Source organism: Diadema setosum, chromosome 1, assembly GCF_964275005.1.
Source record: "Diadema setosum chromosome 1, eeDiaSeto1, whole genome shotgun sequence".
Taxonomy (NCBI): domain Eukaryota; kingdom Metazoa; phylum Echinodermata; class Echinoidea; order Diadematoida; family Diadematidae; genus Diadema; species Diadema setosum.
In genome coordinates, this window is record NC_092685.1 from 8761415 (window position 1) to 8884547 (window position 123133).

The following is a 123133-nucleotide window of genomic DNA, read 5'->3' on the forward strand; positions in this document are numbered from 1 at the left end:
ATCAAAGATGTATAACAATCAAGTCTATGTACACTCAAAGTCATGTCTCATTTAAAATGACGAAAAAGTATACGTCACAATGAAGTGGCATTACGGTTGTCAAGCAATATAACACTGGAGGTTTTTCTACACCCAGAGCGATTCGGCTTTTTGTCCTCAACAGGTTTCTGTTTGCGCCGTGAGTACTCGAGGGTGACGAAAGAATCGTTGTGGCCATAATGTCTCATTCTCTCGCGCCCTTTAAATCTTAAAAGAGGGCAACTCAATATTAGCTCACACCAGAGAACAATATACTTTATAACATAATTCTTGATACTCTCTTCTTTCTCTCTTTCTCGCTCTCTTTTCTTAAAGAACACTCAATCTAATTGTCACGGAAAGTCGTTTGACCTTGTTCGTGAAGCTGCGTATGAATAGGCTCTTTATAGACCTAGTATTTACAGAGGGGTGCTTTCACATTTATAGATGTGATATACCGGACTTTGAGCTTACATCATGACAAACGAAAAGAATTAAGGGAAGCTGATTTCACAGCATCAAAGAAGAGAACAAATAGTGCATGAACTGATCAATTGTAACAACGGTTTTTACCGGCCAATCCCTTTAGCAAAGTGTGCGAAGTCAGTAGAACATTTTGCATGCTCAACATTAAATATTGTAGCTTGTTTATACATTATGTTCTTTTTCACGGCAGTGCAATCTATTAATAATTTTTGATCGTGTGTATACGATAGGCAGTAGGTGTGCCATCCTCAAATCATTTTGTATGTGATCCGGGGTTGCAATAAATGTCTGGTAAGATGCAAACTGTATCTCCATATTGGTGAAATGATTTAAGGAGGGTACGTTTTTGACATATAGCACGAACAAAAGAATTCTGATGAACATGAAATACATTTCTTTGCACCGACACGCTGATTATACTGCATGTTATGAATTAATTAGAAAGTCCAATGCAAAGCTTTGGTAACAACTTTAAACAAAATGTCATTTTGACAACTTCTTTTCCCAAGAATCTCTCATCACAGAGGCAAAGTATACCCATTTGGAGAATCTATTTCACACAAATCCAGTTTTAACAGCACAAAGCAGTCTGATCAGGGAGGTGTTACAGAGATGGAGTGGCAACTCTTCGTAATTCATGCAAACACATGTTTGGGTTCAAGGCGGTACAATGGGATGTCTAGCATTCCATTACGCTTTGAAGTCATGCTCGGCACCGCTCTAGTTGCAAGACGAAGTTCGGAGACGAAGAACGCATTTCACCTTTCGTTGAATTACAAGCTTTATTTCACCGCAAAATTTTGAATGAAATACTCGAATTGATTTAGAATAGTTTAGGAAAGAATTCAAAATCATTAACATGTATTTCTAGTTTATTCTTGATTCGCAAATCGAAAGGAAATGAAAATTAGGCCCTCTTAAAAACCTAATTTTTTACTATAATGCGCACATTTCCGCATGTTAATTTTCTATCTGTTAATAAGGGGATATTTTGATCTTTCAAATAAAGTACTCCGTTCAAGCGTGTTCCAGCGTGTTTTTAATCTATTTGCTGTTAAAATTGTGAGTTTTACACTGCATTTTGATTCGCTGCTCCAATTCAAGGTACACAAATTCATTGTTGCCATCACATTGAAAGAGAGAGCGAATTGCAGTAGGAGCATAATATTTCTAGATGTGAGAGCGCTAGTCCCGATTATTGATGCTCTTTTTTGTCAAAGCACATGGTTAACACCTGTAGTTGAACGCATAACTTCTCGGCGGTGCCGCGCATGACTTCAAAGGAGAGCTTTAGTTGCCTCTCCTTCTCTAGCACCTCCCTGGTCTGATGAAACATGAGAAGAAGTGGAGATCTTATGGCGCCAAACAAGGGACAACTCGAATGGAAGAAAATGTCAAAGTATGGGTTTAACTCTATAAGGTTTGAGCAGTTAACGAGAAGCAAAGCTCTAGCAAAGAGTCCTTACACGAGATGAAGAAAATGCTGAGAAAGATTAAGCGAGCATGAACAATGATTGGTATTCATTTCATTATAGTGTTTGTGGCTGCATATTTATTGTCGCACTCTATATAACTGATATTCCTCAACATTCTTGAAGGACGTATTACTGTCTTGTTTTTGGTGCTCTAAGATAACCAGTAACAATGCATGATATTGCAAAAATTACTATTTCTTGTTGATTTACTTTGTTGTACTCTCTCACGAGAGCTGAAATAAAACTTCAACAATGGTCTTAAATAATATTACGATGTGAGTCGCCACTCAAAGCAAAATATACCGGTACATAGTTGTTATGAAATCAACATCAAGATCTATAATATAAGGAGGGGGTGGTACGGGTGACTGATAAGCTCTCAAAGGAAATGGATTAATGTGTTTTAGTACCTCAGATACTTATCAAAAATGTCATTCGTTCCATGTCATGCTAAAATGAGAAAACATTGGCATTCAAAGCAAGTCGAGAGCATACTGCATTGCCAATCTATAAGTCAAACACTGCAGTTTACAATGTTAAATGTTCTAGTGTTTCTTTTTTAAATGGTTTCATCTGAAAGCCACGTCTCTCGGGATCAGTGACTGATAATGATTCATTAAGATCAGTTCGAACTAAGTGCTGAAATTTTTAGTCCAGGCTATCAATGACCACTAGTATACATCACATCAATTAATTACCAAAAGGATTACACTGGAATGTAGATATTTGGCAAGTTACTAAATCATCCTGACGTAGGAACATCAGAAGGACTGAGGGATTATTGTTGTTGTTGTTTTTTTGAACCTGAACAGAAAGATCAAATCAGTTTTATTTTACCAGATTTAATCTAAATCACATATTAGTGTGCTTAGCAAAATCTGAAAACAACTGAAAAATCATAGGGCAAGTATATTAATCAAGAAGTGTGTCGTCAATAAGTTAGATTCGGAAAACGTCAAATAACATTCCATTAAGCTTTTTGAGATTGCTTTCGCAGACTCGGCCCGGATTACTGAATAGACGAATACAGTATAATCCCGGAGTATAATACATATGATTCGAGGAAAACTAAGAAAAAACAAACAAACAAGCAAACAAATAAGCATTATTAGTAAGCCTTCTCTACAAGGAATGTATCACATAAGCTGAATATTCATTTCCACAAGCAAAAATTGAATCTTAGAATCTTAAAATGAAGCACTCATTACAAATCTTTTTCTGATCATTCTTGGTGGACCGGGAGATGGGAAGATATCTTGACTTTTCCCGATACTCTGTAACGCTCTCCGCCTGTTCTGCACCTCGATACACTCACTGGGACTCCTGAGCCTCGTGTTCAGTATGTCAGCCGACTGTCGCCGTTCAAGGATCTTCTTCTGCGATGCTACTAAGACCCGAAGCGCTTTGGCGCCAACGATCGGCTGATGGTTGGTAGACAGGGGCTTGGTGCGCGCTCTTGAACTCGAAGATTGGCGGCTCTCCGAGGATCTTTGGCTCGCGTTCGGATAAGCAGACGAAGATTGTAGTTTGTCAGAGTTGGCGTTGCTTTTGTCACTTTTTGGTTTAGAATACGATGATTTAATGTTATCCAGTCGCCCATTCTGAGTTGACGAACGTGGGGAGTTTTGTGGCAGCGGGTTGCTTTTACTCTGCCGAGTTGTTCTTGGTGACACCAGACTACCTTGTCCTCTGCCAGGTATTCTGTTACCTTCAACGTGCAGGAAGGTGTGTTGCTGTCCCACACACTCTCTGCTTTTGCTACCCACATCTGCGCCGACATGACTTCTATAGTTTGTTCTAGTGTCGGACTTGGAAATGTTGTTGCGTCCCGTTGGTGGCGTGGCCAGTCTGCACATCGTACCTTGCGTCCACGGTAGGTTGTCCTCGTCTTTATTAAGCTCTTTGATGGAATGCAAGAATCGTTTCAATTCCAAGAACTCACGATTGTGAAGCAACATTTTCTCCAGGAAGTCTTTGCGAAGGTCAGCTTGCTGACGCTGAAGACGTTGCTGATCATGTTTGAACTGGTTCGAGTTGATCAAGTCAACCTCGGCCAAAGAATGGCTAGCACGTCGCTCTTGGAGCCTGCTACTCGCTCTTCCACTCATTTCTGAAAGATGAAGGCCGACGTGAGAGAAAGTCTATTATCCAACAGAGTTTGGCGTTAAGATAGGCCTATTAGGTATACGAGGCTTTTTCAGTTCTGTCACACAAATCTCATGAGAAACTAGTGTCCAGTGGTCTCTGAAACACTGCGGCTCACATAATAACTGCTTCATCTGGTAACGCACATCACGGATTATTTCCAATTCTTCGGCTCACCTTCTGCATAAATCTTTGATCAATTAAGAGAGGTATCCAGGAGCCACAATCCGCCACATACCCTACGGAAGGTATACAGATTATTCCTGGTTAACTTGAATCACGTCTATCTATGAAAGTAAAACGGTTGTTTAGCAGATATCCACCACAATGCAGGCACTAAACCCGCCTCTTTATGCCAGCACCCGGCAACTTCACTTAACTCCCATCGCCTGGCTTGCCACTCCGTGTTAGTGACGATCTTATCTGCACTCCCGTATACAGCACATTGTTCCGACAGTAACTTACCGTTGCTTGATTGTGTGTGCCCCTATGGAGCTGTTTCCTATTTAGCTCGTTTCCAACCAGTCATTTGACATCTCAGTGAACGAAACCATAAAACTGCTAGCTTTCGCACGATCGCAAAACTTGCCAAAGGTTTCCTTTCCAAATTTGCTCCTCTACTATTCTGAACCTAGTGCTTAAACCTATTCAATGATTCGTTTGCAAAATGTTGGCTTTGTTTCAGGATTTGTTTTCTTTTTTCTCTCCTGAAAAGGGGGGGGGGGCAAACGTGTATAATCAAACTCTCTGCAAACATAATAACGACAAGAAGTCTCGAATGTAGCTCCAGGCTATAGAGATTGTTCTTTTCAGTGCGCAAATTCATTAAGGTTCTCCTCTGCGTCAACATAAAGCATATGAGATGTGTTTGCTTTTCCTTGCACGTGACAGATGCAAGTGTCAAGTTTTGTTGACTGCCAAACGCTTTGCATGTGAGTAAGTTGTGTGTCAGTGTGCGAGCGTGCGTGTGTATGTATCAGTGTGTATGTGTGTGGCAGAACGAATTTGTTACACATTGAACAGGTCTAAGATATGGAATATTAGGCCATTTTAACTATATAGATATTTAATATTTGTATAGTTGAGTACAGCAAACTTGCACAAAAAGGTTATGGAAATAACTATGGAATACTGTATAGCCGCCACTGGCAACATCGTAGTTATTCAGTGGGAATATATATTTTCCACTTTACAAAGCTTATAATGTTATAAACAAATGCAATGAAAAGGATTATTATGTAGCATTTCTTGAAAGCTTCGGCTGTTCTTCCCTCTGCATTCCTGCAAACTAATGTTTGCAAATAGAAAAAGTAATGTCACGTTTGTGAAATGTTTGGAGGAAGAATGCTATACTCCCAGAAGGGCATGAAAGGAAGGGCACACAAAGATCTACATAAATGTGGGATTTTCCACCACTTCCAGCCTAATGGGGTGATAGTGATAGTTGATGTTTACACAACTATGATGAGTGTAGTTGAGTGGTTAATCTGCTGGTTATTTTTGAACATGTATAATCATGGCCCAAAGTTATGCATTGCTATTCAAGGAATACCATTGGATGGTATGCATATTATAGTATAGATCTCTAAGAGGTGGAACATGCAGAATGCCATCACAGGTTTATATTCCATAGCATCTTGAGCCGCTCCGCAGACTATCGATGGTATGTTATATTTTGTTTTGTCTTGTTTATCTATTCTCCATTTCACATTCATTATTATGATTCTGTTCTTCCATGGGGTCCAGTACATATAAATGCTGAAAACTATAATATGAATAATACACATATTCAAACATAGACACAATAAATGAAGGGTACTACATATTTTGCTCCCCTCGTAACTGAAAAAAAAAAAATAGATGAATGAACATATTACATATAGTAAATTATATATATATATATATATATATATATATATATATATATATATATATATAAAAGATGAGGAAGTAAAATGCATTACCACTCTACTTCTTCATCTTTTCTACTGGTACCAACACGCGGACTACTAGTATCATTATGTATATATATATATATATATATATATATATATACGTGTATGTATAATTATACTCACACCAAAACAACCCCATCAATATTATTCACTCTTACATTATTACCTGGAATAACTATATATCCATACTAATCTATCAAATTATACATTTAACACATATCATATATTTACACTATACATACCGTATAAAATTCTCTAACCTAACTGTATACTAAAATAATCATAAAACCAGTCTTGATCTCATTGGGACGAGCAAGGTGATACGCCGCAAAGAACACAAAAAGAAGGAAACTGTATGTATGTGTGTGTGTGTGTGTGTGTGTGTGTGTGTGAGGTATTTCAAGATCTGTTTACTCAATGGTTAGATGTCGTCCTTTAAAGGGATTGTACAGTTATGGTTGAGACCAAATTTCAGGTTTCTAAAATTTTTTGGTGAGATAATGAGAAACCTCTTATAAAATGTGAAAGAGCATGTAATTCTATGAGGAATTCAACATTTATTTGATGAAAATTAGTTTTGAAATGGCTGAGATATCAAAAAAGAGCGATTCTAATAAAGTGTGGGACCCACACTTTATTACGATCGCTTTGTTTTACTTTGTTTTTTGATGTTTCAGTCATTCCAAACCCGATTTTCATCAAATAAACTTTGAATTCCTCTTAAAATGGTATGTTCTGTACTATATCATAAGTGTTTTCTTGGTATCTCGCAAACAATTAAAGTCCCACTTCTCATCTCCACCAAAACTGTACTATCCCTTTAAAGTGAAGTACGAAAAGCATAGGTACATACCTGCATGCACCCACTATTTGTCACATTTTGCTAGACTACTGTTTGAATTTTCTTATATTTCCATATATTATGATCGATTTATGTAAATTTATAAAAAATTCTGATTACTTATACATTATTAATTCATGTTTCCTCTGTAATTATGATTTCGTTAGTTGTTCTATTGTACAGTGGTGATCAAGACCAAGGTCGAAAGCTTAGGGTTAAGTGCGTTAAAGCAACGTCGTATTATTATATAAGTAGAAGAAGGAGTCTCAGGTACGCAATTTGTAGTTCCAACAAGGTTTTTATCTTAAAAAAAAAAAAAAAAATCGGCCCGCCCAGGGCCTTCGTCGGTGTATACAATAAGTCTTTGCATAAAAACCTTGTTGGAACTACAAATGGCGTGCTCGAGTATTCTTCTACTTAATAATAGTATTGGAAGTCCAACACGTGGAAAATTCCAAGAAACATTATATATATATATATATATATATATATATATATATTTCCAGGGCCTATATGAAGAGCTTGCTTCAAAAAGGCGCTAAATCCATCATCTATCAATGGATTTAGCGTCTTTTTGGTGAAAGCACTTCATATGAAATAAATAAATAAAAGAAATCAAAACATAGCATGCATCGGTCAAAATCGTACTCGTTTATACATGGTATCATAATATGCACCAAGCGCAATAGACGCAAACATACAAAGTACACCACCTGCCTATGTACACAACGCACACACACACGCACGCACGCACACACACACACACACACAAACACACACACACAGATACACACACACCCATGTTGCTGTAAGAGTACTTATCAGTCATTATACAGGACTGGCTTTCATGATCATTCTTATTGATGAATTAAAATGTATGAATTTATTATATTCAAATGGAAAATTCACGATTCCATGGTTATAACATTCATGAAATTGAAATTCACAGTAAAACTAACGTGGACACTACTTAAGAAACTTTAACTTTAAAGAGTAAAAACAGAAATAACCCCAAAACATCAATCAAAATAACACGATTTCTATTTCTTTACATCGTAGACTTTATTTAAATAAAGTCTACGATGTAAAGAAATAGAAATCGTGTTATTTTGATTGATGTTTTGGAGGTTTTTCTGTTTTCTACTCTTTAAAGTTAAGTTTTTAAGTAGAGTCCCGTTAGTTTTACTGTGAATTTCAATTTCATGAATGTTATAACCATGGAATCTGAATTTTCCATTTGCACTTATAAATATCATTACATTTTGTATTGACATTGCTTTCTGAGAAAGATAGAGTACAGACACTAGAACGTGTACATTTGTTCGTTTTTTTTTTCATTAAATCTTTTTCTTTTTCTTCCACTCCCTCTTTGTTGCTGTTCACGGCCAACCTCTTCAGAAAGAACTCTTCAGACCTCTTCTATCAGAAAGCAGAATGAAATAACGATAGAACAACCAAACATCCCGAACGCAGATTTGTGTCGCATTGAACAATGGAAATAAGATGCATGAGGATAGCCAAGTGTATGCAATCAACTCTGGGTCGATGGGGGGGGGGGGATGGTTTTTGTTGGGTTTTTTTTTAATAGATACTGATTAGGAAATGTCAAATACAAGGAGCTTAATTTCCTTATTTCAAAGATCCACTGCTACTGTATTTCACATGATTATTTGCCGACTGATAAGTAAGTACCAGATATAAGAGAACCTCGTTACAACGAGCACCTAAGAGCAATGGTAATAAATTGCTTTTCATGTATCAAGGTTCTCATAACAATAAATTACCAGAACACAAAAACAAAGAAATATATTGAGCAGCAATATAATGAACATGCAAATTACCTTGTTATAACAGGATTTTTTTTTTTTTTTTAATTCGACCTCATTATAATGCGATTCCATTTCATGAAAATGAGGTTTCTCAGCATATTAGGGTACGAAAACATAATTATAAAGAAATATAAAGCTTAGGGACAGGCAAAAATCACTTCCGGTATTAGAGGATTTGCTTTTGTTTTTCGACCTCGTCATGACGAGGCCCCACTGTATTTTTGAAATACTAGGGAAAATTCGTATCCTGAATCCTACTTCATACCGGCTGCACAAAGCGTGTGTGTTTAAAGGTTTATAAGACGTCCCGGTCCTTTGCACATGAAGTGACAAACGGTGTCGGAGTTACAGTCTAGATCATTCCATTTGTCACCATGCTGATGTCCCTGGTTCAGGGTCAAATGCACACAGTCTTCGTCGCCAGAGTTGTCGGGCTGACCGGGCACCCAGTTGTGGTAATAGGCAGTCGTCCCATCGGACCACCGTACAAAGTCGCCCTCATCGGAGATGTCGTTGAGTCCGATCCAAAGTCTCGCGTCCGGCTGGAGACAGGTGCATTACGGGAAGTCGAAGGAGCGCAGAGAGATTGGGCCAAATTTTAAATGAAACGGAAATTATCACCGAAAATCGTGAAGTGTATATATACAAGCAATCAAAGACATGTTGCAAGATACCCCCATGTACGCCTCTCACTCTCAAGTAAACTTATCGCGTAAAGCATGCTACATTCAATGTTGGAAGAGAAAGTAATGTCCTTACATAATGTGAATTTTCAATAGTGTACCCATTTTCATATTCTGTTCAATACAATGTTTGAAAAAAAAAGAGAGATTGCTTAGCTGTCCACAGCTTTTTGAGATTAATAGCTGCAAGACCACAATCATGGACACCACGGAAACAGGTGATATTCAGTATGCAAACATACTTTAGTTGCATGAGAGTAAGGCTATGCTGCATTGTTTTCTTTTTTTATGTTTTTTTTTTCTTTCTAAAGGTAAGATCTGGATTTCACTCTGAGCAGTATAGTGAACCAATCCATTATAGGAACTCTGATAATGCAGATATTTTGTTAGAAAGGTTTGTACGGAGTCATCACTTGATGAGAGGACTACTAGTTTATGACGTCACATACCAAGAACGAGACGAATATAGGACCTAACTAAAATTTAAGAAAATTAAACGTACTTTCACTTTTCTAGCATAATAGAAGAAGACTTGCCTTGGTTTTTTTTTTCTAGAAGGCAGGGGAAATGACATTAGCCATAACAATTATGTCACTAACAAGTCGAGGGATTGTGGACTTTCCTTAAAAAAGAAGTTTTGTGGAATTCTCTTAACATTTTCTTTTTATCTACCTGTGACATGACAAACTGCAGTAGTCTTCCCATCCAGCAATGGCAGCGCTTGAAATTTAAAAAAGTTCATAACTTTTGAACATATTGTCTGATTTTCCTCAAACTGTCCCTGATGTGTCCTACATATAACACTTCTGCATTCAATCATTTCACACATGCATGTGAGCAAACTTGCCTTTTATCACCACAACGTTTCAAACTACAAGTCCGAAATAGACGTACCTCTGCATTCGCATTCATGTCGAAGAATGTGTACACAAAGTCTTGCTCAGTTTGTGAGGCGATAGAGACGAGATGAGCTGTGGTGTACTCGCTGCAGTCAGTGGCAGAGGGCAGTACATAACCTTCGCAGTGTGTCTCGGCTTCCTGCCACGTCACTTGACGACTGAAGTGTCTAGAAAACAGACAAATAAATAAACAGACAAACAAATAAAAATAAAGTTTGGTGTCTTCAAGGGAAACTCTTTTCTATGTCCGAGTCGACTTTCTGAAAAGATTACAGTTCATCAAACAGAACATGTGATTGTAACAACCGAAATATCTTTACTACATTAGGCCTAAATGTGTATAGACATAATTATGCAAGTAGCTAATGTACAATCAACCTCCTCGAAGTCGGCCTCGCATAGGTACCGCTGGTGTTATTGTTGTTGTTTTGATGGGGAAACTATCCAAAAATGGGAGCCATTTAGTCGCTACAGCAACTACACTTTTCCTTGTAGATAGCATTTGAAGAATAATGGAACCTCTCTTTTTCATGCGACGATGGACAAATGAGTCTGGAGTGATATATATCTATTTACAGGTTCTGAAAAAAAAAGAAAAACACAACCATCAGATTTTTTTTTTTTTTGGGGGGGGGGGGGGCTCAAAAGATTATGTAGTAGCTACCTTTTTTCGGGGGTAATATAAAATATCAATATAATTATCATAAAAAGTTAAACATTGTATTTAGGCTATGAAGCACTAAAAAAAAAAAGACAAGAAAGTGAGGACCATTACGCTTCCATATAGAGGGACATGAAATGCCCGAGTAAGCCCTTTTTCCACTATTAATTTGACATCTTTTCCAGATCGGCCTCTGCGATATTATCATCACGCTGTTTCCCCGTCCTGAGAGCTGAAGTGCCAGATGTGCCAATATATCATATTCGCCGATTTGACTGCCAATTCCAACCAAAAGACGACCTTATCATGGACCAAAAAAATTCTAACAGTTCTTTATTTCATTCAATATAGATTGCCCATAATGCTTTCACTGATTTTCTAAGAGATTGTTCTTGATAATTGCTTTTGCACTTTGGCTTCTTTCTGGTGTAGATTATTTCATTCGCTGGTAAGAACTTAATCGTGCAACAAACTCTTCTCTTTATGATCCGTTAAACATCACGTGTTGCAGTCTCTATTTCTTGGCATTATGGAGTATCTGCTCTGGTTCATCCTTCCCCCTTTCCTTCCTCTTCTTGATCTTTTATTTCTGATCATTTCTATTTTCATCCGCTACTCTGTTTAGCCTAGACAGGTGTATCAAGCACTTCTTCATTGCCCCGCGCATTTGCCTCTCTTGCATGGACCTCCTTTTGGAAGCGTTTTGGAAGGAGTATACATAGTTGAAATGAAAGCAGCAAAAATGCAACGGAACCAGCGTAATGTAGTGCGGGAACACATCATACTGAGAATGTTGCAATAGTGAGAACCTTGTTAACTGGGGAAAATTGTCCTTATATAATCTGGGTAGACAGGTGCCGAAACAAGACCTCATCGTTGCCTATAATATGTTGCAATTTTCGTCCCGTTCTCGTGCCGCCGTTACTTCGCTTGGAAGGATCTTACATTATTATTTCTGATGTGTTTACGTCAAGAAACCATTGCCATTACGTTCTTCCGGCTTGTCTTGAGCATTCAAACTGGAGAAAATCTGATTGGGAGGATCGGTGAGAAATTCTGACTGTATACAATTTTTTACCGATTTAAAAGAAAATAAAAAACCGCTCGTGTTCCGTCGTCACAACTCTGCTACTTTACGATGCTTCCGATTTCAATCGATTCCTGTACGCTTTTGCCGCTCTTTCCCGATTTGATGGATCGGGACCGATCGGGGTCCAGGGGCCTGTTGCATAAAAGTTACTATTGCGGTAACTTTGCCATCCAATGGTAACTACCATGGTAACAATACTCAACAGCCAATCAAAATCAAGAATTCCATGGAAGTTACCATTGGATGGCAAAGTTACCATGATAGTAACTTTTATGCAACGGGCCCCAGATCGTGATAGTATAATCAGAACGAGGGCTGAGCGAAACATATTCAAATGGGAACGCACGTCCTTACAATGTAAAGATATCGAAAATCACCACCGCCACCACAATCATCATCACAAACTAACATAAATAGCAGGTGAACGTACATAATTGGGAAGACGTCATGGGCTTTGCAAGATATGCTTTGCACCTGGGCTTTTACGCTATGCCCTCATGACGGAGTCGCTTAACTGAGTGATGAAAAAGAACCCGTTTGATCTTATATCTGGTAGTGCATTCCAGAATTTGGGTAATGTGCAGAAGAAACCATTTTTTTTTTCTTTATTAAAAGCAGAAGAAACTATTTTGGCTTCTTTTTTACACTAGAGAATACTGTTGGTGTTTTTCCCTTCAATTTGTTAACTGGGCGAGGCCGACGACGGTTTGTCAGAGTAACATTTTTGGTTTAACTCTCTCAATGCCAGGATTTTTGGACAGTGCATACAACACAATAATATCATGGACTTTTCTGTGCCAATAGCCACTGACCGCGCAGAGGTCAAACTTTTCCCACACTCTGTCGTGGTGTCCAAGTGTCTAAATGTTCAACCTAAATAAGCTTAATTGGCTTGATAATGAAAATCTGTAATTATAATGCCAAAAATTGGAAGAAAGGATAGTACGGCATTCTCCTATAACATTAATGCTGAAAGGTAGATCGTTATATGCATTTGCCCTATAAAGAGTGAGATATCCCTCCCCCTTTTTGTTTTGTTTTGTTTTACTTTTTTGTTTTGTTTTGGGTTTTTTTTTTTCCACAAACATCACGCCGCAAAATGATAGAATCTTGTTACGTAACATACATTGTACGTACCTATAACAGTATCCATTGTATTCTGTCCAGTACGTTGGGCAGATTCTGGCAGCACCTACTAGGAGCGAGGCAGCCGAGACGAGGGCGGAGAGTATCACCAGTGCGCGTGTCATCCTTGGTTCTTGTGTACCATCGGGCGACTCCAATATACAAGTGACCAGGTTTGTTGGTTGCTTGCTAATTTATCAGAACAGCAAAACACCCTCTCCACTTTTTTTTCTCGAAGCACAAGGAATATAAAAAACACGCACACAAATGAAATAAAAAAATACTGTCTCCCCAATGGGGCAATCTCTATGAAGAATATAATAGAGATAGACGGAGAGAGAGAGAGAGAGAGAGAGACAGACAGACAGAGAAGAGAAAAGAAAATTATATCAAAGTTAATTAAAAAAATATATATGTTTATATTTCAGGAAAGAAGTATACACAGATGTGGGTAAATATCTCTAATAAACACATTGTCTTGTGCGTTTATGCATGTCGCTGCTGTTTCCTTGTCAGTATGCTTTTTTGTTTTTGTTTTGTTTTGTTTCTTATAGTCTTGCGCGTAGTCAGCGCGTCCGGATATCCCAAAGGGTCTGGCGACTGAGATGAGAGTGTAAAGAGGAGGAAGAGAGAAAAAGGAGATGATGATGAAGATGAAAAATAAATAATAAATAATAAATTAATGAAGAAGGTTGCGGGGAATTTTCCCAGAGAATAATCTTTATCAAGTTCCATCGTCTGGCTGACGCCTCGACTTTTTCACGAAGGGGAAAATAACCCACGCTAGAACAAAGAAACCAACCCGGAAATTCGGGGCACAGATCGATTCTCATTTTTCGTTATCAACCGAAAGCATTCCGTCGTTTCTCTAGAAAAGCATGGATCGACCTGATAAAAAAAAGAAAAGCTATACCATCTGCGGAAGGGATTTGGGCAGTTACTTTTTTTCTATAGGCTCCAGTCGAAACAATAAAAGCAATCCAAATACAATATTAAATCTTTCTTTGTATGAATGTTATCGCCATCGTCCGTATTTCCTGAATACCGAATGATATTTACTATAACCGTTAACATATTCACCGATTGGAACAGGAATTCTTACGCAGAGGACCTTTTATGCGATATAGGCTTATCCATATCATGTATTGCATCTTCATATACTGCATCTTGTAACAAAAGAACACTACAATGCCAAAGCCCGCAAGACAATTAAGAAACTTTAAAAGACACTGACGGAAATCTATGCACAAAGTAAGTATACCTTCATCGGTATTATCATAGACAGAGAGAGAGGGGGGGGTGGGGTGGGGGCGGACAGACAGAGAAAAAGTTTTACGATTGCTTGCAAGGTAAAAACTGGTCATTTTTGCGAGAGGTGGTGCCGAGTATGATTAATTGTCAATGAGTAGTGCCGTCATACCGCATTCACACAGCAAGCTAAAAAAAAAAAAAAAAAAAAAAAAAAAAAAAAAAAAAAAAAAAGAGGAAACACAACAACAAAGACTTTTATACACAATGTGGACTAGGTCTGTTGACAACACATCACGGTACATTTCAACATGCCCGACCACTCAACTGAAAATGTAGAGAGTATGCCGGCATCGAGACAATATAGCGCAAAATTTTGCCAAATAATCCTGTACAGAGAATCATTCTTGATCAAGAAACTGAAAACACTGACCCCATGGTACATGTACTAACGTTGACCAATAACCTACAGGACACAGCCCTTTCCCAAAACCCTTTCAATTTGACCCCCGACTTGCAGAGAAACACATAGTCCATAGACTACACAAGAGATAGTTGAATACAAACTGTAAGGACACTCTCTAATTATAGGTCATTGTTTTTTATGTTTTATAATTGACCATGAACATCTTTTTATTATTAATTGAAAACAAATACCGGTAATGCAATATGGTTTAGTCAACATCTTTTGAAACGGGTATGTCCGACTATATAAAGAACAGTTGTGTATGATTGACAACCCCGCATCATTATTCTGTCAATAGATCATGACTGTATATACGTTGAACATAACCGCACACTGCTGTGATGATACAAGGCGACCCTGAACCCAACCATTTATGCCCAGGTACATTTCACACAACCATTGTCCATCATGGTACAATTCGTGGCCGGAAACAAAGCATGGGTCAGAAGTACGCTGAAAATGCTTCACCATACCATGTAATATTGTTTTATTGTCGGCATTTAAGTACAAAAATGTACACTTTATGTTGACCTGTAGAGCATCACATAATTATAGGCAACGTATACATGTAATCACATTATATTCCAGGTTTAAAATCATTATAAAGTACTTTGTTCAGTGTACCGTGGCAATATGATTTTTTTTAAAGTAAGGATGAATTGAGATGTAATCTTTCACCCTTAATTACCTGATTGCTATGTCATGTCCAGAGGACAAGAAGATTCACCATAACACATAATTTCATTAGATAAGTATATGTTTTGATTTAATCATTCTGCACATCGCACACAGCCCAGATGTTTGCTTTTTATCTTAGCGTTGTTTTGTTTTCTAATTTCATGTAAATTTGTGATAAAATTCGCGCTAAATACTTCCAATTAATCACGAGCATCGATCGAGCCCCTCTCGTGTATTGGAGTGGCCACTGTATACAGGCAGGTGGACAGCCAATCACGGCCCTCCTTGCTGAGAAATCTGCTCAAGGTACCGAACCGGGCGCGCGGGCTGGCCAGAAAATCCGATCGTCGATTGGGCAGCTCGAACCGAGGCCAGTGAGGGAGATTTATTTGATACAATATATCATTTTTGAATTATTTTAATAAAATATAAATAATATAGGGTAAAAATTGAAACTTTAAAGTAATCTTATGAATATAAATTTGGCGTAAATATTCCTCGAGGAATGATAAACGCCAAATAAACTGAAATAACAACAACAACAACAAAGAGCCCTGTCCCCAGGTGTTCTGCTGTAAACGCCTTGCGCTTAGTCTTTATTCAAGACAATGAAGGGAATATCGAAAGGTTAGGAAACAATGTTTATTCCTTTAAAAAAAAAACCCACAAAAAACAAAGAAAAATAAAACAATTCCTTCTGATGTAAATATTGCCGCATTTTGACATTTGTCAACTAGTCATCATTTTCCGGTGATTTCCAGCCAACAACGAAATAATGCAAATACAATGTACACTACAATAGGCCTTACATTATGATAAATAATGATATTGTAAATAGATATAGTGACGGAAAAAAAACTGATCTACTGAAAAACAAGGCTTGTGAAGGGTGGATCACTCAAAAATATTGCACAATTATCACATGATCTATATTTAGCTATTTAGAATAAAAGTAGTTTTTTGCTTTGTCTTGTTTTTGTTTTGTTTTGTTTTGTTTTTATAACTGACGTTCATCATCAGATGCATTATTACTCCAAACACCCTGAGTAAAACATGGATGGGGTGATCGTGCTTTCTCCGATATGAGACCAAAGTTGTGGCATCAGTTACCTATCTACAGAAACATTAAAATCCAAACTTAAAACATATCTGTTCCTCTCACACTGCATGAGGACTATATTTGCTGTCTGTAATGTTCGGAACAATAACATTGTATTCTTTATCTGATGGTATATAAGTTTGTTTATTGTTTGCCATTTTGATCTCTGTTGTCATGTTTGAAAAATTATTATGCATGTATATATCTATCTTTTCATTTTTGAAGCGCCGTGAGTACTGAAAGGTGGACATGTGCGCTACATAAGTATCCACTATATTATTATTATTATTATTTCATGTTGAGGGTAATATGAAAAAACAGCATAGACTGTGTGTTTGTTTTTTTTCTGAGGATATCCAAACTTCTATATAGATATGAAATGTGACGGCCCTGTATTCTTTAGAGCAGTGTTTACCAGAATACTTTTACTTTGAAATCAAAGAAAATTTTTATTAATTCTTATATCACTGGGAATTTGCATTTTTGAAAGCTGCTAATTGATTTCTTTGCTGCTAACGTCTTTAACTTTGTTTAGTTTATTTATTTCATAACCGTTATAATATATTATTCATATATAGTCCACTTCTCGGTATACTAGGACCGAAGTCTCATGTGCCTTGGCATCGACCCTTGAACTCTTCATCCTTTGCCCTTTCCTCTGTCTTCCTGTCCCTTTCTGGCCTTTGACCTCCTGTTTATTCTTTCCACGCGTATAATGTAAGAGAGCTTGTTTCTGTCTGTGTGTGCGTTTGTGTGCGTATTGTTTTATGTTCTACTTCCCGAGGAACATGTCTAATCATTGTCTCTTCAATTTTTACTACTCACGAGGGGACTGCATTCTACAATCTTGGCTTTTTAGCAGTCCCCTCCATTTCCGACCTTTTCTTTGTTATGATTCAGTCACATTTTGTCCATGTATTTCTTCATCTAAAGTATATATGTTTATGTAAACAAATGACGTGTATTTAAATTTCATTTGGATATGCAAAAGTTACATTGTATTAATTAATTTTGTTTATATGCAATTGTCATATTGTATGCTTTGGCCGGAAATGAAATAAGAATGAAATGAAATGAAAATGAATGAAATATCGTTGTTGATCAGGTAAAAGAAAAAAAAAAACAGAAACAGAAAGAATTGACACATAATCAAAAGATGCAGTATTTATAGCAGAAATTAGGAACACAAGTACAGTACAATATGAAGGTCAAAGAGAAAAAAGAAGGACCAGAAAAGCAAAAAAAAAAAAAAGAGAGATCTGACGACATGCAACTCCATCGCCAGCTGTATAGGACAAGCATAGTACAAATGGCATGTATAGGAGTCGTCCCCGAGATAAGACGAGGTTGTTACATTTCACTATGTATGTGTTTGGTTCATATCATATGCCAAATATTGTTCAATAATGTTTTCAGAAAATAGGTTAAATATTTCACAGCTAATTCGAAGACCACATTCGTTTGCTGCAAGTGAATCCGAAGTGTATATTAAACCTATTGTATAGTTCAGACTTCCTCGAGAATGGATAAGTGAAGATAGTAAATATCCTTTGTAATATGAGTTTTTCGATTAATTTCATTGTTTTGTCATTTAATTTCATATTAGACTGAGCATTCAATGTTGCTACACTTGCTCAGGCATCATCGTCATTCAAAACAGTTTGTCATCACTTAAATCAACTAATTATCATTCATTAACCGATTTGCGCACTCTTTTTATTATTGATGGCAGAATGCTCCATTTTCGGCAAAGGTATCAACTCCTTTTGCACCTGTCCCCAAATCTCTACAAGTATTCAATTTCGCTTATGAATTAAAGAAAAATCATTTTAAAAAGTATTCAAATTAAACCTGTCCATCAAAAAAAGTACATAACTTGAACTTAAATTGAATGTTGAAAAGTCTACACGTGGATTACACATGATGCAAATAAGTATGTTAAATGAATACCACAAATAGGGAATTTGATGATCCGCATCAAACTAAGGATCAATTAAGATTATAAAAATAATGTGAAGTTCATAATGCAATTACAGCTGAATATTAGAGATAAAGAAATCAATGAATAACATGTAATGGGGGTTATTTATATTCGACATGACGTGTTTGGTCCAAGAAGAAATGGATATTCAAAACAACTATTGGTGATCATGATGTTACTAGCATGGCTCGATATAATTTCTTCACGTGGGATAAGAAACATGATTTGATAAGTTTTGGGCATTTGTTTTTTTCATTTTTTGAAGTGAACTTTTTGCCTAATTAATACTACTTTTTAGTAGCCTCTCCATAACACCTGCTAATCTGCTTCAGAACAATACACAATGTACAATCATAACCAAAGGTAATTTTAAGGAAATATTCATTAATATTGTTAAAACGGTTATAGCGCACTCTTAATTTTTGTCTTTATTTTTAATGTGGTAAGCACTGTTTTCGTGTAAGCTTTGGACCTTTAAATGCACTAAGGTTTGTCAAAACAAGGCTAAAAATATGTTCCTTTGTCTTTGTAGATTTGAAATAGGCCTACCCGTAACAGCACAATTTGATTATAATTTTTACTCCACATGTCCAATTCATAATATAGAACAAATCAATTGAATATCATTATTTTGACAATTTTTCTTTGTTTTCAGCGTATTGTGACTGAGTGCACCCCATCCGGTGTTTTTAGTGAAATTTTGATGGTGTCATTTTGTAGAGCATCATTAAACGTGCCAAAGTTAAGAGGGATTATTGGTTGAAAAATCTGGAAATTATCAAGGGGCAAACTGTGCCTGTCTATGGTTACGGAGCCTCAAAAATATTTGGTATTGTTCGGGTTAATGGCTGAAATTTATGACTAAGCTACTACTCTGGAAATGCTATCATAGCAAAAAATAATCCTTAGATTATGCCATTTCAAAATGCACAACTACAGGGGCGGATCCAGGAATTCCGTAAAGAGGGGGCGTGTTTACAAAAATAAAGGGGGGGCGCACGCACCCCTCCCCCCATTTTTTTCTTTTTATTTCTTTTGTTTCAACAAAAAATAAAGGGGGGGCGTGCGCCGGTTGCTGTCCTCTCTGGATCCGCCCCTGCAACTAGAACTTGCCACCTCAGGTGGTACCAATGACCCATTTTTCGGGTCAACACCGCAGTGGTAATCGCAGATCGTCTGCTGCCCTCTGCAGCGATGTGTGTGTGCTGGATGGATGTGATGGAGCGAGCATGAGCATAGCATGCGACTCTCAAGAGAAGCGCGCGGTGATCTTGTAAAAGATGCTGGTACATGATGGTTGCAGTGTGTGTGTGTCATGATTCTGATGCCCTGGCGCCTGGGCCGGCGGGACGACACGCGGCAGTACGGTGCTGAGACTCGCTAGCTCTGCTAGCTGTACTTTCGAAGCGATTAGCCGAGCATTAACGCGAACGTGAGACGTGAAGTGCTTCCAACAATTCCGTGAAAAGATGGATTCTTTCACCAAGTGTTGCGAAAAAAACCCACGATACGTCACTGTTGTATGTGCCGAGTGGTTGTCAGGTAACTAAGTGTTTACAATTGCCCATTTCTGTATATACCACCAGTACTAAGAGATGGAGTTCCAACTGAGCTGACTGTAGATCCTAAATCAAAAAGTTGTCAGTTTTGTATGTAGGTACACATTGGTAGGTGGTCTACAAAAGAATTCCACAGGTGCATTTTATGCCTTCGATGATCAGGGTTTGATGTAACTGTGACCAGCCTGAACGCGTAGCGTTAGTGCTCCCACAGTAGAATATAGTCTGGTAACTGTGTGAAGGAGCGCCCTGGGGTTTCGGTTCGATGCTGAATGCTAAAATTGCTATCTTGCTGAGCAACCTAAGTATCAATACCATATTGAATGTGAACATAGTTTATATATAAATATTGGTTATGTTTTAGTCTAGATCTACTAAGAGATGGAGTCCCATCTGGCTGTAGATCCTAAATCAAACAGTTGTCAGTGTTGTATATTGTATTGATGATTGATGTAGGCCTAGGTTCTACACATTGAAGGTGGTCTACAAAAGAATTCCACAGGTGCATTTGTGCCGTTGAATTGATGATCAGGGTTCGATGTAACTGTGACCGGCATGAACATGTAGCGGTCCCACAGTAGAATATAGTCCAACTGTGTGAAGGAGCGCCCTGGGGTTTCGGTTCGATGCTGCATGCTAATTGCTATCTTGCTGAGCAACCTAAGTATCAATACCATATTGAATGTGAACATAGTTTATATATAAATATTGGTTATGTTTTACTCTATTTATTAAATGAAATTTAATTACTTCTCACAATCCCTACTTATAAAGATAGGTGTACTTTCGAATCTAAGTATCAATACCATATTGAATGTGAACATAGTTTATATATAAATATTGGTTATGTTTTACTCGTTTATTTATTAAATGAAATTAATTCTCACCTTAAACAATAGTAACAATAAAATATGAAATAATACAGCTCAATATAACAAAAGCCAATCTCATCCAGAAATGCATGCAAAAGTGTAAATCAGAGCTGTAACATGACAATAATTAAGTGTTATTATGTGAAAAAAGTGTTTAAAACTGTACCCTCCTGGAAACCACTTTTCCACATAATTCTGATAAATATAAAAGTGATATTGAACAATCTTTATAGTAAGTATAATTATGTATTATTAGATATATCAGATTAGTGCCTGTTCATGCCCAGTTGAGTAATTTTCATTTTTGTGCAATTTCTGTTCACACATTCCCGTGTCTGTAGTATTACCAAAAATATCACCTATCTTTATAAGTAGGGATTGTGAGAAGTAATTAAGTCCTACCATCACAAAGACATGGCTTCCTCGATTGTCTTCCTAAGATAGGGCCTGTCTGCAAATACTTGAGTAGCGGCATGGAACTTGGGTTCAAAGGAAATAAGACAGATGTGATTTCATTTTCTTTAACCTCCTTGGGAAAGGTAAATGCCTTATCATGAGTTTGCTCTCAACCAATCATTTGATTAGGATCTGGCTCATCGTATAAATAGATCTACTCCATATCCTCCTGACACGCTTACTCCCGAGTCCTTAGTCCTCCTACATGGAGGATTTATTGGGTTAGGGTGAGGGCTTTTGACGTAGAGCACAAAGCTGCATGCCACCGGAGGGAGTGAAGCATGGGGGATGTCCCCCTCTCATGGCAAAGAGCAGTTTAACGTGGGTCTTTAGTATTTTTAAGCTGTAAATCATGCAGTTGGTTGCATACTGAATATAATATTTTGGCTTATTCTGATACCATATATAAAGTGTGTCACAGCCAGTCTAGAAATATGATTTTTTGGTGGTGTGAGGCATGACAAAAGGCTTGTAAGGTGTGTGAGCTTGAGAAAAAATCCGTAAGGATTGAGCCATTAAGAGCAATATGAATTTCACAGTCATAAATTTAGTGATTGTTAGAAATGGGTTACAAATTCCTGATTTAACAAAAGTCCATTTTAATAAACTTTAAAGTGATTGTGTATTGGTCAAATTGTTTCTATGAATATGTCAGCAGTATCATGATATGATAGGCTCAGTCCATATTTTTGATATTGTGTGGTAGAGCTAATGGTGTCCCTATACCTATAAACTAGTAAATAGTATTTCACTGCGCAAATATACTAATTATGTGATTGTCTGCAAGCTTTTTTTTTTATTTTGATTTTAGGTTAATTGTGTTAATATCTAATGAAAAAAAATCTAGCCATTTAATTTGCCAGCCAGGAAGTCCTCACACTGCACTGGAAACATTTTCAAGAGAGCTTGGCATCCAGATGAAACATATTGATGTAGTTTGACAGAAGATCTAGAACTGTGTATTCTTAATTTTCTTTTACACAGAGGAAGACGTATCCCTCTTACAGAGAATTACATCGCCTATTTTCAAGCATGGCGCTGCCTGCAAATCTATGCCTAGAGGGTGTCGTCATGGCAACATGCCAGGGAGCAGCCATCAGAGCAGCATCACAAGTGATGAGAACCTCTTACATCCTGGTCAACAGAGTGGCTGGACCAATATCATCGCCCCCAAGTACCAAGGAGCGGAGAGCACCGATGCTGTATTCAAGTCTGGCTGGCGGAGGGTGCCTCCACAGGGCAATGGAAGGAATGACCACGGAGAGGGCTCTGAGGAGAGGAGTAGACATGATGAAACTGATACCAGTAATATTGCTTTCGCTCTCGCTGTAGAACAATTTGACAAGGAGCGCAAAACTATAGAGCCTCTGCCAGCCAGCAAAATGAGGTTAGAATTTCTTACTGAATGAAACTGTGTTAGACACTTGTTCACTAGCGATATATATTTCTTGGGGGGGGGGGGGGAACACCCTTAGACATATAAGTGTTTATTTATCAAAGTCAATGAAAGGTTAATCTACGTGTTTTTTTTTCTGTTTTTGTAGTTTTGCAGACAGAAATTATATTAAAAGGTTGACATCTTGAGGAATGATGTGAAATGAGAATGTGAATAATTTGGAAGATTCTTTGTCTGTTGACTTCCCAGAGAATATGCTGGAATGGTTGCATCAGAATTGGATAGACTGGCAGATGAGCTTCCAGCTGGTGGTGAGTGACGTGATCCATGTTTATCTTCCTCTTTGGATGCCTTCCACCCACTTGACTTGTTTCAATAGATAGGATGAGGATGGTTGTCCTGATTAATGTCAAGTCTTACATAGATATCTAAAAGAGAGATTCTTTTATAACCACAGGAAAAAGATCTTGTACCACTGATAAATTATATCTGTCATTAAAGAGTCGCTAGCTATCAAACTAGTACACTTAATTTCCACAACACATTTTCTCTGTAATATAAAATGATTATATGATCATCAATACCATCTTCTCTTGTAATTCCATCCAGGACAGATACAGCATAGTGTAGTTGCCCATTTTCATTATCTTTACAGCACTACACCAAAGAATAGTCGGGCTTCTGATATTATAGGAATAACGCATGCCGCGGAGTTGGTTTCTTATGAGCATGCGCACTCCACACGAGACGGAGGCGAGTGTGGAGTGTGCATGCGAAGAAGAAACCTCGAGTGCACTGCATATCGCTGAACAACGACGGGAAAATTCGTTATTCCTTTTATAAGATGGCTAAGTAATTTCAAACGCGAGGTGAATATACCTTGTATGAGAAAGAAATAATGAAATAAATCCAATATCAAAGATTTTGAAATTGTACTAACCGTTGGAAAATGGCCCAGAGTAGGCTTTCTCCGAGATTATCCCAGCTTGTGTTGAATACTGCAAAAGTGGATATTTTCGCGTGACTAATTTTTCGCCTTGGCCGGGTCGGAAGAGTTTGCTTTTATTTTCGCGCTAGTTTCTGGTTGCGCGAAATGGGCGAAAATTTGAACACCGCGAAAATTTCAGCCGTGGATTAGACAATTTGGGTGCGCGAAAATCCCACGGGCGTGCAGGGATAGACACTTTTCGCGAATGATCACATGGTACGCTTTGACCAATCAGCAAGCTGGAAATTACTTAGCCATCTTATAAAAGGGATTATCTTTATTTTAGTGAAGATAATGTGAACAATGTGAGTGTAATTGATAAGAAATGTCAATCCCCATTTCTTGTATTTTCCTTGTATGGGGAGGAATATAGAGAGATATCATGCAGCATCCTGGGGCTCTCAGAGTACCAAGTCATCTTCAGTGGGTTAGAAATCTTTGTAATTTAGTAGGTACATTGGTTGATAATGGATGATTGACACAAACCTCGATGTCATCGTTTCAAAGGGTTCTTGCTGGATGTGGTTTGGCTGATGCCCACAAGCACAGACTTCCCCCTCCTTGAGGCCGAAGACGTGTATCTGTTTTCTGTCCTTCGGCGCCTGGAGGTATGGCACGGCGCAAGACTGACCACTGTCCTAGGTCAGGGAGTAGAGGGTGACAACCACCCCTGTCTGGCCCTCTGGAAGAAATTCCTTGACCTCCAGGTCATACAGAAGAGTGGAAATAATACTGGATCAGAAGAAATCCTCTCAAATTCAGCATCTCTTGCATGGCACGGCCAAATCCAATACCTTTCAAGCAGGGTAAGTACTCCTCTATGATATAATTTATTGAATAGTTCTTTCACAGTACCCTTTAATTCTTAGATTGCTATGCTGACGGAAAAACATGGCATGAAGCTGTACTGATTCTAAATGCAATTTCAGTCAATCTATTGAAGTAATCTGTAGAAGCATGTTTTCAAAAGCATTCTTGTACAAGGTGGAATTCAATGCGAAGCAATAGAAGGTTCCAAAGTTATGTATTGTGTGGACAGTGGTTCCATTGATCATACTGTTAGTTACAGATTTTAGTGATTTATTGTTCTCATGTTTGTGTATATCCAGGGGACGTCCTTTCCTCCCTGGCCGGATTTCTGCATGCATCAACTGCGGGAGAGTACCCACATATCGGGGCCAGTCATTGAAATGGTCCAGCCCAAGAGTGAAGCCAGGCAGGAGATGGATGACAGCCAGCAATCCACAGAGAACTCACAGTCACTGTTTCATAATCTTAGGGTAAGTCTTATCCCTTTCAAAACATGTACTCTTGACAGTCTGTAGTAAATACAGCTCTTACACTTTTATTCTAAAGTTAGTATATTTCAGAGTGAAAAAAATTAGCATTACAGTAGCTTCCAAAGTGAATGTAATGAAGTAAATCTACTTCCTTACAGGTGTTTCAACATTATGACAGAAATCCTCTTGATGTACCTCACCTGTCCAGTTAGAGATATCATATGTCATATTGCACAGTTTTAATTGTTCTAATTACAGTATTTTTTAATTGTGTGAACAAGCAATAGTAAAACAAAAGAATTGCTTCAAAATATATTACAAAAAATGCCAATATTGCTAATGTGATTAAAATAAAATCTATGTGTTTGTTTTTTCTCAAAAAATTCGCTTGGAATTTGGCACATGTGACCACAATAGTATATAGATGTGCAAACTTAATCTTTTGTCAGTGTAGAACAATGTGTTGCCATGGTAACTGTGTGTTTTGAATGAAAATCACACATTTTTGTTTAATTGTAGTTTTTGTTAATGTTAATGTAATATTGTATGGACTGGGTTTGGAGGGTTGTACACAGAATGTGTTGAAGTACGCAGGCTCTCATGCGCCGAGAGTATCATTAATGATAGATACGGCGCATTATAAATGTACTTTATTATCATTATTATAATTATTATTAAATTTCGATTCAGTTAACTCTCAGTTTTAGAGCATTTGGCTTCAATTTGGCACATGTTACCACTACATTACCTAGATGTTCCAAAATTTAGCTTTTGTCATTGAAAAATGTGTTGCCACAGTAACAGTTTATTTTGAGTGAAATTGATACAATAATGTGAATTCAACTAAGTCCCTCAGCCTTTGAGCATTTGGCTTGAAATTTGGCACATGTGACGGCTATGATATATATAGTTGTGCAAACTTCATTTTTTTCTAATGTCCAACATTGTGTTGCCATGATAACACCGTTTTTCATAAAAATCATAGAAATTGTCAGTTTATTTATCTTGCTCACTCAGTTTTTGAGCACTTGACTTGAGATGGGGCGCATATGATTAACAGTGAGCAAAATACATTTATTCACTGTTGAACAGTGCAATGCCATGGTAAACAATTTTTTTCCCATTAAAAAGTAACAAAATAAATCCTGGTTGAGCTAATTCCCTCAGTTGTAGTGATAATTGTAGTTTTTATGCCTCCGCCACGAAGTGGTGCCGGAGGCATTATGTTTTCGGGTTGTCCGTCCGTCCGTCCTTCCGTCCGTCCGTCCGTCCGTCCGTCCTTCCGTCCGTCCGTAATGAATTTTGTGGACAAGGTAACTATCAAAACCTGTTGAGGTATCCTAATGAAACTTGGCATGTATGTGTATTAGGGGGTGAAGTTGTGCCTATCAACTTATGGGTGCACATGCTCAAGGTCAAAGGTCAAAAGGTCAAGGTCAAATACATAAAATTTCACTATTTCCACCATATCTATTGAATGCCTGAAGATATTTTCTTGAAACTTAGTGTATACATGTATTACCCAATTAAGATTCTCTGGTGAAAGTTTGCGTCATGAGGTCAAAGGTCAAAGGTCAAAAGGTCAGGGTCAAATACATGAAATTTCACTATTTTCGCCATATCTATTGAATGCCTGAAGATATTTTCTTGAAACTTAGTATATACATGTATTACCCAATTAAGATTCTCTGGTGAAAGTTTGGGTCATGAGGTCAAAGGTCAAAAGGTCAAGTAAAAATATCAAAACTTCTTTTTTTTTCTCCGTGCCTTGGAAAATTGTTCAAGGTATCTTCATGGAACATAGTATATACATGTACTGACTGGAAGTGATTATCTAGAGAATGTAGGGTTCATGGGGTCAAAGGTCAGGGGTCAAAGGTCAAGTGCAACACTTCAAAATTTTACTATTTCCCTCATATTTATGCAATGCCAGCAGGGTTATTATTTTTTTACACTTGGTGTATGCATGTGTAACCTAATAGAAATTCTCTGGAAAGTTTTTTTTTTCTTCTTTTTTTGCCTCAAAGGTCAAAAGGTCAAAGATCAAGTGAAAGTGCTGAACTAACTTTTTCCTCCATATCTCGAAGTGGCTCAAGTTATCTTGAAACTTAGTACGTATTATGCATGTTCTACCTGAAAGTGATTATCTTATGAATTTTAGGGTCAAGGGCCAGATGAAAATGGTAACAATTTACTATTTAATTCAGAAATTGCACTTTTTCTCCACACCTGTACCTTGAAAATTACTCAATGCCTAAATGTATGAATGGGTCAAAGTCAAGTTAAAGTCCTTAAATCCCTAGATACATGCTCTCCTATTCATCCAATTAAACCTAGGTCAAGGAAGGTGAACATTCAACACATTTGTGACAAACTTGTCATTTTAATATTTTGCCAATTTTGTGAAAATGTAATCACACATTGTCCACATGTACTATCTAGACCTATTGGGAAAATCATGCATTATGGCGGAGGCATACCAGTCGCCAAAGCGACATTTCTAGTTACATATTAAAATGCATGGAACACACAAGATTTTTTTCTGTTTTGCTCTATAGAAACTGCTTGATTTTGATATGTAAATATTTGCAGCCATGAGATCATTAAGTCACTTACAACATGAACTGTGATCTGCTCTGCAGCCCGGACTCATCGTTGATCAGACTATGGAGTTCATTGACCAGTGCGACATGGACAAGATTCCATCATGGTTCATACTCCCAGGAAAATTTGAGTTGTATCCTTGTCTTGCCAATGAAATAATTTGTTCTTTGAGGGGGGGGGGGGGGGGGGATAAACAGAGTAAACCACATCCTCATTTTGACAAAAACAAGAAATCATTTGTCAGAAAGATAGTGATGTTTGAAAAAGCGCTAGTCCTCTGGTGGAAGAATTAAGCAGTTAAATTGAAATGATTCATTCACGTTTCTTTCAACCAGAGTGAATCTTTTCTTTTGTGTCATGCCATAACCATTTTCCAAATTATTCCATACATGTCTTGTTGTGGAGAAAATGCTTTCAAAAGATAAAAGGAATATTTAGTGCAGTTGTGGTACAAAATCAACAGTCATCATGCTCAACGTATAGAGGTCATAATTGGCTTCTTTATGCCAAATTATTTTATCCCATATGTTTGTGTGCAAACTAGTTAAATACTTTGTAAGCAAAGTGTTCATTAAGTTTTGAAAGGTATTAAAAAGTTTTACAGGTGAAAAAGGACTAAAGAGAACAATTTTTGAACCTTGACCCATGTTACTACTAGACGGGTGAAAGACAGGCAGAAGAAGCTAGACTTTTCACGCTCATTGTACATGTTAAGGTACATCGCCCACCAGCTGCCAGCTGAGGGCAAGGGGTTCATCTGCCAGCTGAGCTGCTTGGAGTTGGACGGGCCACCACCCACGGCTGCCTCCCAGGGCCGCAGCTCTGAGGCCTGGAAGGATGCTGTTATTAGTGGCATAATCAATCCAGCAGGTACAGTATGAGACGGGCTAGTGGTGTGGCAAGATGTGACACTGGGTGAAATCATTTTAGGATGATGGAAGCATCATGTAGAAATGCCAACCAATACAATTTTATAGTACTTAGTATGGTAAACAGAGTGAAATACGATAATATGAAAGTATGACTTTTCATCTTTTGAATAAAAAGAAAAAAATGAAGCCAATATAAACTGCAGAAAAATATGTAATCACATTGAAAGATGTACTAACCTTTACTAAATTCCTGCAATCCCCTACAAAAATGTTTAAAAACTTGCCTAAATGGGCAGGAAATATGTGAAGGCTTCACAATATTCTCATCATCGTTGATAAGTAGCAACATTTTACTGCCCGTTCTTAGCAGGGAAACATTTTTTCTGACATTTTGCTGTCAAAATTCCATGAAAATCTGATTTTCCTCTCAAAACTAAGAATTTTTAAGGGTATTCTGTCTGTTTGTTTTTTTTTTTTTATGTCAAGAAGTTGGCATTTCTGATCATGGTTGGTTAACCCGTTGAGGACAGTTTGATTTTGCTACAACACGCATTTCCCGTAGACGCTTGCCCGAGTATACTCGGAACCCGTCCTGAATGGAATAAAATGAAGCTCTATAATGCAAATTCTTTTTAGAATCAGTGTACATAGATGGATTCTGTAGTGTGCCCACTTGATGCCTCAGCTGTGATATATGTTTTGGTGCATTACAGATGTTTGTGTGGCTCAAACATCTGAAGACTGATCTGCTGAAGTGCTTGCTACTTTCTTGTCTAATCTATCTAGTTTGCATGTGAATGGTGTTTTACTGTTCAATTTGGACTAATGTTTTCCTCTGTTATCACACCCAAACAGTCATGTAAGTGATATGGTCATATTCATGATCAGTGTATCTTGTCTTGCTTCTGTGAATTTAGTTCCTGGCTTGCACCTGAAAGGAACCAAACACACCTTCTTCTTTCTGATCCACGGAGACAGGAGAGGACGCTGTATTGCTCTGCCACTTGTGCCTCCCCTCATGCTGAATGGTGCAGCCCATGCCATGCTGGCAAGTCATGACACAGAGGAACAGTCCACTCAAGGCAGAGGTGAAAAAAAAAAATCTTACCTATGCTTTGTGAGATACCCATGTTATCCACAGCAGTACTCAGTTTTCATATAAACTGCCATCTTCCCTTCATGCCTTCAATCACCTCAGGTAGATTGATTAGTATCTTGTGTTTTTAGTTTAAGTGATGTTTGTTTTTTCCCACAAATGGTACCAATGAATTCCATGCTGCACCTTCCATGAGCAGATGATCTATTTGAATCTATCAGATGAACTGTCACATTTGTTGTGGCTGTGAGAAGAGAGTAATTATACACCATTTTATTTAGCAAGTGTAAATTTTTTTTTGCAATTTGGGACTTCCCAACAATGTTGCAGTTGATTGAATTCACCATCATGGAGTACAGCAATAGATGGAGAAATGTACACATGCTTATCCTGTTTATGTCAGGATCAAAATTGATATTTTCATGTGCTTAAAAATTAATGAATGACATCTGACTTGCAAAATTTGTGAAAATGAAAACCCTGCAAATATATGGCATATACAGTATCATGTTTGTGTGGGGTCAGCTGTGCTGAGGTGGACCCAATTCCTGTGAGGCACCAACAAGCTGTTCCCAGCTGAGAACCACTAGTGTGTTCACGATAAAGGCATTGTACCAGGCTGTCTTTTTAGTTCGTTCTTGGCTGACACTTTCCTGCTTCTTCTTCGTCTTCTCTAGATGCTCCCCAGCCTGCCAGTGAAGTCCTGGCTACCCTTCCCAACATCAGTGGGCGTCAGCTGCAGGCAGAAGAGGAGGACCTAGCCAGGATGCAGATCAAGGCTTTGGTCATGGTCATTGGTCAGTATTTTGAGCCAATTAGGGTCTCCTAAAACATCTTTTTTTTTAACAGTTTCTGCTCACATGATTACTTTTTATTTGTTTATTTTGTTTTGTTTTGTTTTGTTTTGTTTTTTGCTTGTTTGTTTGTTTGATTGTTTTAGACAGTGTGGCACATACATTTAGATTGGTCGACAATATGCTGTGAAATGCAACTTTTTTCTCTTTTTTGGGGGACAAATTATGCGATACGTGTAGTTTATTGAAACACAGGATGTATATCTAACAGGATACAAATTACACTGGTGGCCTTTGTTGAGACACTTGACTTTTATATGCTTTCCCTTTGCTATTTCACCGTTCAGGGATACATAGATAAACTGCAGCTTTGTAAATGCCATCTCTTGTCCTTATCCAAATGCATACTTCACCACATTATAATCATTAACTGAGACTTTACTGTTGTGATGAATTATAAACCCAAAACATCAACATTTCTATTTTGAATGGAAGTTTTTTTGTTTGTTTGTTTGTTTGTTTGTTTTTTTTTTCAAGTGACTGCATTTTCCAGAGTTTCAAGCTTCCTATGCAATGACAGAAAACCCTTTGGCATTTGGCATATGAGAAAAACATCCAAAGTCAGGAATAAAAGCTGGATACTTTGAGTGAAAAGAGCAAAAAGCCATACTTTTGAGTGGGAATTTGGCTATTTGATGTTTCACAAGGTCAAAGTCACTTTTGAATTTGTGAAAGAGATCAAGAAATTTTGATTCACAACTGCATAAAAGCTGTAATTGGGATGTGTCTTTAAATAATCACATCTTACTCGTTGCCTGTCTTGCCACAGTGATCATTAGCTCAAAAAATAACTGTAGATATTCTGAGACAAATATTTGGGAGTTAAAATGACATACCTAAATTGGAAAATTGCATTTACTCTTGTGTATCTTTCTTCTTCTTTTTCTTGTACTCTGCATTTTAGAGAAGATCAAGTCAGAAGGACATGACATACACTTCTCACCAGCTCATATGACCTACATCTTCAACTACATGAGGAAGGTTTACTATGAGGGATATGACGTGAATGACACACCTAGTGCTGAAGCAAATCCTTCACAGCCAATAGAGCAGGCCCCGGATGAACAAAATGCAGCTGGTGGAAGTGGAGGGGAGGTTCCAGCGGCAACAGATGAGCAGTCTGGGTCGGAGGTCAGGGAAGGACCAGAAGGGGACGGAGGAGGAGATAATGAGGAGGAGGAGGAGGAAATGCCCAGAGAAGCAGAGACGCTCTCAGTAAACCATCTCAGACACATTCCAACAGGTATCTTCATACTGGATACTGGCAGAACAAAATATGATCACATCATTGACATTGTAGAGTGTTGATGTGTTACCTGTAGTGTTCCAAGAGTCTTACCATTGTATGTTGTATGTTGTATGTTATGTTAGCATATCACATTGAAGGATATTTAATTTTTTCAGGGTAGACCAAGGAGCAGGCGATGAAGAACAAACAAGAAAAGTAACACAGATGACTGATGTTTTTTGTCTTGTTGATGCTGCAGAAGCAAAGTTTGTCTGTGGGGAATCTGGGGACAAGATTTGTTTGACACCAGAAGTAGGTATCTGGTCAAACACCAAATGTTATCTTCATACAGAATGTCTCTGTGTACAATTTATAACTTTTATTGTGGGAATTGATTTATCATGTTCAATTACAAGACCAGCAATTACTACATGTGTTGATATTTTCTAGCTGCAGTGTAAGGTGTTCTATGGCATTGATGTAAGCAATCTCCCATTGATTGAAGAAATCAATGCTGTATCATCATACTCAATATCCTGACCTGCCATATGTGAAGACCAGCACATCATCTCTGGTTAGCAATCATGCACAGTTGGAACATGCTTTTTACTTACCATGTGTATTTGTAATTGCCCCTTTTTCAGTGTGACTTTTACACAAACATTCACTTCCTTTCAAACAAGTTGTTGATTAAGACTCCAATACTAGAACTACTACTTTCTCCTGTCCTCATAATCCAGAATTGGATCAGAACCCGTCCCAGTGGGTAGAGCGACAAGCTCTGCAAAACCAGGAGTCCATCGCCAACCGGCTGCGACGATTGGGATCAACAGACATGATGCTGGCTGGCATAGCAGTTCCACCACGTGACGACAACAGTAAGTACAATCAATGCAACGATCCACTGATTGTATCTACCTTTTAAGTATGCTGTATTCACAGACCGGTGAGAGAGTGACATTTTTTATTCAATGCCGCCTTCATCCTAGTGTATCTAGTTACTAAAAAGTCCATCATTTGGCAGATGATGATGATCTGGATGTTACATGTCTGCATCTAAAAAGTTGATTTATCAATTAGATATTGAGGCAAAAATGCTCCATGATATGTCAAAATTTCATGTTTTAACGGGCTGCATTTGTGAGTAGGATGACAATGCAATCAAAAGTGTATGATCTTATTCATTCATTCATTTTATTTTCACCTCTGGGGGGAAAAAAGGAAGCAAAACAAATACTGCAACAGTTCATGAAATCTGAAAATACTACAATTTAATGCATTTAAATTATGATGAACTAAAGACATAGCACACACTAACAATCACAAATGCAACTATTTAAAGAGAGAGAGAGAGATTAGTAGAGACAGTTGGTTTTGCTAAGGCTGAGTAACAGCTGAAAATATTGACATAACTTCAAAAGTAAAGTATAAACTACCAAGAACAAAAGACGTACAAGGGAAAACTTCTTGTTCTGGTGTGAAAGATGATGTGTATAGTTAATATGGTGGAAAAATATGATGTCTTTATTGAAGAGAAAGGGTCTGTAGCCTCTTTTGAATGTGCAAAGCCTCCTAGAAGAATCTGTAATGTATTGCTTATCAGATTTTAGCACTGGCAGTATGTATTAGAATTTCTATCATAAACTGTAATGGTTAAAATGGGGAATGTGTTGATAGTTTAACTTGTCTTGTATTGTGGTTTTAATGAAAGAGTTTTTGACAACATAATTATTATCTATGTATGGAAACCTACAGGTACCTAGGAGAGGTTTATTCATCTGAGTGATGTGCATTGTGTTTCTTTTACATCATTATGTACATGCATTATAAAGCCATCACATTGAGTGCAAAGGAGTTCCTGAAACATTTCAAGCCGAATGGTCAGCCAAGACGGAGTGACCTGGTTCTGGGCCGTCCAGCAGGGGTCAAGCAAAGCCCAAGGACGAGGTCTGGTGCAACGGATCACCAACCAAGTGGACTGTCAATGACAGAACTGATGGCAACTGACTTTAAGAAAGCAATCAAGATGCGATATCATGGCATTTAGTGAGTTCTGATGCACTGTGGTAGGGATCTATGAATATATTTGTCAGTAGTATCACAGACTTTACTGAGTATTTAAGCATGTCAGACTTGGCTTTCTAAAAGCATTTTTCTGTCACTTGTTTAATAAAGGCAATTAAAATTTTACTTGGTCAAGTGATGGTTTTGATTTCAAAACTTACTTTTCTAGTATTTGTGGTGAGTTATTTCCCCCCCCCCCCATATCTAAAAAAAAAAAAAAGTCTTTCATGAAAAAAAAAGGAAAAGATGTTGTGAGGTATGTGCAAGCAACTGAGTACATTTGTAACTGAACCCCGCTTGATGAAATACTGGTATGTATATTATTGTTTAAAAGCAACACTTTGCCCTATAAGAGCCACTTGCAATGTTGAGTCTTTCACTCATCTTCAACCGCCTACAGCTACTGCATAGATGCCCAAGATGCTCAGGGTTTAGACCGGCGTCTGGTTCGCCTGCAGCAGCGGTGTGTGCGTCACGAGATGGCCAGCTCCTTCACCTCCCATCGTCAGCCCACCATTGCCATAGGGTCCAAGCGCCCACGCTGTGACTCTGGTGGAGATCGTAAGGTACACCTTGAGTCTGATTACCTTTCTTTCTTTGCTTCTGATGGTGAGCACGAATCGTCACAGAATTTTAGAATTGACTTTATCCCATTCCCTACAAAACAGCTGGTGCAACAGTCTTAACAACTGTGAAATCATTTCACTCATCCACACAAGACCAGCCGTAGATTGAATTAATGCTTAAAGTCGACTCTTCAAGATCGTGTGAAGAATAGGATACTTGATTTTGCCAACTTACTGCTTGTTTGTTGTCGTGTCACCAAAAGAATGTTTAGAGTTGTGCTCACATTATTAGTAACAGTACATATCTGGGTTATTGGCACTGTAAATACAATTTCAAAAAAGTTTCAAATGCACACTCTAGCATGTATACCATCGTAAATTGCAGTGTCAATATTAATTTCATAATGGTAGCAATGCGAACGAGCTGTCAGTTTGTGTTTAGTTGAAGTTGATATTAGAAGTTATGGTGGTATTGATTGATTGATTTTGGACCAGGCTAAGGTCAGGAAGGTTTCCCCTTCATCAGCCGCAAGGAAGCTTTCGGTTGGCAGTCGGCAGTTCACCCCTAGGAAGAGTGCATCATCCAGGGCCAAGGCAACCACTACACCTCGGAAGGGCGCAGGTTCAACACCCCGGCAGAGTACAACCCCTCGATCGAGACGAAAACGAGCCAGGAGATCAACTGCAAGGGGGCTCACCCCAAAGAGGTGCTCTTCATAGAGATGAATACAATTGTGTAGTGATTTTTGCATTTCTGTCAAGATCATATTTGGATGTGACTATGTATTCGTCTTCTTTTTGTTCTTTTTGTTTTTGACAGCTGAAGGGATTTTGTTGTTTGTTCGTTAAAGAGTGCATCAGAAGTAGTTGTAAAGCTTTTATCAAATTCCAAAGTACATTGGTTAGATCAGATCACTTTCTGATTGAAAATAAAATGGATTTGAAAGAACTGAAAATGAGACATGCAAATGTGAATATGAAGCTCAGCTGAGTGCCAAATTGCCATAGGACAGTAATCAATGTCACAGCCATTTGCAGATCTGTTACAAAATCTGAAATAATTCATCAGCCAGAGTATAAGCTGTTTTTCGATGCGTAAATATGTGATGCCATTTTGTATCATCAAACGTGTTGGACAAATAGTCATCAAAATTGCAGATGATAGTTTACTTGTCTAGTCAGGACTTGTCTAGACACTGCTATTTGATGATGGTGTGATGAAGATACTGTTCTTTTGCAAAAATAATCTAAATTGGCTTCCTGTGATGTTTGAAATGATATGTGGTTCAAACTACAAATAAAACTTTGCTTTTCCATTTTAGCATTTGTTATTCTTATTATCAACAGTATAAAGCAATAAGGATGATCACGTTTTCAAGTCTTGGTTGTATAGCAAATTAATATTGTGGATCATGAACATCTCTTTCATGTCATCAGCTTAAGTAGACCTAGGCCTCTGCATGATTATATTCCTTTTAAACTACTACCCCACAGTTACCAAACAGCATCCGAGTATGTATGTGTCTACTCTTTTCCCTCCTACCAAGACCAAAGAGGACTGCTACCCCAAGTAAATCTGCCCCTGAGGTGCTGGTGTCCCCCCGGAGATCTGCAAGGAAACTAAGCAGGGACCACCTGGGACAACCCTCCACTTCCGCAGCTTCCTCGTCCACCCATGCTTCTCAGACCACTACAGCCACCAAGTCTTCCTCTGCACCCGCCCCACTGCCCATAGAGACTCGCCAGCCCCACTCCAAGAGGTTGGAGAGAGCTGCGAAGGATGCCTCGTCCAGCAGGAGGTCAAGTTCGACGTCAGAATCTCGATCAGAGAAACACAAGAGGGTGAGCTACAGAAGACAAGAGTAAAATGACTTTTGACCCTAATCAGAGGAAAATGCTGTCACACACTCTTTACTCATCAGTATTGGTGCGATATTCATCCCAGTGTTAAATAGTGAATGAAGAATGGTATGTGGAGCTGCAAAAATTAGGTGTGCAGTAAAACAAGAATAAAGTTATTAATCATAAAAAAGGTATGAATCTGACTAGTTTGGCTCCCGACGCTGTAGCACTTAGCTGACGAGAAAAAAAGGCCAATGTGCCTGATGTGGCATGTAATACTCGTACTGTACAAGTTCCCAATATCTATTTTCTTCCCCAACCTAGATTGCATATTGATGCAAAATTATCTAAAGCATGGTGATGTTTAAAAAAAAAAAATCTCTAATAATAAAGCCAATGATATGAGCATTACACCATGTTGTGTGTGTCTTGCCTGTAATCTAACAGAAGCTGCGCTCTATAGTGGAAGAATCGCTGAAAGCAAGGGGAATCTCTCCAGACCATGCCTGCTTCAAACAATGTGTCACCAGACTGTACACTCAAACCAAGATGTATGTCAAGGTAAGAGCGGTTTTTAGGTTATCTGTCTGCATGGCCTTTACTTATTCTTAATATTTTTTACACTCATCCACACCAGCCTATCCAGTTGATGTTCTTTGAAGTTGAAGGAGGTACTGCCTTCCTACTGGAATTTGCACTCACATTCAGTCTGGTTTAAAATTTCTTAGGTGCTGGATTGATTGTTGTTACTGCAAATTTGATAACCTAGCATTACTCCCATTGAAATCAATTGAACAAATTGTTGTTACTCAGGATTGGGGATGAATGAGGGAAGTATTGACATCTAATATAAGATTGTTTCAAAAGTGATATTGTTTATTACCTTGTAATCAAATATGGTGCAATGATCATCACATTGTAATCAGCCCGAGAGGTGGTGACATATTGAAAACCATCTTGACGAAACATCTTTTGTACAAGCCCAGTGTATGTTTTTGTCTTTTGTCTTTTTTTTTTTAATAGTCTTACAGATTTGTGTGAAAGTCTATTCACAAAACAATCTTAAAAGTTTATGATGTATGTCTTCATACTCTGGTGTGAACGATGTTTATTTGGAAATTTGAAATGTACAAAATTTGACTTCAAATTAACTTTCTGCAGGATCTGAAGACATCCAAGGGGCTCTATGAGGAAATGAGGAAGATTTCTGAGGCAAATGCTGATTTTGTCATCAGCTTTGAGCTGAAGAGAGTGACTCCAAAGACCCAGAGCTAGCACCTTGGCGGAAGATTGGATGCTAACCAGAGCCTGTCCAGTCAGTGGGAATACCCACACACCCACAACTCCTGTGGTATACTTGATCCACGTCCCTGCTGCCAACCCCGTGCTGATGGTGCAGCATGTTCTCACTGTGTCAGCAGCACACAAAGAATAAATTTCATACGGTGCAATATGATGGCTGTTCTTGCCTAGCTGATGTCTTTTCCATACTTAAATTGCAGAGCCCTGATTATGTCTTCGAAGTCAATAAGCCTTCAAATACACAATATGTCACTGTAATAGCGTCATACGATGCTATTATACTGTGTGTGTATTGTGTGACTAATTGCATATGCACATAATGTGTGTTGGCTCCCATGACATAGGAGCATCTAAATTTCAAGCGTAGACAAAAGCAGCTCCATGAACATGTGGCAGCAGTGATGGCACTGTCTGAGATATTTTGAATCCTCATCACAAAGATGATGGTGACGTTATCAGGAGACAAACTCACCTCGACTTCTACTGCAAATGCATCTTTTTCAAGCATTCTTTCTGTCTTGTCCAAAGAATTTCAGACACTAGGCCCGAATTCACAATAGTGGTGTAAATTGAGACCATGTTTCGTTATGCATAAGAAATTTGCATAAACCATGGTCTGAATTTAAACCACTTTCATGAATTTAGGCATTATGAAATACTTTTGTGTCACACTGGTATGAAAATAGTGTTGTATTCTTGAGATTTCTCGACATGAACCTTCCCCCACATGTATTTGTATCAGCATAGCTAAGATTTGATCTGTGTATGTTGTTTGAATAAGCAAATCCATTTTTTTTTCCAGTCTGATGATGAGTGCAAATCATACTCGTCACCTTTCCACATTGCTCCTCCATCACATGTCCACATCACTGAAGATGTAAACAACATAAAGTGGTATGCATCCTGACAAGAAGTTTCAGGTGAAACATGGTGCTGCTTTACATCTTGTTCTTGTCCCTTGATGTGGGAATGTGTAACCAAAGTAAAAGCAATCAGTCCCTGTAAGAGGGATCATCTGGTAGTTGGTTCAAAAGTCTGTTATTTCTATTTTACTTTAAAGTGATTCACGTTAAGATTTCTGTGGGAAGACAGCTTTTTTGAAGCCAAGTATCTCCCTTGTAATTTTTCTCTGTGAACTTAGTCTTCTATTGGCAGTTCATCACAGGGGTACAACAGTATATTGTTTTACATTAGGAGTTTGTAAAAACAAACTCATTAGTCTTTCTTAAGAATCCCCTGGCAATGCAAGATTAGTCACCAGGAAGGGAATATACAACTCCAGCCACAAGTCCTTCAGGGTCAGTAATTTGTCCTTCAGTAGCATCTTATGCTTTTGAGTTGTCCTTCCGTCCGTCCGTAATCAACTTTGTAGACACCGTAACTAAAAAACCTTTTGAGGTATCCTAAGGAAACTTGGCATTTATGTGTATGAGGGGGTGAAGTTGTGCCTATCAACTTTTGGATGCACATGCTCAAGGTCAAAAGGTCAACGTCAAATGCTCAAATTTCACTATTTCTCCCATATCTATGCAATGCCTGAAGATATTTTCTTGAAACTTAGTGTATACATTTGCTACCCAATTAAAATTCTCTGGTGAGAGTTTCGGGTCATGAAGTCAAAGGTCAAGTGAAAATGTTAAAATTTCACTTTTTTCTCCATATCTTGGAAATGGTTCAGGGTATTTTCATGGAACATAGTAGGTGCCTATATATGCAAGTACTGACTGGCAGTAATTATCTAGGAAATTTTGTGTTTGTGGAGTCAAAGGTCAGGGGTCAACAGTCAAGGTTAACTCTTCAATATTTTACTATTTCTCTCATATTTATGCAATGCCTGCATTTTTTTAACTTGGTGTATGCATGTATTACCCGATAGGAATTCTCTGGGAAGGCTTTTTTTTTGCCAAAAAGGTCAAAAGGTCAAATATCAAGTGAACGTGCTGAACTTCACTTCTTCTTCCATATCTCTGAAGTGGCTAAAGTTATCGTGAAACTTTGTACATATTTATGCATGCTCTGCCTGACCGTGATTCTCTTATGAATTTTAGGGTCAAAGGTCAAAGGCCAGGTGAAAATGGTAACAATTTACTATTCAATACAGAAATTGCACTTTTTCTCCGTACCTTGAAAATTACTCAATGCATAAAGGTATGAAAGGGTCAAAGTCAAGTAAAAGTCCTAAAATCCCCAAATACATGCTCTCCCATTCATCCAATGAAACCTAGGTCAAGGAAGGTGAACATTCAACACATTTGTGACAAACATCTCATTTTGATATTTTGCCATTTATGTGAAACTGTCATCACACATTGTCCACATGTACGATAGACCTATTGGGAGAATCATGCTTATGGCAGAGGCATACCAGTCGCCATAGTGACATTTCTAGTTTATCCTGTAATAAATCTTAGTAGACTTATACTGTTGCCACTGCTCCTAGAGACCTCCTGATCCCACCACTGCCCGCCCCCGAGTCATTGGCAAACTGGGAAGTTGAAAAATTGTACACAAGATGTGCCTGCCTTTTGGTCAAACCTCACTCAAGATGTATGAACTTGCCTCGGTTTCTTGTGTTGACATTTTCAGCATTGCGCTCGATCTTGCACATTACGTATCATCTGAGAAAAACTCTGGCTGATTTTTAACAGAGTATTTCTTGTGTTAAAGTCAATGGCAGCATTATACTAACCCGAGTTTTCAGTTCTCACCAGAGTTTTTCTCAGGTTAAATGTTTTATGCAACAGGCCCTTGGTGTTTTGACAGGATCGACCGTGGATCATTGTATTTGTGATTGGGAGCCTGTACAAAGCCTTGCTGAAAGCCTGGCTTGGTGTTGCTGGGGCATGGGACCCTAGCCTAGCTACTGTTAGGAATCTCTCTTTACATTACCTTAAAGTGGCAAAGGTTATGCAAGAAAATGTTCATGCAAAGACCTGTGCTTGTACTGTAATACATAAAAAAAAATGGGGGAAAAGGGAAAGGCGCATTAAAAGATTGGATTCTTGGATCAAGGTGATGGAAGAGTTTAAAAAGAATTGTTTTGGGGGTGTTAAATTGTTGGTGAACTTGAAAACAGAAAGTCATGATGTTCACATAAAATGGAAAATTCACATTTCTGGTTGACATGAATGTGGTCTAAAAGGAATATGTGCTCATCATGTAAAACTATGTTACCTATGCTGTTAGTGCCGAGTGGTGCTATACGAGGAACTTGTGTATTTTTGTTTTCTAAGAGAGTATGTTTTTGGGAATTGTTGTATGGATGTAGACTTGATACATTAAACATTTTACCAGTCTGCCAAACTGATTACTTGAAGTGATGGACCATATTTCTGTGTGAATTCAGACTTCTTTTCCCTTTTCCTCTACTGCACATACAGTGAACTCCCATTATAATGATGTTCTCAGAACCAGCAATTTTCTTTCGTTATATCAAATTTTGTTATAACCGAACAAATAGACAATAAGAACAGAGCGGATAATTTTGCGGCCTGAATTTTTACTTCATTATAACCGGAATTATGTTATAACCATATTCATTATAACGGGAGTGCACTGTACGAGTTGCCAGGTACACTCACTCAAATACTTGCATCCACTGTTGGTATGTCAATGTTATCATAGTCATATCATTGGGTGTTCTCATGGACATACACACTAAAAAATTGTGATTGTGTGTTTGGCCTGCTTGCAGAATGACCTAGGTTTGTGCCTCACTCTGCTGCCAGTGTAATACAGTACTCGTCGCATAATCTGGAAAGGCTGGGAGCAGCAAAAGGAGCTCCTTTTAGCATGGTGCCATTATCTTGATAAGCATAATGAAAAACAACCCCCCCCCCCCCAAAAAAAAAAAAAAAAAAAAAAACTTTGCAACTTTTCAGCCGCAGCTTGCTACAACGACAGTGACGATGACGACAACAACATGATGTACTGTAAAAGTGGAAATTTTCGCGGTGTTGAAATTTTCGCGCATTTCGCGCAACCAGAAACTAGCGCGAAAATAAAAACACGCGAATATTTTTGCTTGCCATACGTTCCTGTGCGTGATGTCTTGATTCCGCGGAATTAAAAACACGCGAAACTCTTCTGACCTGGCCTAGCGCGAAAAATTAATCGCGCGAAAATATCCACTTTTACAGTAGTTGATCTTGATGGTTACTACGTGGCTCTAGGCAATTTGCAATGTTGGCTGGACTGTCAGTGTGAATGCAAAAATTAATCCTGAAATACATGAAGAATTCACAAGCCAAGTGTTGCGTGTGGATGGCTGTACAAGTATGTGTGTGGAAATCATACATAAAACAAAGCTTGAAGAGCAAAAATTACAGTTGTAATGCCAATGTTGCTCTGTAGATGAACATCAATTTGAACAATTTGGACCAATGTAACCCTGCCATGGGGAGTTTTACAGTCTTGCCTGGGAGTCTTGCATGCACTGAAAATTTAACTTCCCATATCCATAACACATGAATTAGCATGGAAGCTCAGAAGTAATACTGGAAACAATTTGGCATTCTGTGTCTGTTACTTATCCTGATTCTTCTATATCTGTTTCTACACACTTTGAACAATGCAAAACAAGGTTTTCTTATTTTTTCTTGGTTTCCAGCAAATGGATATTGAGGCTTCAAAAGTGTCACTTGGTGTATCTGTTTCAGGCCATTCAGTCTACAAGCCATGATAACTCAATGACACAAAAAACAATGCAAGTGGTTGATTTTTCATGTAGTTTATTGTGCTACCCTTCATTACCACACACAACCCCAGAAATGTGACAGCAATTACAAAGACTACATCAAGTCTACAAATGATGGCTTTGTATAATATAATTTGAGTAAATATGTGTTATTTTTCCTCACACATCTATTCTAAGTACAGAGAGAAATATACACTGGAGAAACCCTTTTAAAAGATATCCAGCTCAATTTTTTGATAAAATTTCATTGTAATTTCAAATTAGTTGAAAATATCTCACTCTGATATTTTCTGGCAGTTGAATAGAAATCCAACATATCCAGCTTATTTTGTGATTTTGAAATACAGTGTATTTGCAAGTACTTTGTCGTTGATAAACTCTGGCATTTTAATAGAAATATATTTGTATCATACCCTGCCTATTGATGATAACATTTCTTTATCATTTCCACTACAGTCTAAGTATTTTATCCTGACACATTGTGGCAGTTCTCGTAAGAAATATAATAGTGATATGAGAACAAAATGAAGCACCCTCTGTGAAAGTACAAAATAAAAATGGTCGCCTTGACACAATATTGCAAACCTGGGTTTTTCAAGTAAGACAAGTTTGTCAGTACATAACACTTGTATTGTAGACTAGAACACATCTATGTCACATGATCTCTCACTAGATGAATACACATACTACCAAAAAATCAATTAATCAGAATCCACAGAAGGCTTTGTGAAAGTAGTACTTCTTCTTTTCCACAGGAATTGCATATAAACATGATACATGAATTGTCCCAGTGCCCTTAAATATTGGATTTCAAAGGCATGATGGTATGAAAGAAGTAGAAAGTGTGACTGTTGGGCAAAAAGGCCTATGTATTATTTTGATCAAGTTATGCATAGACTGTAGCATTCTTTAAACTTGCCCAGTACGCATTGACACATGTCACAACCTGGTTTTAGTGAGGCTATGTTATTACACACTTGCATATAGCATATATCACAAAGTGTACTGTTGGTGATTGACAACTCTTGCATGCAGATTCTAAATAATTTGCTGGAAGCAATTTCATAGTCGGTTGCTGGAGATTTTAATCTACCTATCCTTACCTGCCAATGCCCAACCTTCACTGGTACAATCGTGCTTTGAAAACTTTCTTGTCAGTTCAGTATACAGTACAACGGAAATGAAAAAAAAAGTGGGCATGTCACATACGGAACAGGCTAGACAGCCACAACTTCTTGATGTCATTATTCAGGTCCTATTTTTCCTCCCTTTTTATAAGCAGAGTGAAGCAGTCCAAGGTACATGCAAATGCATATCATCCCATACTTTTTAGTACAGCTATCCCGTGTATCCCATGATGCCAAGCAAGACAGCAGACCATGGTGAAATGTGTCATGATGTCCACATCGCCATTTATATGGAAATTTTCCTCCTACTCTATCTCCCTGAAACCTGCTGGCATGCATCTCCTCCCCCTCTGACTCAATCCCATGGTGATGCATTTTGTCAAAGCATGTATAAAGCATATCGTACAAAATATTAAACAGCAACAGCAACAACAAAATGAACAGGAGGATATCATAACGCAGGTTTTTAAAGCACGCAAATACTAGCTACTTAAAGTGCACCTTAATCTCTACCTGTTGTGACTTATGAATACATACATTTCATGCACCTTGTCAAACATAAGTGGTATTGTATAGCCTAGATTTGCAAGTTGAGGTTACTTTGTATAATTTTCTACATTGTGTATATTGCAGTAGCAAGAGTAGAACACATTCTCTTGCAAATGATTTTGTAGTTTTCTGTTGTTCACTGGCATTGGAAAGCCAGATATACTGGGAGTACTATGTCATGACACAAGCTACAAAGATCCATTCATTGGCTTCTATACCACATTACAACACACACATTTCCAAAACACATGATGGTTAGAAATGAAGTCTGAAATGTTTGCTTATCTCTTACTGGAGACTGAGATGTAAATGTGTGACCCGTTACTACCATGATAGTGTCTGAAAGTGCTTAGACTTCTGTGATTTTCCAGCACCGCTTAACACATTTGAACAACAAACAGGAACTTCACTTCGCAGATTTCCAAATGATTACATGATACTATTCTGTTCTATGGCAAACACTACATTGTACCTCTCCATTCCACTAAACACACAAAATGCAAAGCCTAATGCATTACTGTAGGCTTTCTGACATTCATAGCATATTTTCTTTTGTTAAATGAGTAGGCCATTATAGCTGACACGTCTACACTGCTTCTAGAAACCTGGAGAATAACCTTCGAACGGAAAACAAACATTACATAGTAAAAATTGACATTGATATCATTAGAACTGGTGGAAGTGAAGGAGAATCTAGCCTAAGGCAGATAATGAGGTGCTCTAACACTTTCGTATAAAAAGACATTGTGACCCTGGTTATGACGTCATCACATTGACCTCTGACCTCCTCTTCTCCAGACATCTAAGAGTACAGGTTCAACATCAAGAACTAAAAGACAAACAAAAGAAGGTGGAGAGCAAGCAACGTTTCATTAATTGGGAGAATGCTCATGGAAACAATGCAGCTTACTGCCAATTTTCTGGAAAGAATCATTTTCTTCATGCCTCTCTTTAATATGCATTAAGAATATGTACTTGTACATGTACAGTATATAACATTTATTTTTGCTGCTGAGAATTGACTGCTGAGCATAAGCATACATCAAAATTTTAACAAACAAAATACAAAAAAAAACAAACAAACAAAAACCAAGTATATCCACAGTTGTAAGACTATTCAAAATTATGGTCTTGTAGCATTATTAAGTCATTGTACCATCTTTAAGTACAGCTGTGTCAATCAAAGGCTAATAATCATTTGAAGAAATCTATTGTATCATCCATCAGATAGTATTCACTTCCCCCCCCCCCCCCCCCCACCATAGTCTACATGTATGTTGTCAGGATTTCAATTCCATCAGGACAAACAATCTGCTGGATGGTATTAAATTCTTCTCTCTCAGAATGAATTCTTCAGAGTGGCTATGTACAGTCAACCTCGCATAAGTCGAATAATCACCAAAGTCGAAGGTCTTTTCAAGTTCTCTTTATATTCTATCGATTTTAATCCCTCATAAGGCGAAAGTCGAAGCTATTTTTTCAGTCCAAATTGATTCGACTTAGGCAAGGTTGACTGTACTTTCAAATCAAGGGATTTAACACCCACCTCGTCCAGTTTGTATGAGGCACGTCCTCCACTGGCAGCATCGGCAAATTTCACTGCAAGGGAGAGTAAAAGAAATTTTCACGCTAGGATGGCGCAGGCCTCTGGGAACTCTGGAGACAGTTAACATTACCAAAGTGCCTATTGGAATTTTGTGGTCTCCACACAGAGTGTACAAAGGGAATATCATAATCTTATGGGAAATTGTTTGACTTCTATCATGACTTGACCATATATGCCCGAGTTAAAAGCCCCACATACAGCAAAGCATTAAGAAATTATGAGTCCACCTGTTAGGGTGCCTTAGAAAAACAACAAAATATTCGGGAAGAAGAAAAATAGCAGAGTTAGCAATGAAAATATCACGATGTGTCTTGAAATTCATTCACTACACACAGATTTGCATACTGAAGCAGGTAAAACTTCTTTTGTATCTACAGCTGTAGTGTATTTTTAATTGTCTGAAACATTTAAAACAGAAAAAGGGCTGCAAATAGGGAAGAAATTGTTGTAACTTATTTTCAGCTGAGTGCGAAAAAAACAGGTTTTACTCCCATACACAGTCAATGGAATGGATGCTATCTTTCTTCTGCTCGCTCCTCAAACTTTTTCAAAATTTTACATACATTCTGAGCTGGTAAAAGATGATGTAAACTTCGATTATCTATACACACAGTGGCAAGACTGAGTCCCCCCCCACACACACACACACTCACACATACACACACATACAGACAGAAAATGTGCCCATTTCTTTTTGCAATAGACCAATACATAATGATTTGTTTTGGGGCAATTAAGGACTCACTGAACATGAACTTGAGCTTGATGGCTGCTGCGATGAAGCTATCAAAGGTGACACGGCCAGACTTATCGGCGTAGCGAAGAACCAGACACCCAAAGGTGTTTGCACTCAGCTTGAAGCCTGGAAAAGGCGGGGGTAGAAAAAGAAATTACCACATGCCTCCATTTATACAATTTATACAAAATTGTGCAAACATGAAACTTCGCAGGTAGTGAGTCTTGGGTAAACAGATTAGCAATATGTTAATCATATGCATATTCACGTTGTAGGAGACTTGTATCAGGAAATAATTGTAACCCTTTCCCACAATCAACTTGAACAGAAAAATACAAATTTCGAAAGATATATCAGCATTTTCACCCAAAATTCATATGAAGGATGACATATCCATATTAGATACATATGTGAAGTTTCAAGGGTTTTGTGGTAAAATAAGGGAAATACGAGGAGGTGAACTTCCGAGTTTGTTTGTCCTTCCTTCACACTGTACTTTGATGACCATTACAAATTCAAAAGCTTTCGCCTCTTATTTCGGGAGTTAATTGCACCGCATCGCCGGACCTGATTCTGTTGATCCTTATGGCAACGCTGCACACTGGCCCTGGTCCGACGGTCCACAACCAGTAAAAATCACTGTCAAGACCAGTAACTTTATCAGGAATGGACTAGTAAAATATACAAAAACTGGGTACGTACTTGTCCAATAGACAGGTCGGACCAGTGGAAAAAATAGGTTAGTGTGCAGCCCTGTCATGGGTCAAAAGATTGTGGGTAAAAATTGTGGGTGATACCCAAGGAATAGATACACTTGTTACTGTTATGACAGCATGTCACCTGTATACTTTAAAATAAGGAATGTTCGCGTGCATTTTAATTTCGGGAATTTTGCGAGCGCCAAGATTCGTGAAATTAAAATGCATGCAAAAGTTCTTGTCTACACTATATGCATTGAATGCCAGTGGCAATTCGCGAAAATTTCATGCCGCGAAAAAAGCCATCGGCTCCAATTCCAAAAATTTCATGCCACGAATATATCATGTTTTACAGTAATACGGCACCTTTCTGTGGGAAGGCTACAAGACTTCAGGGTACGAAAAGCTATTGACATTATGTAGATGTCTTCTTCAGATGGAATACAAGAGGCAACCATTCACATGGTTATGTACCTCAAATAACTCTAAATGCCATGAAAACGCTGATCCTTATTTTCAGTGTGTTTCTGCCAGCAAAAGACAAGAACTTACCAAGTGAGCGGAGAGCTCCCTTCATCTCGTAGGCGTTGAAAGTACCAGAATTGTCCTCATCAAACTTCTTGAAAATGGCCTGTGGTTTGATAGCAAGAAAAAATAACAGAGTTACAGTGCTTCGCATGTACGTGTATGCACTAAAATCAATGAAAAAACATTGAAATGGGTTTCTGCTAGGGAAAGGGAAATTAATAAAACAATCTTAATCATTCAGACCATTTGCAGGGTTGGTACAGCTGTATATACATTTCAGTAATCATCACTACATGAGTATTAACCATCTAAACCTATTTGATAAAATATCAGTGATTATTACCTATACGAGGTAGTTTTGCGAGGCAATTGCAGTTGATATTTTGCAGGGTTAAAGGTCAGCAGTTGTTATTTTGCAGGGTTAAACGCCAGCAGGCAATATTCGTTCGCCTCGTTCGCACACAGTGCAATCTTCCGGTTTTCGCCATTCACTTTACACAGGGAGGTGGGAAGAGAAAGAGTGGGAGCTCTCTCCCCACCTCCCTGCTTTAAATGTAAACATTCCGATCGACCACGAAAAGAAAACTTTCCAGGCCGTCGCTTGGTGTCGGTTACACGCACCGCAGAAGAACGCTGATAAGTCAACTCATACAAGGTCAACCACTTACAGCAGCACTACGCGTCAAACAATGACTAGTCCATTTGTGCTCAATTATCGCAGAGTGGACCATCAGTTTTACAACTCTCCAAATTTAAACAGAAGTAAAAATAAAGTGTGAAAGCGTTCAGATGTTTGAAGTTCACCTGTTACAACTACATATGTATCTTTGAAGTTGGAGATGAATGATATACATCAATGAACAATTTTTCAATTATTTGACATGTTGATGATCTACAGGTAGTCAAATGTGGCTTGATCTATATCATAGTGTATAGCCGTATTCACATATTTTCTTAATTCACCTAGGGGATAGGTAATAATTATGATATTGACTGGCCTTGAGGGAGATACCAGATAAATATTCTTTCAGTTTGGGCAATATTTTCTGGTATCTCCCTCGAGGCCAGTCAATATTATATAAATATTAATACCATGCAAAATAGGCCTACCCTCTGTTTAATAGGGCGGGGCTACTAGGACAATCACAGAAAATCAAATATTTGGCATAAACAGAGAAGTTTTTCTTCCAATAGTGAGGCATTTAAATTTCCACTTCAGTTAAAGTTCAATGAAGGGATTGATCAGATCAGCACAGACACTACAATTCATCAAAAAGTAAATACATATTGTATACAGTTTACATTATGTTTTGAAGCAAGCACAATGACATGGAGATCACTGTACATGCACAATGGTGTATGCGAAAACACATGTAGGACCTTTCAATTATGAGGTCCCAAATTTCACTGCAATGTACAAACAACCCAGAATATGATCACTTGGGGGGGGGGGGGGGCATGTGATCCTCAGCTTGACACATGTGCATGCTGTCATGGTGTCATTTTCACATTAGTCATGCAAATCAAAAGCTACTTCATGTCATGGCACAAATGTGAAGACTCTGTACTAACCTTCCACGCGCAGATGCTCTGCCACAGCTCACGGAACTCCTCGAAACCAAGCTTGCCCGAACGGTCTTCCTGTGACGTGAATTGGCTAAGGAAACATGTGGATGGGTTTTTCTCCTTTTGACATAGTAAAAAGTCTTGATGGAATGATTTAAAAGGAAATTTTGGTTTAATATGAGCATTCATTTTGAACAAGACTGTCTAACATGTATCATAGTTCTACAATATGAATTTAAATTTGTTTCTAAACTGCAGAAAATGAATCAGCATATCAAAGTGACAATACAATCGCTAAAAATGCATGCTTTATTTTGAATTTATCCAGTTTCTATTATCTTTCTCCAATATGAAAGATGCAGTGAAAGTCAGAGGTGTGATTTAATGGTGACAAAATAAGAGTCATTTAATTTTAAGAGCCATTTTAAGAGTCATTAAATTTGGCAGCAAAATTCCTGGGTTCAGGGTCACTGATAAAACACATCTTTTTCAGGTTGCCATGGTAGCAACAGAGGACAAAGCATAAACAGCACAATGAAACATCCAACGGCACAATGCCTGTACCACGCCACCATGGGGTGGAGGCTGAGAAAAGGATGATAATAATAATGATAATTAGCATTTATATCGCGCTTAAAAGGATACGTCCGTGAGGGCGACCATACTCTTGCATGACTCGAGGGTGAAACCACCTCCTCGCAGCTCTAGAGAGGGCAGGAACACCAAACAATAAGCATTAACAACTGGGCAAGCAGGAAATGGCTTCCAGCAACAATAATCACGACATCACAAGTGGTATACCGGTATTGTGTGAATACAATGTGTATCTCACAGGCAAACTTGTGGTTGGTTATTGCAGTCATCATGCAAACAGAGATTACTTATGCCACCACAGAGAGAGAGTAAGTATTATATCTATTCCAAAAATCATTCAGTATTACATGTGCATGCATGGCATCCAAATAAGTGTTTGCCAAAACGAAGTTTTGGTTGGCATGTCTGGGCCACAATTTGACATACTTTCAAACATTCAATGTTTCTCCACCTTTGCACAGTAGTTCTTTTTTCTTTTTTTCTGTTTTTTTCTTGGGGGGATTTTGTTTGAGCTTTCAATATTTATCAGCTACTGTATATGAGTCTATGACAGGAGTGTTCAGAAACAGACAGATGGATGAGAAATAATGGTCTCAAATGTCATTTCATTCAATCTTTGACTTACATGAGAATCACGCACATTAAAAGTTTTCACACTTTTGAAAGCCATTATTCCATTTGCAACCAAAATGTAAAAGTTTTTGCACTGAGTTAGAACAAGCAAATAATCTGACAAACTTGCATTAGTAGTTAAAAAAAAAATAAAAGGTTGAATTAAGTAGTTGTAATAGTGATTGTTCTCATATAGAATATCATTCATGCACTATTAGAATATAGCTGTTGCTTCTTAAAATAGGGGTCCTCTAAAACACTTTAAAATTCTGTTGTTTGTTTTGTGTGTGTTTGATGCAACTTGGGGAAATTTGCTGTTTACAATTACATCGTAATAACACACAAGCTTTTGTAAATTGTTGTTATGAATTGTTTGAAATGACTTGCTTTCAAAATAGGCCACCGAATCCTCATTGAAACAAACACTGAAAAAGGAATAACATGTTTGACAATCAATTTACACTGCCTTTTACTCAATGTCACCTCCATGAATGTATCGAGTTATGGTATGAATCCTCATGCCATGCGTCTTTAACTATAAATTTCGAATATGAACTAAAATTCCTGACATCGGTGGCAGTACTAAGATTGTAACAGCTCATCCAGAAAGCTTATGCCAATGGGCAATGATACACAGTCATATGTGAATATTAAAGGACCCCTATCCTGGGTAGAACACAAAAAAAAAGAAAAAAAAAAGGAAGGAAACAACAAAACTGATTGTCATTTAAATGTCTGCATAAGTTTTAAGAATAATTGTTATTTTCTTTTGTCTTTCACAACCATTCACAGTCTTACCAGCACTTTTGAAGTCTGGTCCGAGTTGGGCGACAACAACAGCATTGCAAACATGGTACAACACAATGAGCACATTTTACCAGACGTGCATCGGGCAGGCGGAACGTGAACGTGAAGAACGTGAGAGAGACGTGAGTGAAGTGAATTATCAAAGCAAAAGAACTCATGCAACATGGGGATGCAACACAAAAGCAAATAGGGCGAACAATTACCCTTGAGCGATGCTGGTTGAGAGATAGAGGGGCATTATTTACTCAGAAAAATCCCAGCCTCTAACATCCCTTGGTATCTCAAGTGGACGCATACATGTACTATGAAACAACCATATCATGCAACACAAATGTACACATTTCTTTCTTTTTTCCTTTTTTTTTTTTTGAAAGAGAGAAAGCCCTGCAATTTATTGGCCAAACAATGTTTGTTTAGTTTTTGACATTAGTAAAATGCTCGCTGTTTAGCCGAGTTGAAATGGACTGAGCATTTGCAAACAAGACACATGCTTGTGAAATGCCTTTGTGAAATCTACCTACTGTTAAAGATTAGGGCAAATATTGGTAATACATCAAACACAATACAGGTACGAAATGTGCCTACAAAGTATTGGTCTGTCAGGATTTATAATCACACACATAATGTGTTATCACAACGATTGCAAATCAATCTTTATATCATTTTTCATCCTGACAGATATATTTTGATGAGAAAGAAACCCCTAAAATGTAGTTTTAAAGAGGTTTAAAGAATTATATTATGTTTTCTATCATTGTTATTATTACCATCATCCTTATTGCAGTTATCATTATTACTATCATTATCATCATAATTAGATTTATACTTATCATTAGTATCTTTACTATCATCATTATTACGATGTTTTAAATCAAAATTATCTGTGTCTGTGTTTCCTTGAGAATATTTGGTTCTTGCAAATATGACTTTCCATGTTTCACAAAAGCTCTGACAAGCATAATAAAAACTGTGACATGGAATGATAACAATGCTTTCATTCAGCAAATAAGACACACTTCACATATGCAATAGTGAGTGTAGCTGTACAATGCGATACAAATACACGTACTGATATAATGACATCTATCAAACTATGAAGATGTGCTACAAAATACTGATTATGGCATGATGGAAAATTCTTGAAGGTTCTCCGGAAAAAAAAAAATGTTACACAAGTTTTTCTGTCGGGCAGGAGAGTAAAATGTTTCCTGCAAAATGTCATATGTTTTGTACATGTCATGTATCAAAAAAAAAAATACTAATAAAGCTTAATATAAACAACATGTGCTTATTCTTTACAAGCTCTTTCATGCCTGTTAAAAAAAAAAAAAAAAAAAAACCCACTAATGTATAGTCTCAGAGTGGCATAAAGATGAGGGGGGGGGGGGGGAAAGAGCATTACTAAACTTTGGCAAGAAACATTTTAAGGAAGGGGAGGAAATAGAGCTACACAGAGAACAACAGCACAGCTACTGCTTTTTCGTTCTTTACTAAAAATGCACTTGATTCACAGACTTCACACTGCAATTGGGAAGGGAAAACCAAAATGAAAAGATGGCTGGAAAACTAATTCAATATTCAGCGCTTTCTAAAAGCTATAAACTTTGGGGGCTGTTCTACGGACACTGACTTCACTGGAAGGCTGTGCTGCAGAAGTATTGCTAGGAGGAATAAAACTCAAGATTTAGCGACTGCATTTCTTTCTTCTTTTTTTTTTTCACACATAGTAAACAGAAAGCTGAAAAAAAAGGAGATTCAGTTTGCAAAGTTGGTGCCTGAATGTACTGACCTTCTGTGCTTAGTTACATAAAAAATCATGCACGAAGTAAAGATGAGGAAAAAGACGGGTTAGACATGGTAGGGTGTCATAAATCAGGACCATTCTAAAGTCATTGCCCTCATCTGCATACTCTCCTTGTAAAATATACAATACATACTTTGCATCACTCAAGAGGATGCAGTTCTCAAGGACTAAAGCATCCAATTAACTGTCAATGTTTTGCTTTTGAATGACAAATGTGTAGTGACATAAGTCAATTTATTTATAGCAAGAAAACATTTCAGCATTTCAGAAATAAAAAGCATACAAATGTATAATTTTTTTACATCTTTTAGGATTCAAGTCTCCTTTCCTATAGATCATCTACATGATATGCAAATAAGGGCTGGTGAATATTACAACTTTACAAGAACAAAAAAAAAAAAAATCAAATATATTATTAAGAAATGGTCACAATGCACTAACCGAATGTAATATAAGCATCAGACATAATTACATAATACACTCACATTCCCTTCAGGAATCAAATGATTGTGCTTTTAATTCTCAACACTTTAATGGTTTAGTTGACAGTGTTCATGCAAACATTAAACATTCATATTGATAGTCATATCAAGTTTACTTCCCAGCTCATGCAACATCAGCTTCAAAGAATTTATTGAATATAAAAAGTGTTCATATATGGTAAAGAAACTTAATAATTCTTCTGGCACCAGTTTGTGAGGCATACCACACTTGTGACCACACATATGACCACTAGTGGACAAATCATAAAACATACTGTATAATGGCTGTTGAGATGCTGTAGTCTACTAGTATTTAACATGTAACAATTTTTTTATTTCATTGTGAAAAAAGCAAAAAACAAAACTAATGTGAGTAAAATAATCAGAAGTGTGTGTGTCTGCATGCGTGCATATATTGGTCCCCGATATGTATGTTCACATAAAATCTAAAGGGAAATATATCTAGCACTTTTGTTGTATATGACTGGACTACTGTCACAAATGTGTACTTTTTTTTTTCTCATTTTACAGGTAAACTGATACCAATCTGATCTGAGAAACAAAAATGCATGCGTCCCAAAACTGACTGCAAAGTGACAAATCCCTTTTTACATCAATGACATTTTTAGACTCTGCTTCAACATGGGTCAATGAATACGAGTGAATAGCGAGTGTTCAGTGTCCCGATTACTGTCTGATTAGATAACTACAGCACATTGTTTTAAAATCCACCTCTGAGAATTTTACAACTTTGTGGCAAAATCCTTTTTGCCACAAACATTCCGCTTTGATGTACAAGATGGTCTTCAATCGAGGTGGTGATATTAAACCATGACTGTGTCATGACATGTGAACATGCTGTGATGTGTCATGAAAAAGTGAAATGTGTTTTTTAAGCATTGACATGCAGATCTGAATTCTAATCCCATGTGACACTGTAAACAAATGATATGTCCTCTAATGTAATGAAATGTGACATTGATAATTATGATCCAATGCATTCCTACATAAAATGTGTGCCCAAGACAATGGCAGTACAACAGAGGCTTAAACTTCTTATATCATCAGTTCTCTAAGACTGATATGTACTGTTATGCAATGCATGATTTGAGTTGATGTGACCTGTTAGCAAGCTGTGATACAGCCAGTGATACAGGGGCGGATCCAGGAATTCCGTAAAGGGGGGGGGGGGGGGCCAAAAGACTATTTCTGATGCTACTTCCAGGTTTTATTTCATTTTTCTTTTTATTTCTTTTGATTTAACTAAAAAAATAGAGAGGGGAAGCAAACAAACCTGCCAGGCAGGTTTGTTTATAAATTTTTGAATGTCTATTAGCCAATGAGTCATGCATTGATCAGATCTATTAAGATTGTCTTTCTCATAATGCATTTATACGGGAAGTGATGAACCCTAACCCTAACCCCTAGATCCGCCACTGAGTGATGTATGGTTACATCATAGTGTTTATGTCATGAGGTGTTGGTGTTTGCGGGAAGACATGCATCCAACATTATTCCACTGACCTTTTTTAAGGGCTGCATTCAGGATCTCCTGCAGTTCCCATGCATCAACTTCCATGTCCTTTTTCACAGGGCAAAGAGGATGAATTCATTAATTTGAGATGCAACATCAATACACAAAAGTTTGTGACAGATGAGACAGAAAGGAGAGGCCACAATAGAATAATATACGTACATACATTACATCTCTACAGGTCTCGACCTCATCTCTGAGCTTCAGGAAAAAGTCACAATATTTCTGAAGTCCCTCCTTTTTCTTAAACCCTTCCTAGATGCTGACAGGGTACTTCTCTTCCAAGGGCCAAAAAAATAATAATCATATTGTTTTGCACACCTAAGAATGGGGGTGCAGACAGTGACAATGGTGCAAAAATTAACACATCAAACTCCCAGAGGTTCCCCAGATGAGCCATCACAGAGATATGTGTTACACACATCTCAATAGGTGCTAATTACTTCAAAATCAGGAGATATAAATATACCTTTACAAGAAAATAAAATATTGCACATATTTTCTTGGGGGGGGGGGGGGGAAGGAGGGGGTTACTAAACTTGCAAAAAGAAAGCAGTGTTCAGGAAACTTTGTGCAGTCAGGGAGACTTAGCAGTCTGGCAAGAGGTTAGAGTACACAGCTCTCTATTTTCAGGTCAGGGAGAATGGCAATCACTTGACATCACTGACTAACTCACATGAGAGTGAGACTTTCTCAAAAAGTTATCCAATGCTCCAGTATGGGCCTGTGTCAGAACGAACAAGGCCAAGCAGTGTGTACTTTAAAAAGTACGACTCTACATTAACTCACACAAATGGAAGTTTAATTTCTATAACTGATCTTTGATTTAATGAGATGTCATACACTGTAGTACTTGGGGTTGACATTTTTTTTTTCTGTAACAATGTTACTTCCTTTTATCTCTTTTTTCTTTTTCTTTTTTTTACAGGCTGCTCTAATAGAGGGAAAAACCTCACTGAATAATTCCCCAACCTTAGTTCTAACCAAGTGATCAAAATCAGAAACAGTGTAATTCATCAGGTGATGATGCTGTAACATGATTTTTATGTGTGAAGCTCAGTCAAGTTCTTAACTTAACTCCCAGCTAGCTATCTTGCCTTGCAAGCTGGCTGATTCATCATCTCGTTATCTTTATGGGTAACATTGCCAACTATATTATGAATTTGAAATTTCTCTGACTTACTGGGCCAGTCAGCTTCTGGAAGAACTGTCTGAAACGTTGCGTTTGCTCATCCTCCTGAGGTGGTGGTGGCTGTAAAGGAAAAATTTGTAGGGAAGAGGATATCAGCATGTTTCAATGACTGGATATAAAAAGAAAAAAAATCAAATATCTACAGTATTTTGCCAAAAATATCACAATAACAAAAGTTTACAATAAATGTATGAACTTGGATCATGATTGAATAACAACTTGAAAATTTCCCAGCTATCTCACAAAGGCAGACATGTATTTACCAGTCATTGGTATTTCTTCAATCTATACCTGCTTCTGATAATTGCTGCTGGATGGCATACTAAGAGTAAGAAGAGGTAATCATTCATCGGTTGGTTGGCAAATCAGTCTTTCTCATCAATGAAGGAGACCCGATGATTTCATGTCGGGATTTTAATGACAGAAAGAAGATATTTCAGACACAGAGGATCGGTGTGTGCACAACAATGATCTGCACTCAGGTAGGGTCTCTTTGAAAGCTGTACTTGAGAAAATCGAATTTTTGTTAAATGTACAGATGACAGTGTACAGTGGTGCAAAAATGTTATGTAGGGCATACACTGCCCTGCATTTTAAAGAGAACCAGCACATACACCATATTGAATGTGTGTGTGCATATGTGTGCACACACATACATGATGGTAACAAGAAGCAAAGCTCATGTGAGAAACAAAAAAATAACCCAAACCATGACAGAAAACTTTCATCAACAGATCCTTTTTAGAACCATGGAATTGTGCTCGGTTCTGCCTTAAAAGTAGCAACAAATTAAAGCAAATATGGTTGCTCATAGTATTCTGATTATTTCCTGATTGAACAGCTAGCAAACTGATTGAATGGATTCAGCTCGGAGAATCATACAACCCTGTGGCAAAACAATTTTGCCATCAACGTTCCCCTTTGAAGTAAAAGATTTTCATATAAGGCCAACTTATCACTGATATGCAGGAAACAAACTCATTGCCTTTTTATGTACATACAACCTGTACATGTTTTACACAGCATGCCATGTTCATAAGCCCATATGGTTTCATATTCTGATCGTAATGACTGCAGATACCATATCATATGAGTCAGCACAACATCTGTTAGATTACACACATTATGGCATGGCCTACCTGCTGAAAATCACCATTAAATATATGGTATATAATGTATACAATACACTCTACATTAGGCACATCATGTCTCCATCAAACAACGGACCATGCAGAGCATTCCATACACTCGGATGCAAACATAGTATACTGTTATGTGGTGATTGCTTGTAATTTGCAGTCCAAGAGACTACTGAACATCATTGCTAAAACTTTCAATTTCACACAGCAAACTTCAGAAAATATTCAACATTACGAGATTCAAAAAGATGTTAAATATAAATGACGTAAATTCTATTCCTTGTACAAACTGTTGAGAAAGTTCATTCTTATGTGAATCTGTCTACACGTACAATCATCAATCGATAGCAAAGAATTTACTAAAATGTCGGGTGTAATATCACAACAGATTTTTCGTCAAATATGAACAAATTATCTTTTTTTCCATTCTAAGTACTTGCATCTTTTTTTTTTTTAAATTCTGCAATACAGAGCTCTGGGTTATACTCCATGTCAATGGTTCAATTGCAAAGAGGAGAGAATGTATCTAATTCTCAATCTGTAATGTCTGCATCACCATCACCACTGAATCTCAATGAAATGTTGGTTTTTTTTTAAATACTAACTCTTTCCTATCTCCAATAATGAATTTCACATACTTTTCTTTTCTGGGACACCTTCATAGTCAACTTCTTTCAAAAACATTAAATCAACAGGTGACATCATGCTTCATGTAAATGAACACTGCAAACAAACAAAAAAAAAAATGTCAAAATGTGGTCAGCTTGAGATTACTCCTCTACCAGTTACATGAAATTTCATGTCTCCGTATTGCTGTCTCGAGTGAACGTCACATACATATAGAATGAAAGAAAACCCCACAAACAAACAAACAAAAAAAAAAGAGTTAAGCAGAATCCAAATAACTGTTCAAAGATTACTAATGAAAATCATGTTACTCTTCACTGCAGAAATATTAGAATGTGAGCACTCAAATTTTTGAGACTAAAATTCTACTCTCCTGCCTTTTGCCTGGCTTTTGGCTGATTGATTTGATAGATAGTGTAACTCCATAATAACTCTGTTTATTTGACAGGAAAAATTTAAACCAATAAAAAAAAAACTGTAAGACAATTATGTGATAATTGAGTGAGAATCAATTCTTAAAATTGGACAAAAAGAACAATTATCTCTGATAGGTTGAAAATGTGCCTTTGAGCTCAATGGCATTTCAAAGTAGAAGGACATTATCTTTGAAATGTCTAGCAAGTCCACACTTTGACCTGGTTAGTAAAAACACCTGTAGGGCAGCTGCATGCATTAATGTGTAAAATTAACACGACACAGTAGAAATTCAGGAGATTCCTTTAGTTATCAGCTGTACATTCCATATTTAGCGAGTCTATTTTTTTACAAATTGGGACTTCTTCACAATATCATGATCGTGGAATACCTAAATGGACAGAGAAATGTACACTTTCATGTTGCATTCATGTTGGGATTAGAGTTAACATGTTTGCATGTTTTAAAATCTCAAACTAGTGAAATTAATAATAATAATAACAAAAATAAAAACCCACCAAAATATATGACAGTATTCTAATCAAATCTATTATGTCCATGCAAGTAAATGTAATCAGTTTTGAATATAAAGGCTATACATCTACTTTTTCTCAAGATATTGATATATCAAATTTCAGCCTAAAAGCCATTGCAAATGATGCTTTATGAATCTGTAAACCATACAGTCCGTTTGGGGAAAAATGAATTATTTCATGTAATACACAGATAACTATTTAAATGCAGAATTTGTCACATTTCTCTAGTCTTTTATATGTATCATGTGATCTCAGAACATCCAGATACACAAAAGCAATGATTACAAATATGTCTGCTATTTTCAAGTGTCTTCCAACAGTACAATTCTATCACCTTTTTGCTTCAATACATTAATACGTTCAATACGTTTATCAAGATTTCCGGGTACTACAATTACTAATAACAAAACTACATTGAAGAGGTATGTCAATCTTTATAATAGTCTCTGCATGTACAATAATACACACAACCCCTAGATTTATCCCTGACATCCTAAGCAGCTTGGCAAGAAAGATCAGAAATGGAGATGTCGTAATTGAAGGAGGAATTGTGCAATGTATAATTCTACAGATGGCTATACTTGAAATTGTATAAAAAATCAAAAGACTTTAGTTAAATTACTCTCTAAAGGTAGTAAGTGCACAGGGCATTAAGACTGCTGCAGATTTCAGGTTTCCAACTTTAACATCAATTTATGCAGTGATCCTTGCCACAAGAAAAGGGGAAAAAAGTGAAGTTGCAAAATGTATCCACTGTGCTAGAATTAGAAGAGTACTTCATGTCTTCATACCGAGCTCTTGTGTTCATTGTAAACGATCAATTTCTAGTAAATACTCTAAAGCATAAGCATCACTATGCCCCGTGGGTATTTTTACATCTTCCACATCTGGAGGCTATTTCATTCTTTCTGTTCTGTTAATGCTATCCATGTCCTCAAAAGGTACTGTAAAACAAGATACTTTCATGACATGAAATTTTTGCAAATTGTAGCTGACGGCCTTTTTCGCGGAATGACATTTTCACGACTTGCCTCTAACATTCAACGCAAATAGTGTAGACAAGAACTTTCACATGCATTTTAATTTTGTGAATCTCGGCTCTCGTGAAATTCGCAAAATTAAAACGCACTAAAATATTGCTCGTTTTACAGTATTAAAAAATGCCATGCCCCAACAAAAGTTGGATTATGGTTGGTAGAGGATGCTAATTGTAAAGAAAAATGGAAAGAAAAGAAAGAAAGACATAAGTTGCCTTAAAAACATTCTTAGCCAATCAGGGGTACATGGTAGTCCTTCTGATCTACATCCCAGTTTACATAAGTAATACCATTGTGCTTATGACCACCTTGCTGCTGATAGTGGAAAAGAGAGTAAGAACACTTTTTCTTTTTTTATCTCATAATAATGCATTTTAGAAGTATTGTGTATAATAAATCTTCAATTTAGACAACAGTATTTATTAAGTAATCACAGCTCTAGTTTGGCAGTTTTAATTAAATTTTGCAGTGTATGCATGTACATCTTTGCATAGATTCTATGTCTGCTTTGTTCAACAAGGAACTTATTACTTAGGAGAGGAAATCAGAAATCTAGCTAACCCTTGTTTCCCCCATCCTACCCCCCTTCCCCCCCCCCCCCAAAAAAAAAAAGAAAAGAAAAAAAAAAGAAAAAGAAAGTGTGTTTCAGTGCAAAGATGTCTTGGCAGACTGTGTGACAGGTGAATGAAGAAAGGTTGCTGAGCTGCACTTGTATGGATGCAAATGAATCTTTCCGTTCCACATCATACTTTTGAAAATCATCAAAGTGCACAAAATTGCCATTCATACAAAGCCATGAAAGTATGTCCTCACTCTATGCACTATGTCAGTGTGTGTCAAAACATACACTTCAAACTTCTGTAAACATGGTTTTATTTCATTTTGATTTTTTGATTTTTATTCTTTTTATGTATGTATTTATTTATTTTTTTGTGAAATTATCTCTCCCTCCAATAACATCTGACAAAAGACATCAGAGACATAGCTCTGAAGCAAATCATGGCATGAAACTCCTCAGTTAGGATATTTCTCAGGAAATCATTTTGTAGGAAAATGGGTTGCAACACAACTAAGAAGGAGAAAGGTGCTAAAAATCTCCCTTGTCAGTCACTTAAGATAAAATTTGCCCATAATAAAAAGCACAAATTATGACAAATAACCTTCACTAAATGATAAGAAGTTGCTATGTTTATCCCATTTTTAGTGACCTAGAGAATTCGGTAGGTTTTGTTAACTGCACAGCACCTAAACTGAAACCCTCAGAAAATATACCTACGGTAGGATTTATTATGAAAAGTTTGATATTCAGACACTTTGTGGGTTACAGGAGAGTGTAGGGCTGCAGAGTAGGGCTGCATACAGTAACAAAAATATTGGATATGGTTGCTTCAAACTAAGTGCCACCATTGAAATAACTAGTAACAAAAGTATTTCTTCTTCTACTTCGTTTAATGAAGCGTATAGCATCTATGAAAATTCTCTTCTCATTAATATGGTAAAAAATATATAACAAACTTTGGTATGTAAATGAGTCATCTAAATCTTACAAACAAATGCAATGTGTCTCCTCCGACACATTGCAATATGATGTAGTTTTATTAATTTCAGGAATTTGCAATTCTAGACTGACCTTCACAGAGGGGAAGAGAAGTCCCAATTTGCTATTCACAGTCAAGATCTCCTCAAACATACGCTTCATTTATGGGAGCTCTTTATGCTAAATGTATCACTTCTTTTCTAATAGACATCACATGATTTTGTCCTTCCCCAAATATAACTACAACGGAAACCTATAGAATTTCCTGTGCAACCCTGTGATACAACGTGCCATATATTATGCTGATGACACTCTTTTTGAGTGTTTGCAAAAAGAAAAGCTATTTACTCCTCAGGAATATGCTTGTTTCCAGAACCAAAGTGATGGGGAAGCTACATACCAGGGCAGGCAGAAACTGAACAAAAGGAAAATGGCTTCAAAGATGTTTGCTGAAGATGACAGTGGAATTCACTCAAATGAAACTCTCACAGAAATCCATGCGAAAGAGATCGTCTTGGTAGCGACTTGATACTCTCTCTTTCTTTATCCTACCCTGTCAAAGATATAAGGCTGGTCCCACGTGGGATCGGGCTCCTTCCACGCTTGTCTCGGTGCGTAACCCGATGATATAATTGGTGAGAAATGTGGTTGCGCATACGATGAGAAATAGCTTGGCTGTGTGGATGGAATAGGATGCCTCTAAAATACTTGCGTACCCAAAGCAAGCAGCAAAACGCTGTTCAATGCTAATTCTGAACTATCTTGTTGGGGCAAGCAGAACCCAAACTACGTTATCTGCACCTCTCACTGCATCAAGATCAAACTATAACCAACATATATCTATGCATGTCTACCCAGTATCTGGAATAGAAATATATTGCAACTGTACACACTAACAACATTACTAACATCTGTTACAGAGTACGAAGAGAAAATTTCCTGATTGCTGCAAAAAAACAAACACCACATTACACAAACCTCTAGATATATTCCCTATATACTGTCCATGCAAACATACAATGTACGGCAAGTTGGGCAATCTGATCTACGACAAAACAAACTGTGCCAAGATCATTGGCACACAGGTGGGTGCGATGCTACAAATGCCAAAACTGTATAATCATCATCATCATCATCATCAATATTATCATCCATGCGAGGCACTCCAGTCTGCGATACATGAACGGCATCCTTCACTCGACCTCACCTTCATGACCTCTTGAGGGGACATGGGAGGAGGAGGAGCAGCAAAAGTATCTTGGGATACCTTCAGGGGGTGGTGGGAGGCGGACATAGTGATGGCAAGGCAAAGAGCATTATATTTGGGTGACACAGAAAAGCACATTGAAGGGATGAATGCATGGATGGGAGTTCAGCATGGTGTGTTTCGAGGAAATGCTTTGGGGTGGGGTTTTTTTTCCCCTACCAACTCAAGTCACATTTATAAATCAATGTGACTTCAGGAAGATATTTCAGAGCAAAAAGATTGATATGTGTTAACAGCTCAGGATACATGGACATGAAAAGGAAATATATGAATAATGCAGAGAAGATGCATTCTGTACCTGTATAAAACTGACTTCCAAATATAAATCTATACTCTTAGAATGTTTTGTGCAAGCTGTAACCATGCGCAATATCTTCTAGTTTGTTGTTTTTTAACCACCTTAAGCCACTAAAAAATAAATAAACAAAAAATAAACAAAGTAATCTCAATAATAAATAAATAAAATGCTTAAAGTTTGATGTGGTAGTCTGCACCTGAACTGATATTTTTCTATTTTTTTCCCCCCATTAAATCTTGTGTCAGAAGTCAAACCAAATTCCTTACACTAATTCTGGAGCTGTCTTCACAAAATTCTACCTATCTGTAGATCCTGATCAGAAAAATGCACAAATTCGGCCCTCTCTGAGGATAATAACTCTCATCAAACAGAATGCAAATGGTTACATGTATATATATTCATTTTTGCCACACTGAAGGGATTGTCATAGATATAGCATAGTTATAGTGAAGAAAGTAAGGGATACATCATGCATAGTACCCTTTTAATAAACAGATGATTCATTCATGAGTACAGTGTAAAAGTGGAAGCAAAATCCACAGGTAAGTCTTCCCTTTCAGTCCACGGGAGAAACCTAATTTACGCACCGTGCAAAATGCAGCTGATGTATGTCACACTGCACATGCCTCTGAATACTGTAAAGGCTTTCTGTGTTCCATGTTGTACACAAGATAGTTTATAAGATAATTCTTAATAATAAAGTATGTAGCACAATAAAATATTATATTGTTGTCTACCAAATCGTCCACTAGGTCATGAGACAGCTGAACTGGTTGGTAGGGTGGGGCTCAGGCTAGAGGCATGCTGGTAGCAAACTGTCTCACCTTGACTGGGGCCTTTTGGGAGCTAGGAGCACTTTTAGTGACTGGGGTGACCTTTTACCCAGGACAGCATATTATATGCATGAATACATTAAACAAGGCAATGTTTTGGGATCCTCAAAGAGAGGTTGTGATCGGATACAAAAGGCAATATGTACATACAGCAGCATGTGACAGAAACAGAGAATACTTGTTAACGTTATCAAACAATAGGACAGAAAACATTTTCAATTAATAAACAACAAATAAAAACCTTCTTTACTCGCCTAACTACAGACTCAAAGCTCAGTCGAACAGGTCATTAAGGCAGCCTGTTTCAGTTAACACTACATATTATATTAAAGAGTTATAAAATAGTTTTTCGTCTGTCATTCTTGCAGCTCCATAAAACTCAAACCGTATCCAGTGAGCCTACATTTTACTTTTGTCTTGTAGAACCTGATTTACAATGATTTGGTATTAACTGAACAGAAATACAGTGATATCTTGGTCTGGTGAATCTGTAATTTGTTTGGTTAAAAGTGTTTGATTAGAATATAAGTATTAAATGTCCTCTTTAAAATATGTTACATGGCTTCAAAATGACCCTTATTTTATTGAAGTTATTCATGAATATGCAAGTTAATGAGGAATGCTGTGTTAGTGGTGATATTCAAAAGCCAAAATTTGTTGTTGTTGGGGGGTTTTTTTTGAGGGGGGCATAGCAAACCAAAATGTAAAGCAAAAAACTGCAAGATATGCTTTAATTTACAGGCTCAGTTTTGTTATTTGAAGAAAAGTTCACTAATCATTCTCCTTGATTTTCTCTCATGAAAGGCTCAAGAGAATTCTTACTGCAAACTTTGATATACCCTATGGTCAGAAGAAAATCACATTTGCTCTGATAGACACAAAGAATGCGTCCTCCTTTATAGTAACATTTTTAAACATCAGGTATTGGGAGACACACATCAGAGGACACAAAATGGGATCACACAGGTGTAATAACAGAAATCTTAAGACAGAAACATCAACATCTTTGCACTACTTTTAAGGTCAATATGATGCGGAGGTGCTTCTGGTGACATAATATCAAGCACACATTGAATCGAAGGGTGGAAGAGCCAATTTCATCCCACATTTGGTGAGCGAAAGCTGTGCCACGTAACACGTTTGATGGTTTCACAAAAAGAGGTGCACCAGCAGACACACACCTGACCAGTGCAGCCACAGTTGCACACTATAACAATTAATCATGAAACTTGTGCTGCACATAATACACACACCTACTATCATTATGTTCTTTAGAATCTATGGATTCAAAACTTCTGTAAGTTGAAAGCCACCAGTAGCATGTTTAACATACAAGCAACAATAGCAATTCAGGATGGTACTTGGTCCCGACAGCGTTAAAGCGGTGCCTCACAATTTTTGCTGCTCTGCATCAATGACATGATGCTGGATTACCAATTTGAGTGAAAGTGTGAATAATTGAGAATCCACATAATATACTATCAATAACTGTTTGATGTTTGTGTAACTTGAAGTAATTTCTGGTGGAATTCAGTACGGGATACACAATGTTTGACTTTGCTAACCATTCCTTCTATCAACAGTCCCATTCATGCCTACAGATTGTACATCTGCATTCATTTTGTCCTGAGCACTAGGACTTGAAAGTATTGTACTTGTACTGTACTTGTATTGTATTGTACTTTCTTGGCACGAATCTTCAAGTAAATACACACTTCCTCAAAACCTCCATGGTATGATTATGCCCTCTATGTGACTCAACTCATATGACTGAAGACTGTGCTGGTTGTTTTAATTTGTCTGCGCACATATCCTTCCCCATATAAATGCAGTGGGTACTATAGGATGCTGCAGTATGCTGCTGGCGTCAGGCTGATGGCAAACATATGGATTTGCTTTCTACATATAATAGTTAGACAGCAGGAAAAGAATAAGTTCTATTTTGTTTTGTGGGGGTGGGGCAGCCTTTGCAAAGCAGCGTCTGCAATGTGCGTATGTAAAGTCCCCTGGGATGGAGAAAGAATCTTACCTGGCGAGGAATATCAACCATGCATGTCTCCTCATCAACAGAGCTGAAGAAAGGAACAAACAAATTTAGTGTAAATGGGGGTCCATCCTGCCCTAGCTGACCTCGGAATCTCTTATTGAGCAAACCATTCATGTATTGCAACTCTCGGACAAAAGATCTACAATCTGTCTATATGTGTGTGTGTTTGTTTAAAAAAAAAAATAAGATTATTGTTGATAACACAGTATTGATTTGAAATTCTTGTAAGCGTACATGTGACCTTGAGAAGGTCAAAGCTGTAATGGTGGTTGCTAATTGAGGCCTTGAGTTTACCTTGAGGCATGCAAAAGAGCATGAGGTGCACAAAAATATACATGTACCATATGTTAGTTACTCTACAGGCATTTTCTAACTAGAATTTTGACCTAGCACTGTGAGAAAAAACATATACAAGGTTTTTACTGAAGCACATTAAAATTACGTGCCTCATTTGTGTAGGTGAAATATACACTGGGTTAACCATCTTCATGCAACCTTATATCAGACAAACTTCAAAGTGAGTTTTGTGTATCTATGATGAAAAATTTGAGTTCAAGCTTTATGTTCCTTCCAGCATGAGGAAGAATGAGTCATAACTGGTGCTAAACTTACACAGAGCTGCTCCGTTTCATACTGTAGACACGCAGGATGAAATCACCTTCCTGATTGGGTTCAAAGGTTGAGGGCACGATGCAATAGGTGCCAGGAGTCAGTTTGAATCTCCCGCTGACCTCACGTGTGTTGGTGAAAGTCGGAGAGCGAGCTGTCGAGGCATTGTACAGGAAGTGGTCCTTGGGCAGTCCACGAGAAGCATCAAAGGTGGCATCTGTCTGTGGGTGTGACATGAATGCAAGATTGGGAGTAGAAACAGAAAATAAAATATCAAAATACCAAAATATCAAGATACCGCCACATAGATACCACCGAATGGGAGTCAATTAGCCATTTCAACTACACAAATGCTCAAACATTTATATTCAAATAGAGAGAAAACAAAATCCCCATACCCGTACTCTGTTTCTAGTCAAGGAGTTGTCCCACGTACATATGTACCTTGTAGATGGCAAATCCAGTGGTCAGATTATCGACTCCCATTTTGCGCTGGGCACGTCGGTTCATCTGCATTAGGGCCACCAGGAAAGTGGCTCCAGTCTTCTTGGCCAGTTCAGGGTCATCGTCCTCATCATCACCAATATCATCCTTGTCATCCTCCTCCTCAAGGACCAGCTTGTACTGGGGGTTGATCCAGAAGGTCTCTGTGGGGGTGGTAGGAATAAATCAATTTCGCTTTTTGTTTTCATAATGCATTTTCAAGTTTGCTGAGACATGCACACATTCTCATAATTCAAACTAATTTGAGTGTTCCCCCCCCCCCTCACATTCTTATTTTGACTCTTCAATTTAAAAATAATGCAAAGAATTTGATTCAGTAGGGTGTGACACTTGCACATTCCGCTTATCAACTGCAAATGTACACACATGTAAACAAACAAATTTACACAAATAAAAGGCACTGAGGGTTGATGTGCACAGCACTGGGCCAATAAGCATTCATAAAATGTAATGTCCAGTACAAATACTTGTGCACAAAACCCAGTATTTTGTAAGTTATTTGAGGAGAACCACATGGGTCCGTACTATTTAACCACTTTGCAATACACAAGTGTCTGCTTGTCTGTGTGCTTGATGTCCTATACTTAACTGGACATGCATCCTGCTCTCTGCAATGATTTGGGATACTTCATACGTGTGAGTTACATGTATACAACTCCCTATCACACACCATAGGGTCTCCATTTTGTGCCCACTCGGCGGAAAAAAGTGTGTTTACCTCTACCAAGAGGGAATGGCACGAATACGCATATAGTTGTAGTTGTGGTCGATTACACGCAAGTAATCAATTGAGACAAGGTTTTTACAGGCATGTCATACTTTATTAGGGATCGCAATATCTCAGATGCACCTTCCTCTCTCAATTCATTTCCTATCTTTTATTCCTTTAATTCTGTCATCCCTTTGAATCATTCCTCTAGAGGGTCTACCATGGTACATTCCATGAAAACTCTTTGCCTCCTTCAACAAGTTCTCCAACTAAATGACACTGAAAGATGCAAGAAACTGATGAAGTTTTCTTCCACAAATCAACCGATGATACAGCAGCCATCATCATCATCTGGCTTTCCCTTGTGCGCTTTGTGTGTGTGTGTCCAAGACACTTTTTTTTTTTTGTCTCTCCCTTTTGAATGATGGAAATAAATGAAATGAAATGATTATCAAAAGCAAGAAAAAAAAAAGGGATTATTGTCCCCACTTGAGACATCATTGCTGCGTACCTGGGAAGTTGCGACATCCGCCTGCGGAGGCACCTCTCTGCCAGCGTCCTTTGTGCAGACTACACTCCCACTTCTTCTTCCTCTTCCCTGTCTTACCGGTCAAGGTGTCCGCACCCAAGTGGCACATGTCCACCCGGTCATAGTGGCGCTTGAAGTCTCTGAACTCCATCCTGGGAGCACAAAGGAAGCAGATATTGAAGCATGATTTACAACTTCATATGGTCAATTTCATCTAAATGCCACAGCTATCCATTTTGCATGAGAAGTTTTATACAAAAAACTTGAGCTTGTAAAAACAAAACAAAACAAATCACACAGAAGGAAATATTTATTTTTCTTGCAGGCTTCGGTGACTTACTGCCAAGATATACACATTAAGGCCAAAATAATTCCCCTGCCTTCTGAAGGAGCACAGTTATGTACTCTTTCTGAATTCTAAAATACTGAATATCCATGAAATTTCTTGTAGTTATCTTTATATCATTCTACTTCTGAGACATGACAAACTGTTGAACACGTCCTACAAGACAGGGTGGCAAATGAAATCAACTAAAAGTTAAGAAAAATATTTAACTCTTGAAAGGACTGACTGATTTCCCTCTAACTTTCTTTGCATGGTATCCTAATTTATGTGCATTCACTGAATAAACAAGCAAGCTGGGGAAACATCCCCTCCATATCTGCAGTGAAACAAGGCACAGAGAAAAGACACTGCTGTGAAGTGTGGTTTTCATCACGATCGGAGGACCCGAGTTCGAATCCCGCCCAGTGCTTACGTCTCTCGACACAATGTTTTACCCACCACGTCCCTCTCGATCCAGATGTACAAATGGGTAACTGGCAACACTAGGGTGATAATAATGACAGGGCCCTCTGGTGGAGCAGTGGCAACACTGAAGAGGCTACCCTGGGTAAATAAGACCTTCTTCTTCTTCTTCTTCTTCTTCTTCTTGTTGTTGTTGTTGTTGTTGTTGTTGGTGGTGGTGTTGGTGTTGTTGTTGTTGTCGTTGTCATTAATATTATCATTATTATTATCATTGTTATTATTATTATTATCATTATTATTATCACTATTATTATTATTATTATTATTATTATTATTATTATTATTATTATTATTATTATTATTATTATTATTATTATTATCATTATTATTATCATTATTATCATCATCATCATCATCATCATTATTATTATTATCATTATCATTATCCTCTTTGTCCCAGTCATAGCCAAAAGGTTAATCTGATTCTATCACACCTTACTCACCAGAACTCTCCATCATCGTCGGTAACCAGGCCCAAGGATCGGCGCTGGTCGCTTGGAATGGCATTCCATTCACTGGAGCTGATATCGGACAACAGGAAACAAGAGAGAAGCATTTGGTGAGGAGACCCCTCCACGGAGCTAATTCATGGCATAAGTACCATGACAGAAAATTTCATTTACTTTACTGGTCAATTCATCATCACTGAAAGACAAGTTTCTAATTTTTAGTTTGTAGATCAAATACCATGATCTCAATGATCTAATCTCAGGATCATATCTTATATGCTACCTGCATGCTATAATACAGACTTTTTTCCCTTGCATTATTGTCAGATTGTGCTTTGAAACAATTTTGAGAGTATCCGGGGGTTAGTATCCCTAGCAATTGAATGTGACGCAATTGTCAAATATGACAGACTCTACTGTAACAAATGATTACATAGTGAAGCAAGCACTCACTGATATATTGTGTGTTATTCCTGAAACATGTAACCTTTTGTGCACTCCCTTTAGTTTGCAGGAATGTAAGACACAAGAGGAACATCTTGAAACCTATCATATTTATCTGCTGGAATGATAATCAAACATGGACTATGTCCTCACTACCATGCTAAGGCAAACTATGTGAGGTCTTTAGTTTATCTGTTTTTTGTTCATTTGTCAATTTTTTTTTTTTTTTTCAGGTCAATCAGACCTAATCACAGGCAATATTCACAATTTGTTCTTTGACTTAGATAAAGAATACAATGTGTACTCCAGTCACTTTGCTGATGGTTTCTTACCACCGGCACCTTGATCAGCTTTACCCATGATTTATCAATGCCTTGCATAAATGAGCAAGCACTGTGGGTTACTCTTATTATAAACAGGAATAAACTGCACCCGTATCACCAGACATTACAGAGAATGCATATGAATCATGCAACATATTTTATCCTTGTTTGGATTACCAATTTTAATCAAATTTGAGTTTTAATCTTATTAATTATTGCGAATTTCCCAGTCCCTCCAATTTCTTCTTTGCCACTCAAATATTGAAAAGGGTATGATTTTAATGTACCTAGATTGGTATAGGACGTTTCAGAGGGACGTTTATTTAGATAAACATGTCTCGAACAAGAATGGACTCAGTAGGACTCACAAAAAAAAAGATGACAACAATATTTTTGCATGGGACAGAACAGAACAAGGAGATAATGCCATCATAAAGAAAACAAAAAGTAGATAAAACATAAGAACGGTATTGTGGTAATGGAAGAACGTACCCATCACTCCACGCTCCGTTCCATTCCTTCTGACCCCAGGGGTTGCGGATCCTGATCAGGCGCTTTTCTGCACCTCGGACCGAGACCTGAGAGTGATAGAGAGAGAGAGAGGGAGAGAAAGTGGAACAAATACTGGTTACAGAGTGACCTGCTAGGCTTTGCTTGCTGACAAGTTAGCGTTCTGCTGCAAATAGCATGTGGGGGTAAGTTTGGAAAATCTCCACCATATTTTTCACAGCATTGCTTTGTGGGGCAGACATGCAATTCATTTTGGCAAAATCAACAACATCTTTCTCAGATTCATTTTTTGAACTTCAGACTTTCAAAGCCCTAACTTTAGGATAGACCTAAAGAAGGATTGCAGTATTATTTTTGTCACTACACTACATCAAAATGGACAGAATCCTAGATGATTAGGTGCAAAAACTCTGTTACACAATAGTTGATACAGTGCCATTATGTCTTTCAAATAACACATGAATGTTGAATTTAGAAGCAAAAATTTGTCTGAAGAAGTGATCAATGCGACCAAAGAATAGTTAGAGCACAGTCACTGCATCATAATTTTTTGACTGGATACTGATATATTGACATAGTATGTTGATACCATGCTAAGATATCCAATGATAAAGTAGATACGTACACATTGCCTTTACGATATTTAATACTTTTATTCACAGCCATCAAGGAAGATTGGGATGTTTGTTAGAATGGTGTTAAGCAGGACTTTGTTCAAAACTTTACATTGAATGTATATTTTAAAAGAACCTTGTTTGAAATCTAAAAACATTCAAATAAGCTGCACTTTTCTGTAAAACAAAGAAACAAAGAAATAGACTTGAAAATAAATGCCTGATGAAGTAAGGATGATAGTTAAGAGAAGAGTCAATTATATGACAAATATGCACCTTCCTGACATCAGTGATGGTGTAGGCATGTCCGGCTATGAGGCCGCTGGGCAGAACAGCCTCCGTCACGCCAGGCTTAGCATTGATGGAGCAGCCAAGCTGGGAGTCCCTGTCATAGGAGGACTTGAGGATCTTGAAGAGACCTGGAGGTGGGTTCTGCTTCATGTCGATGCTCTCGGACACTCCTCCAGTGAAATCCTCCATGGCCTCGATCACATTGCCTCCTTTCAGGGCTTCATAGCTTCCATGCAGCCTGAGACAGGATGGCAGATGAAATTTGGTAAAAAGGCACAACCACTGAACGACATCCACAAGATCAAATCAAATCAAAGCAATGTGTGTAATGAATTCAGAACAATGTAAAGTACACCTATATCAGGAACACAAGTTACAGCAGCTCTGCTCAATGGTTGTAATAGCACATGAAATATTACTAGAAACAGGTATCAAACTTGAACTGGGCTACAGTCATAAATCTCTGCCTTATTTCATATGCTGACTTAATACTATGCTTAGATGTCACAATGAGTCCTGTATAATGGTGTCGACAAGAAAGGTCTTCAGGGACTATAGAAAGGAGAAACCCATTTTCCCATTATTAAACCAGATGCATGATCATAATTAACGAGGGGGAAAATGAAATGCTTTTCACAGCTGCCTTTGTTATGATTCATCACACTATTGTATCTGTTTAGATGAAGCTAGGGGTTGGTACATATGTAGTATTTTGTGAATTTATCTTGCACTTTGTCCTGCATTTACCTTCAGGAATGGATTTCAGCAGAGACTCCAACTCTCCCGCTTTTGCCCATTTTTGCAAAATCTCTCGTTCTCCCGCTTGAGATTTGATTTCTCCCGCCCTGGCTCTGTGTCTCCCGCTTGAAATAATTTCTTACTTAGTGTCATCGTATGTTGAAAAATAAGCCTTAGATAGCACGAGACAGCATCTACAACCCTAGAGCTTCCAGGGCCCTCAATCGTGCCCTGGACCCTGGCCGCAAGGAACTTCGCACTTCGCGCTCGTGATGTGCGCGAAGCGCACATCACGTTGGAGTCTCCTGTTTGCTAGGGGTTTTAGGCGGGAGAATCTTCAGATCAGAAGGTGCTTGGGGTTGGAGTCTCTGTTTCAGGGATGAAAAATGTATCAAAATTGGCACTTCATAACATATTTTGGGGCATATTAGAACCATCAACGGCTAAGCTACCTACGGGGTTGTATGCCTATCAACACTCCTGCAGTCACTTTGTTTCATTCATGATCTTCATATACACATACGATAACTTTCTGTTCTCATTATTATCCAAGCCATTTAGTTATACATAAATACAGAAACATCTTGCATGCATTGACTCTAAAAATTATGCCACTGCTGCAGCCTTTAATGACTTGCCTTGTTAGTTTCAAGTCATTGATTATGTAACAAAAAGTATCTGTAGCTGCAGATACTGTACGAGCTGAAATTTTCGCGTACAGATATCTTCACGAATTGGTCCTTCGAGGACATTTTAGCGTGTTGTTACTTTCGCGGTTGCGAGGGTCTAACTGAACTTACTAATTTGCGCGTTGTTATTTTCGCGTGTTGTTTTTTTCGCGATTCAAAGGCGATTCGCGAAATTCGCGAAAATAAAACCACCGCGAAAATTTCAGCTCGTACAGTACTCACCAATGGCGATTTTTGCTAAAATGATTTTTTTGGGATAAAAATGCAGATAAACTCATAAAGTATCACAAATGCTTTGTATGGTGAAGTTATATTCTACATTGCAAGATCACAAAAACTACCATCTTCACTTGGAACAAAACATCGCCATAACGGATGGACAGGGATGATCTCACAGCTTGATGCAGATTTTGCTGCTATGAGGCCATGTACATATCCTGGGCCACCAATGTGAAGATATCCATATGCTCTATTCAGATTCTATGTTTGTATCAAGTTCCACAGACTAGTGTAAATGTGGAAATTTTTGCGGTACATCAATTTTCATGTATTTCGCTCGACATCTGGCTGGCACGAATTCTAAAATCTGCAAAAATGTCTGCACAAGTTTATCTGCACATTTTGAATGGGTTGACAGTTGCGCGGCACACATTCAAGAACCTGTGAATATGCTTTTGAGCTGCTCAGCGTGAAAAATTAATTACGCGAAAATATCAACATTTACAGTACTCATAGAAAGAACAAGCTGAATTTTGAGACTTCCAAGTTTGAACCACTGATTCCGAATTATCTTTAAAACTCAAAATACCACCACTTTACTGTAAAAGTGGACATTTTCGCGTGAATAAGTTTTCGTGCTATGCCAAGCAAGATGAATTTAGTGTGCTTTTAATTCCATGTAATCAAGATATTACATAGTGGTACATATCACAAGCAAAAATATTCACATGCTTTTATTTTTGTGCGAAAATGCGAAAAAAATGTTCACTTTTCCAGTAACCCTCTGTGGACTCACTTGGAGTACGCCTTCTCCAAGAGGGCGCTCCAAAATTCGTTCTGCTCCTTGGAGTGCACAAAGACGAGCTTGCCATTGTAGGTAGGGAGCCGATCGTCGATGACAATCTCTTTCCACTCGCCGTAGTGCCAGAAGCGGAAGCGGAACAGACCACAGTAGCCGCGCTGAGGGTCAAAGGACTGATCGTTGGGCACCACCTTGTTGAGGAGGTACTCGTCCAGAGACAGACTAGCGACAGCAGCCAGAAACCAGCAGTCACCTGCAATTACACAGATTTAATGATGACAGTGACATAATAATAGGCCGAAAGTCTGAAAGAACAGCTTGACATGGAATGAACTGTAAATTTTGTAGAATACTGCGGAGCAAAGGCAGAAGACGACTTGTTAGCATGACCTTTGACCATCAACATCTGCACAGAAAATTGCCTTGCCTGACCAATAAACAGCTACGTAGAATATCAGGTGGCTGGAATCTCTTCATTTAATTCTATCCTTCACTGTAAATGTAACAGTAGTCAAAATCCACATATGTGCTTTAATTTTCACTTGATTCCAGACCTCTCTCATTGCAAGGAAAATCACTTTGCAAAAAATACAGGGCAATATAGGTCAAAATTATACCAATTATGCCAAATTTTGTGCAAGCATCCAAGCAGGAGACACATAATGACGAAAATAAGTATTACTTATTTGCATATGAAATATAAAGACATTACATGATTGTTTATAACATCAATTCCAATCTTTTAAAAACTTTTTGCAGTGGTCACCTTTCTTTCCATTTTCAAGGCAGATTCTTTGAAGTAAAGCAGGGCAAATTTTACACTGCTCAACTCTACAGCTTGTCTCAAAAACATGGCACTCTGTGTTTGGCTAGCTTTATGAGGCTTCCTCATGGCAAGTCACACGTACATGCGCAGTGTGCGATTGGTGGCTCAGTAGCTTCACGCAACTCTCGGCAGGTTTCATCGAGTAATTGCCTCCAGCATGCCACAAATTACAGTTCCGTCATTGTTGTTGTCGTTGCTGCTGATGTGGCTGCTTACGACAGAGTTTCTTGGGTAAAATTCTGAAGCGCTTTATCTCTTCCGTGAGCTAGGTGGCGCTGGATTAGAAAGAATGGCTGACTCATGATGACTTCCCCAGGCAGCCCGCTCGTTCCATCAAGTTCATCACCAGTTATTGCCGGCCAAATTCTGATTAAACCATCCTGTACCCCCTTCATACCTGTCTTGTGGTATAGTGGGTCCCTGGACAATATCTTGACAAATGAGGCATGTGGGTCAGAAGGTCAGGAGACATTGAGCTCTAACCTTTCATGCTCTGTGACTATAACTCACATCTCTTACTGCAGCATCACATCACAGTGCTCTAATAAATGATTCTACTTCATAATAATGTCTGAAATATGATACTAATGGTGGAAAAACAAGCTGGTACATGACACCTGTTTGTAGGTCTATTATTGTATGCACATTATGCTAATAAAACTGCTAATAACATATGCACTATTTGGCAAACTGGAAATTAAACACACACAAAATGAAAACAACAAACACACATATACACGTGCACATACTGCTTTCTGTACAGAAAGATTCGTACTCGGTGCATGTAATTTTGCTTCACATATTTCGCCCATATTTTCTGCACAATGGATCACGGATGTACAGTGTATGACAATGCCAAAACAAAGTCATGACCCTGCATTGGCAGAATCACATACCGGTAAAGCTTCCAGTGCACACATTTTCTTTCCTTGCCATAATGTTAGAGGTACAAATAAGAGTTTCCAAGTGATTGCAAAAAAAAAAAAAAAAAAGTAAACATGAATAAGAAATTGTCAAAATCTACTACACTTGTACTGAAAATGTTTCACAAATGATCTTCGATCAAATTTGCTAAATCAAATTATGTTCTCTTCCAAATGATCAACTGTAAGGTATAGTCAGAAAAAAATCAGATACAGTACGTCAATACAGTGATGATGACATACAATATTTGCTGCTGTTTTCTTCTAATTTACGTCATTGAGTTCACACTACAATCTAAGGTTTTCCACCATGTAACACTGGCACAAGAGACTCCACTTGCCAGGGTTCCAAATTGATTGAAATGCAATGCATCCTGTTGGATGTTCCATGACCCGCAAATTCCACCACTTGTTTCCTGCAGAACTCATCATGAGTAGTAATGGTTGGCTTACTATATCCTCATGTGGGCCTCAATCACAAGTCCCAAACTAGATCGTAAGTGAACTTCGAGCATCTGTTCCACCTGAATGACGGTTTCAGCCAGTAATGTTCAAGGCACACACACACTGTAAGGATGTGCCATAGCAAAGCCAAGATATATCAATATCAGATCTAAAAACAAACAAGCTACGGAATCTTATAGTTTCCAATGTTTTTGACATATAAAAATACTTTGTGCAAGCCAACGGGAGGGTATTATGTGATTACAGTATCTTCTAATTTGTAATTGTCTGCTGCATGTACTGATGTTTACCAAAATCAACTTAAACATGGTGAAGAATTGGACCCCAAGTACTCCTGTATGTCAAGGTCATCATATTCACATTTAATATTGCATTAATCATGCACAGTATAAAATACTGGTAATACTTCTTAATCTCAGCAGTGCTATATGAACTGAATAATGACATCTAATCCATTTACCCAATCTGACAAGATAATCTTTATCATTTGGTGAACTCATGTCACACATGAGATATTAGAAGTTGACCTTTCAAATACACTCTTGATGAGCTTTTATTGCACGTGGTAAAAGTTCAAAACAAGTAATAGCTGGTGTCACTTTGTGAGACTCAATACAGAGTTGTAGACGAAAAAAACAACAACCATACATTATGACTTACCTACACAATCAGACAAAATTCCCTTGTCCCTTGAGATTTTATGCTCACGTGAGCTTTACTTGTTCAGGACATGCTGATTTTGTTATTAACACACATTTTTTTTTTTTTCACTAGATATCTGCCTGAGTATACACTGAACTAGTCTTCAACAGGCTAAGGGCAAATTCAACTTATACGGTAGTTGAAGGCACTGTCAGCCCAGTGTGAAATGGTTACTGGCTTATTTTAACTACTGAGTGCCTGGCCTTGCCTGAGATACCATGGTACACTTCAAAAATACTAACCTAGCTCTCCTTGGGCAACATCAAAGCGACTTGCACCACCAACAAACAGCCGAGGATTCTGCACTAGCTCCTGTCATGTGGAAAGAAGAAATAAAAAAGAGGGGTCAATCTGAAGTTAAAAGATAATGGCAAATATGCACATACATACACACATACATCATACCTACATACACTGCATAATCTACATTTACAGGGTATATACAAATTGTGAACTTTTTTTTTTAATGGAAAAACAGAGAAATATAATCAGAAGAATAGTACCAAACGGTATTAATTGGGATATACACTGCTTTGAGTATTGGCTGCATAGATCATTTTGAACTCACATCCACCACAGCACACTGACCATTTATGTCCAAAATTTGACTTTATTTGTTTATGGTAACTTGATAAGTGAAAACATGTTTATTATGTTATCTTTTAAAGATTCATCGGAAAGAAAAAAGAAAACCTTAACATATCATGCATTAGTAATATTATGGATCCCTTGGGAACAAAAATAGTGCTATTTCTGCCACCCCAGAATACATAATTTTATCTAGAGTTTCTCATGCAGTGAATGGTATATCTATCACATACACCATGCATACTTGCCAACCCTGAGACTTAATAAATCTGAACAAACAAAGAAAAATTATTTAAAAATCTGAACATTCACAAATTTCATATAGGACCTACTTTACTATTAACAGATATTTCCAAAAATCAGAACACACTGAAATGAATGCATTTTCTTTCAGTAAAAAATCTGAATATTCAGATTAAAACTGAACAGTTGGCAGGTATGCACTATGAAATCAGTCTGCTGGCCCTCCACTGCTTCTATACACCAAAATCTGTCCTTTCCACATGTAGTACTATAACTTCTCTTTCCCTCTCTCTCCCCTCATTCTGTTTTGCTCTTGGTCCAGGCCCCCCCCCCCCCCAGTTTTCTCATCCTCTCTCCCTTCATAACCCATAAAATTTTGATTTACTCTGTCAATAATACACCAGTAAACGAAAGAATCAAATGTAAACCTAGCTGCAGCATTTGAATACGACCAGTCCAGAACCAATAGATCAAGTCATTGTGAACAACTGTCATGTTATAAAAAGATTGCCATATCAAGGGCCACTTAAAAAGATTGCCATATCAAGGGCCACCTACACCGACAGTGAAAAATCATGACATTACACAAATTGCAGCATTATACGGCCCAAGTCACAGGAAAAAGCCACCTAAAACATTCTCTACCTTTGTGTCAAGTCAGCTTCTCCTACAGCGTAAAAGCTAGCATGTGACATAAAAATTGTGATACACATACCACTAAAAGTATCACATTTGAGAAATAGTCACACTTTTTTTCTGAATAGTCATGCTTATTTCCTGTGCAAAGGATGTATGAACGCTGTGTGAAATAGCACCAGTTTTTTATATCCCACAATGCGAGGCACATGTTGGATGCTTTCTGAGTATTGTCGTGCCCTTCTTCCTGTGTATTGTTATGTGCGTGTATTATACACCTTGTACTGGATGCGAAGAGTCAAGAACTACATGTGCACATGTATTTGTTTACAGACAGGCCACTACTTTCTTTGTTGTGCATTGCTGGATCAGGTTTTCTTTTTATATTTTTTCCATTTTTTAATCACTCCATGTTTGAAACTTGATTGTTCCATCTTTTTGAAAATAAACCAAGTGAACATGAACAAAATTGAATCTCTTGTACTTGTACCTCAGTATATAAAGGAAGCATACATAGGCTTACCCTTGGCTTGATTAAGAGTAATAAGTCGTAGTAAATTGTAAGCAGAATGCACAACATGGTAAGGGGTGCTACAGGAGGTTACATGCTGTTGATTTGAAGTTTTTGATGTCATGCATGCGCGACAGTGAGGTAAAAGTCTTATGCATGCACAATTCGTTCTTGTTCAAACTGGTGTGATTTGGGTCACAGTTTTTCTTTGTGAACCCATGCGAAATGGAACATGATTATCTTTCCCCCCATACACATGTGAACCAGAGTACAAAAAAAGTGCAATTTGAGTCGCGATTTGAATCACGTTTTTTCAGTGTGTGTACATGGGCCAATTAATGAACAAAGGCCACAATATCTCTCAAATGCTAAAAGGATTATTAATATTTTTTTTCTTTTTTGATACTGTGTGAATGGAAAAGTCACAGATTACAGATTGAACATTTTAATGCTGCAATATCAATAATAACTAGTAAAGCACTCGGAGAGCGCAGACTTCTGCCAAGCAGCTCATTTCCATCCATACATGCAAGTTGAAAATCACCCAATGTTCCCACATAGAAGCCTTTTCATCATCGGCTTCCAGCTACGTGATGCCTCGTCTCAGCAAAGCACACACTTAGAGCGCATATGAAAACTTCATATGTGCAGTTTGAACTCCCCAGTTCATTGACCCTATCTGCTGAGACCAAAAATCCTTTAAAAATTCCATGAAAATTCCCAGATCACCACCAAAATTTAATCATCTGTTCCTTGTGCCATTGTCAACTTTCTCTGCAAGTTTCATTCAAATGATCCATTCTGCACAAAGACAAGCAAACAAACTAACCAATGCCGATGAAAACATAACCTCCTTCCTTAGCAGAAGCAATAATCATGACGTTTTATTTATCCAGGGTAGTCTCTTACAGTGCTAGTCTTGTTCTTCCAGAGGGTCTTTAGTGTAAGTAGACTAAATAGGGCTGAATTTGACAGTCTATCACTGAAAACTACACACAGGTTTTCCAGTTTTGCCTTAGAAATAAGTCTCAATTGATTTTTTTTTTTTTAATTCCAACCATCATTAATTCAAAGAAATTACAGTCCCAATCTGCATTCAAAGCCTAAAATATGAGGATGCATTTTGACTGCTTCTTCATAAATGCCCAGCTTGTGGCAGCTAGTGATGCATTTACATTGTTTTTCTCGTACATCGTGTATGTTCAAAGAGCACCATATCTTTCATGTTTCTCTTTATCGCAATGTGCCTTCCACTGGGCACCTGAATTATGCGCATCGCTGATGATCTTTCTAGCTTGTCATTTTGTGTGGTTCATTTGTAAATTGAGTTGTGTTTGCGTCCATGAGTGCAGGAATGTGTGGTTTGGTACGACCTTTGTTTGGTTTGATACGACCTTTGTTTGGTTGAGCTTGAATGCGTTTGACCATGCATGATATCAATCTTTGGCTTACTGTGTGAATGCAACTGTTGATTCTTATATTCTTGTGATTTTCATGTAAACAAAGGTTTGTGAAATCAAAATCTAGTTCGAAGGATTTTTAGGCTTCATCTTATAATGGCTTTTATTTATTATGTGCAATGACCTTCATAATCACAATTTTGTATCTTTAAAGAATTGATCTAATTTGCATTGCTTCCTTGTAATTTTCAACGCCTGGTTTTAAAACTGTATTACTGATTTCCGCTGGACATCTTCTCCTTCAACTAATGTGTGTTCCTTATATTTGTATGATTTGTATGCAATATTTTGACCTTAAAATGTACAGGATCTTGATGTGAAACAACATTCACTTGCTGACCTTTTCATCCTGTCAAAATGTTGAAATAGACAAATAAACAACTCTTGCGTAAACTACAGAATTTGAGCACAGATATTGAATATCATCAGCCACAAATTATGCATAAGCATTTACAGAGCATTATATTTTCCCCTATACCATGCCCCAATGTTTTTCACTCATTATATAACCATATTGTGAAAAGTAATAACATTGTTTGCTCAGAATCCTTCTGTGATTATTTGGCCGGGTGTGGGGGGGGGGGGGGGAGATTCCGCTGTTATAGAAACATTATGACTACTGTACGAGCTGAAATTTTTGCGGTGGTTTTATTTTCACGAATTTCGCGAATCGCCTTTGAACCGCGAAAATAACGACACGCAAAAATAACAACGCGCGAATAACTAAGTTCAGTCAAACCCTCGCAACCGCGAAATGAACAACACGCGAAAATGTCCTCCAAGTAGCAATTCGCGAAAATATCTGTACGCGAAATTTCAGCTCGTACAGTATTAGAACATCAATTTATAGGCCACCTGATAGACTGCACACAATATAGGGGTCTGAAAATCAGCTTTGAAGAAACATTTTGTACACTAAAAAGCATAAAGTAGATAAAGTCCACGGTTCTCTACAGAAGTATCTGGGATATTGAACCCCAACATGTGTAGCAAGCTAGGACTCAGAGTGAATCAGCCCCTGTGTAACAGTGCATGGTGTGTTATGACAAGATTTGCCACATTCACATTAGCAGAATTTCCTAGGACTGGCTGGCCACTCATGCATGTGTCAGCTTGTGGATGATCCAATGTTTTGAAGTAATCCAGCATGAGTCTGTGGCCCAACACTCCTGCTGTTAGCCCCAAAGTGCCTGCAAAATCACAGTCTCAAAACACAGGCCCTCAATTTGGGCTGGCCTGTGCATATCAAAGATAAAATTAAGATCTTTCTAACCCATTTCACCAGGAGAGAAAAACGTTGACTGATATACAAAGTCGTTGAAAGCCCAAAGTCACTTGCAGAGTAAAACTACCAGATTTTTTATTCTGATAGATTTGAACTTTGTGGCACATGTCTTGACAAGTAGACTGGCCAGCTGTATCACTCTGCAAGTCACCGTTAGGTGATGATTGACGAGCTGAAGTTTCTGGAGAGAAGGAATGTAAAAGTGTGACCTTTGAACTCTTATACATGTCCTACACATGCCATGTTTGGAAGAGAGGTATGCAGGGAATGAGAGGAGTGGTAGCAGTACTGGGCTTGAGGTAGTAGCCAAGGGGGCACTTCATGTTCAAGACCCAGTGGTAAAATTTGGGCCAAGAGAAAGGGCCCCTGAAATGACTCCTTGGTGATGATTGCAGGAAGGAGCGGCTTGAATTTGCATCAGTTTTATACGACAATGCGTTTACTATACTAAGGCCTATGGATCTTATGTATGATGTAGTACAAAGTGTATATGACTGTGAATATTATCTCAAATGTTCATGTTGAATACCAAAATTGTATATTAGTGGTGTTCTAATTTTTACAGAGTTTTCTAACAAAAGAAGGGGAAAATGGAGTGGGAGTACTTTCTTTTTTTCACGACTCATTGCAATTATCTCAAAGCAATGTAATTTGTGGAGAGTTTTGTTACTATTAGTCTATATCTGCTGTGAACTTGAAGATTGTACATTGCATTATGCTCTTATTTCTTTAATAAAACACAAACACACACACAAAGGATTGAGCAGTGGTCACCCACAGCAGATGAAAATTATGGTTGACAGAAACTGCTATAGCATTTTGTCCAATGCAGCACAATGTTTATTCACCCTGAGGAATAAATATCCAAATTGTTCTCATATCCTTGAAGGTCACTGACCCTTCACTTGAATTCATCAATGTAATGCACCATCAGTCAGTTGTAGGCCTATATCTCTACCATTACATACAATTGCAAATTTGGTAACTTTTCTTTTGTTCTTATAATGTGTGCTTTTGAGTATTAGTGCTGAAACATTTGAACGAATTTGCTTTATTCTGAGTGTCCTTTTCAACTGACTGAACTGAAAGCCAGTGAACCCAAGCACTAATGCATTAGCTGTAAACAGACACAAATCCCACACAAAAACAAACTAAAATTGGCTATTGCTGTTGCGCAGACAGTTAAAAAATTATAATCAAATTTGTTATATTCCTTCTGTTAGGTATTTCCTCTCAAAAAACAATAATGACGCTTGTTGCACAAAATACATTGATCTCTATACAAAGTATCAGACAAATCTGGATATTGTAAAATTGGTTTCTGTGTTTTTAGAAACTCACATTTGATTGCAACTTTTGATCAATTTTTCAATTATCTTACAGAAGCATGGAATTATTCTTTGTATCCCATTTTTTAAAACCCATTTACAGTCAATTCGGAGCTAATACTCTTACAACAGTATGTGGTATTCTTGCACCCATTAATCTGCATGGGAGTGAATACAGCATGGCTTTGAGAGCAATCAAGAATTTAAATCCTGACATCTCAGCACAATAGCATGACATGCTAAAGTCTATTGCTCATCCATCATGTGACACATTTGTCGATCTGATAACACTCCAAGACCTAATCAAATGACTTTAATGCCATCGATCAGCGTAAAATGGTGTACCTATTGCACTATGAAAAGCTGTCTGTGCAAGACCATCACAAAATACACTATTTGATTAGCTCCATCTCCTGTAAATGTGTATAAAATGTCATTCAACAATCAAACAAAATATCCACTGAAGATGATTAGTTTTACAGTAGCTTTGCAAAAGACCATGTACAAATATATTTTATCTTTTTTATAATTTGAAATATATCTATATCCATCTCTTTCTCTACTTCTTCTCATCATCGTTTTGTTTATTTTTTTTTTCTTATGGACACAAGTCACAGGTTATCAATATTTTCAGGTTTCCTCCCCCCCCCCCCCCCCCCCCCGGACTCTTCAATCCTGATATGTATCTTTAAATAGTGCAGGACAAGTTTCTTAAATAATTTCTTGCCCAGTACCTGGACAAACACACTCCAGATGGAATTGTCAGAGTAGTTTGCACAATGCCTTTTTTTTCTTTGCCACAGAAACACTTGAATAAACCTGTACTTCAGACAAGAAAAAAAAAAAGGTCTTAAAGAGACAGTGAAAGGAAAAAAGCAAAATGCAGACCACTGAAAAGGTCTAACCACAGAAACTGTACACAAAAGCAAATTGAGTTTTTAACTGCATTGCAAATGCAAAGCAAAACAATGCATACCCCATCATTCTATTGAAAAGAAATCAATATGACGCACACTAAGTTGAATTCTAAATTGATATTCGAGATTGAAGCGAGAGAACTTCAGAATTGCCAATGTCAATTTGTCTGTACACAATATCAAGGCATTTTGTGGTTGTTATCCTAAAAGGGTTAATCACAATGATACTCTTGACATTCCACATAGGGGCAGAGCACACAAACCAACATCTCTATTAGATCACTGATCACATCACATGTGTAGGAAATTATCCTGCAGCTGCAAGCACTTACTTTGTGGATAGTGTGTTAACTGCATTGGGGGTTTCTGTGAAGCCTGGAGAAAGAAATTCCTTGTGACAGCACTGTTCAGATATTAAATCACATTTGTAAATATACATCAAGGGTATTAGAGACAAGACAGACATAATCAAAGCAGGAGATTTAGGACTATGAAGTCATTATGTGCAGTCATACTGCACGCTGATATGAGGTCTGTGTACAATTTAAAACTTTGGTCTGTTGCTTGAACACATCAATCATCTTTTTTTATTGCACTAGTTGTCATAAGACAACATTTTTGATTGCCATATTTCACTATCATATAAATGTCTCTGTATTCTTTTTCTTTCCCAAATCTTTCTTAGACTCTTTACTGACAAACTGTAAATGATTACATGTCTCCTTCTGTGGCATTCAAGTGAAGTGTCTAAAAGTCTCGATATATTACAGAGTTTCTCTACTTTTTTGAAGTATAGCGAAAAGATGGATTTTGCCCCCTTGTCGAAAATGTCACTGGGAGTGTCTTAATATATTGCTATCAATACAGCTCATGTTTCATGACATTTGCCTTTAAAAGCACTACGTGAATAAATAAACTCCAAAGTGCATTGGCACACTAGTTGGCCACGTTGTTTGAAAACAAATGTTTGCCCTCTAACTACGAGTGTTTACTCATTCATAAATGCATTGGAACCACCATATTTCACAAATCAAAATGAAAGCATGACACACTACAGGAGGTACAGTAGTTGTATGACATGTATGATGTACAACACCTAATCACAATTTTGATTATGCCACTGCATGCAAACAGAGAATAGCATTAATTCCACAGGTTTTGCACGCTGCCAGCATTTTCTGCTTCTTAAAAGACAAAGAATTTTAATAGAAATGATGCATGAAATCACCTTTTTTTTTGTAGTTATGCATAATATATATATTAAACTATTTCTGACAGAGCAGAGAAAAGTGGCACAATGATGCTTCCCAAGCACTCACTTTCTTTTAACGGAAGATAAATTATAAATGGATTTTTGCTGACAGATACACAACTTAAGGATTATAATATCAAATTTAGATTATCATGGCCATCCTAATGAATCTTGAAAGTTACGCATGTATGAGTACTCTGAGAATGACCATGACGGCGATATTCTTTCAAATTAACTAAAGAGGCCTTCTAGTATCTACATTTATGAAGACCTCGTTTGTAGTTCTTTGCTGATTTTTGAATGCTAATCACAACATTACAACAACAAAAAAACTCTGAATGCAGATTTGAATCAAATTTTTCTTTAAAAACTATTCTCATGTTATGATCAGTCGACCACGATCGCGAGGCAAGTTTTAATGAATCCTGGGTGTGCACTGAACAGAGGAACCTCCTTGATATGATCAAGAAATTGGATCCTAGCCTGGCCTTGTATCCTCTTCCACCACTGCATACAAAGAGTATAATGTATGTTCATACAACCTCTTGCACGTGAGCATTTCAAGCATGGTCTTTTTGATTGACAAACCATGAAGTTTGTGACACAGCTGTTGTGTATGGCATGTCATTTGCAGTTATAGCTGAAATAGCAAAAGGACATTCCAGTCTGTGTCTAAACATTCAGCAGAACTGATCACATTTGAAAACATATTTGAGAAATGTGACTTTGGATGAGTTCCCTTGATAAGTGTGAAACTCCTTTCAATTTCTTCATCTCATACAGACCATGGTAGCTCAAATTATTAGCTGTTGCTGGCTACCCACCCCGTCTCATTTCTGATTATACCCTCCAAGCTAGAATGTACCATCCACACGACATATGTTGTGTATTCATACAAAGGCAAAAACAACACTGCATGTACAGGCTGCATATAGGGGCCACGAGCTGCCATCAGACTGACTTAATTATATGTCTTCCTCCGAGTTTGGAATGGTTGAGTGGTTTCCTCCAAAGGCTGCCCAGGGAAGAGATTTTCCACCAGAAAACAGATTCATGCATGCATTAACAGGCAGTCTGCCTTCAAAAGAGCCAACCTGCAGGCGAAGTACAGATTACTTGAAAAGACCTTTGAGTAAGACTTATTGAGTCAGGTGTGTTCTCAGATATGGTTGACAGAGTAAGTTGAGGTTCTGGACAATGGAATTAGGGCATTTGCTATTTCATCATTGTGATCATAAGTCATATTGCTAAATTATAACCAGGCAAACTGTTTGCTCAAAAGATCAAAAGATCTGCCTTACAGACAGCAAATTATTGTCATTTGCAAAATTATTGTCATTTGCAAATCCTGAATTACATTTTTAGTTCAGGCATGATTGCAATTACCACTTACAAGGAGTGTATATGACTACTAGTATGACACATCATTGGGCATCACTGATCTCATATACAGGAAATCATGGGAACATAAAACTTGGCCGTTACTGACAGAAGAATATGATATGTTCATTGAAATTCATCCTGCCTCCTCCTCAGTTCCACTATCTGATAATGAACACATATAAACAGAGAGAGAAATCCAAAGTAAGAAGGTGCTCAATGCTGATAGTGTTGGTGCTGTACATAAATGAAGATAACCTGTCACACATCATTACCTGATTTTCTCAAAACAGATGAGTATGGTCTCTGCTACTCTACATACCATGTGTGTCAACTTTGTCAAAGTTGCCATCTAATGTGATCTACTACATTGAAATAAAACCCACAGATCAGCGAAAGTTTGCTGACATTGATAGAGTCACGATCAATGTGAAGAACTAAATCATTAATGTATCAGTATATCAACACAGGGCGCCCTTCACACCATATGACCCTGACATACATACTGTAATCTCTCACATATATATATGGATACATCTATCTAGATTAATTTTCATACAGAGGTCATGTAAAGCCTGCTGCACATATGCAGCCACTGAGGTCATCCATTGTCTAGAGATGCATGTAAAGTGTATCTCCACAATGAGTCCAGTCGCATAGTATTCCTGAATGGTCCATATTTGAAGTATACACTATACACACACACACACACACACACACACACACACACACACACATACACATACACATGAACACAAATATCATGACCTCCATCCATCTCCTTCACCATCCCTTCTCTCAGATAGAAATCATCTCCTGCTCAGCACGCTCCAATTATTCCTCAAGAATTCCGGGCTGCTTGAGCAATCAGAAGACGGCCCCTCGCCCATTTAGGCATTCACAGCCAACAAACAAACGGCAGAAAGAGCTTTCATGGCTAAGCAGAGATACTGAATCTTCCCTAATTTTGCACGATACATGCTCCTTCTTAAAGACGCTGTTGATGAAACGCTGATGACACATTGATATCACCAAGAGGCAGCTGATCAAACTTTCAAAAAGTAGTCTACTGGTACCTTGAATATCTCAAACAATGTGAGTGGACCATCTTGAATGGAAAGGCTAGATAAGGCAAGGCTGGGCTGGGCTGGGCTGGGCTGGGCTAGGCTTTGCTGGTTTGGTGTACATAATCTTGAGTTTTGCTATGGCCTTTCATTTGAAGTCAACTGATGTCTAGAAAAATCATTATATCATGAAATCACATGCAGGTCTAAAGAAGAAGACATCATCAAAGAATGGTAATGCCAATGTGTAACCATGTTTAAAGTGAGAGAATTTAGTGACACTCTATTCATTTTCAGTGTTAACACTAACTTGCTTGTTTAATGATTGAACATAAAACGAGACATTAGTACCATAATTTTCTCATCTATATAAAACACTCTAATGAATAAATTACTACAGAATTCCATGATTGATGAAGAATTGTAATTACACCAACAGTATAATACAGATTGTGACATGGTCTTGAATAAAACTTGCTAGTAATTTCCTGTGGCAGTGGCTGCCACTGCAAATGATGGCATGAACTTCATGAATGTCTTGTATTGTCATTTGTAACATTGGTATTGTCTGCTGAAAGGTCTGTAGTAGCTTGTCTGCCAAGCTGTTTTACCATGTCAGCAGCAAAGTTTCCCCCCTAACAATGAGCTTAGCATGCTGTAACAGTACCTGCAAGTGTCTGATCTTGGCATCAAGCAGTGTAAATGCATCTATCAAATGGAAAGAGCCACAGGAATGTGACACATCGATGCAAGGGAGCTGTACTTTTGAAGTCTTAATTCCAAGGGATTTTCAGACTTGATTGAACAGCAATGATTCTAACACTTTATAGAAAGAGACAGGACATCCGCATAAATTGCAAACTAAACAAAGTTTCACTCTAGGTGATCCTCACTTGCAAAAAAGGGGTTTATTTGGAGATTTTGGATTGGAGAAGAGTCATATAGCCCATGCAATTCAAGTTTAGACCACCATGAAATCAGAACAATAAGGTTACTTGAACTGGAAAGATGTACTCTTTTCTGAATTATCCCACTGGTTGCTTGGCTGAAGTGCTAGCTATATCCTCCAGTGAACAAAATAATAAACCCTCAAAAGACTGTCTGATGCATTGGTTTAATGGATCCACTCTGTGATGTGAGTCAAAGATTCACAAAGGTCTACAACTGCCCCCTTTCCAGCTATTTATTTACCAGTACACTGAAGTCATTTGCATGAAAGGAGACACATATTTCAAGCTCTACAACCTGCAGTACACAGAAAGATATGGCCATGTTCCCCTGTTACACATTTGACATGATGAAGCCAAATTCTCAACTTCAAACTGCATTTCCCACTAGGTTTATGCAGTACACCGATGCCTTTCAGTATCACGATTTGCTTCACTGCTTCCTCTACAATCATCCACCATACAAGAGAGTCTATCTCTCCCAGTATCTCCCTACGCTTGTTTGCTTGCTTGCCCACCAGCTTGCCATAGGCAGGCAGGCAGGCACAAAGGCGTGACACAACTCAATAAACCATGCCTATCCAACACTGAATGAAGCCTGTTTGGCATATTGTGAGCATCCAGATTATCCTGAGTGAATTAGACATAGCCAATAGTTCACTATGCCTATCAAATGGCTCAGGAAGAAATTCTGTAGTCAAAGTACAGATACAATGAAAACCTGTGATGCCTCTACAGGAAGAAGTCATAAAAGTGACCCATCATTACAAATGCCAGATTAAAGATAAAAGAGTTCATGTTCACATTGACTTGAAAAAAAAAATCATACAAACAGAATTGTTCATGTTTCATCATAACTGAACACAAAATAAGAAAGCCATGGACTGTAAAACAGTTCAACATGTTTTCAGAGGACACTGGTATGCATGCCATTGCCTCCCCAGTGGGAAAGCTGTGGCCATGGAGCTACTACACAGAGACCTCTGCGTAGCAGTGCCATGCTGTGACATTGTATCATTGCATTAGCTTTCTCACTGGCCTGTAAACAAACTGTTTTTAAATTAATATTTTTTGGTCACTAACTCAGAAACTTCAACCCCTTTACACCTAAAGTTGTCAGTCATATGGGTTGTCACAACCTACCCCAACAATGAATAGAATTTTACTCAGTATTGGTTCAAAACAGGAAATTAGTGAAGATTATGGGCAGGTCAGAGGGAGACTCGTCGGGCAATTGATGACATCACTACCTCATCTTCTTTGTTTTCATGATTGTGACTATTAACATTACTCTCATGATAACACTTCTTTACTCTGCTTTAAAGGGTGTGTACAGTTCTGGTCGAGGTGAGGATTTAGCTTTTAATGTTTTGCGAGATATTCAGAAACCACTCTATGAGATGTCAAAGAGCATGCAGTTCTACGGGGTATCAAAAGTTTATTCGATGAAAATCGGTTTTCAAATGGCTGAGATATCCACACACAAGGTGAAACAAAGAGATACTAATAAAGTTGTGGCATGTCTTCATGATTTTCATGATTGTGTTTTCATGATTGTGACTATTAACATTACTCTCATGATAACACTTCTTTACTCTGAATATGTATTGGAATCGCAAGGTACAATGTACCTCACTTTCGAAGGCTGATTTTCTGACCTGGGTATGAATGAATTCTTCAGACTCTTTCTCATAATTTTTCCCATGAGAATTGAATTTGTCTGCCTTGTCTTTCACATCCTTTCACATAACATGTGATGTCAATGTCTGCTCTGGAGGGCAAGTGAAGTCAAGTATAAAACAGATCAGCTTTTTAAGTGCTATTCCACATTTTGTTTAAGCTGGCTTCCATAAATGGGGGAAATTAAAGAAAATATGAAGAAGTTTTAGTGAAATCAGACAGTAAAATGAAAAAATTGATACCATATAATACTCACTGTTGAAAAACAGACACAGAATAACGAAAAGGGATAGATGTAGATGACAGGCGAAGAAATATTTATGGAAAATGACCCAAAACTTTTTTTCCCAACATTGATTTTCATATCTCTGCTGTCAGAAGACTTTGTACAACATAGATTGGTTTGCATATGAAAAAGAACCCAGAAGAGAAAGTGGGACCTCAATGTTTGCACCATAACAATCCTTGCTTTAATAGAAAACTACAAGAGCTATTGACTTTAGGCTGATGAGTATATACATCTAACAGATCATACATACAAGAACAAACATACAAATCTGTATGCAAACACACACTCTCACAAAAGCATACATACTACATCTGATCCCCTTGTAATTAAGTGTGTACAACATATTCCCAGATTCCACAGCACTCTTGTTTGAGGGTAATCCACCCAAAATCCTTGACCCGATCCTAGCTACCCACACAGTATACTAGTACTCTGCAGTATGTATTTCAGCCTGGAAAGCCAACGCCTTGAGGTAATTTTCTGCATCACTTAGATTTGAGCCATTTATAATGATTAACCAGCATCGAGGGAAGTGCTCCCAACTCATTCCACTGTAGTGAGGAGTGTGACCTTTTCTTTGGGGTGTTTGTGACTGAAGTGAGTCATTGGATAGACACTGAGCACTATATTCCCAGCATGCTTTTACTTTAATTGAAATACTTCAATTATCAATGGAAGACAGTCACCTGCTCCCTGGATGCTGCAATCACATGCTCACCACTCTTGCCACAAGTGCTCCTGGTGAAATTCTCTTAGAACTTGTCATTTTCAAGTTGGGACAAGTTAATAATTAGAGGCGTAGGCCTACCAGTTTACACTCTGTAAAGTCCTTCACTACCCATCTACAAAAATCATCGCTTTGGTCTGAGACAAAAATAAACTGCTGCTCTATACAAGAACATCAGAGACCATATGAAGTGCCACACACGAAATGCCTTCAATCAAACAATGATGAACCTACATTGCATTGACATTTAAGATAATTCTTTTTACGTTCCCAAGCAGCATATACAGTCGGAATAAAAAGTTCTGTGCCAACCAACATGCACTATTTTGCAAGATGAGATTTGTAAGGTTTTGTAGATTTGTACAAGAACATTGCTGTTTGGCAACATATTACAGAAATACTAGAAACTTGATAAGATACAGTGAACAAACTATTAGCTTAACCAGAAGGACCTATCACATAATGAAAGATATTCAAGAAGAAAAAAACTTACACTGCCAAAATATTCCACATTTACAGTACTTATGACCCATTTCTAATGACTGTATTATGACACTGACAGTTTTTGTGATTCAATGTGACAAGCCCTGCTGACAATGTGAGAGGTACAAGGTTGTATGTCCTAAAGAATGGTAACAAAATTAAATTCTTCAGCAAGATGGCGATCTGAATCTAGTATACCATGGGGTTATAATACTGACTCTAATACCCCTTTCAGGTAATCGTGGATGCGGATAATAGGAGCACTAAGTCGTAAAATTTTGATTACATGAACGGGAGGAGTACAAAAGTGTGCATCATTTTGATGCTGCTATTATCCGCATTATTGCAGCATGAGGAGTTGATCGAGAATACATGAACGCGTTTTACGACTTATGCGCACTAACATTCCACAGTTCGGTCAAAGGTCATTCGATTTCCCGCACAACCGCTGATTGCTGAGCTTGAGCGAGAGCTGTGCATACACGTGAGTATATATCACCGGAAACATTACGTCATTATAGAAGCGTGCGCAGTAACCATGACAAATACTCCCGTCTTACGCACCGTTATATGAACGGGCGCTCGTAAAAGTAGTGCGCACTTCATGGGATATATGAACGCGATTTTGATTACTTCATCCGCATAATTTGGAAGCGGATAATTGAACCGCGATTACCTAAAAGGGGTATAAAAGGAATATAGGTAAGCCTATATTGTTTTTCATCATCAAGTTGTAGACTGTTTTTATGGTCCTCTGTGAAACTCTCAGAGGTAAAAAATATATGTATTTATGTAAGGTTAACTTATCCAACACATAATTTAACAAAGTTAGGTGAAGTGCCGATAAAAATCTATGCCAGCTAGTATTGGTAGCGACATTTGAATAGCACTAGCAGTAATACAGTATATTTGGACAAACATCTAGGTTCCCTTTCTGATGAGTTCAATATCCTGGATTTTTTGTTTTTTTTTTTATCTGGCACAGATTTTACAATTTTTTTCAGCCAACAGTCCAGCACTGCTTCCCACGCAGTTTTAGCAACAAACACCTCCTTTTAAGGCACTTATCAGACATATCTTATCAACTGAGCAGGATCTAAAAAAACAAAACAAAACAAAACAAAACAAAACAATCACACAATATCAAGCACACAGACAGAGGTAAAGCCACTCCATAGCCCACATACTACATAAAAAAGTAAAGAATTCAAGGAATAGAAAACTTCTCTCAGGGAAACTGTCACATTAAAAGGAAGGTTGACAATGCTGGCATTTCAGTCGCAAGGCCAGTAGACATCTGAGGGAGATGTCCATTGTGTCCGTAACAGGCATTTATACTCTCTGATAAACACAAGGTCCTGTTTTCAGTTATATGTGTGGAATCTGTACAATGTGGCGCTGTAAGGTCTACTACCTGGAACTGTGATTGGTTTATTTCATATTATATACAATGTACTTTGATCCACTCCTTGGCTGTTTTGTCGACTTCACATTTTTAGTTTAGAACCGCAGCAGGAGATTTCATGGACTTTAAGTTATTGTCCAGTGTGAATGTGACATCCCCCCCCCCATTCTCATCTGATGATCTACAAGTTTGTAGATATGTTCTGCTAAAAAATTTTATTCATAACCAGGTACAAACAATGTACAAAAAGTCTGAGCAAGGACAGTGGTAATGTTAGCTCTTTCCGATTTACATTTTGTACAAGGTTGCATTGCATAAACCCACTGCTTCCAGTGAGATACATAATCTGTAAGTCACGCAAACATAATCAACAGTGCATTCCCCACAAATTAAACAACAAATTGCCTAACTGTATTGTGTTTGTGAATTCACAAAATAAATGCCTTCTAATTTTGGAAGAATTTAACTGCAAAGATACAGCTGTTTCAAGTGACAACATACACACTGTATGGTCACAATGAAATTAAACAACATTTCAGAATCCCTACAGTGAACTGACTACTGTATACGCTGAATATTTCGCAAGGTTTTTATTTTTGCGAATTTTGCAAGTCAGGTGCTATTCGCAAAATCAAAGACACACAAAAACAATGACTCTGATCCCGATATGAATGTGATGTACACTTACACATTTCTCCATTCAGTACAGTACTCCACGATCGTGAATCTAACCACTCACAAAATCATCTGGAAGTCCCGATTCGCAAAAATTTAGACTCTCTAAATATATGGCGTATACAGTACTTGTTTAAACGAATAGACGAAAATCTAATCACGCCATACAATGGTGACCTTTCATAAGGACTGGACACAAAATACATGTAGGGCCCTATAAAGTAAATTTGTAAAAAAGTTATTGATGGCATTATAAAATCTTACATGTTTTTACAATACAGAGGAAATAGTGATAATTCAAGGATTTAATGATGTCATTGCCCAAATATGATCCCATCGTCAAACCAAGAAATCTTTATCATTTTTTTAAATGATTTTTACAGAGAATAGATCATATCCATTGCATCATATCATTAAAGACTCAACAAATGCTTTTTATGGGGATAGGGTAGTAGCTGTCCAATTATCAACTAAAACATGCATTTTATGATTTTATATTTCAATCAATGAGAGAGTTGTAAGGAAATGACATCATACCTTCATTATATTAATATTTGTTGCTCTTCAACCAGTTTTACTGAAAACATGTGGGCAAAAAATGTATTTTTTTTTTTTTTGGGGGGGGTTGTGTTTGGTTTTCATGACATTTGAACTGCTTTTGATAAATTTTACTCAATCATTTTGAACACACAGGGGCTTCTAATCTACTTTTCAGGAAGTTACACACAGCCTGAAAGGCATTTTCAGTTTGTCCACATATCCATGTCTTATTAATATCTCATAATCAGTTATGAGACTCTCTAAAACAGTTTTTGAGTGTTTGTCACAGATGTTGTATTTCATCTAGCACCAATTCCTGGCATCATTGATACTTCTTTGAAGAAAGATATCAACAAATTTCAACACCCTGCAACATATCATTCCTCTTTCTCTCGTATTGCACAGTAATGACAAAGATGTTGATCACCACATATTCCAATAAGATAACATATAGGCCTAAAGCACTGTTATATCAAATGCGATAAAATGTCTGCATAAGAGACTACTGAAGACTATCATAAAATAGCTTTCATGAATTGAATAGTACTGTCTGTTCTATCTGAATATGGGTTGTGTGGGAGTGAATAGGGCACAACCTTGTGTGGGTGGGCAGTGCTCAAACACTTTATATTGACACAGCATCACTCCCAAGTAGTGGTATTATGTGAATGGAAAATCACCTTGTTACTCTGTAGTGCATCTCTCTCGGTCCATAAGAGGGTGTGGCATGTGTGTGTGTGTGTGTGTGTGTGTACACTAGAGAGACTCGGTGTCGTTACTGGTGTATGAAATGCCACGGCAGTCCCCTCTTTCTAGTCTTCATTCTATTCAATATTGGTGAATCAATCATGGAATGTTGCTACTCCGATAGACCATACCATGTGGCACTTTCCACAAGTATGCATGATCTTGGCACGTGCATCATATATAGGTGAAACAACAGCCGAAAAGACAAGGCAAGAAAAGGCCTCAACAGATCACTGATTATGGACAGAAAGAAACAGCTAATCTCTTGTAGTGTAGGTCACACCTAGATAATGTGCTTAGAAGCGAGGTAATATCCTTTATCTAACAATGTCAAACAAATAAAATAATCCAGGCAACATGACAGGCTAGTCCATGGTATCACAATATACACACCTTTGCATGTATGTGAATAGTGATTTCTACAAATTTTGCACCTTACTCATCTGGTATAATGTGATGTACTGTAATGGTCTCACATGTAATATAGACTAGTTATTCTCTTGCAATTACATCTAGGCATTGCCTTATAATACATACAGTGTAATTGTGGGCCTAAGCTGCATAACATCATGCAGTAGCAGCTTCAAATTCCAACAAGGAAAACATGGGTATTCCAGTGTTTACTCTGATATCTATCTTTCTCTTTTAGATATGGTTGATAAAAAGACCCCAAAGGAATTATTAAGTTTTTACAGTATTCTAGAAACTTCTCTTCTGAATTGTAAATCTCCAAAATAAGGTACACATAAATTCTATCAAGTAAATCTTCTGTGAAAATTTGAGAATTATTGTACGGGGGAGAACGGCACAGCTTTACTCTCTACTTCTCCTTCATCGTAATCCTAAAGCAGGCATACATCATACATGCAGCTCTATGTTTCAACAAAGTTGTGACACAAAAAATAACACAAAATCCAACACCCAAATCCCAGCAGAAAATAATTGATAAAATAAAAACAAAAATAACATCCAAAATATTGCTCGTAAGTTGTTCTACATCCCACTATCGGTCAGGACAGTTTTCACAATCAAATATAATCAGGAAATGGAAGTGCCATTCTAAATCAAATTGAAAATTTTTTTTTTGGGGGGGGGGGGATTTATTCACTTTTTTTTTTTTTTTTTGCATAATCAATTACTAGCAAAATAAAAGGTGGTTTGTCAGAATATACAGTTCTCAAATAAAAAAAAAAATAACAACGAAAACAGTAGCAGGGACTTAAAGTGATGAAGTGAAAATCCAGATGATTCGCAAAATGGGGATAGAAACCATGGGATCCAATAACTGATTACAGCATATTGCATGACTGTGAGAAGCATTCTATTCATTTCCACAACTGGGCACTGTTGAACTAATCAGATTCCCTTTTGTTTGCTGAAGCGGAATCTACTCTTTGTCAATAATTTTGTGCTCAGGAAGTATAAATGGTATATGCTATGTTTGCTGTCTCCCTTTTCTCTCCATGGGTGTGTGGTTCAAATTGACAGTGCCGAAACACTTGGGTGCACACAGGGTCACAGACAAACCACACAGAGTGTAATGTACTGCTGCCCGATGAGAAATACAAAATTTGGTATAAATATGTGGCTGTCAAAGACAGCAAGACATGGCAGAGTGTAGGTCTAATGCAATTGAAGTGTATAATCATACTGTACAATATTGCTGGGGTTGTAGCAGAGACCCTGAGTCAAGGAACAGTAACTGTGTACACACTTAAATATTATGTATATATGCAATGTCACACTTGCCTGACAGTCAAGAACGTGGCTCAATTACACAGGGTCTCTCAATACTGCTTTTCAGCTCAAGTTCCTTCAAACTTCTAATACACTATTTGGCCTGTGTCTTTCCTCCTGCTTTGCAAGTATAGTCATGGGTAGTGACTGCTGATAGTCAACAAAATGAGTTAGAAGGAAAATGCAAGGTCAAATTAATCATAATTATATGCTGCAATGCAGTTTTTAAGAAAAAAGAAAATTATGAAAAAGCAGGAGATAGCTTTTTATTCCCTGAAATGAGATGTAAATACCACTGTGGATATAGATCTCGCACAAAATGCTAGATGATAATTTGTTAATCTATTGAAAAACCTTTATCATTCTCTTTGAACTTCTTTTTGAAAAGAAAATGTCTCATTTAGACAGAAAGGAGATGGTAAGGTGTTCTGTTTTATGACATATTTGGTACCAGATATTCACTTTCAGATGAAAAACAAAAATTAACATCTCATTACTGTTTCAGGCATCAATTGTACTCAAGTATTATGGGGCAGCTAGGTCTCACAGACAAACAACCTTGGGAGGAAAAGATTGGTTTACCTGCCATGTGCAAACCCACTGAAAGCAATGCCAAGATGTAATTGCTGCTTCACACCATACCCCTATTACTGACATTGGTACCCCCTCTTCCTACGCTAATGTTTAATATCACTTTCCAATAACAGGCAATTTAGGGTTATGGGCAGACTGCAAGAAGTGCCTCAATCACATGCATGCTTCACTGCCCATGCCTCTGCATGCTCTACAGCAAGATCCATCACGGATCCATCGAGAGTGGATGCTGGCAAGACTTCATCGTAACGACAGACACCATCATTTCCTCATCACATCATGGGTGGAGAGGGGGGAAAAAAAACACCTTAAAAACCTGGAACTGTAAGCACAAAACTACACCTTCATAGGCGTTTGGCCTCAGGAATGAGTTAAGGGATTATATATTTTACATCATTCATGCTGCTTACAGCACAGTAAGAAGACACGCAGATGATAAATTGACATCTATGCTGACTGTCAATAAATTTGCTAGTATGCCTGCCACTCCTTGAAGAAAGTAAATTCTTTTGCATTAAAGAAAAAGAATCTTTCCCAATGTGCTCATACATTGTATATCTAACTTACAGCCATACAATAGCTCTGGAATTTGTTTATTGTATTCGCACTGGTTATTAAAGAAAAGTTATTATGCTAACATTGCTGAGGAGATTAGATAAACGCCCTATTATAGTATTGCACAAAGAAAATCTACTTTCAGAGAAACTAGCTGGTTAGTTCTGCTCTAGATGATTAATTTCACATACTGTAAAAGTGGATATTTTCGCGCGACTAATTTTTTTGCGCTTGGCCGGGTCAGAAGAGTTTTGCGTGTTTTTAATTCCTCGGAATCAAGACGTCACGCACAGGAACATATGCCAAGCAAAAATATTTGTGGGCTTTTATTTTTGCGCTAGTGTCTGGTTGCGCGAAATGCGCGAAAATTTCAACACCGCGAAAATTTCCACTTTTACAGTATTTCATGCATTTAATGTAGGCCTACATGCTGTGTGGACACCTTGAATAACCTTACTTGAGAAAACCTGGCACTGTAAAGCACAAGAGTTAAAAAGCAACAACCACTGTACTGAGAATTACACAGATACTAGTCATTCCAACTTCAAGAATTCCATTTCAAAACTTACAAATATACAAATCATCTTGATTTAGTCTTTAACCAGTTCACAGTAACACTTGTAATAATTTCATTTCCTACTACTCTACTGTAACAATAAACTGTCAGAGAAAAAGAACAATACTCAATTTTTCAGTTTGCATGCAATGAACTAGAGCAAGTAAACTGCATACATACAGTCAACTGAATATGCCTAAATATGCCTCCACAAGTATAGCCCTGCTTTGATATTACTATGACTCATATGAGGTTTACGAGACCTGACCACTAACCTTGAAGATTGACCTTAAACCTTTCTTGCCTGCAATGGGAAGTTTTCGATGTCAATAGTCACCTAATATGGCACACAGCAATCCCTGTGGACTTTTCCAAATGAGCTTGGAAGATGACAAGTTTTGGCTTTAGCTCAGTGACCTAAAATGTATGACCTTGTACCACCTTCATCCCATGTTTTTTATTAATTCCATCCTCATTACCAAGTTATATTACTACCAGACTTTACTAAGCTTAATGACAGAACAGTTGGCAAAGTACAATTAATTACTATGACATTTGACTGCTTTCATTATGACTATGTGTATGATTGTGTTATTTCTTTTTCTCTCTAGATGATTATTGGACATTGTTAACCATAGTTAGAACTTGAAAATGACACTTTAAGCCAAGCTGAGTGACCTCTGACCTTGAGGGATCCGCCAAAAATCTAGTTAGTTTGTTAACACCGCATGAAGCATACCTGAGATGAATATGAAGAATGTTCAAGCTTTTACAAGATTCTCTGTAAAGGCATAATTTACCATTTGCAGATGAAACAAAAACACAGCATTATAGTGCTTCAAAATCATTCTACAATGTGAGTTAAGGATAGAAACATCCAATATAAAAATCTGAATCAGTATAATCAATGTTAAGTATTTTTAAATATACCAAATGTGAACAGCAGTTATAAAAATGTTTCCAGACTAGACCGTCTACAGTTATGGTTTGTTGAGAAAAATAGTGACATCTCCGTATAATTTAGGCTTTATTGCGAAAATTTCATATAGTAGAATGTTTGTGATACAACTCAAAACACTGACCTACACATATGCATCAATTGTGATATCTTGAACATTTATTTTAAATTACTGATCACAATGATGAACAGGACCAGATCTCTGGTGCACAGACAAAACTGAAACATAATGCCCAGGCATCCTTTCAAGGAGGAGAAATAAAATGGGATAATATCACGGTTTTATGCCATGTCACGCTACTCATATGACTGCGCTGGTCTAACAAACTTCCCACGCACACCCACACATACCCATGAGCACACAAAGGAATTTTCTCTTCTACTGTATTTTACTTGAGCTCTCGCCTGTCTGTGACTGAACACTGATTTGTCAGATGGTTTCAAGTCAGCTAACTGTTGCATTTGAGATGCGTTGCAGATCACCAAACTGGAACTCCTTGCAGTAACTTATCATCTAAAGTATATGTTGCATATTTTACAAGGTTTTTACTTGCCTGAATTTTGGGAGTCTGGTGCTCTTCATGAATTTTAAAATGCATGAAAATATTAACTCTGATCCCGCCATGCATATGACATATAATAAGCATACATTTCTTTGTTCATATATTGTCCCTCACAAGTAAACTTTAGCACCAGCATCAGGGACAGCAGTTAGGATTTTCTTTCTCTACCTGCAAGTGCATGTAGTTTTGGTATGCCTTCATCTAATTTTCATTCTTAAAATCTTACTGATACTGATAAGCCCAAAGAAAACAAACAGGAGGTGATGACAATTTTACTGCAGGTTTACCATGTCACTGCCACAACAGGCTCCAGCTCAGTTGGTAGGCTACTGCTTGGTAAGCAGCAAGTGACAGGTTCAAATCCCTCATTGGTTCATTGGTTCCGTGTTTCCCAACTTGTAATCAACACTGCTCAAAGAAACAATATAATCACTCACAGATAGCTACAATAGCATTCTCTCTTGCCCTGTGCAACAAAATGGTTCTTCTTTGTGAGGGGGACAGGGTGAGAATAGCATGCTATCTAGCACTTTCAAATCCAAAGAAATGTCTCCTTTCTGGTTTGCATGTCTTGACAAATGGTTACTTTAAATTTCTATTGATCATCAGCAACTGCCAGGAAGTTAACTGTTTGTATTAAATGGTGTAAAAATGCATTAAAAAGAAATACTGCTGAAATCAGATTAGTGTACACACATAGCCCTTCTAACCATCTTAGAGCTAGAACTGTAGGGCTCAATCTGTTGTCGACAGGAATAAAGAAAAGGAATAGAGACCGTGCAGCCCTGACCTGGGATATACATGTAAGTACATAATGAGATCAAAGGAGGGTAGTATGAGGTGGATGAGCTTTTTTTCTTTTAGCAGCAGAGTCCTACCAGGGTTGCTGACAGAACAGACCCATTGTAACTGATAAATTGCCTATCATTTTTGTGCATGAATAACAATTCATGGTATTGGTAGCATATTTTTACGCAGCCAGAAATCCAACACAATCATCAACATTTTCCTCAGTGATTACAGCCAATAATTAAGTTTAATATAGAATGTCAAGACATACTAATCTATAATAACAAAGGGAAACTGCCAACTATAGCCCATTAACTTGTGGAGGTTGGGAAACTATTTATACCAGTATTACATACAATGCATGATGGTACTTGATATTACAGTATGAGCTGTGACAGCTCAGCCCCATGTTCAAAGCTGACCATGAAAATTCAAATAAAGTCCATCAAAGAGAACAATGCAGGTGTCATTAAAATCAAATCCTGCCCAATACGAAAGTCATGAAGTGAACAATGTATAATAACATATTTTCATTGAGTGGATAAAATTACAAACAAGCAAAGTGAATGAAATGCTGCCTCTGTTTAATAAATCTCAAGTTCATTCTTATATAAAATATTATGAGTAATTTCAATGGCTTAGCAACTTCAATTTCCCCTAAAAATATATTATTGCTACATTGGTTACACTTGGGAGGTTACCACAATCACCTAATGTACCTCGCACATGATCCTGACTGATATTACAATTTAATGAAAACACAAGAAACACAAACATTTGATTACTTTTCCTTTTTTTCATTCTGATCACTTCACCTTTTTGTTTGATTTCAATATCTATTGATGTAAATTTCAACATGGGGTGGACTTTCCCTTTAACAAAATGCTATGTATTGGTTTGAGTTGAACATCCCCAAACATCCCCTCAAATAAATCTACTGACAGGCATTAGAGTAAGAAACAGAAATTGTAACGAATCAAAGTATAACTGATAATGATATGAATACATAATCCATCAATTTATGATTATAAGGTGACAGTATAATAACCTGTATTGGTTTAAGTTAAACTGGTGCCAAACATATCCCCCAATAAATCTGATAGGCATTAAAGAGAAAGTGTAATGAATCAAAGTATATCTGATAATGATATGAATACATAATCCATCAATCTATGATTATAAGGTGACAGTATAATAACTGCGTAACACTACACAAACAGGCAAGTTCATGTGACTGGCAATTGTCCTGAAATGGGAAAAAAAAAATTACTCCAGCACATAAGCTTATATTATGAGTCAACATGAAGAGTCAAAATTACTCTGTGCAAATCAGTAAAGATATAAACTGTAGTCAGTTCAATACAAAGCACATACGCCCAGAATTGACATTCCTGAGGGAGATAAAACATCCATAATCACTCTGTGTATGAACAGACTGAAAATGATATTTCTTCTCATTCATCATTTTAAGAGACTATTTAGTTTCAAAAGTGAGGCAATATTGAATATTGTGTCTGCTTCTCCCCTCAAAAAAAAAAAAAGTCAGTAATCCACTTTGAGACTGTATCAAAATAAGCATTTTTGGTGCCATAATCTCAACCTCACTTTCCATATATAGGCCTATGTCTCCCTTACCATTATGATCTTACTAGAATTTACCTTGAAAGAATAAGGAGAATTCAAAGAAAAAAAAATTATGATGGCTTCCTAGCATTAGACTCGGGTCTTGAGGGACCGGCTAATAGAGAGCACATGCAGATGAAGGTGATTAGGCCATACATCTCTCATTACGCTGCAGTCTAATAAGCCTAATTATGAGTACAGTGAACAGAGCCCAGCCTTCCCGAGCTTGCAGCCCTGACAGATGTGTGAATTCTACATGGAATGGAATTCTGTCCTCACCACTAGTAACACACATCAAACCCACCCCATACAAAACTTTGTCTGCGGTACTCTCTTTCCCAGATGACCCATTTCGTATCAAAATTTCTGGTCTACTGCCCGGAGGCGTTCAGCAATGCGATTGCTGGGTGCGGTCAACAGCTCCTCGACTCTTCGCGTGCACACAAACAGACTACATATGTTTTGTACTAGCATTATGATGTCATCCACTGCATAGGCTCATCATCAGGAACCAGGGGCCAGCCAATAGGAGTATGGCACAGACAGACCTATGGAGCAGGCATGCAATGAAGAGTATTCATACTTGCTCAGTACCATGGCAGACCGCAGTCAATCTGTATGCAATCATATTTTTCCCATTACTCTGCCATGATTTATATAGTGCTCACTGGTCATATCTGATAGCAGCTGAGATGGGAAAGGCATCATCAATAATCAAATACATCTGTAATGTTATTATTGACGCCTTGTAGGTGCACTTTTGCCTTTTGCACTGATAGTTTATATACCTTAGTTTTGATGTGTTAGTGCTAGCAGCTGTGTTGTTTAATGGTTAACATAACTTGGCTGTTTTCAGTTTTAATGTATTAGTGTTAGCAGCTGTGTTGTTTAATGGAATGCCATAGCTTTGAGTCAAGGATCTTGACTATTACCTCTTTGCTTTGAACGGTGATGATTTTATCTGGGAAGTGGAAGTCCACCTTCCTGATTTTATGAACTTTGCTGCAAGCGGTAGTTCAGAGCAGCATTAGTTTTCCTTTGAAGATTGATTGTGCACTGTTTTTCATCTGTCATGACTGTCACATGAGAGATACATGATGCCAATGTCACAAAATCTTACAAAAAATGTTACCTTCATAATCTTAAGATTCAAAAGAGCACACATTAGAAGTAAATAAATGGCTATTAAAGTCTGCACATCAGAGAAGTAGCAGGCATGCTCTCTTTCATATTCTTCAAGACTGAGATTCATGTGAACATACTGGTAAAATGACAAAATTCTACATCATTACTGTGGTTTGTGACTCTCCTTGATTTCACTGAATCACTTCCCCAGGCAAAGACCCAGGATAAACACAGGAAGAATCCTGTCCTTTTCTTCATTGAGAAATAACCATTGGAAACATCGTGCCAAACTTCCCAAACACGCCCACATGATCTACTCTGCTTGTCAATTGAAGAAGAGTGCACTTAGGCCTCTAAGCAAGATAATAAATGGATTGTGTGTACACAGGCTTCTGAAAGAGCAGAATAAAGTAAATCATTAATTCTGCTCTGCTACTCAAAAAGAAAAGAAAAAACAACAGCTGTGTCTGCAAAGCTCTGTGCTGAAAACTGACTGGTGTGACTCATTGCAGTATCTCTGAAAATTCTCACCACAACAGGCACGGCAGCAATTGGTGAATTCAGGAATATATTGACATACAGTTGTAGAAACCATTATGCACTAGTTTCTACAGAATAACAGAGTTTGGTTATTTACCTTTTTATGAGTAAATATGAAGTCCTCTGAATATACAATGTACCCTCTGTTTTTCTTTCAGAGCCCCAATTTTGATTTATGAATGCCAACTCTGAGGTCCCCTGAAAGGATTTGCAACAAATTACCTGTGGACGCTTTCAGGGCATGTTAAATGTGTTATTTCAGGGTCACAAAATAAGCTGCTTCTGGCGCACAAAACACTGTGGCTTGCAATTACATGGAAATACATTGCAATACATTGAATCATGATATGAATGTGTATGAAGAGAGAGGCAGAATCATTAATGGAAGAGGCAGGGGTATCAAGGAAAACAAAAAACACTTTTTGAAATGACAGTGTTAACACATATTGTGTCAAGTTTCTGGTACTCGAATAACCATTGTTTACTAGCTAAAGTTGAATCCTACATGTATAATGCTGTCACGCCTAATACTAATGTACTTGATCCACAGAAGGACTATGATTGACAACACACTGAATGTGGACTTGGATCAAGTTCTGAACTTAAGGACAAAAACTTCAATGTTGATGTAGTCTAAAAGCATCTCAAATTGTTCAGTTTGAAAAGCACGACTGAACTTTGATGTTCCTGAAAGAGTATTTCTGGTATCAATTTTTCTCCCTGCATATGGATGCATTTCATGAAAGAGAAAAACAAAATCAAACAAACATCAATCAAATTCACATTGAATTAGCCCCATTTTTTTAATCATTCGCTCTCAAATAAGATACCGGTACAAAGAGATTAACACGAATGCTTCAAAATTACTAAAGAAATGTAAAGGATCCATATTGTGAAGAAACGTAACTGACTACATGAATGGAAACAAAAATAATTCAACAAGTTTATGGTTAACCATGTACACTCCACTAGTTATTCATGCAGCCTTTCACAATGAAATTATAGGTCTATTCAGACATGCTCCCTGAGGGAAAATCAGTACCTGGAAGAATAATACAAAACCCTGTTCTTACTTGGGCAGATTGATACGCTGCTTTCCCTTCCCTATTCCTACTACAACAAAAGAAATAGTAGCCATGTTAACTCACTAGAGAAAAACTTGCTCTGACCTTTTTTTTTTCTTCCTCACAATGTGTAATTGTCCCTGCAGCCTGCATTCAAACAGGCAGTATGCAAGCTACACAATGGCTTGGCCAGCTACCCTGAAGATCAAAATTCCATGTTATTTTGCCTACGGCCATGGGTGGTAACCTGTAGAAAGGCCGACAAAATTCTCTGGTTTCTGAACTGAGAGAAAGAGTGAGAGATCTCACTGAAAATCATGAATGGCTGTTGGCACACTAGCCTGCTGTAGAACTTTCCCTTATTATCAAGTCAAAAGTTTCTTGAAGCATGTTTTTTTTTTTTCTTTTTTACTGTAATGGACATCATACCATACCAAAATGAAAACATCTGAAATTACTTACTTTGAGATCAAAAATTGACCTACTTACAGTGTATGAGAGTAATATTCTATGAACAAAAATTTGTAATACAGATCAATGGGGGCTAACTGTAGTTTACTTGTAAGTATCTGCTAGCAAACATACACACAAAACTATGTTTGAAAAAAAAAAACAAACCAATACTGTACAGCCTGCCATGTACCCCTTCCACGCCAGCAAAGCCGGATAAAAAGCACTTTTGATGAAACTTCACTTTGCTCTCTACTAAGTAGACCTACTGATTTCAACATCTTTAATCAAATCTAGATCGTGAATTTAACAAATGTGGTTATGCTCTGTTATTTATAGAAGGTTTAATGTTTTTGAAATGCTCAAAGCTGTGCACTGTACTGTTGTATACAAACACATTCTCAGAACGTGCTCAGGTGAGTGCTTGCATAGGTCATATATGTACAAATAAAATAGTAGATTAGTTTTTATGAAGAAATAAACCAAGCAGTTCAACCATTTTGAAACACTTGATGACCTCATAATTCCTGTGCTAGACAGCTGACGATATTTCACCTCTTATTCAGCTTCTTCTTTTCACAACAAAGTTAAGCAGATGTATTTATTCTGCTTCCGAAACACCTCACAAGGTAGTCACAGATAGACTCCCCTTCATCACTGAAATGCAGGCTCCCCTTCAATGTTAACTGCAACATCTTAATATTCAGTCCAAAAATTTATACTTGGATGGACAGGGGAATTCTGCTCTACTTCCCCTAGTGTGAAAAGGTTATTGCAGACATCTATAGGGCTTTTTACACTTGTGTTTCTTAACCCCGGACTTTCTCTGACCCAGGACTATCGTTAGTCCCGTACCAATTTTTTCAGCTTTTTACACTCGCCAATTAGTCCCGTACTATCTCTTGTCCGGAGCTAAGGAGAAAACTGACCTTTTTACACTCGTATTTCTTAGCCCCGGACTTTCCAAACCACATGAATATTCATAATTACGCTGTGTACTGTACACGTACACGCACGCACCGGCAGCACTTGATTACCTCGTTTCTGATTGGTCAGTGAGGGTCGGACTTCGTCTCCGTCGCTTAGCCCAGGATTATTTTTTCGTTCTGTTCACACTCACTTGCTTGGCACCGCAATTGCGGTGCTAACCCCTGCTATTTTGCAGGGCCAGATAGTACCGTACTATCGGTGGGGCTAGCCCACTTTGGCAAAAACGAGTGTAAACAGAAAGTGGGCTAAGGATAGTCCCGTACCAACGGTGGGGCTAAGGCCCCCCCTTAGCCCCACCGTTGGTCCGGGGCTAAGCAAAAATTTATAAGTGTAAAAAGCCCTTATAAAGCTTGCCACTACTGTCCAGAGTGACAGACATTGCAGTCTTGTTATTCCATTACAGACTATCAAATAGAGACACTGGGCTGTCATGTAAAGAGTAGCTTTGTCTGTAGCCCTATATATTTGATGAGAAATACTGTCTCTAAAAACATAATTTATGAACATAACTTGGAAGTGTAATCATGCTCACAAAAACTATAGGCCTAAACCTTACTGTATTGAATCCATGCAGGCCTAAACTCACACATTTGACGGAATGAAGATTCTTGAAAAATACTCCACTTGAAATGCGATGGTTGGAATAAGACTTTGTGTGTGATTCATGTTGGGTTTTCAATTCTAACTCCAGCCGGCAGTTTGTACAGACAGCAACAGAACTACAGCCCATGTGTACTTGCGTGCCAAGAATGCCTGCTGAGCTAACTTTGTGCCCTGTTGTCAAATGTAATTTGGGGACATGCTATTCCTTCCTCCACCTGGTAGGTGTGTCAAACATGTAGGCGTAAGGCTGGTAGAAATACTTGTCTGGATCAGAGAAGTCACCCTAGGTACCAGTCACACAAAGAGGAATGAGGTTTTGGGGAAAACGCTTGTATCATACAGTTGAAAAAAATATTATAGTCAAAATTTTGGTGCAGTCCGCAGATGAATTATGTACATTGCGCAATGTTGGCACTCCCATAAATTCGCAACTGTATGCAATGTTCAAGGATGCAGTGTAAACCATTCTCATTGTTTATCCATTGAACACAGGGTTATTCAATAGCAAGTTTTCCTATTGCTATTAGCCAAGACTTTCCACATACTTTTCAGACCGAAAAGTGATTGAAGTAAATGAGAATCATTTCTCATGAAACCATAACCACAAACCCAATGTCAACTTCCTTTTCTGCCAACATTACCTCATACACTTGGAAAACAGCAGCCACGCAACACACCCATAAATTCATCAGCATTCGAGGGGTGATTCAATGGATGAGCCTTTCAAACTGAAGTCTCCCACTGAAATACCATTCAACAACAAGAGACCCGCGGGTCTAGCGCTCACCTGAGTATCGCAAGTTCACCTTTCACGCAGTCACTAATCTAAATTATTCACAGCTCTACTAAAATTTGACCAGGCTTCTCAAGTAGAAGATGAAAATGTACAATAAGGGCCGAAATTTTTAAAGATTCCTTCATTTGGGGGGATTGGGGGCCCCCTGGGGCCCTCTGGGTGGGGCATGGTGCCCATTTTGATAAATTGAGATCCTGACCCCCTAGGGATGCTACCTGCCAAGTTTGACGAAAATCCATCATGAGGTTTTCAGGAAGAAGATGAAAATGTACAATTCAGGCCCCCATTTGGACCTTCCCAACCCCCCCCCCCCCTGCCCCCAAGAGGGGCACCCCTGGATTTGCTATGAACAAACTTGAAACTACAGTCATTAATGTACTCACTCATAGTATTATCTTAGCTCTATAACTTCTGATTCTAGACGAAGATTTTTAAAGATTCCTTCATTTTGGGGGGTTTGGCCCCGCTGGGGCCCCTGGGTGGGGCATGGTGCCCATTTTAACAAATTGAGATCCTAACCCCCTAGGGATACTACCTGCCAAGTTTGGTGAAAATTGGTCATGGGGTTCTCAAGAAGAAGATGAAAATGTATAATTTAGGCCCCATTAGGACCCCTCCCCACCCCCCTCCCCTGGGTCCCAAGGGGGGCACCCCTGATTCTGCCATGAACAAACTTGAAACTACAGTCATCAATGTACTAACTCATAGTATTAACTTAGCTCTATCACTTCTAGTTCTAGAGAAGAAGATTTTTACAGATTCCTTAATTTTGGGGGGTTTGGGCCCCCCTGGGGGCCCCCTGGGTGGGGCATGGTGCCCATTTTAACAAATTGAGTTCCTAACCCCCTAGGGATGCTACCTGCCAAGTTTGATGAAAATCGGTCCTGGGGTTTTCAAGAAGAAGATAAAAATGTAAAAGTTTACGCACGACGGACGACGCACGACGGACGACGCACGACGGACGACGCACGACGCACGACGCACGACGGACGCCGGACGAAGGGCGATCGCAATAGCTCACTTGAGCCTTTGGCTCAGGTGAGCTAAAAAGGACCTGCATTACCTCAATGTGGGGTGGGTAACTTTTGGTCTCATTGGTGTTTCATTAATGTTTCCATCAGGTACACTACAGAACCGATCTTAAAGGGGAGCTAATTGAATACACTGTGCATTCAGTTATGCCACATCCTGGCACACCGGTGATTGCTTGCAAGGTTTGAGAGGTCTTTTTAGAAGTCAGAGGGTAGGTAGAACATCCTGTGTTGATCTTCCTGCATTGATGCTGCTGTCACACTGCCCTCACACTTCCCACTGAATTATGTCCTCCGATGTCCTGCCCGCTTCCTGCTCAATGTCATCAATATCATGACATGCAAGGTTCAGCAGCAATCTGAACTACAAAGGTTTACTGTCACAGGACATACCAGCCTCACTCACAGACTGCCTGACATACTTTATTTAATATCCTGATTGCCTGGGAAGCTTACTCACTCTTTTCCCATTCTCTTTCTTGATGCTATTTTTCATTTTAGAAGCATGAAAATGTAGGCCTATTGCATTGTCACTGTTCGTTTCAACACTTCCACTCATGTTCAAAAAACTTGAGAACGGACTCTGCAGAGACATTACCCAGGTATGTAAATTAGAAGCCTTACTTTTAGTAAAACTACTAAATATCCTCTATAAGCACCTTACTGAGTGAAAATTGAAAATATTATTTGACCTTTACAAGCATGTACTCCAGCTATAAATGTCAAATACATATAGTAGAATTTGCTTTGATAGGTTTGTTCATTTTTGTTACATACATGTAGCAATACTTGATCTGGAAAACACTAGATGAAAAAATATGAACATTCATCAATATATATTATGTACAGGTCATTGTACACAAAAAAAAAAAAATCATAACTAAGGTACTTGAAAACTCAAAATTTCAGACAGCCTGAAAGAAGTGGGTGTAAACAAGTATATTTCAAACTCCCTTGTAAGTTTTGTGTATCCCATGCATTCATGTTCACGCCCCACTAACCATTTGTAACAGCAGTAACGATCAGTGACTGATTATATGCCATACCGCATCTGTTGGTTTGACAAATACACTTGTTGTAAATGTCTTGTCACATGCTATATCTCAGTAGCTGTTTGATCAGAATCCACATTGCCATTTTGTATTGCCATAAAATATCTATCCTCATTGCTATTCAGGCTGGAGTTTACTCTTTCTGTATTTTATGGAACTTGTATTCAAGCCATTTCATGGTTTTTACCCTGCTGATCTTTCATGCACAGCATGCTTCAGAGTGGATGACGACTGAAGCATTGTGAGAGAAAGAGATATAATGTTCCACATGACAGAGGACAGCAGAACCTCAAAGCTAGTGCAGGGTTTTTGAGTTGACTGTCCAGTCAATGACCAATGGTACTTTTGAACACTAGTGACTAAATCTTTAAAATTGTCAAACTTTACTGACTGAGCTGTATGATCATTTTCATTTGCATAATTATGGCTCCATCATGCTAAAGTCACACAAAGACAAGAAAAGCATTTGTGGCACCTCGAGCAGAGCACACGCTTCAGTGCACGTATTTATTGACCTCACATACGCCCAACTTGAACCCCCCTGTTCATTAACTCTATTTGTCAAAATATATAAAATCCTTCAAAAATTCTTTAAAATTCCTACATCACTACCAAAATTTAATCATCTGTTCCTTGTGCCATTTTCAATTTTTCCTCTAAGTTTCATCTAAATCCATTCACGACTTTTTGTGCATTTTGCAAAGAGACAGACAGACAATCAATCAAACAAACAAACCCCGTCAAAAGCAGAGGTTCATCACGATTAATTGATTTAAATTTATAAAGAAATATAACCATGCTAATTACTTATGACTGGAAATACTGAGAATGGTGAACTTAGTCCCTAGCTTAATTTGAATCGCATACAGGCGTAGTGTTTAGGCCTATATCCGACCTGTCTAGATGGGAAAATTGTGAACTGATGATATCATTGCCTCTTCTGATTTTAACTTGTGTGGTTGATGCCAGGATTGCTATTTGTCACATAAAGCTTGAAAATTCCTTTCCTTTCTCATTTTGTGTCTGATACAAAAGAAATGAAAGTCTTACCTCTCTTTTTGTCTGATTATATTCTGCTAAAAGGGGACCAAAAAAAAAAATTTGAAGAGTAGGCCTGTACAAGTGCACTTTAAAGCCAAATGGGTCAGGAAATTCTCTGCATTTTGCAAACAGCATTACGCTGATAATGTCTGTTAATGATTGATTGTGTACTAAAACTCATCCTACCCATTTTGTTACCTATTAACAGTCAGCAGACATCTTCCACGCTACAGAGTATCAGCTTTCAGTACACATTACTGTACAGTACTGGTTGAGGTAGGGATTCATGTTTTGAACATTCCTAAGTGAGATAATGAAAAGCCTCTTATGAAATATGAAAGAGCATGTAATTTTAAGAAGGATTCAACGTTTATTTGATGAAAATTGGTTTTCAAATGGCTGAGATATCCAAAAAAGTGCTAATAATAAAAGGCGACATGCCCCAACTTTATTAGGATCTCTTTGTTGCACCTTGTTTTTGGATATCTCAGCCATTTCAAAACCGATTTTCATCGAATAAACTTTTGATACCCCTTAGAACTGCATGCTCTTTGACATCTCATAGAGTGGTTTCTGAATATGTCGCAAAATGTTAAAAGCTAAATCTACACCTCGACCAGAACTGTACACACCCTTTAAGGCTGTGTCCTTGCTGCATTGCCTAGTAATGAATTTACGATTTCAAGCAATTCAGGTCTTCTGTCACACGACCTGGGTGGGCACACAAGCCATTTGCTGGAAGGGTTTATGTAATCATTTCTGTAAAGGTTACTGACAAGTTAACTTCTTGTCTTCTGCATACATGATCTGTACCTAACTTTGCATCATGTTTACAGCACTTATCATTTCAGCTATGAATATGGCAACATAGCTTGGTATTAGCATTTTATATTTGAAGCTGTGAAAGAATGTATGACATAAGGATTGCAATAATTGCTTCTGAGTGTCTAGATGTAACACTAATTAGAATTCAGTATGTACAAAGGACCTGTAACAGTCATGCAGTCTTACATACAGCTCAGTGCCAATACAAAATATAAGCAGAATTACAGTTCAACAACGCACACAACAAACAAACATCCTAAAAATTATATTCAATGAAAAAGATTTTTAAAAAATGTTTACCCATCTGGCAACTCACATAATCGTTCTTGTTTTATTTTTAGTCTAGCAAGCCATTAGTACTCCATACTTCAGCAGAAGAGCTGGAAATATGTGGAACCTGCAAGAAACCCACTAGCCCACATTTGCAAACCCACGAAAATCAAAACTGCATAACACAGGTCCAATATGACTTCAAGTACAAGTTATAACAGTAACATACCTCACCTGTCGCTCTTTGTCTATACCATTCGATAAAAGAGAGAAAATCATCGTTTTAAAATCAATTTTCAAACCGGGTCAACCCGACCCAAAATCGAATTACGAAGTTCGAAGTACATTGTACACTGTACATGTAACACGTACGTGGACCGGAGCTAGCGAGCGTATACGCATGCATACGGATTACGGTGCATTTTCATTTATTTTTATGAAAGTAATGGACTAATTGGAACGAAATTTTGCACAGGTGTTACTGCAATCATACCCAAACTCCATGCTAACTATGAGACCAATTGCTGCAGGTTTACAAATGTGGGCTAATACCTTTAAGAAGGATCTAGTGGGGGAACAGCAATTTCTAGCAGGTACTGTACAAACAGGTACACATGGAATTTCTTTAACAAGATCATTAAACATGTACCTATGTCAATGGAAATGCTACAATGTCATAAATAAAACAGTCTAAATTTGTTTCTCATCTTAAAATATTTCAAGTACAGTGGCCCCCCTTTATTTTTTGTTGAAACAAAAGAAATAAAAATAAAAAAAATGGAGGGAAGGGTGCGTGCACCCCCCTTCAATTTCATAAACACGCCCCCTCTTTACGGAATTCCTGGATCCACCCCTGAAGTAATAGGCCTACTGTACGAGCTGAAATTTTCGCGGTGGTTTTATTTTCGCGAATTTCGCGAATCGCCTTTGAACCGCGAAAATAACAACACGCGAAAATAACAACGTGGGAAAACAAAAACGCGCGAGACCCTCGCAACCGCGAAATCAACAACACGTGAAAATGTCCTCCAAGTAGCAATTCGCGAAAATATCTGTACGCGAAAATTTCAGCTCGTACAGTACCTCCTGTAACATCCATTGGCAAGAAGATGTGATAACTGAGCAAAGCACACACATCAGTAACTCTCTGCATGCAAACAGTAAACATTGGTTTTTAATTCATCTTTCACATTTATCATGCAATCATCTGCTCCTATACTCTTCTTTAACTCTAATGATATCAAAACTACAAGTAGTGGTAGAAAATGGCTTACGTTGGGTCGGAGCCATTTAAAGGGACGTGGCGGAGGTTGGGAGGGAAAGATGCTTTCATCGATTGCAGGAAACTCGGGGTCTTCGAAGAGCGTACCAGAAGACATGCACTGTTTCCTGATCTGACTGTAATCTTGCCGGAACATTCGCTTGCTCATGGTTGCAATGTCGTCTTCTGCACAACTTTAAAGAAATTAATTTGTATTCCACTTCCAAGGGCAGGGCTTCTATAAGCATGGGGAGAGAGAGAAAAAAAAAGAAAAAAAAAAGGATAAGTTATCAACACCATAGCCTTAGGTGTTAATCGTTCAGTGGCAAGCAGGCATTCCTCGAACATCTACTAATAAAAAACACAATGCTTAACCGGTACTGCAAAACAAGCTTGGAAGATCCTTGTTGTGAATAACTTTGGAGCAAGAAGTTTGTGGGGTGCTGTGGCATAATTGATGAGACTCCGTCGACATGGCCGGAAAACTGGCCATTTTGGTTCAAAGGGTTACAATAATATTAGTAATTACCATGACCGACTTTCATCGACTCTTTCCAAAGCAACATTTCCATAAGATGCTACCAAATAGAAAATTCACTTAAGCTTTTCAACACTGAACAACAGTAAATGAACTGTATATCGACTAGGGCCTATTAAAGTCTGATGGGTTCATATAGGCCTAATAACAGAATATAAAGAAGATGTTCATGTTGAGGTTTCCTTCTTCTTTTTTTTTTCTTCTTCTTCTTCTTCTTCCTCATTTTCTTTTTTCTGCCTGGCTCACACGACTTTGACTGGTGAGACCTGGAGGCAATGCGATGCTTATCATACACATACTAGAATACACCTAACGTTTACATAGACTGTTCTACAGAAATGTATAGCTAGAGTAGATTGTCTACTCTACACATGCTACAGAGTCTTACAGAGTAACATATTACACTATGTCAGCGTCGATTCGGTCTCTGGAAAGGCCCCAAGGTTTCGTACTCCATCGGCATTTTCATCCCAAACAATCCTATCCGTACCCCGTTCATGACCAATACAATAAACCCTAGATGCTAACGTTAGATCTGTAAATCTAACGTTAATCCGAGGAATCAGGAGGAGGATACATCCGGCCACTAAACTGACTCTCTAGAAACTACATTAGCGACAGGTTACGTAAGACCTGTTTCTATTAAGGTTTACGAGCTTAGGGTTTACGTAAATAATATGTCACGAAACCAAAGAAATTAGAAAAAGAGCTCACCCTGACTTCTCTCGGCTTCACAGTCCCCCAGTTACCTCACTCACCTAGTGCTACCTTTCGGAGAGCTAGAATGCGCTACACTAGTACGAGAGGCACGCTTTACAAGTAGCCACCCCGCCCGATAAACCCTTATCCTGAGATCGAGAGATAGTTGATCGCTCCGGATCCCTGCTGGCTCCGCGTGTGGGATTCTGGTACAGCTGTACATGCAACGATCGCCGGGATTGAGCAACCAGCTAGCGATACGAGGGAAGCTAGGCGGGGTGCGACCCAAGAATCAAAGCGGAGGATGGGACGCTCACTTCAACCAATCATATCACGAGTACATTTACAAGAGGAACCACACGCACATTGTTCCCCCCACAACACCAACACCAATACTGTATTCCGCCGAGTGCTGTCGCGCTCCAAAGAAAATTGTGACAAAATTCAATTCAATTCAATAGAACATTTATTTCCAGATCAATTCGTGTAACAACAGTAACAATTCAGTAATGACAAACTGGAGGTGACAACTCAGTAAGCACAGCTTGAAGTGAGTGCACCTTTAACATTTGAAAACGTAGTTGAATCTGATTGGAATATAGCTAAAAAGACATTAATATACATTTACAAGACGAAATACAGATACACAAGAGACTAAAGCTAAGGATGCACGAGGAAAACAGATAGGAAGAAGGAAAAAGAGAAAGAAAAGAAAAGAGAAGAAAGGAAAAAAATACATTAAGGAGAGGTTAAGAGAACCCAAAAATATATACACTTGTAATACTAAAACAAACAAAGCGACATTGTACATACATGTACATATATAATGCATTTTAATAAATCAAGAGAAATTTAGCAGCCCTCACTATAAACTACCTTATATGGATGAATACAACTTTTTCTTGAGTCTTATCTTAAAACAATTTTGAGATGGTGCATTTCTTATGTCTTTAGATAAATTGTTCTATTTCTTGGGGCCCATAAAACAAATATTATGTTGGTAAGACAAGGTTCTGGGTCTGGGCAAATGCATTAATGACGAGGAGCGTGTATTGTAATTATGCACATTCTGATTGATATCAAACAGTTGAACAAAATGGTCAGGCATAAGTTTGTTGACACACTGATATACAAAAATACATTGCTGATAGGTGGTGATATTTTTCAAAGTAAGCAATTTTAGTGTTGAGTATAACGGGCCTGCTTTAGATTTCGGGTTCGCTCCATGTATAACTTTTACTATTTTATTTTGCTTTGAAGTCAAAATGCTCCACAGTCCCCTAGACAATATCGCTCCTTGACATTTTGCTCCGACTAGACTTTGGCTCCGAAGATACATAATTTTGCTCCCGCCAACCTCAATTTGCTCTGCTCTGCTTTTTGTTCACCTGTTTCGCTGACATTTCCTCCACCGAAATTACTATGCTAAGAAGAAGTACTTTGCTCTTCGATTATATTGCTACACCGACATTTACTCTGCCAAAGATTGAACTCTCAATAACTTGAATTCTCATTGCTTTAATAATAGTGTTCACTTCTGGATTCAATGTGAAACTATAAGATCCAGTCATATTAAGGCAATTCCCCCGAGGGCAATTACTGTCCCCCCCCCCCCCCCCCTGACTAAATACTGGTTAGTGAGAAGGTTAGATAAAGATTATGGCTAGGGTTAGTGTTTGGATTAGGATTAGGTTCAGGATTAGGGTTAGGGGAAGGGGAAGGTGCGGGGGGGGGGGGGGATAATTCCTCCAGACCCATCTGGTCTTATTCATTAAAAAATTATTTTGCGCAACTGTTTCTTTCTTGAATCAATGTATTGAAATATATGAAAATGGAGTACAGTCGATTCAGTAACCAATCGATTCATTGAATATCATATGCTATTCCGAAGATGTTGTGACAAATAGTTTGGTCTAGAAACAATGTCATTATCAAGCCAAGTGCATGACACTTTGGTGTCAAGATTGATCTCAAAGACAAAATTCTTATTATAAAGTCCTCTAGTTATCATTTTCTGTTGAGTCTGCAATTTTGATGCCATGATAAGATGGCCACTAAAACCTAATTATCATTGACGAAACTTTTTTTTTTTTGCCACTAATAGACGAATTGCCTTACATTGACATTAACTTCTTTTTTTTTTCGATCAAATTCATCTATATGACTCACCAGGAATTGTCCCACATTGCTCCAATATCTATTGCAACTCATCTTCAGTTAAAACTTTATCAAATTCCAAAAATAGCTTTTAGATATTTTGTCATTGGTCCGACGCAAAATGAGTATTCATGGAGTCACATTTCACTCTATATAATATATTCTGTTTGGAACTTGAGGAATTAGCGTGTGGTAGGTGCTTGCAGTCTTTGTGACATTGTCTCACCCCCTCCCGTTCCAAGTCCGGCACTTCATCTGTCATGAAGATTAATAACAAGTTTCAGTTCAATTCAGTTTGTTTTATATTTCCACTTATTTATGAAAAATCAAGTACAAATGAGGGCTCTTAAAGAGTATTTAAAAGAAATAGATGCAGTTAGATCTGCAGAAGATGGGAAGAAAGAATAGACGGGACTTCGCAAAGTTATTGTGTTTGTGCTTTTTCCATGGGGCAGGGAGGCTTATCGTGATGGATAAGACTCTCGAGGCAGGCTCACAATTTGGTGTACAAGAGAAAGCAGACTGCGTCCTCATAACCATAAACGTTAACACTAGGTGGCGCTCTTCATAATTTTGTTTTCCTTCAGTGTATTTTACCACTGAACTTCAGTGGTAAATACAATCTTGTCCCATTATATTTTTTTACAGTGACACTTCTTTTGTCTGTAAATCATCAACAAAATGAAATCCCTGTTCATGATAGTGAAATGTTTATTGAATGAGATCTTTTTTTTTTAAATAATCTTTTTCCAACCCTTCTATTCCTTTGACAAAATAGGGTCAATAATCGTGGTGTAATCAGTCCACACTGATTGGTTCAGCAGGCAGTACATGTAGTTACCATGCAATACAACGTTGATGACAAAATAGTTCGAATTATGCCTTATGGACACATATATATATATGTGTGTGTGTGTGTATCTATCTATCTATCTATATTCTATATATATAATCTAATATATATATTGGTATATATATATATTTATTTATTTGTTTATATACATATATATATCAATACATTCCTCTATTGTGACAACATATATATATATATTATATGACCTATATAGATACCAATGTGTGATTGGTCAAAATGCTGTCACGTGACCATGGTCACAAGGATGAGAAGCGTTATATTTCATAACATGACGTAAATTACGTACAATCATGGAATATAACAGCGACTACGTGAAACAAATGGCGTTATGTCTGGAGGGGTGACGTAATAAAAAAAACCAATTGTTATGATGCGCGCAACATACACAGAGACGCAATTGTGACCAGTCAACCGACCACGCACCATACCACTTTACTAGTTAGGTGAACGTGCTAGCTAGCGGTATGAGCATCACACTGACACACGCTACACTGCAAGCACGAATTACGAAATTGCAACAGATTTGTTTTCGTCAAACTGGTATGGCAGCTTTGATGACCAGCTGCACTTTGCTTGTGAGAGAGAAAGAATTGTTGTCCTGAAAGCTATAGAGCCTACTACTCCAGTTAATGTTAGACAGTCGTGACAGGAAAGCCAAAGGATTTCCCATTACATTACCAGAGCCTGAACTGAGTAAGTTTTATGCTACTTTTTACTTGTACTAGCGCAGGACCTGGACCAAGGCCAGGTCCGTAGTGTAACAGCTCTTGTACCAGTGACCGCAGACAGAAGAGATTAGGCCCTACATTATCAGAAAGTTCACATTCTCATACATCACCACAAACAAATGTTATATCAACAAACTTGCTTTACCCAGACCAAAAACAGCAGTTGTATAGTCTTCTACAATTTTTACATCTCTCATTACAAAATCTGACTCTACCGCTACGAAACTAACCGATAGGCCCTACGTACGATTGATTAACGACTGTTCTAGAAATTACTTAGTATGTGATAAACAGGCAATGAAGATACAATTGCAGCTGTCGTACTCCACGGAAGAACGAATTACCGGTACGCGAAAGCCATCGGAGTTAGATCTGACAGACATAGGTTACTTGTGGCTCGATTGAATACCACTAGCGCACTGTTGTCACGCGTTCATGAATATGACTGCGAAAAGGAGTAGATCTACTTGTTTTGCTTTAGGGCCTATAGTTTCTACAGCAGTTTATTTCTTGTACTGTAGGTCATATAATATAACAGATATTGACTTTTTCCTTCGGTAGGAATATAACATTTCATTTCCCTTGGGAAGTTATATCTTTGTCTCGGAATACTATATTTTTCCTCGACAAAAATATAACTTCCCGCGAGGATCTCAAATGTTATATTCCACCTCTGGTAAGTCAATATCTGTATAATATATATATATGTGACCCGCTACAACAAAAGCATCCTAAAGTCGCATCCTAAAGTCGCTGATCTCAAATGTTATATTCCACCTCTGGTAAGTCAATATCTGTATAATATATATAAATATATATATGTGACCCACAACAACAAAAGCATCCTAAAGTCGCTGATGGGTGAGCCGAGAAAATCGAGTTTGAAGTCAGATCACCAAAATCTGTCAAAACGTTCGGATTTCTGTTTTTACATATTTTTGTAGTCTAATGTATCTTCTATCATCTGCCGAAATTTCGAAGCTAAATGATCAAAGGAAAGGCCTGAAAATAACATTTTTCTGGGCCATGCTTGGCTCGCCCGTCAGCGACTTTAGGATCCTTTTGTTGTAGCGGGTCACATATATATATGTACATGATATGTGGAATAACTCTAACACATATCACAGGGCTCGACATTAGCTGCAGAATGGTAGCCCAGGGCCACTGCAATTTGATGTTGGGCCACCAAATTTCCAAAAAGGCAATCTTTTGTTGGCCTGATTGGGCATTCAAGATTCAAAATGGATTGTTATGTCTCTGTTTTTATTTAGGGTCACCAAAATTTCAGAATTATAGAATTTAGAGGCCTGAATGGGCCACCACAGAAAAAGTTAACTTTGGGCCCTTTATATCAAAACATGCACGCACACACACACACACACACACACACAAAGGGAACAAGATCAAGACTGAATTAACTTGACAACTGACAGACAAATTGAATTGAATTTCTTTTCCTGTTTACTATAGTTTGATTCAGAGAAGAGTACTGAATAAGTGAATTAATATATTGGTAGTATGACTTTCTGTTAATTGGCACTGCACAGAACAGGAAAAAATAAAAAATATTCTTCACTATACATTTTGCACAACTATCACACACAATAAAAAATGAAAAGTGACCCAAGGTCAACTAACCATTAAGACATTAACTTTGTACAGGAACAAGATACATCAGATTCAGTGACAGATAAAATCAAACCTCTTACAATATCTTTGATCTTCATCTCAGTTATGTTAGAATAGAAGGCCTTTGGCATACATGGATATCTCTATAAATACATGTACAATGTTTTGATAAATACCTAAAAATTGTAAAATACACAAAATGTAAACATATTTGAAATATTTCACAAGGCATCACATACAAACAAACTCTGAAGAATTTGCATTTCTTGAGAGTATACATGAGGAGAACAATGTATGATGAAAGAGGTTAAACGTAAGTAGAAAAGTCTGCACAATTTACTTCAGCCTAAAATAGAAAAGGTTGCCGAGATATGCTATGTAAGCAATTAAACAAGTGAAATGAATCTTATAATCTACAATCATGGTTCTCAGTTCCTATTGCACAAAGATCTGCCAAAAAGAAAAAAAAAATGACCTGAAGAAAAGAAGCAAGCAACCACAGGATCAATAACTTTTTATTACTCCTCTTCAAAGGACTGGATCCTGAAGATAATGTACCTTGCTACAGGACAAAAGTGCTGCTGCCTGAAGTGAACTTGAACCAGGGACCTGAAGACTGCGAGTACCTAGTATTATCCACTGAGTCATTAACAACAATTCCATTAATTAATATTATAATTGACAGGACTATATTGCATCTATTGTATACAAAAAAGCGGACTCTACCTGTAGGTTGTAACAAATCAATAGTGTCTGAGTGGAGTTTCAGTTTGGATGACGTCTTCTGCATGGCCAGGAAGGCATCAGATAACTCTTACAAGCAAACAACCAACCATAGGACCAACAACTTTTAAAGGTCCTCTTTGAAGGACTAGACAACAAAAGACAATCATATTTTACTGTGAAGAAAAACCACTGCTGCGAATGGACTTGAACGAGGGATCTAAAGACTAAGAGTTACTGTCAGTACTTGGCCTTACCCACTGTGGCATAATAGTTGCATAAAATGAAGGAGAAATGAAATTCTGCATGTTGTCAATAATATTGTAACCATATATATATATATACATATATATATATATATATATATATATATATATATATATATATATATATATATATATATAAATATGATAGCATAAGATGACATCTCATATCATAGAACAGTGTAGGAATACAAATGAACTTATTGCAATTGAAAGATGCTGCACAATGCACTTCAGCCTGTCATATCAGATGTATGTGAACTTATATGTAGACATAAATGTATACCATATATAGGTAAAGAAAATGGTAAATGACCAACCAGGATACCCTTACCTGAGTGCCTATTGCACAAAGTGTTGTCATTCAATTATGACTGAAAAGCACATAAACACATCTCCTAGTGCTTCATGCATGAAATATTCTGAGATGCCCAACATGAAGATGATGATGATGATGGTGATTATGATAACAATTATAATGATAAAAATGATAGTACTGGCCAAAGCACTAAAAGTTAAATAACAATACTACTACTACTACTACCACTACTACTACTACCACTACTACTACTACTACCACTACCACTACTACTACCACTACCACTACTACTACTACTACTACTACTACTACTACTACTACTACTACTACTACTACTTCTTCTTCTACTACTACTATTACTACTACTACTACCACGACTACTACTATTACTACTACCTACAATAATGCTTGATAATACATTGATTACACTAATTGATGACAGTATCTAGTACTACAGTACTGGTATTACAACAATCATAATCACTATCACCATCATCACTGTTGTCACTGTGATATTAGCACTGTAAGTTTACCCTGACACACCTGGTGCAACACGAGTCAGTCAGAAACCTTGATGTGGAGAATGAACTGAAATGAAAGGATGAGTGTAGCATTGACAGAAAGGGCCAAGATTTGCCCTTCTCTCTCACATTTTAGTCATAATCAAGCAACGTACAGTTCTTATAAGTACTTCACAAATAGAATACAATGAAAGCTGAACAGCATAGCATGTATATCTATTGAGACCATGAGAGCGACATCACCCTACGCAAATGACTTCACCACAAACTGTTTCCTGATATATATATATATACACTGTACTGTACGAGCTGAAATTTTCACGCACAGATATTTTCGCGAATTGCTACTTGGCGGACATTTTCGCGTGTTGTTAATTTCGCGGTTGCGAGGGTCTAACCGAACTTAGTTATTTGCGCGTTGTTATTTTTGCTGTTCAAAGGCGATTCGCGAAATTCGCGAAAATAAAACCACCGCGAAAATTTTAGCTCGTACAGTATGTCCACATTTAACTTTTACAATCAATACTGTATACGCCGTTATTTTCGCGTACAGATATTTTCGCAAATGACGAGGTCATAGACATTTTCGCGAGATGTTGTTTTTGCGAATCAACGCCGACGCTTACGTTAATGCTCTACTAACAAAGCGCATGGAGACAATTTCGCGTGTTGTTAAATTCGCGATCCAACTGCAATTCACGAAATTCGTGAAAATTAAACCCTCGTAAAAATAACGGCGTATACAGTACATTATATATGATCTGAGCACACTCTATTCATGTCACAGTTTACATTTTACACACTAACACCACTGCTCAACAGGTTACACCTTCATTGCAGCCATTGTACACAGGGTAGTGTTTAGTGCTATAATGGGATAGACTACCATAAATGACATAGTACTATAAAAATTAAATCTAATAAAGTTTCACAGAGCAACATTCAGGCTATATTCACATATTCAACTCCACAGTGTTCTTATTTATCATCTTTCACTTGTATAATATCACTTTCTATTTTGTAC

At 37.8% G+C, this 123133-nt stretch overlaps 3 protein-coding genes across 4 annotated transcripts; 1 reads left to right on the forward strand and 2 right to left on the reverse strand.

Annotated features, from left to right (window-relative positions):
* Nucleotides 1–8857: 8857 nt before the first annotated feature.
* On the reverse strand, nucleotides 8858–13332 carry LOC140226599 (echinoidin-like). The gene is made up of 3 exons (XM_072307057.1): nucleotides 13220–13332; nucleotides 10327–10498; nucleotides 8858–9291 (listed from the first exon to the last, which is right to left on the reverse strand). The coding sequence occupies exons 1-3, from the start codon at nucleotides 13330–13332 to the stop codon at nucleotides 9037–9039; spliced, it is 540 nt and encodes a 179-aa protein (XP_072163158.1). The 3' UTR covers nucleotides 8858–9036.
* Nucleotides 13333–22560: 9228 nt separating this feature from the next.
* On the forward strand, nucleotides 22561–41059 carry LOC140233899 (mdm2-binding protein-like). Its single transcript, XM_072313990.1, has 16 exons — nucleotides 22561–22953; nucleotides 23212–23273; nucleotides 24458–24756; nucleotides 25060–25230; nucleotides 27873–27967; nucleotides 28493–28704; nucleotides 29624–29794; nucleotides 30480–30599; nucleotides 31561–31899; nucleotides 32625–32762; nucleotides 33717–33930; nucleotides 34349–34514; nucleotides 35010–35221; nucleotides 36062–36356; nucleotides 36804–36917; nucleotides 37518–41059. The coding sequence occupies exons 1-16, from the start codon at nucleotides 22619–22621 to the stop codon at nucleotides 37629–37631; spliced, it is 3057 nt and encodes a 1018-aa protein (XP_072170091.1). The 5' UTR covers nucleotides 22561–22618; the 3' UTR covers nucleotides 37632–41059.
* Nucleotides 41060–42371: 1312 nt separating this feature from the next.
* On the reverse strand, nucleotides 42372–115025 carry LOC140233908 (calpain-9-like). 2 transcript variants are annotated; one of them, XM_072313999.1, is made up of 20 exons: nucleotides 114911–115025; nucleotides 113672–113896; nucleotides 77321–77390; nucleotides 74157–74415; nucleotides 71700–71952; nucleotides 70792–70877; nucleotides 69527–69604; nucleotides 68258–68427; nucleotides 66978–67180; nucleotides 66537–66754; nucleotides 65907–65949; nucleotides 56181–56249; nucleotides 54988–55045; nucleotides 51169–51183; nucleotides 49810–49868; nucleotides 49171–49239; nucleotides 47623–47701; nucleotides 46382–46498; nucleotides 45577–45629; nucleotides 42372–44859 (listed from the first exon to the last, which is right to left on the reverse strand). In XM_072313999.1, exons 2-20 carry the CDS (start codon nucleotides 113825–113827, stop codon nucleotides 44833–44835), a joined length of 2082 nt encoding a protein of 693 aa, XP_072170100.1. In that variant the 5' UTR covers nucleotides 113828–113896; nucleotides 114911–115025; the 3' UTR covers nucleotides 42372–44832. The 2 variants fall into 2 exon arrangements, with proteins under 2 accessions (XP_072170100.1, XP_072170108.1); XM_072314007.1 differs by lacking the exon at nucleotides 51169–51183.
* Between the last annotated feature and the right edge of the window lie 8108 nt (nucleotides 115026–123133).

What these genes read in the sequence shown, in the direction of transcription:
- LOC140233908 (XM_072313999.1), bottom strand. Translation starts at nt 113,827, where the DNA reads ATGAGCAAGCGAATGTTCCGGCAAGATTACAGTCAGATCAGGAAACAG. An exon ending in TTAAATGGCTCCGACCCAAC is followed by an intron (nt 77,391 to 113,671) that starts GTAAGCCATTTT and finishes TCCACATGACAG; the next exon opens with GAGCTAGTGCAGAATCCTCG. An exon ending in GGGAGCTCTCCGCTCACTTG is followed by an intron (nt 46,499 to 47,622) that starts GTAAGTTCTTGT and finishes CGCCTTTTCCAG; the next exon opens with GCTTCAAGCTGAGTGCAAAC.
- LOC140226599 (XM_072307057.1), bottom strand. Translation starts at nt 13,332, where the DNA reads ATGACACGCGCACTGGTGATACTCTCCGCCCTCGTCTCGGCTGCCTCG. An exon ending in TACAATGGATACTGTTATAG is followed by an intron (nt 10,499 to 13,219) that starts GTACGTACAATG and finishes TCTGTTTTCTAG; the next exon opens with ACACTTCAGTCGTCAAGTGA. An exon ending in ACATGAATGCGAATGCAGAG is followed by an intron (nt 9,292 to 10,326) that starts GTACGTCTATTT and finishes ACCTGTCTCCAG; the next exon opens with CCGGACGCGAGACTTTGGAT.
- LOC140233899 (XM_072313990.1), top strand. Translation starts at nt 22,619, where the DNA reads ATGCCTAGAGGGTGTCGTCATGGCAACATGCCAGGGAGCAGCCATCAG. An exon ending in ACAGTCCACTCAAGGCAGAG is followed by an intron (nt 29,795 to 30,479) that starts GTGAAAAAAAAA and finishes CGTCTTCTCTAG; the next exon opens with ATGCTCCCCAGCCTGCCAGT. An exon ending in ATGCGATATCATGGCATTTA is followed by an intron (nt 33,931 to 34,348) that starts GTGAGTTCTGAT and finishes AACCGCCTACAG; the next exon opens with CTACTGCATAGATGCCCAAG.